This window comes from Ranitomeya imitator, chromosome 4, assembly GCF_032444005.1.
Source record: "Ranitomeya imitator isolate aRanImi1 chromosome 4, aRanImi1.pri, whole genome shotgun sequence".
Lineage (NCBI taxonomy): Eukaryota > Metazoa > Chordata > Amphibia > Anura > Dendrobatidae > Ranitomeya > Ranitomeya imitator.
The window spans coordinates 628,530,057-628,643,971 of NC_091285.1; the positions used below are offsets into that span (position 1 = coordinate 628,530,057).

General features: G+C 45.2%; 1 protein-coding gene and 1 long non-coding RNA gene across 2 annotated transcripts; both read left to right on the plus strand.

The window, feature by feature from the left end:
- The first annotated feature begins 20,442 nt into the window (after window positions 1-20,442).
- Window positions 20,443-37,908, plus strand: UBE2D4 (ubiquitin conjugating enzyme E2 D4). Its single transcript, XM_069766686.1, has 7 exons — window positions 20,443-20,546; window positions 26,270-26,333; window positions 28,251-28,282; window positions 29,167-29,244; window positions 29,387-29,492; window positions 30,716-30,809; window positions 35,439-37,908. Exons 1-7 carry the CDS (start codon window positions 20,523-20,525, stop codon window positions 35,482-35,484), a joined length of 444 nt encoding a protein of 147 aa, XP_069622787.1. The 5' UTR covers window positions 20,443-20,522; the 3' UTR covers window positions 35,485-37,908.
- An 11,879-nt stretch (window positions 37,909-49,787) lies between these two features.
- On the plus strand, window positions 49,788-82,781 carry LOC138674306 (uncharacterized). The gene is made up of 3 exons (XR_011320590.1): window positions 49,788-49,847; window positions 56,256-56,336; window positions 82,666-82,781. It is a non-coding gene; the product is annotated as an uncharacterized lncRNA (long non-coding RNA).
- The last annotated feature ends 31,134 nt before the right edge of the window (window positions 82,782-113,915 follow it).

Genomic DNA, 113,915 nt, shown 5'->3' on the forward strand with positions numbered 1-113,915 from the left:
TCTATATACTACACCACACAGGAGAGCTGACAGATCCTCTATATACTACACCACACGGGAGAGCTGACAGATCCTCTATATACTACACCACACAGGAGAGCTGACAGATCCTCTACATACTACACCACACAGGAGAGCTGACAGATCCTCTATATATTGCACCACACAGGAGAGCTGACAGATCCTCTATATACTACACCACACAGGAGAGCTGACAGATCCTCTATATACTACACCACACAGGAAAGCTGACAGATCCTCTATATACTACACCACACAGGAGAGCTGACAGATCCTCTATATACTACACCACACGGGAGAGCTGACAGATCCTCTATATACTACACCACACAGGAGAGCTGACAGATCCTCTACATACTACACCACACAGGAGAGCTGACAGATCCTCTATATATTGCACCACACAGGAGAGCTGACAGATCCTCTATATACTACACCACACAGGAGAGCTGACAGATCCTCTATATACTACACCACACAGGAGAGCTGACAGATCCTCTATATACTACACCACACGGGAGAGCTGACAGATCCTCTATATACTACACCACACAGGAGAGCTGACAGATCCTCTATATACTACACCACACAGGAGAGCTGACAGATCCTCTATATACAACATCACACGGGAGAGCTGACAGATCCTCTATATACTACACCACACAGGAGAGCTGACCGATCCTCTATATACTACACCACACAGGAGAGCTGACAGATCCTCTATATACTACACCACACAGGAGAGGGGACAGATCCTCTATATACAACACCACACGGGAGAGCTGTCAGATCCTCTATATACTACACCACACAGGAGAGGGGACAGATCCTCTATATACTACACCACACAGGAGAGCTGACAGATCCTCTACATACTACACCACACAGGAGAGCTGACAGATCCTCTATATATTACACCACACAGGAGAGCTGACAGATCCTCTATATACTACACCACACGGGAGAGCCGACAGATCCTCTATATATACTACACCACACAGGAGAGGGGACAGATCATCTATATACTACACCACACAGGAGAGGGGACAGATCATCTATATACTACACCACACAGGAGAGCTGACAGATCCTCTATATATACTACACCACACAGGAGAGGGGACAGATCCTCTATATACTACACCACACAGGAGAGCTGACAGATCCTCTATATTGGTGCCAATATTCAAAAAGGGCTCTAAAAGTGAACCTGGAAATTATAGGCCAGTAAGTCTAACCTCTATTGTTGGTAAAATATTTGAAGGGTTTCTGAAGGATGTTATTCTGGATTATCTCAATGAGAATAACTGTTTAACTCCATATCAGCATGGGTTTATGAGAAATCGCTCCTGTCAAACCAATCTAATCAGTTTTTATGAAGAGGTAAGCTATGGGCTGGACAACGGTGAGTCATTGGACGTGGTATATCTCGATTTTTCCAAAGCGTTTGATACCGTGCCGCACAAGAGGTTGGTACACAAAATGAGAATGCTTGGTCTGGGGGAAAATGTGTGTAAATGGGTTAGTAACTGGCTTAGTGATAGAAAGCAGAGGGTGGTTATAAATGGTATAGTCTCTAACTGGGTCGCTGTGACCAGTGGGGTACCGCAGGGGTCAGTATTGGGACCTGTTCTCAGGAGAGCTGACAGATCCTCTATATACTACACCACACAGGAAAGCTGACAGATCCTCTATATACTACACCACACAGGAGAGCTGACAGATCCTCTATATACTACACCACACAGGAAAGCTGACAGATCCTCTATATACTACACCACACAGGAGAGCTGACAGATCCTCTATATACTACACCACATGGGAGAGCTGACAGATCCTCTATATACTACACCACACAGGAAAGCTGACAGATCCTCTATATACTACACCACACAGGAGAGCTGACAGATCCTCTATATACTACACCACACAGGAGAGCTGACAGATCCACTATATACTACACCACACAGGAGAGCTGACAGATCCTCTATATACTACACCACACAGGAAAGCTGACAGATCCTCTATATACTACACCACACAGGAGAGCTGACAGATCCTCTATATACTACACCACACAGGAAAGCTGACAGATCCTCTATATACTACACCACACGGGAGAGCTGACAGATCCTCTATATACTACACCACACAGGAGAGCTGACAGATCCTCTATATACTACACCACACAGGAGAGCTGACAGATCCTCTATATACTACACCACACAGGAGAGCTGACAGATCCTCTATATACTACACCACACAGGAAAGCTGACAGATCCTCTATATACTACACCACACAGGAGAGCTGACAGATCCTCTATATACTACACCACACAGGAGAGCTGACAGATCCTCTATATACTACACCACACAGGAAAGCTGACAGATCCTCTATATACTACACCACACAGGAGAGCTGACAGATCCTCTATATACTACACCACACAGGAGAGCTGACAGATCCTCTATATACTACACCACACAGGAGAGCTGACAGATCCTCTATATACTACACCACACAGGAGAGCTGACAGATCCTCTATATACTACACCACACAGGAAAGCTGACAGATCCTCTATATACTACACCACACAGGAGAGCTGACAGATCCTCTATATACTACACCACATGGGAGAGCTGACAGATCCTCTATATACTACACCACACAGGAAAGCTGACAGATCCTCTATATACTACACCACACAGGAGAGCTGACAGATCCTCTATATACTACACCACACAGGAGAGCTGACAGATCCACTATATACTACACCACACAGGAGAGCTGACAGATCCTCTATATACTACACCACACAGGAAAGCTGACAGATCCTCTATATACTACACCACACAGGAGAGCTGACAGATCCTCTATATACTACACCACACAGGAAAGCTGACAGATCCTCTATATACTACACCACACGGGAGAGCTGACAGATCCTCTATATACTACACCACACGGGATAGCTGACAGATCCTCTATATACTACACCACACGGGAGAGCTGACAAATTATCCATATACTACACCACACAGGAGAACTGACAGATCCTCTATATACCACACCACACACGAGAGCTGTCAGATCCTCTATATACTACACCACACAGGAGAGCTGACAGATCCTCTATATACTACACCACACAAGAGAGCTGAGAGATCCTCTATATACTACACCACACGGGAGAGCTGACAGATCCTCTATATACTATACCACACAGGAGAGCTGACAGATCCTCTATATACTACACCACACAGGAGAGGGGACAGATCCTCTATATACAACACCACACGGGAGAGCTGACAGATCCTCTACATACTACACCACACAGGAGAGCTGACAGATCCTCTATATATTGCACCACACAGGAGAGCTGACAGATCCTCTATATACTACACCACACAGGAGAGCTGACAGATCCTCTATATACTACACCACACAGGAAAGCTGACAGATCCTCTATATACTACACCACACAGGAGAGCTGACAGATCCTCTATATACTACACCACACGGGAGAGCTGACAGATCCTCTATATACTACAACACACAGGAGAGCTGACAGATCCTCTACATACTACACCACACAGGAGAGCTGACAGATCCTCTATATATTGCACCACACAGGAGAGCTGACAGATCCTCTATATACTACACCACACAGGAGAGCTGACAGATCCTCTATATACTACACCACACAGGAAAGCTGACAGATCCTCTATATACTACACCACACAGGAGAGCTGACAGATCCTCTATATACTACACCACACGGGAGAGCTGACAGATCCTCTATATACTACACCACACAGGAGAGCTGACAGATCCTCTATATACTACACCACACAGGAGAGCTGACAGATCCTCTATATACAACATCACACGGGAGAGCTGACAGATCCTCTATATACTACACCACACAGGAGAGCTGACCGATCCTTTATATACTACACCACACAGGAGAGCTGACAGATCCTCTATATACTACACCACACAGGAGAGGGGACAGATCCTCTATATACAACACCACACGGGAGAGCTGTCAGATCCTCTATATACTACACCACACAGGAGAGGGGACAGATCCTCTATATACTACACCACACAGGAGAGCTGACAGATCCTCTACATACTACACCACACAGGAGAGCTGACAGATCCTCTATATATTACACCACACAGGAGAGCTGAGAGATCCTCTATATACTACACCACACGGGAGAGCCGACAGATCCTCTATATATACTACACCACACAGGAGAGGGGACAGATCATCTATATACTACACCACACAGGAGAGGGGACAGAACATCTATATACTACACCACACAGGAGAGCTGACAGATCCTCTATATATACTACACCACACAGGAGAGGGGACAGATCCTCTATATACTACACCACACAGGAGAGCTGACAGATCCTCTATATTGGTGCCAATATTCAAAAAGGGCTCTAAAAGTGAACCTGGAAATTATAGGCCAGTAAGTCTAACCTCTATTGTTGGTAAAATATTTGAAGGGTTTCTGAAGGATGTTATTCTGGATTATCTCTTTCTTTCAACATTCTTTTTATTATGAAAAGGGTAACAAGAACAGTGAAAATACAGTAATCTCAATCATTGCAACTTAGGACTACAACTTTTGATGCATAGAATGGCATGAAGAGAGAGAAAAGAAAAGAACTAGAGTCTTCTTTAAGGAGCCATAACAACAATTACAAGTCCAGGAGTTTAGAGAATCAGTAGTATTCGAAGAATTGATTAGTTTTCCTGAAATAACCAGCTGGATTAACGATGATATAGGTGAATCAATCAAGGTCCTCAAAGAGGAGGACAGCCGAAAGAGACAAACAAGAAAAAGGGGGGGGGGGATGATGGGGAGGGAGGGGGGGGAAATGGGGGGGGGGGAATGGTGGCGGCCTGGCGAAGCAGAAATAAAAACAAAGGGTAAGATAGGTAATTTTAATTATCTGAGCAGTCTTCTGAAATTTCTAGTATAAACTTAGGGTTGGATCTAAATTGAATCCAGGGTTCCCATGTCTTGCGAAAGGAGAGTAATGATTCTTGCGTGCTGGCTACCAACTCGGCTGTGTGGAACAATAGATCAGTTTTTTCTAGAACTTGTTTTTTGGAAGGGGTTTGGGTTGACTTCCAACAAGTAGGAATTAAGTATCTGCCGGCGGCTATAATGTTGTTAGCCAATTTGGAGGCAGGGGGATTCTCTGGCCATAAGGGTAGGTTAAGAAGAGCAGATTGGGGTTTCATCTGGGGGGGTCGATTAAGGACCTCCTCAATTATGCTACCAACCATTTGCCAGAAAGTCGTGATCACTGGGCAGGTCCACCATGTGTGAAAATATGTGCCTAAGTCTGCATTGCATCTCCAGCATTCGTTTGAGGCGGAAGGATGCCATTGGTGCAATTGAGTTGGTGTTCGATACCACCGAGTTACGATTTTATAAGAATTTTCTTGGATTTTCACACATTGGGAGGGGCCATGGGACCGCTTATATATAGAGGCAATTTGATCTGGTGTAAAATGAACATTCAAGTCCTTTTCCCAGAGTCCAATATAAGCTCTCCTAATGTCATCTTTTCCCATGACTAGAGAATTATATAATTTGGATAAGACTTTTTGTGGCTGTTTGCGTTGGGCACAAAGTTGTTCGAAGTGAGAGGTCGGACGAGGTAAGGCAAGCTGTACCTTATATTTAAGACAATAATCTCTGATCCTATTAATATGAAGAAAGGAGAAGTTGAGATGGGGTTTAAAAGCTTGGAGTTCCGAGAGAGTCATCAAAGAACCACCTGAAAACACTTGATCTATCGATATTGGAAAGTCCACCGAGTCCAGCGGAGCAGCGTCGGGGACTTTAGGCAGTCTAAGGGGAATGTGGCCAGTTATATCTTGTAATGTTAGTATTGGGGAAAGAGGGGGGGTGGCCTTGGGGAATTCTGTCCTCCATAGTTTGAGTGTTGCCAGGGTGATTTCATTCATGACTAGGTAGGGTAACTTAATGTAATCATGTAGAAGAGCCATAGATCTCAGGGGGGCGGGCGCCAAGTGATCCTCTATAGATAGCCAAAGTTTACTGGGTGGGTTTCTGATCCAGTCCACTATCCTAGACATCATTGCAGCTCTATAATATTTAAAGATGTCTGGAACCCCCATCCCACCCTGAGATCTGGGGAGAGTGAGTGTTCTGGTGTTAATTCGAGGGCGTTTGTTGTTCCATATGTAGTTAATAAAGAAAGAGTTAATTTTTGATAGATAGTGGTTAGGGACATGAATGGGAAGCATCTGGAAGAGATATAGAAATTTGGGGAGTATTATGCTTTTTAATAGTTTTTTCCTACCCATCCAAGATAAGAAAGGAGCTTTCCAAGAACGGACAATTGAGATAACTTTATTTAGCATAGGTGTAATGTTGAGGTCAAGTAGTTCGCCTGCGGATCTTCCAATTTTAATACCCAAATTTGTTATAAATTTAGAAGGCCAATTAAATGGGTAAAGTAGCTTCAGATTATTTACTGTGAGCTGAGATATATTTAGGCTAATCGCCTCGGATTTAGACGGATTCACTTTAAAGTTGGAAACCTTTCCATAGGCGTCTAATAGGCGGATAAAGGCAGGGATCCCTCTTTGAGGTTCCGATAGAAATACCAGAAGGTCATCAGCAAAAGCTGCGGATTTGTGATGGGAGCCACCTATTTGGATTCCCTTAATTTCTGCGTCTTGTTGGATACTTTGAATCAAAGGCTCCATAGCAAGCACGTATAGGAGGGGGGACAGAGGGCATCCCTGCCTCGTGCCGTTTTGTATCTGGAAAGGTTCCGATAGCATATTGTTAATTTTTAGGCGGGCCGAGGGACAGGTGTACATTTGAAAGATGGCACCAGCCAATTGCTCAGGTATTCCAAATCTAATAAGTGTTTCATATAAATATATCCAGTCCACCCTGTCAAAGGCCTTCTCTGCGTCCGTTCCTATCAGAACCAGTGGTGTTTTATTAATTTTTGCATATTGGATCAGTTGTAAGATTCTACTTGTGTTGTCCTTCCCCTCCCTCCCAACCACAAAACCTGTCTGGTTGTAGGAAATAAGGTCTGGCAGTATCTCACCCATCCTCCTAGCTACAAGACCTGCGTAAATTTTCAGGTCCACATTTAGCAGAGAGATTGGTCTATAGCTCCCACAACATTCCGGGTCCTTCCCCTCTTTGTGAATAAGAGAAATGTGAGCTTCTAAAGACTGTGGGGGGAATGGCTTCCCTTTCAAGACCGCATTGCACATGTTTAATAAATGTGGACCTAGCTCATTTGCAAAAGCTTTGTAATATGACTTCGTGAACCCGTCGGGCCCGGGGGACTTCCCTTTGGAACATTTCGACAGGATGGACTGGAGTTCTGGTAAGCTGAAAGGTTTAAGTAGGTTCTCCTGTTGAAGACTTGATAGCTTGTGGAGGTGTAAGGAGGCAAGGAAGGCTTTAGAAGCAAGTCTCTGTTGGATGTTCTCCTCGGCTGAGTCATTTTGGCGTAATTGATAAAGGTTTGTGTAGAAGGATAAGAAAGTATCTATAATCTGATTATATTGTTGGGTAACTAGACCAGATTTAGTTTTAATTTGGTGGATAAAGGTACGGGCTTGGCGTTTTTTAATCAGGGAGATCATAAGCTTAGAGGCCTTGTCGCCATGGGCAAAGATTCTGTTTTTCCAGGAAATATATTGTCTGGAAGATTGCTTATTTAGTAAATCTTTAAGAGATTGTCTTTTTTCTGTAAGTAGGGTGAGTGTTTCTTGTGTTAGTTCTTTTTTGTGAAGAGCATCTAGGGCGACTATGTCACTATAAAGGGATTCTATTACCTGCTTCCTTTGCTTATTTAAAAAGGAGGCTATTGATATGAATACACCTCTTATTGTGGCCTTGTGTGCTTCCCACAAAATTGTGGAGCTTATATCTGGGTCAGAGTTTGTGGTAAAATATTCTTGGAGCGAATCCCGTATACGAGCTTTGATGTTTTCTTGTTGTAGTAGTGATTCGTTGAGCCGCCAAGTTCTAAAGTAGGAGTAAGGCTTATGAAATTCGAGATTTAGTAGCACTATAGAGTGGTCAGAATGAAGTGACGGGATTATATCAGATTTAAGGGTATTGGGCAAGACCGATCTAGACGCTAGTATGTAGTCCAAGCGGTGATAGGACTTGTGTGGGTGGGAATAGAAGGTGAAGTCCGTGTCTGAGGGGTGGTGGTATCTCCATACATCAATTAGTTCCAGAGAATGCAAGAGAGACTTTAGCCTGGCCAGGTCTATTAAAGATATGGAGCTCTTTTTTGTTGATGTGTCCAGGAGGGGGTCCAGTGCTATATTTAGGTCCCCCCCCCCAGGACAACTACACCCTCTTGGAAAGAGCGGAGTTTGAACAAAGTCTTGCGCAGCCACGTGAAGTGATGTCTGTTTGGAGCATAAAGGCTACAAAGGGTCACCATGTTTCCCGCTATCAGGCCTTTGACAAATACATAACGACCATCAGGGTCGTATTCTGGATTATCTCAATGAGAATAACTGTTTAACTCCATATCAGCATGGGTTTATGAGAAATCGCTCCTGTCAAACCAATCTAATCAGTTTTTATGAAGAGGTAAGCTATAGACTGGACCACGGTGAGTCATTGGACGTGGTATATCTCGATTTTTCCAAAGCGTTTGATACCGTGCCGCACAAGAGGTTGGTACACAAAATGAGAATGCTTGGTCTGGGGAAAAATGTGTGTAAATGGGTTAGTAACTGGCTTAGTGATAGAAAGCAGAGGGTGGTTATAAATGGTATAGTCTCTAACTGGGTCGCTGTGACCAGTGGGGTACCGCAGGGGTCAGTATTGGGACCTGTTCTCAGGAGAGCTGACAGATCCTCTATATACTACACCACACAGGAAAGCTGACAGATCTTCTATATACTACACCACACAGGAGAGCTGACAGATCCTCTATATACTACACCACACAGGAAAGCTGACAGATCCTCTATATACTACACCACACAGGAGAGCTGACAGATCCTCTATATACTACACCACACAGGAGAGCTGACAGATCCTCTATATACTACACCACACAGGAGAGCTGACGGATCCTCTATATACTACACCACACAGGAGAGCTGACAGATCCTCTATATACTACACCACACAGGAGAGCTGACAGATCCTCTATATACTACACCATACAGGAGCTGACAGATCCTCTATATACTACACCACACAGGAGAGCTGACAGATCCTCTATATATTACATCACACAAGAGAGCTGACAGATCCTCTATATACTACACCACACACGAGAGCTGACAGATCCTCTATATACTACACCACACAGGAGAGCTGAGAGATCCTCTATATACTACACCACACGGGAGAGCTGACAGATCCTCTATATACTACACCACACAGGAGAGGGGACAGATCCTCTATATACTACACCACACAGGAGAGCTGACAGATCCTCTATATACTACACCATACAGGAGCTGACAGATCCTCTATATACTACACCACACAGGAGAGCTGACAGATCCTCTATATATTACATCACACAGGAGAGCTGACAGATCCTCTATATACTACACCACACAGGAGAGCTGAGAGATCCTCTATATACTACACCACACGGGAGAGCTGACAGATCCTCTATATACTACACCACACAGGAGAGGGGACAGATCCTCTATATACTACACCACACAGGAGAGCTGACAGATCCTCTATATACTACACCATACAGGAGCTGACAGATCCTCTATATACTACACCACACAGGAGAGCTGACAGATCCTCTATATATTACATCACACAGGAGAGCTGACAGATCCTCTATATACTACACCACACACGAGAGCTGACAGATCCTCTATATACTACACCACACAGGAGAGCTGAGAGATCCTCTATATACTACACCACACGGGAGAGCTGACAGATCCTCTATATACTACACCACACAGGAGAGGGGACAGATCCTCTATATACTACACCACACAGGAGAGCTGACAGATCCTCTATATACTACACCATACAGGAGCTGACAGATCCTCTATATACTACACCACACAAGAGAGCTGACAGATCCTCTATATATTACATCACACGGGAGAGCTGACAGATCCTCTATATACTACACCACACTGGAGAGGGGACAGATCCTCTATATACTACACCACACAGGAGAGCTGACAGATCCTCTATATACTACACCACACAGGAGAGCTGATAGATCCTCTATATACTACACCACACGGGAGAGCTGACAGATCCTCTATATACTACACCACACGGGAGAGCTGACAGATCCTCTATATATACACCATACAGGAGAGCTGACAGATCCTCTATATACTACACCATACAGGAGCTGACAGATCCTCTATATACTACACCATACAGGAGAGCTGACAGATCCTCTATATACTACACCACACGGGAGAGCTGACAGATCCTCTATATACCACACCACACAGGAGAGCTGACAGATCCTCTATATACTACACCATACAGGAGCTGACAGATCCTCTATATACTACACCATACAGGAGAGCTGACAGATCCTCTATATATTACATCACCCAGGAGAGCTGACAGATCCTCTATATACTACACCACACGGGAGAGCTGACAGATAGACTATATACTACACCACACAGGAGAGCTGACAGATCCTCTATATACTACACCACACAGGAGAGCTGACAGATCCTATATATACATATATATATATATATATATATATATCGCAATCTAGAACGAAACCGCCGCACAGCTGTTCCTTACACATGGGCGATATCAGCGGTGCATGTATCACTTATCTTGGATCCAACCGCCAGGTAGAGGTGCACGCAGGAGACAAGTCAAACCACTGGTACTGTGTAGAAAGAAGCGGCAACACTCACCGGTCCTGTGTGGTCTGAGTCTTTATTAAGAAGATTACAACCATCGTATCTTCATGGCGTCGGGATACAAACGAAGGGGGAGGTGAGCAGGATGTGACGACGGGACCCGTGGAAGCGCTATCTTAATAAAGACTCAGACCACACAGGACCGGTGAGTGTTGCCGCTTCTTTCTACACAGTACCATATATATATATATATACATACATCTCTATATACTACAGCACACAGGAGAGCAGTAATGTAGGTCCAGTGTGTGTAGTAAAATACTTACCCGTGGCCATATTCCACTGCAATGAAGACACAAGCAACGACACAGCGGCAGAAGACGGCGACTGCTGCGTATTTTATTACACACAGGGAAGCTTTCTGTTGGGGGCGAGACATTGTTTTTATTAGTATGATTTTGGGATAGATGTAAGGTTTTCATCATCTGTTATAGCTTTTTTTGTGGAATTGTGGCGAACAGAAAAAAGGACATTTGGCATTTGTTTCTTTTTACGGTGTTTTCTGATCAAGTTAATTGTTTTTATAGTTTGATCGATTGGACTTTTCTGAACCCAGCAATACCAAATATTTGTTGCTTTTTATTTTTAAAATATATTTATTTTCAATGGGATAAAAAGGGTGATTTGAACTTTTAGGAATTTTTTTATTTTCTTTTTACCTTTCACTGGTACAGTTAGCCGCCTTAGGCCGGGATCACACATGCGAGAAACACGTCCGTGTCTCGCATGTGAAATCCAAGCTCTGGCGCGGCACTTGGGAGCGGAGCGTGTGGCTCCATGTGTTGCTGTGCGGCTGCACGCTCCGCTCCACCAGAACTTGGATTTCACATGCGAGACACGGACGTGTTTCTCGCATGTGTGACTCCGGCCTTAGACTATGTGCACACGTTGCGGATTCTCTGCGGATCCGCAGCGTTTTTTGCAGTGCATAAACGCTGCAGATCTGCAATTGATTTACAGTACAGTGTAAATAAATGAGAAAAAAAAATGCTGTGCACACTTTGCGGAAAATCCGATGCGGAAATGCTGCGGTTTAAAAGAAGTAGCATGTCACTTCTTTTTTGTGAATCTGCAGCGTTTTTGTACCCATTCCATTATAGAAAACCGCAGGGGTAAAAAACGCAGCAAATTCGCAAGAAAACCGCAGCAAAAACACACAAAAAACGCTGCGGAACAGCACAAAAAAACCCCCAACAAATCCGCAGGTGTGTTTTCTGCCAGGAGAGGCAGAATCCGCACCAGAAATTCCTAAGCCTAATCCGTAACGTGTGCACATAGCCTTAGAGGACATGAAGATGCGATCATCCAATCACATGTGCCATTATATACAGTGCTGCCACAGCATCACTGCATATAGAAGAAATTATGGTCTCTTTTAAAGCTCGGCTACAGGAAGAAGACCACTGGCTGTCATTAAAACCCATCGGCGACCCACGATCACCTCATGGGCACCAATAGGTGAGAGAATGATACGCACGCATGCTGGCATGTGTTATATGCTGCAGTCAGAGATTGACACTGGCATTTAACACGCGCCATACATGTAAGGCTGATGTCGTAAAGGTGTTAATCACCTGAGGACCCCCTTCACCACTGTGTCACCCAATATCCTATGGGCCCCCTCCCCCACTGTTTCACCTCTAATTTCCTATGGGCCTGCTCAGAGAGTGAAAGGGGAGTCACAGTAAGGCTATGTGCACACGATGTGATTTTGCTGCGGATCCGCAGCAGTTTCCCATGAGTTTACAGTACCATGTAAACCTATGGGAAACAAAAAACGCTGCACACATGCTGCGGAAAAAACTGCGAGAAACGCAGTGGTTTACATTCCGCAGCATGTCAATTCTTTCTGCGTTTTCCGCAGGAGTTTTACAACTGCCCTTATGGAAAACCGCAGTTGTAAAACCGCAGTGGAAAACGCAGAAAAACCGTGGTAAATCCGCAGCGGTTTTCCACTGCGGATTTATCAAATACGTGTGCACATACCCTAAAATAGAGGTGGTTGACACAATAGGGGAGGGGGCCCACAAGAAAATTTGAATATCACTGTGGGCCTCCACCCGTGTCACCTTTAGGATGCATGGGGCCCCCTCCCCTAACTGCCCCTGTGGCTGGAGATCTACTCAGGGTGCCGGCATCATAAGTATTTATGTATCCAAGAACAAAGAAAACTGCGGCACTCACCCCGTTGTTGCTGTGTGAACGTGTTCTTTATTGAAACATGGCTTTACAGAAGATCATACATCCAGCTAGGCAGCAGGTTTTACAGGAGGGTGCGGTGATGGCCTGGACCCGTTGAAGCACACTCAGTGCGAAACGGCTGTCGTCTACGCTCCATGACCGCACCCTCCTGTAAAACCTGCTGCCTAGCTGGATGTATGATCTTCCGTAAAGCCATGTTTCAATAAAGAACACGTTCACACAGCAACAACGGGGTGAGTGCCGCAGTTTTCTTTGTTCTTGGATATGTATTCAGCTTCAGGCTTTTACTGCCAGAGCACCTGATGCCCACAAGCTGTTTGTTACGATTGCATGCAGTGAGTTCTAGTCCAAAGGAGTACACACTGCTCTAGTGCCGTCCCGCTCTCACCTTTCTTTGCATTTATAACTATTTATGTACTTACAGTCACACTGACTGCAGCCATCCCACTGCTCCTCTGTGTACACTATATGGCCTTGCTATGTGCTGCTTGGGCAGGACAGCTGACCAATCACAGCACAGCTCCTTGCCTGACGGTCCTGTGCTGTAAGGTCACACAAAGAAAGCTAACACTGATTGGCTGAATTGCAGCCAATCAGCATTTACACTGCTGCCCAGGGCTTTGTGGAAGAGGAGCAGAGAGTCACAGTACAGGAAACAGGTGACTGAGGCCGGTCAGCTGCTGTGTGCTGTCTGCTCTCAGCCTCACAGTCAGCTGTTCCTCTGACTGTGCTGGCTGAAGTGAGGGTCGGCACACACACAGCTCTCCTGGCAGATAATGGCAGCGGCAGCAGGTGATGTGAAGGAGCTGCTCCTGCACTTCCCATCACCTGTGCAGTCTGCCAGCCGCTGCGGTGCCGGCTATACAATAACGTGCGCACTGCTGGGTGCACGCTATGAGCATGATGCAGGGCAGGCACAAATGAGGGAGGCGGGGTTGGGGGCGGGGCCCATCGGAGGATTTTCCGGTGTCCCGGTGCCCCAGTCCGACCCTGGTCTCAGCTTATACTCGGGTCAGCTTATATTCGAGTATATACGGTATTTGAATGAAAAAAAAAATATAAACAATACAAGTACACATATTTGGTATTGCCACGTCCGTACTGACCCGGCCTATAAAACTATCCCACTAGCTAACTCCTTTAGTGAACACCATAAAAAAAACAAGGCAAAAAACAATGCTTTATCATCATACCGCCGAACAAAAGTAGAAAAACACATGATCAAAAAGACGGATATAAATAAACATGGTACTACTGAAAACTACATCTTGTCCCAAAAAAGCCCCCATACAGCTCCATCAGGGGAAAAAATAAAAAAGTGATAGCTCTCAGAATAAAGCGTTGCAAAAATAATTATTTTTTATATAAAACAGTTTTCATTGTATAAAAAAACATTAAAACAAAGATATAAATGAGGTATCGCTGCAATTGTACTGACCCGAAGAATAAAACTGCCTTATCAATTTTACCACATGTGGAACGGCAAAAAAATTCCTGTATTGCTGGTTTTTGTTCATTCTACCTGCCAAAAATCGGAATAGAAAGCAATCAAAAAACGTCATGTGCCCGAAGATGGTACCAATAAAAATGTCAAGTCATCCCGCAAAAAACAAGACCTCACATGACTCTGTGGGCCAACATGTAGTGATCCAAACTATTCATTGCTATAAAAAGCGTCTTTTACTGTGTGACAGCAGGCAAACAAAAAAACTTGCTATAAGGCCTCTTTCACATATCCTGATATTTCGGTACCAGAAAAAGCGGTACCGAAGATGTCAGGGTCCGTGTGTATAATACTTGCAGCACACGTATGACATCTGTGTGCCGCCCATGTGCCACAAGAGTACCACACGGACGGGCGCCAGGGAAGAAGCGTTACAGTAAGCGCTGTTCCCCTGCGCCGGGTGCTGAACACAGCTCTCATGCCATTCGTGCCATGGAATTCCTTTGCTTATGAGGCATTATTGTGGTAAAAATAATCTGTAACTGGCAGTTTCTAAATCCTCTCACATAGAGGTAATGTGACTGACATCAGCCTTTCCACCAACACACCCTGACATGCTATTACCTCACACAAGCTTTGTTATACTGAGAATGTCCTTTATTGCCTATATTAACCAATCAGAGCTCAGATTAAATAACTGTAGCAAAATAGAAGCTGAGCTGTGATTGGTTGCTATTGTCAGCCTGATAAATCCCCAGCCAACAGGAAGCCCTCCCCCTGGCAGTATATATTAGCTCACACATACACATAATAGACAGGTCATGTGACTGACAGCTGCCGTATTTTCTATATGGTACATTTGTTGCTCTTGTAGTTTGTCTGCTTATTAATCAGATTTTTATTTTTGAAGGATAATACCAGACTTGTGTGTTTTAAGGCGAGTTTCATGTGTCAAGTTGTGTGTGTTGAGTTGGTGTGGCGACATGCATGTAGCGACTTTTGTGAGATGAGTTTTGTGTGGCGACATGCGTATGGCAACTTTTTGTGTCGAGTTGCATGTGACAGGTTAGTGTAGCAAGTTGTGTGCAGCAAATTTTGCGCATGGCGAGTTTTGCATGTGGCGAGTTTTATGTGTAGTGCGTTTTGAGTATGTGCAAGTTTTGTGTGAGGCAACTGTTGCATGTGTTGCAAGTTTTGTGCATGTGGCAATTTTTCCGCGTGTGCAAGTTTTGCGTGTGGCGAGTTTTCCATGAGGTGAGGTTTGCACGTGTGGCTAGTTGACATCGCGGTCACATGACCGTGACATCACGAAGGTCCTTCTCGCATAGCATCTTTGGAACCGGACCGCCGCGTGCAGCCCCGAGGAGATCGGGACGTCAGAGGGTGAGTATAACCATTTTTTTAAATTATTTTTAACATAACTATTGATGCTGCATATGCAGCATCAATAGTAAAACAAGTGCAGGAGTAAAACCCGCAGCAGAAACCGCAAGACAAACCGTGATAAATCTGCAGGAATAAACGCAGCGGTTTTGCCCTGCAGATTTATCAAATCCACTGCGGGAGAACCCGCAGGGACCCTTCCTACGTGTGCACATAGCCTTACTGTGCACCTTGAAACAACCACGCCACTAGTTTTCAGAGAGTCCTGTATTTCAGCTGATGTTATTTGTGGGTCTTTCGTTGCATCCCAATTTTCCTGGCAGCTGTGGATGACAATTTTGTTGGTCTACCAGACCGTTATTTTATTTTTACAGAGCCCTTGATTTTCCATTTGTTAATCACAGGTTGAGTGCTGCTGACTGGCATTATCAATTCCTTGGATATCTTTTTGTATCCCTTTCCTGTTTTATACAGCTCAACTACCTTTTCCCATAGATCCGTTAACATTTCTTTTGCGTTCCCCATGACTCACAATCCAGAAACGTCAGTGGCTGGATGAAAGATGCAAGAGTCTGTCTGGAACCCAGAAACTCACTCAGCTTTTATGCACACACTGATTACAAGTAGTGATGAGCGAATATACTCGTTACTCGAGATTTCCCGAGCACGCTCTGGTGTCCTCCGAGTATTTTTTAGTGCTCGGAGATTTAGTTTTTATTGCCACAGCTGAATGTTTTACATCTGTTAGCCAGCATAAGTACATGTGGGTAGGTATTCCCTAGCACACAATGCAACCCTCACATGTACTTATGCTGGCTAACAGATGTAAAACATTCAGCTACGGCAATAAAAACTAAATCTCCGAGCACTAAAAAATACTAGGAGGACACCTGAGCGTGGGGGCTGTGGGGGATGCCGGAAAATAAGAATATCACAATTTTTTAAACATTATATCTTTTTACTATTGATGCTGCATAGGATCCCGACCCGTTGAAGCGCAGCCGCACGAAACGGCCGTTGTCCTCCTCAATCCACGTTCTCCCTAGTTGTTTTCCTGCATATGCCGCAATAAACCACTGTTCAAAAAGGACCGGTGAGTGCACCATCATTTTTTTTTCTTTTTTGTTTGGACTATTTGCATACTTATGAAGTGCACCCGTGGGTCTGCACAGGTGGTTTTGGCAGTGTGGCATAGCAGCAGCTCATAGTCGCGGGTACTTTGGATTATTGGGTGCAGCAGTGCCGTGTTATTTATGCTTTTCTCTTGTTTAAACTGATAGGACTTTATTTGGAAAGGAGCACACCTGTCTATATAAGTCCTCACAGCTCACAGTGCATGTCAGACCAAATGAGAATCATGAGGTCAAAGGAACTGGCCAAGGAGCTCAGAGACAGAATTGTGGCAAGGCACAGATCTGGCCAAGGTGACAAAAGAATTTCTGAAGTACGCAAAGTTCCTAAGTTCCATAATCCTTAAATGGAAGAAGTTTGGGACCACCAGAAGTCTTCCTAGACCTGGCCATCCAGCCTAACTGAGCAATCGTGGGAGAAGAGCCTTGGTTAGAGAGGTAAAGAAGAACCCCAAGATCACTGTGGCTGAGCTCTAGAGATGTAGTAGAGAGATGGGAGAAAGTTCCACAAAGTCAACTATCACTGCAGCCCTCCACCAGTCAGGCCTTTTTGGCAGAGTGACCAGACGGAAGCCTCTCCTCAGTGTAAGACCTATGAGAGCTGCAGTGAGTTTGCTAAAGAACACATGAACGACTCACAGACTATGAGAAATAAGATTCTCTGGTCTGATGAGACAAAGATAGACCTTTTTGGTGATAATGCTAAGAGGTATGTGTGGAGAAAACCAGGCACTGCTCATCACCTGCCCAATACCATCTCAATAGTGAAAAATAGTGGTGGCAGCATCATGCTATAGGTGTTAGAATCTGTTTTGTTTTAACCATCCGCCACCTTGCTGTGGTTTTCTGGCTCCTGGTCTTTTTCCCCTGGTGCTGGGTTGTCTAGGTCAGGTGACTGTATCACCCTTTATTACCCAGCACCTGCCTCCCATTCCTTGCTGGACAACAGTGTTAATCCGCTAGAGTTCTGGCTAGGTGCTTTGATAGCTTTCTGTGTTTGATATTGTGCAGTTCTGGGACCTCTGGTTCTGCTATCTTTAGTTTCTGTTTTCAGTTGGTTTCTGCAGCCTTCTCTGTGTTTCCTATTAGGAGGTGACCTGTTTTATACCCAGTCCTTAGATCTTTTAGGGACCTCCTTCCCCTTATCTATAGGTCTTTGCTGAGTTTAACCTAGGATCATCGGTGGGTCTATTCGCAAGGAATGGGTCGCCCACTCCATTGTAGGGTATCAGCCTTGTCTCAGTGCAGGGTCAGTTTTCCCCTTTCTATCCTAGTTCTGTGTTGCAGTTCCATAACAATGGGGGTGTCTTTCAGCTGCAGGGACAGGACGACTGGTTGTCATTGAAGGAAACATGAATGCGTCCAAGTACAGAGATTTCCTGGATAACAACCTCTTCCAGAGTGCTCTGGACCTCAGACTTGGCCGAAGGTTCACCTTCCAACAAGGCAATGACCCTAAGCACACAGCTAAAATAACAAAGGAGTGGCTTCAGATCAATTCTGTGACCATTCTTGACTGGCCCAGCCAGAGCCCTGACCTTCCCAATTGAACATCTCTGGAGAGACCTGAAAATGGCTGTCCACCAACGTTCACCATCCAACCTGACAGAACTGGAGAGGATCTGCAAGGAAGAATGGCAGAGGAACCCCAAATCCAGGTGTGAAAAACTTGTTGCGTCATTCCCAAGAAGACTCATGGCTGTACTAGCTTAAAAGGTGCTTCTACTCAATACTGAGACAGCAAAGGGTCTGAATACTTACAGTATGTCCATGTGATATTTCAACTTTTCTTTTTTAATAAATTTGCAAAAATTTCTACATTTCTGTTTTTTTCAGTCAAGATGGGGTGCAGAGTGTACATTAATGAGAAAAAAATTAACTTTTTTGAATTTACCAAATGGCTGCAATGAAACAAAGACTGAAAAACTTAAAGGGGTCTGAACACTCAGTATTCACTGTATATCTATTCTATTCTAAACTGTTAGTGTGATTTTACTATACATGCACATGAATTGCCAGCTTTTCTCCTATTTATCTAATATATATATATATATATATATATATATATATATATATATATATATATATTAGATAAATATATATTAGACAAATATATATTAGACATATATATGTGTGTGTGTGTTTTGACGAATATTTCCTGTGAAAACGATGTGTCAATGACAGAGAATTGCTGTATGTAAAAGCTCATGTTAAAATCGCATTACATTCGGATGTAAATCGGATACTAGGTGTGAAAAATCGGATTGTACTCTCATTACACTCCTACGACTCTCAGCAGGGAGACTCAGACTGATTTTTCATACGTTTAGTGTGACTCTGGCCTAAGTCTCGTCTCCAGGCGACTGAGCCCAATTTTTTTTCAACAGGAAGATTTCTCAGAAAACGCCAGTGTATTTTTTTCCCTGAAGCATCTTTTTTATAGTCTTTTTATGCAGTTTCCTGAGCACTTTTCCAACCTATTTTGGTGGTGTAAGCTCTGTTGGAGGATGTTTGTGAGGTTTTCAAACAAAAATTCTGGCAAAATGAGCAAAAAAACATCCGGGGGTCTTTTGACTTCTTCCCATTGCCATGTCTTGTAACATATGGAGCGTTTCCAGAGCGGAGGACGTCTGAAGTACGGTGAGGTCACTTCTTCTCGCTGCTTGGCGTCTTTGAATACCTGAAGCTGATAAAAGATACTGAAAAGACTGAACAAATGCCTCATTTTCCCATAGAAATGAACAGAACCATTATGCGGCGTTTTTCACGAGCCGGGCAGCTTAAAAATGCAAGAAAAAAGACCCAGTGTGAACTAAGCCTTAGGCTGACAACTCCACAGCCCTGCCGCCACAGCAGCCGCGTGCGACGAGACTCCACGCCTGTGTTTCCGCATGCAGATGTATGGAGGGCGGTGTTAGTACGGCTATATGTGGACAGGCACCGATAGTGCTGAGCTGCACATACAAATCTGCTGGTTGCTATTGTAAACAGCTTAGCTCCTACAGTACAGTGGGAGCCTAGGCTTCCAGACTTATAAAGCAGGCTAGTACATTGTTTTACTGATGTGACCTGGGTAAAGGTGACAAAACTACCAATTAAGAATGCAAGAAGCTGCCACTAAACTCGCAAAACAATTATTAACAGAGGCAACCAAATATTGCGCATGCGCATAATGCAATCGCTATAAAAAGAAAAACTACAACTCCCAGCTCGCTTCGCGCACCTGATTCGTACTGAGGCTGCGCAGTTCTTCGCTACAAAGAGACTACACTTCCCAGCACCACCCGGTATCACGTGCGCCTGCGCAGTGTGAAGTTTGGGCGGGGCTACGTGTCAGTGTCGGGCTCTTGCTGCCCCTGCACAGCGCGCTCCGCCGGTTCTGGGACAACATGGCGTTGAAAAGGATTCAGAAGGTGAGACGTACAGTCTATGAGGGAAGGAGGCCGTATCACAAGTGCGACAAACCGGGAAGGAGCTTCTTTATCCCTCCGCCGGGCAGGGTTGCTTCTATTAGGCAGAGGGTAACGTGGAGAGTTGCTTTCGCATGATGCCTGGAGGGAGGTGATGGGGGAGGCCGCCGCATAGAGGGGCTCGGCGGAGCCAAGGGCAGCGCGGAACCTTTGCCAAATAGTGATCCCGTGTTGGAGAGAGTGCGCATGCGGCAAGCCTGTCAACAGTCGCTCGTTCCTCGAGAACACTGAAGTCGCGCCTGCGCATTGGGGTATCTCGGCTCTTTCTTCCTTTATTGCGCATGCTCGTAGGAGGTGACTGAAGAGGGCTGTCAGTGCGCATGCTCCGAGAGTGACAGCTGCGCTTGGCCCTCCCCCTCTTTCTCTCTTGTATGCTTTGCCAAATAGTGATCCTTGGGCAGCTGCTGGGGACAGACCTTAAATGGGAAGAGGGGACAGCGAGGTGTTAAAAGAAAGGGTGGGAGAAGCGGGATGGCAGGTCTGAGGGGGCAGCCGCCTGCTCGTGTGGGAATAGAAGCTGACCTTATCCGCGGCTGATAGAGGGAAGGATGTGTCAGCAAGAAGCTCCAGTGCCTGGTGTGAACTAGAACCTGCTCCAGGCAGCATAAACCTCAAATCCCCCCCTACAGGCACCATGGTACGTCCTGGCGTGGTAATCACATGACCGCATCGTCCAATGGCCACTGGGGATCGGATACCGCCAAGCGCTAGTGGGACGGTTCCATGTTATATACGGGGGGTTCATTGTCACTTTCTACTGATCTCTGTGGAAGACCCCAATAAACTCCATAATGCAATGATGAGAAAAGGGGACAACAAATATTAATCAGGGCGGAGTTTATGGGAGTCAGTGGTGCCACAGACCTGTCAGGGCACAAGAAGGTGTGTGGGGTCGTGACACCATCAGCACCCATCACCTCTCACACGGGATGAGACCCCTATGTTTTAAGGTGACTGAGCTTTATAGTGGAAACCATGTTGGGAAATGCTCTACGTTTGTTTTTTTCAGTCAAGATTTCGAAAAACAACGGGAAAAAGACGCAGTGTGAACATCCCCTAATATGTTGTCTCAGAGAGATCTCTATTCTGTACACCCTATTAAGACCTTTGGCCGCCATCCTCCCTCTTTATAAGCCGCACTGTACAGACTGGTGGACTTGTGACATCTTTGTACGACATGGACGGCTGTATATCTGTTAGTCTGCTATCCACATCCAGCGCCATGAATGTGGTACTGAATGGCCGTCCATGTGGCGCAAGGATGTCTCAGGCACAGGAGCATGTAAATGCCTGGCGACCACCTGCCTTTCTTGGTAAGGTCAGGCATCTGCCAGGATTGCAACCATGGACCTCTGGAAAATCGGCTGATCGCCCTCACAGCTTTGATGAAATGACCCCGATAATGACTAGTAACAGCATTCCCCATGAATGTGATTCCTATCGGTCAGATACTATCGTTCTGCGTCCTCATTGGCGCGCCCAAATTCCCAGGTCACACGGTAGACCACTACTACTGAAGGTAGACACTCTCCTGCCCTCGGTTGGGTGAATAGAAGACTATTGATGCCTCTATGGATAAGATTCCGGCCATGCACAGGAAGACAGAAGCTAAGGGGTAAAAGGTCTGAAAACCACATTGGGCAATCTTCATTGCACCATTTTAGAAGCCGCACAACAGTTCCCTCATTTGTGAGGCTCGGCGTTACACAAGAAGAGGACTTCAGAAATGAGATCTGAGGTTCTGGCTGTGGGGGTCTCAGCCACCCCTGATGGCAAACCCCGGAGAAGAAGGGTCCAGCTCTCTGACTTTTGGTATCTGGCAGCAGCCATACGCATGCATGCACAGCAGAGTCGAGTGAGGGCGTGGACTGATCGCAAAGGGAATGTACACCCGATGGCACCGATTCCTCAACACCTTCACACCGGAATTGTCAAACAATTTAGGCAGAACTTGGAGCGACATTTGACTTTAGCTTATCCCAGTGCCAACAAAATGGAGATGGGGCGTGGTGACCGTCGCTCGTCAGATTCAGAGGTGCACGCCGCTTGTCCAACGCCCCTGATTCATGAAGTCGGTCTGGATTAAACTGGCCTATAATTTTTTGGAGTGGAAACTTTCCAAAGCCTCCTCGAACAGTCTGAAGACTTGGCAAAAAAGCTGAGTCCGAACATGCCCCCCAAGAGGTGTTCACACTTTTTTTTTTTTTTTTTTTTTTCCCCAGTGGAAAGCAATTCGGGAAACTTTTTTTTTTTTTTTTTTTTTTTTTAAACTTTTTTTTTTCTTAGTGTTTTGTAATTATGAGCAGGTTTTTTTCTTGCAATCTTTGGATGCACCTGCCACGCCTGTGCATTTATTTATTTTATTTTTTTTTGCCTTTCCCTTGACTTGTTTTGTATTGAACCTCTTCTCTTCTTAGGAAAGAAAAAACCATCTGTAGAGTGTTCACATTACTTCTCTTAAACTCTTGATGACAAATTCATCAAGACTGGCGTTCACGTTGGTCTTGATGAGGGGGAGCGTGCTGGAGAGCAGCACATCGCCACAGATCTTTCTCTAGTCAAGGGCTGGAGTAAGATCTGTGGCTTACGGAGCGTTGCTGCTGGTCCTGAAGCTGATGAGCGGAGGTTGCCGCTCTCCGTCCCATCTTGGATCACTTTGTCAAAGCTGAGTGAAAAACTGCGTAAAAACGGTAAAAGTCATAATATTTTTGCTTGTCTTTGCTTTGTGCAAAAAATGAACGTAAGAACAGAAAGTTGTTTTTCCCTAGAAATGAAAAGCTCCAATCCTCTGAGTAGTTTGCCTTTTCCAGGGTTTGTTTTTCCATGGAGAAAAAAATGCCCGGAAAAAGACAGTGTGAACATCAGCTAAGCGAAAGCTGTTTAGTTTTTCTTACATCTGAATAAAAACACACTTTTTCTAGTGGAAACTGTTTCAGGAAACACTTTGTTTTGTTTGTTTTTTTAGTAGATCTGAGTTTTTCATTCTCTGCAGTGGCTTTGACAAGTTTTTGGAGAGGGTTTTTTTTTTTTTCCATGAAGCATTTGCAGCCATATGACTTGCCAGTGCCTCGTTAGCAGTAGATTCTATCAGGAACCACTTGACAGAAGTGACATGCACTTTTTATTTTTCCACCAGACGTTTTGCAAAACCTGAAGCAGAGAATAATCTCGCCAAACTGAACACGTGACCAGAAAAGTGTGGTTTTACAATAGAAATGAGCAGGAAAAGTCTTTTTAGACTGTTTTACGAAGCTGACTCCAAAAAAACGCCATAAAAAGTGCGCATAACTCTAGGTTCGGTCCGATTTTGGGTTGTGCAAGTGGTCTGTACCTGAAAGCAAGGGCCAAAGTAGCACCAAGAGCGAGAGGCTGCATTGGCATTTGTTATGCTTACCATGTAGATGAGACGGGTGACGTCTGATCACTCGCTCAAGACGTTTGGTGATGAGCGAACGTGCTGGGGTAAGGTATTATCTCGGTATGCTCTGGTGCTAACAAAGTGTCTTTGACGTGCTTGGGAAATGATCAAGACCCCGCGGCTGCATGTCTCTCAGATGTTAGACTCCGCCAACTCCTGCTTGACTGACAGCCTCTGTGCTGTGTGACTTCAGGCAAAGGCGTAGACTGGGAGCAGAGCTGGAGTGACAGAGGTTTCGTATCTACCATAGTCCTTCACCTTTATAAATAGAGGTGTGAAATCCTACTTGCATCCAGGATATGTCAGTAAGGGTATGCTGCATACCCGCATCTTTTTTTTCTGTAGGAAGACGATTCATGAAAACTTTTTGGGCACATCTCATTATAATCCCTGCCCGGAGTAAGGTGACAGTCATTTTTCACCTTGTCACATTTTTTGACAAAGTATTTTTGACTTTGCTCCAAATTCATGAATCACGCGTGCTGTTTTGAAGAATTTAGCACAGAAAACGTCCGTGAATAACAAGACAAAAAACCCAGAAAAGTAAAGCGGTGACTATAAGAAATGATGCCAGTGATGACTGTGGTGCTGTGAGCGGTCATTGTCTGTATACAGGGCGGATGGTGGAGTCATGGGATTATATGACCGGAGAATAATTGGCCTTCGTGTCCACACAGTTATGGCTATTTTTCATCATTGCGTTCCAGGAGACATTGTCTATTTATTTTCATTGTCGTAGCTTTGATTTGTGGCTGCTTGTTTGTTTGTTGTTTTCCGGGATGAGTTGTATTTGTCAGCTGCATTTTGTTGTGCATACAATCTAATACCGAACCTTTTTATTATTTTTTATTTATTTTCCTCACTTATATATTGGCATTGACTCCACAAATATTGTCACTTCTAAACTTTTTATGTGAGGAAATGGTAAAAAAAATAAATAACTAATATAAATAGATACATTTATGCAGTTTTGCTTTATTTTGTATATAAAATGATCTTCGGAAATCCGTTGTTATATAAATTTTTTTTTTTTTGTAACATTTTTTGTCTTATCATAGGGGTCTCATACGCACAGTTCTTTGATTACGTGGATAATGCACTGTACTACTTTCGCAGTGCTGTATATTATTCAGTCTGTATAATAGAGGGGCTATGCCACGAGTTTGTCCGCAATACCGATCACTCCACCAATGTTCGCTCGGTGCCACCGTTTACATTGCAGCGCAATACAAGTGAATGGAGTCACCTTGGGGCCCCGAAAGTCCTGCGACAAGCAAGTTGCAAGAAGTCTAACCTTGTTTTAATTTTTGTAACTTGCTTGTTGCAGCACCCTCGAAGTACTAAGTCAACTTTGGTCGTGTGAAAGTTATTGCGGCCAAAGCCATTTTGTAGCCATAACCTTAAACTGACAGTATGCCTAATAAATTGTGCATCTTGCACACTTCTATTGGGTTTTAATGTGTGGTACTCTAGAGATCTTCGCTAGGCTTCCAGTTGCTGTATCAACTATCGGCTCTCTACAATTCGGCTGCGGGGAGCCCATGCGGTGACAGAGGTAGTTCTCTCCCTCTGTCAATCTCCTTATGTCCAGCCCATAGCAGGCAAGGAGATCATTGAAATCGCTGACCACACTCATTGCCCTCTGTTATATCTCAGTTGGTAGAGAGGAAAGCGTGATGCCGGACAGCAGGAGCCCTGGGATCACAATCTGAGTGAAGGTTTGCTGCCTCTACACATCCTAAGGCAGGGGTCCCCAACTCCAGTCCTCAAGGCCCACCAACATGTCATGTTTTCAGGATTTCCTTAGTCTTGCCCAGGTAATAATTGCATCACCTGTGCAATGCAAAGGAAATACTGAAAACATGACCTGTTGGTGGGCCTTGAGGACTGGAGTTGGGGACCCCTGTCCTAAGGGCACAGTCAGAGGACCGTATAACACGGATGACTATTACATCGCAATGCTCGGACTGGCCGGAGGCTCTTCTGACCGGAGCATGGCGGCCTGTATTTCTATGCACCTGTCACGCCCGGGTCAGGAGAGCCGCCACCGGCGAGTCCGAGCATTGCGATGTAATAGTCATCCATGTTGTATGACCGTCTGACTGCGCCCTAATGGAAACTTCCAAAGCCGGTGCTGTGACATTGTTATTGCTTAAATTAATGTTCATCTTCAGACAACTGGGACCAGGTCTGAATATGTATTGATACTATTCTGGAATATTTTTTATTTTGACATATCTTGTTGCAGGAACTGATGGACTTGCAGAGGGATCCTCCAGCTCAATGCTCTGCCGGTCCAGTTGGAGAAGATTGTACGTACTGCAGTGTGGTATAGTAGACATGTCTATCACTTAAGCTGATCATACAATATATACACTACCATATAGTGCACCTATCGTGCTTCATATCTCTCAGAATGCGCACATGCAATATGTATACTGTCATACTGTGCACCTATCATACCCATATCTCCCAGAGTACCCACAATATGTATACTTTCATATAGTGACCCATCAGAGCTCCTATCTCTCAGAATGCACACATACTATATGTATACTGCCATATAGTGACCATCATAGCTCATATCCACCAGAATGCGCACATACTGTATGTATACTGCCATATAGTGACCATCATTGCTCATATCCACCAGAATGCGCACATACTGTATGTATACTGCCATATAGTGACCATCATTGCTCATATCCACCAGAATGCGCACATACTGTATGTATACTGCCATATAGTGACCATCATTGCTCATATCCACCAGAATGCGCACATACTGTATGTATACTGCTATATAGTGACCATCATTGCTCATATCCACCAGAATGCGCACATACTGTATGTATACTGCCATATAGTGACCATCATAGCTCATATCCACCAGAATACGCACATACTGTATGTATACTGCCATATAGTGACCATCATAGCTCATATCCACCAGAATACGCACATACTGTATGTATACTGCCATATAGTGACCATCATAGCTCATATCCACCAGAATACGCACATACTGTATGTATACTGCCATATAGTGACCATCATTGCTCATATCCACCAGAATGCGCACATACTGTATGTATACTGCCATATAGTGACCATCATAGCTCATATCCACCAGAATACGCACATACTGTATGTATACTGCCATATAGTGACCATCATAGCTCATATCCACCAGAATGCGCACATACTATATGTATACTGCCATATAGTGACCATCATAGCTCATATCCACCAGAATGCGCACATACTGTATGTATACTGCCATATAGTGACCATCATTGCTCATATCCACCAGAATGCGCACATACTGTATGTATACTGCCATATAGTGACCATCATTGCTCATATCCACCAGAATGCGCACATACTGTATGTATACTGCCATATAGTGACCATCATTGCTCATATCCACCAGAATGCGCACATACTGTATGTATACTGCCATATAGTGACCATCATAGCTCATATCCACCAGAATACGCACATACTGTATGTATACTGCCATATAGTGACCATCATAGCTCATATCCACCAGAATACGCACATACTGTATGTATACTGCCATATAGTGACCATCATAGCTCATATCCACCAGAATACGCACATACTGTATGTATACTGCCATATAGTGACCATCATTGCTCATATCCACCAGAATGCGCACATACTGTATGTATACTGCCATATAGTGACCAGCATAGCTCATATCTGCCAGAATGTGCACATACTGTATGTATATTGCCATATAGTACACCTATCATACCCAATATATCCCAGAATGCCAACGCACAATATGTAAAGGGCCATTTAGTGAGCCATAATACCAAATATCTCCTGGAGTACACAAATATAATATATATACTACCCTGTAGTGCACTAATCATATCTGCCAAAATATACATACACTAGTATTTGATGTAGTGTGTGCTACTGCACAAATAGAAAAGATATTTCCAGCTCCTGGTAAAATTTCTTTAAACTTTATTCCATCATAGATTAAAAAAAATCGCTCTGATACGAAGCCAAAATGCAGAAAGCGACGCGTTTTGAACGCACAGTCTTACATGTCCGCTCCCGTTCTAGGGGATAGGATTTGTCAGCCATGCTCCACTGCATTACCCCTCATCAGTGCACCCCCTCATATACATCCGTCAGTAGTGTAGGAAATCTTTCATGAAATGTCCCCCAAGTTGTGTCTCTCTGTATTTCAGTGTTTCACTGGCAGGCGACTATCATGGGCCCTGTAAGTATCTCGTCCCACAATGTGTGCACCCTCCTCTGTCTGTATAAACTGATCTGTCACTGCAAACCGCAGGCCGTGACATTGGTGCGGATACTAGGGCTGCACAAGTGCACTTGTTTCCTGGCTGAGGCCTAATGATGCCGCATGTAGGCCCAGCCGTTCATCTTGTAGGGTGGGACGGCACCGTATGATGCAGCACATTGCTGTGGCTCTGTGCTACAGAGCGTTCACACTTCATTAAAAGTACTTTTATGTCCAGGGTTGTTTTATAAGATGACTCTGATACCGGCCTGCGGACAAGAAGTTGGAGACATATGCTGAGACGGACGGCGTGGCTTCATTGGCGCACTGCAAAGACACAACTATGCCCGCTCCACTACCCAAGAGATCTCCCCAGCACGTGCGCGGGAGTTCACAAAGGCTTAGCATGACGTCACCTGACTTTGGTGGACGTCCGTTATGCCAGATTGGACAGAATTAAGGCACTGCCAGCTTGACTTGCCAACACGTCTCCTCCTCTGACTGCAGACCAGTATCTTGCACACGGTGTGAACCTTCTTTAATCTGCTTTACTTTGAATTTTGGCCACAGCCACACGGGCTCATAACCAATGCTATGGAAAGTACTAGGGCAGAACTGGTTTATATGGCAAAATTACTCAGTGGGTTTTCTTTACTGCTGAGCAGAAGTTCATCCGACGCCATGAAGATTGACCAACATCCAAAGTTTGACATTGAACCTTTTTACTATTAATTTTATGTTGATGTATTATTCTGGGTCAGTATTCATAAAGCTGTGAATCTTCGCTGCGGTCTAATTTAGGAAATGATTATCCTCTTCTTTTGCTGTTCGTTCTCCCATTGACCCACTTGTTACTTTTTCAGAATGACAGCCCTTTCCAAGGTGGCGTTTTCTTCCTCACCATTCACTTTCCTACAGATTATCCCTTCAAGCCCCCAAAGGTAAGAGGCGCACGGCCAGACCTCCTAGCATGTGAGGAGGGCACCGCCATGGGCACGGCTGCACATCAAATGAGCAAAGGCTAAATATTGGTTGGACTGATACTCCCACGTAGGTCATTAATGCTCTTCTTTCTTTAAACAGGTGGCATTCACAACCAAAATCTATCACCCCAACATTAACAGTAATGGCAGCATTTGCTTGGACATCCTGAGGAGCCAGTGGTCACCAGCTCTGACTGTATCCAAGGGTCAGTTGGCTTGTGGACATACACTGTGTATATATGAGTGGTGCATACCTGACACAGGCTGTGGCTGCACTGAGACGACAATTGTCAGACATGTCACGCCAGCAAAAACATTTGTACAGTTGTCTGCATCTTCATGTAACGTAAACAATGTAGAGCTGAACTGGAGACTAGTTGCAATTTACATTAAAGTCTATGGCAAGTGCAACTGAAAATCCTACACATTTGGAAACATTAGGTCGCAATGTGACACCATAGGAAATCATTAGATGCAATGGCTCACTATTTCAATGTCACGCTACACTTGTCACTCTTCTCCAGTCTGATTAGGGTCATACTTTACCAAAATACAGAGTACCCCAACGTAATGCAAGTTGGAGGCACCAACAATCCATGAAATGTCCTTCATTCCTCCCTTATGTATGAGCATCCATGTACCACCGGTGAGACCAGGTCTTGTAGGCTGAATATAGGCTTCATTCAGACGTCCGATTTTTCTGTACATATTCCATCTGTGTTTAATATGACACTTACCATTATGGTCTATGGGGCTGTTCACATGTTGTTTTTTTTTATTATTGTGGATCGCAAAAAAGAATCAGACATATTATATTAGTTTTTTTTGACCCGCATTAGGGATCAAAATCGCATACATCAATTGTCACTTATCTATGGGTCTGTGAAAATCAAGGACCTCACGCTGATGCCACCCATGTGCAATTCATGTGCTGTCTGTTTCTTAACAATGTAATTGGTAGGGGCTTTGAATTTTTGTTTTCCTTTTTTTGCGCACAAAAAAAAAATCACTGATGGTATAAGCTGACCAAACACTGATGAAACTCAGTCCGTTTTTTTCACTTATTCCCAAACATCGGATTGCAGGAGCAGATCAGAACGTAGAAAAGAAGCTCTGTGAGTAGCGGTATGACCGCCCTGGTGACAGGCGCTGACATCTGTATGAAACACTATTTCTTTTCTAAAACTGGACCCGAATGTCTGTTTGGAGCCGTTAGGACATCAGATTTCTCTCTGGTTTTTGCTGAGATGAGTGACACCGCAGCAGATGTAAATGTTTGAGGTGCCTAAATCAGGCACGTAAACTAGAAGTGTCAGCAGTGTAGATCCAGTTTCTGTTTTACATTCAGGAATGTGTGTGTATAATAAATATATATTATAATGTCATGAAACTTTTTTTTTTTTTTGTTTTTTTTTTTCTACTGTTCCAGTTCTGCTGTCCATCTGCTCACTCCTGTGTGACCCCAACCCAGATGACCCTCTGGTGCCAGAGATTGCTCACACGTACAAAGCAGACCGGGAGAAGTACGTATGACTTGTCGTTACTTTGAATAGTCATTTAGGTACTGTAAGATCTTTGCCCATTATTATCCAGTTTATCAAAACCTAATATACGGCCTCCCCTAAACCTCAAATTACCAGCTGTTGTCTTGATGTACGAATCCTGGCAGCGTAGTACACTGTGAACAAAGCAAGGAAAAAATATGCCATCAGCTCACCCTGTCCGGGTATCATTCAATCTAATAAGGGCGCGGTGCACAGACAGACACCACGGGCCGGCTCCTATGTAATAAGGGTGCGGTGCACGGCTGACTCTGCGGGCCGGCTTCTATCTAATAAGAGTGCGGTGGTCGGACAGACACTGCTGGCCGGCTCCTTTGTAATGAGGGTGCAGTGCACGGACAGACACTGCGGGCCGGCTCCTTTGTAATGAGGGTGCAGTGCACGGACAGACACTGCGGGCCGGCTCCTTTGTAATGAGGGTGCAGTGCACGGACAGACACTGCGGGCCGGCTCCTTTGTAATGAGGGTGCAGTGCACGGACAGACACTGCGGGCCGGCTCCTTTGTAATGAGGGTGCAGTGCACGGACAGACACGGTGGGCCGGCTCCTTTGTAATGAGGGTGCAGTGCACGGACAGACACTGCGGGCCGGCTCCTTTGTAATGAGGGTGCAGTGCACGGACAGACACGGTGGGCCGGCTCCTTTGTAATGAGGGTGCAGTGCACGGACAGACACGGTGGGCCGGCTCCTTTGTAATGAGGGTGCAGTGCACGGACAGACACTGCGGGCCGGCTCCTTTGTAATGAGGGTGCAGTGCACGGACAGACACGGCGGGCTGGCTCCTATCTAATAAGGGGTGCGGTGGTCGGACAGACACCGTGGGCCGGCTCCTATGTAATAAGGGTGCAGTGCACGGACAGCCTCCGCGGGCCGGCTTCTATCTAATAAGGGTGCGGTGTACGGCCAGATTCTGCGGGCCGGCTCCTATGTAATGAGGGTGCAGTGCACGGTGGGCCGGCTCCTATCTAATAAGGGTGCGGTGCGCTGACAGACACTGCAGCCCGGCTCCTATCTGATAAGGGTGCGGTGCACGGACACTCTGCGGGCCGGCTCCTATGTAATGAGGGTGTGGTTCACGGACAGACACGGCGGGCCGGCTCCTATGTAATGAGGGTGCGGTGCAGACAGACTCCACGGGATGGCTCCTATCTAAGGCTGGGTTCACACAACGTCTGTGGCGTCCGTTAGACGGACTACGTTTTAACGCGGTGTAACGCAGTTAACGCCGCCATTATGTCCTATGTCGGGCGCATCGCTAGCGCACGCCCACAATGGGCGTGCACTAGCAATGTGCCGTCATTGAATGACGGACCCTGATACGCAGGCTGCAGCGTTTCCGGGTCCGTCACCGCTAGCGCAGATAGAGCATCTGCTAGCTCTATCTGATCTAGCGTGATGACACATCGGCACTTGCGTTAACAGCAGCCCGTTAACTTATGTACTGAACGGGCTGCTGTTAACGCAATGTGAACCCAGCCTAAGGGTGCGGTGGTCGGACAGACTCCACGGGCCGGCTTCTATCTAATAAGGGTGCGGTACACGGACAGACACAGCGTGCCGGCTCCTATGTAATAAGGGTGCGGTGGTCGGACAGACTCTGCGTGCCGGCTCCTATCTAATAAGGGGGCGGTGGTCGGACAGACACTGCATGCCACCTCCTAATATGGATGGGCAGACACTGCGGGCCGGCTCCTATGTAATAAGCGTGCGGTGGTCGGACAGACACTGCGGGCCGGCTCCTATGTAATAAGGGTGCGGTGGTAGGACAGACACTGCGGGCCGGCTCCTATGTAATAAGGGTGCGGTGGTCGGACAGACACTGCGGGCCGGCTCCTATGTAATACGGGTGCGGTGCACGGCCAGACTCTGGGCCGGCTCCTATCTAATAAGGGTGTGGTGGTCGGACAGACACTGCATGCCACCTCCTAATATGGATGGGCAGACACTGCGGGCTGGCTCCTATGTAATAAGGGTGCGGTGGTCGGACAGACACTGCGGGCCGGCTCCTATGTAATAAGGGTGCGGTGGTCGGACAGACACTGCGGGCCGGCTCCTATGTAATAAGGGTGCGGTGGTCGGACAGACACTGCGGGCCGGCTCCTATGTAATAAGGGTGCGGTGGTCGGACAGACACTGCGGGCCGGCTCCTATGTAATACGGGTGCGGTGCACGGCCAGACTCTGGGCCGGCTCCTATCTAATAAGGGTGTGGTGGTCGGACAGACACTGCATGCCACCTCCTAATATGGATGGGCAGACACTGCGGGCCGGCTCCTATGTAATAAGCGTGCGGTGGTCGGACAGACACTGCGGGCCGGCTCCTATGTAATAAGGGTGCGGTGGTCGGACAGACACTGCGGGCCGGCTCCTATGTAATAAGCGTGCGGTGGTCGGACAGACACTGCGGGCCGGCTCCTATGTAATAAGCGTGCGGTGGTCGGACAGACACTGCGGGCCGGCTCCTATGTAATAAGGGTGCGGTGGTGGGACAGACACTGCGGGCCGCCTCCTATGTAATAAGCGTGCGGTGGTCGGACAGACACTGCGGGCCGGCTCCTATGTAATAAGCGTGCGGTGGTCGGACAGACACTGCGGGCCGGCTCCTATGTAATAAGCGTGCGGTGGTCGGACAGACACTGCGGGCCGGCTCCTATGTAATAAGGGTGCGGTGGTGGGACAGACACTGCGGGCCGCCTCCTATGTAATAAGCGTGCGGTGGTCGGACAGACACTGCGGGCCGGCTCCTATGTAATAAGGGTGCGGTGGTCGGACAGACACTGCGGGCCGGCTCCTATGTAATAAGGGTGCGGTGGTCGGACAGACACTGCGGGCCGGCTCCTATGTAATAAGGGTGCGGTGGTCGGACAGACACTGCGGGCCGGCTCCTATGTAATAAGGGTGCGGTGGTCGGACAGACACTGCGGGCCGGCTCCTATGTAATAAGGGTGCGGTGGTCGGACAGACACTGCGGGCCGGCTCCTATGTAATAAGGGTGCGGTGGTCGGACAGACACTGCGGGCCGGCTCCTATGTAATAAGGGTGCGGTGGTCGGACAGACACTGCGGGCCGGCTCCTATGTAATAAGGGTGCGGTGGTCGGACAGACTCTGCGTGCCACCTCCTAATATGGAATATGGATGGGAAGACACCGCGAGCCGGCTCCTGGGTGAAAGTTATTGAAGGGAATATAAAAACATTATTTATTAGACACTATTAAAATATCAAAAGGGTAAAAATGAAACACCTAAGGGCTATGCATTTCAAGTACTTAATTAAGAACTGGAAATGCTCAGGCCTAGTGTGTATAATCATTTCTGAAATGCCTAACAGCAGAAAAAGGTGGAGGCGTTTGTTGGGATACTAAAAAACTGGTGACAGGTTCCCTTTAAAGGGAACCTGTCACCAGAAATAGCCTGCAGATTAACAGTGCTAACAGCATTATGCTGCCAGGCACCTGCACACAGCCGAATGCAGCGGGGAGAACATGCCCATTATTCACCTCGCCAGCATTAGGTATTCAGTCACGGGAGTGGGGGCTGCGCCATTTCTATCACCGCTCTGAGTACACCGAGCGGCTGCTGTAACCCCACCCCGGCAATAGCTTTCATGACCCAGTGTCTGGCTGGGAAATGTGGCTGCAATACCTTCCCGTATTGTGTACAAACCGGAAGATCTTAGTTCCTCTGTATATCTATTTTATTCTATCCAGTTCCTGTTTCCCCTCTTAAAAGCAACAATAAGTTCCATGTTTTTTTTTTGTTTTTTTTTGTTTGTTTGTAACTTGAAAGATCCATTATAGTCCAGAAAGTCTGCACCACTGGTCCCTATATGTGCAAATGATGTTTGCAAAATATAGAACAGATTTTTAAAATCTCATTAAATGGGTTGTCTGGTCTTAGGCTACAAGTCTGCAGTTGCTGTGCCTGCAGACCTGTGAATGCTCACATTGAACACGCTGTCAGGATTCTCTGGGAGCAGAGGCTCATGTGGTCGCAAGTATGTGAAATGCATTCTCCCGGCGACATTCCAACTAGACAGTGTCCGGGCTCGTTCAGTGCAAGTGTATTGAGCGAAGCACAAGTCTAGTCGGTATGTGGCCTGGAGTATGCAAATTGCTTACTTGTGGCCTCTTGAGTACTCGCTCCTGGTACTGGAGAATCCTCACAGCTTGCAGTGTGCGCGATATAAGCATTCACTAGTCGGCAGTCAAACAGATTGACCTCAGTCTTGTAAGAACAGACAGCGCCTTTTGATATGTGATCAGTTGGAGTATGACACTGGACACCTCTTCTGATCACACACTCCCAGTGCTCGCAGCTGCTGGAAGTGCGGAGTTGTTGATCTGCGTAATGGCTGCTCATTCTTCCCCTATAGTTCTCTGTAGAGGACAGTACCCGGCCGCGGACACTGTACCGATGGCAGAGCTCCGCATCAGAAACAGATAGTCAGGGGTGCTGGGCTTCACATCCCGAGGAGCTTTTCTGTTTGGTTGGACATGGAGGGTCATGGCGGTGTAACTATAGCCGCTGAGGGTGTAAGCGGAGCTTTGTTTTTCGTGTACAGTGACAGTGCTTTCTCTTCTCCGTCCGCAGGTATAACAGACTAGCACGAGAATGGACAAGTAAATATGCAATGTAACACACTCGAAATAGCACAGCCAGACTGACAGACTGGAGAGGGTAGAGGCCCTCCCAATTCTCTTGTTTATCTTCTTGTGCCAACATGCCCGCAATGTTTTTATAGAACACCGACCAACCAAAAATAGAGCAACTCCAAGGACGCTCCCGCCCTTTACATTCAGCTCTCTGCAGCCTGGCTGAGGAATAGTCGCCCATTCTCCCATCTGCTGCTGTTATAATCTTCTCCTCCTCCTCCTCATTCTACGCCTGAACCCTATGGGCTGAGAACCTTCCCTCTGTGCACTGAATCCCCCTCCCCGCTTTCCAGATGCTCATATCACCTTACTCCCTTCTTTAAATAACTCAGGACATAGCGGTTTGTTTGGGAAGGGTCCCGTGATCCTCCTCGCCCCCTCCTCCGCCCCTTGTGTAGCCCTCCCTTTCCCCAGTCCGGAGTAGCATGGCTGGCAGCTGCTGTTGCTGGAGCAAGAGAAGAACTTTGTGGAAATTTGGAGGAAGATCAAGTGTTGTCCGAGTCTCCAGGCCTTCTATTCACCGTGAAGTCATTCTCGTCCCTTTACCTGTTGTCTTTTATCTGCATGGATCCGAAATGTGTATGGAACGGTGTGCAACATGACTCGCACGCGATCGGTACTGCTAGCAGGGCTGCACTCCACATACGGTCCCCCCTAAAGAACCATGCTCGTTACAATGTACGGTCCGACGGGAGGGATTGTGTCTACATAACGGTGGTACTTTGTATCTTCCTGGCATCTCTTAGAAGTGGATAAACCCGCTGTGTGTACTCGTTCCAGATTGTGTAGCAGTCCCCTTTTCTCATCATATCATTTTGTGCTTTAGTAGTAGAACTTTTCGGTGTATTTTTCTTTCGTAGGGCCCCGTTACTGTGTACGTCTGGCTAAATGGTGCATATGTAATGATGGCGCCTTGGGTTCCGTCTTAATGAGAGGTTGTCCGGGATTATTTAACCCCAAAACGAAGAAAGGAACCCTGTAGTGTTTTTTTTTTTTTTTTGTTTGTTTTTCTACTTAAATGGGCCTGAGCTGTAATACCGGGCACAGCTTGTTGTCAAGAGTGGCACTGTCTTTTTTTTTTTTTTTTTTTTTTTCACTTTTTTTTTTCTAATCCTGGACAGCAATCTTTAAAATGTGTTCCTCTAGGTAAAAATGTAGGTTTTTTTTTGTATACAAACACATGTCCGTTTCGTACCAGTCTGTGGACAAGGTATTAGTTGGTGCAGATCAATTCACAGGATCCAGGTGAGTAATCTGTGGCTGTCAGATTGGTGCCCTGAAAAACGCCTCTTACCTCCCGGCATCTACACCTCTTATTATAAGTCGGCCTAGGACAACGTCATTGTCGCACCACGCCAGCTAATCGAAAGAAAAGCCGCACATGCCGGGTAGTAGGGGACTGTTGTAAGGGCCAACGGCCACGGATTACTGTCCTGTCTGCTTGATTGGGGTCTTGCAAATCAGTCATTTTGTTTCTGGCTTCCATATAAATATCCGTGGTCCCCACGGGGGCCGGTGTGTTCTGTAGACACCACGCAGCCATGATGGACATGTGAATGTGAACAAAAGTATCATCTGTAGCCGATGTGTGAAGCACTGAGTTTTGTAAGATGGCGATACACGTCAGACTGACATCCGTTAGATGGGGAACGAGGATTGAGCATGTTGGATTTCAATATGGCCAATCCTTCGCTAGAGATAAGCATATCCCCATTGTGAGCGTGCATGTCTGACATGTATGGCCACCTTTACTTTAGCCATGATTAAGTGAATTATAACCCCCCACCCCTTTAACTTAATTCTAATCGAACTCCAAAATGGAGTTCCCTAAACGGACAGGTCTTTTACCATCAACTCTTTGTTGGAGGGATGGCCAGCAAGCGGTACACGCATGGAAGCAGCCATATACCCTGCATTAACCCAACAGATTGTCTTTACTATATATTAACCCCGTCCCTCCATGAACATAGGCTGCCTCCTGCAGCATCGGTTTAGCTCCCAATATGGCTGCCCCCATCGCGTTTCAAGCAAGCGGCGACCTCCAAACGTACGAGTGCAACGTGTGACAGGCAGGAGAATGTCTTTCAGCACTGTGAATTTAGCTTGTCCCAGCCTACCTCACTTTCTGAACTCTGGGACAAGACGATCCCTCCCTCGGTGGGGCGGCTGTGCAAAAAAAAAAAAAAAAATCGTTTGCGTCCGAGAGCAGAATGCTGTACAGCGGCCATTACTTACAGCTTCTAACGACGATGATGCACTGTACGACTGCGGAGGATCTCTAGTACTAATCTTACATTGTATTCTGTTGCTGAGTATCTACTAAATCTTGCACTGTGTAATGATGCCGAGTATCTGTATACCATGTTTATGAATGTGCTGCACTGAATTACATTACTGAGAATTGGTAACCGTGTTCATAAATTCCAGGTCTGATTCCTACAATATTATTAGTACGGTTAAATCAGTGGGGGTCTCCGTCCTGAAAACCCCCATCAATTGCTCAGACCATGAGGAAGAAGAGCTCAGCAGAGACTTTCTATCTGTGCTCTGATCCTGGCCCAGAATAAGCTTTTGTTCCTTGTTTCAGTGTTCCTTATTCCTTGTCTCAGTGGTCGGAAGTGGACAGGACCCCCAGGAATCCACACTACTCAACGGGGGGCTCTAACCTATAAAAGTCTAGTTGCCTATTAATTATCATGCTAGACGCAGTGGTGAGTAACTTTCCAAACAATTTGCTTTTGACGACCATATTTTGCTGTCCGTATTCAGACCGCAATGTTCCCAACTAATGGTGGGCCTCCCGGTCTGAAGGTGCAACTTCATATATGCCTATGAGGCTGTAACGCGGACAGTCCAGGCATTGCAGTCTGTATACGGACCGTGAAATACGCCAGTCTAAAACCAGCACGTACTTTTGGGTTTTCTGTGTACTTGGCTCTTGTTGACCTTGAACCTCCTGCTGATTCAGTGTCTGAATGACCGGACGCACCGTACGGGAATAGCGTTTGCACCAGTCGTTCTGATACAGCAAACAATGCGTATTCCTGAGCAGGTCGTGCGTTATAGGATCCAAGCTATGGGGTTAGGGACGTGTCCGTCAGCACGGCGCTGATGGATGAAAAGCCGCAGTACGGCCAGGAACGAGACTACGAGCTATGATGAAACTGAAGTAAGGGACACAGCATTATCGGCCTTATCTCTAGGATGAGCAGAAATGGCGCTTCCTTCTCGATCCACAACTACTCCGGGAGCAGTAGATGCATCGGCGTGTACGGACGCTAACCTCACACACGTCCGGGGGGCAAATATTGGCAACTATTAATGTAAGGATCACTTCCCATAACTTATTTATTCTTCTGTTATATTTATACACAGTTTCTGTTTTCCATAGACCGGTATCTGTATTAAATGCTTCTCTTTCTCCCTCAATTGTCTCCCTAGACTGTTCCTCCACAATGTCCTCCTTTACTGTGCACCAAGTATTAATTCCTACTACATATCTGCTCTGCATGGCGAGGTCAGGCCGCCTTCTGCCAAGCATATTGCAGGGGGTCCGGATTACAAGGACCGCCTGCAGTGCCATCCCAGATTGTGGCCTATTGCTAGCAACCGCTGTCTTTCTTTTGCACGTGCTGGAAGGTAAAGCCGAATGGTCAGCAGACCTCTTTCCCCTTTTATCCTTGTATTACGTAGAAACTGAGTGAGGTGATTCTAATGAGCCCCCCTTTTCCAGGAGCATTTATTTCTGACATTAAGTGTACCTTTTTATTTGGCGATTTTCAGACATGAGTGACCCCTGGTGTGCTTGGGTACACGAGCTGCCTGTGGTATGCACTATTTCAGTCTGGAAAATGGACCGGACTAGTAAATGCTGCAATTTTCATGCGGAGCGTTGCGTGTCTGTACTTGCAGATTAAAGGGGTTGTCTGGACTTAGTGACTGCAGACTTGTGACTCCTCACATCGCGCTCGCCGCGAGGATTCTCCGGTGCCGGGAGCGTTACCGCAAGTATGTGCTTTGCATACATGTGGTCACCTGCCTACTAGACGTGCGTGGCAAGTGAATTGAGAGAGGTCGGGCATGTCTAGTCGGAATGTGGCTAGAATTGTCGAGTGCTCCATGCACCTGACAATCCTCACTGCGAGCAGTGCACGCAATGTGAGGAGTTACAAGTCTGCAGTCATAGTGACTGTGAACTTGTACTTTAAGGCCAGACAACCTCTTTAAAAGGAACCTGACAGCAGATTTATGCTGCTCGAACCACCGACAGCAGGAATCTGACAGTGGTTGCCTTATTTACTGTGAAACCACAGTGTTTCACAGAAAACATACTTAGAAAAGTCAGAGTATGTTTTTTTTTTTCTGAAATACTACAGCTTTTCAGATTAGAGCTTATTCAGCTGCAATAATGGCGCCAGTCTGATTCATGCTCCTCATAGTTCAAGCAGTATGAATCAGATGACGGGTTCCCCTTAACAAGAGGCACCATGACCGAACATTGTGTGAACAAAGCCTTGGACAAGTGATGGGATGAGTGCCTGCACTTGGTGCTACATGATCGATGCCCATTAATTTGCACAAAACTGCGAAAGGACATGATTGGCAATGGGTGTATGGTGCCAGTGGCTGCAAGGACAACCGCACACTGCGCCAGTGTACGCCTCGCTTGAAGCATTACATTCGTTTAGATTTTGTTGTTTTTTTTAAACCCTACACAAAAAAAGAATAAAACTTCTCCGGAAGAGATCTTTAGAGTCTCAAGGGATCGTGATCAGATTGCCATAACTGTATTGGATGAGGTTCACGCCAGCCACCATAATCTAGGAAACTGTTTCAATTGTGCAGTACAAAATCAGGTTTCACCCACAGTTTTTGTCACTATTTTTTGATATTTTTGCCAACATCAGGATTTGATTTTAGAATATTTTCTTGTGCTTCAGATTTTCTTCTCCTGTCTTTGGCTTTAACTCCTTCAACCCCCGGGCGATTTATCACTTTCGTTTTTTCCTCCCCTCCTTCCAAGAGCCATAACTTAAAAAATAAAATTTCCAGCCATATAGCCCTATGAGGGTTTTTTTTTTTGTGGGACGAGTTGTACTTTTCAGTGACACCATTCATTCTGTCACATGGGACAAAAAATCCATGTGTGGTTAGGATTGCAAAACAAGTGCAATTCCACAGTGTTTTGGGTTGTTTTTTTTTGAGGGGGTGGGTTTATTTACCATGGTCGTAGTGACCTGGCAATATGATTCCCCAGGTCAGTATGAGTATGCAGACACCAAACATGTTTCGTATTTTGTTTTTAAGTGGTGAAAAAAATTCAGAAATTAGTTGTTGTTTTTTGGGGGGGGTTTTTAGCCTTTTTCCAAGACCTGTAACTTTTTTCATTTTTTGGGGTTGGGTGAGGGCTTATTATTTTGCTCCCTGAGGTAAATGGTTTTTACTGATACCATTTTGCATAGCTCCCAACTGTCTCGGATTCTAGCAGGACTCTCCCACTTTTTGGTCTCAGTCCTGTCACATATTTTTTTTTTTTACTCTGTCGCCTCATTGGGGGACACAGGACCATAGGTGTTATGCTGCTGTCCACTAGGAGGCGACACTATGCATAATCTGAAAAAGATTAACCGTGGCTCCTCCTCTGCAGTATACACCCCTGGACGGCGTCAGCCTTCTCCAGTTTTTGCTTAGTGTCGCATAGAAGGCACACCTAAGATTTTTTTTTTTTTACTCCGTTTTTTTCCGACGGATTACAGATGAAGAAAAGTGGGTCTCCTGTGAGACTCCCGGCATGGCTCCTTCCTCGGCCCCCTATTACGGGGTGCCCGGTTGAAGTAGAGATGGCTATTCCCCATGTCGCTCCTTCCCCAGTCCCTCGGGTGCTGGTTCAAAGTCGAGACCCCCCCTCCTTCCCCAATTCCTTTTGGTTTATGGGTTGAGGTTGAGGCGAGGCTAAAGCCCCCTGAAGGTGACAACAGCACCCTCCCTATTCCCCCTCTGGGGCCATTAGGTTGAGACGCCTCAGGTAGGGCCTGTACAGGCAGCACTCTACAGCTCCCAGCAATGGGCCAGCACACTGCGCCTGCAACCAGGGACCTCAGCCCAGCTGCGGGATCCTGTCGGGGCCGGGGGAAGTGCAGGCAGGCAGGCATGGCACAATACACAGGACTCCCTGTGCCCCGTCTCTGCGGCAGCACCAGCTCTATACTGCATCTGGGGGACCCCTCACAGGCCCCCCTTTCCGCTTATAGCCCCACCGCTATCCTGCCTTTAAATCCCGGGGGGTCCGGTTCAGATCCGACCTTTCTCCCCCCCCCCCCCCCCCACTCTACAGTGTCATAGAGGGGGCGGATCGAGACAGAAAGGGCGCATTTTTACACAGCTTTGCCGCCTTTTTTTTCTGCTCTCCGCCCCTTCTCCCCCTGCCTCTTTTCCTCGGCTGCCATTTCTACTGCAGCAAGTATTAACCCTGCATCTCCCGGTCAGCAGGACCAGGCCAGCCAGTCTCCGGGGGGCACAGGACTGTGGATCTTCGGCGCTGGACCTAGGGGCAAACTGGTGGGGTAAGATCACAGCTGGCTTTACTCGGCTGTGAATCCATATTCCCTATAAGGCTCCCCTATATGGTCCTTTGCATAGCTTCCCCTGTAAGGTCCCCTGCAGCCAGCCCTCCTGCACTATGCCGGGCTCAAGGTCCAGGAGAACCAGGCAGGACTGCTATTATGCATTCTGTACAGCCTGCAGGACCGCTCTCCCCAGTGGCAGCACGTACTCACTGCCAGGACTGCATCCAGACTACTGCGTCAGAGCCCCAAGAAGCCCCTGCCAATGCCTTGGTGTCTAATGCCACGCCGGAATGGGTCATTCAGAGGTCGCAATCTATGACGCAGTCTATAGGTAACAAACCTCCACATTGCTTCAGGCTCTGCAGCGTCATGCCTCGGCTATGACCGTTACCAAGCAAAGGGAGAGTTTGACTCAGGAACAGAACGACCTGGCACATCCACGTCTAGGTCAGGACGCAAGCGGACCCATAGGTCAAGTCCATCTGCGTCATCCTATACCACGGTCATCCCCTTCTAGGCACCGTACGGGGAGACACCGTAGTTCCAGGTCATCTAGACCGTCCCCTTACAGGGGCAGGCAATGCAGATCTTCGCAATCCCCGATCAGTGAGGCTTCCTCCCCAGCTCACCCAGCAGGGGACGCCTCAGTGATACACAGGATTCGGAAGGCATCTGTGACTCCGACTCAGACAGGGAAACGGAGGGGTCTCTGATCCCAATCCCTCCTAGCAATACAGCGCTAGTCGAGGACATAATCTCTTCCATCCATCGGGTGCTGGACATTTCTAATCTGCCACCAGAGGCCCCAAGATCTCCTTTGAAGGACCTCTGAAGCCGCCTAAGGTTTTCTCTAACCACCCAGAGTTTAAAGCGATCCTTAAAGGGAACCTGTCACCCCGTTTTTTCAGATTGAGATATAAATACTGTTAAATAGGGCCTGCGCTGTGCGTTACTATAGTGTATGTAGTGTACCCTGATTCCCCACCTATGCTGAGAAATACATTACCAAAGTCGCTGTTTTCGCCTGTCAATCAGGCTGGTCTGGTTAGGTGGGCGTGGTGACATCGCTCTTTTCTTCCCCAGCTTTCCGTTGGTGGCGAAGTGGTGTGCGCATGTCCAAGTTCCGAATTCCCTGCGCGCACGTGAAGAAACAGCGCGCGATCTGCGCTGTTATCCCTTTCATCGGTGGGGGCGGCCATCTTCCTGGGGCCGCGCATGCGCAGATGGAGTGCTCTGCTGCACGGGGCTTCAGGAAAATGGCCGCGGGATGCCGCGCGTGCGCAGAAGAGATCGCGGCGGCCATTTTCCCAAAGCTGAGATGCAAACTCGGCTTTGGGAAAATGGCCGCCGCGATCTCTTCTGCGCACGCGCGGCATCCCGCGGCCATTTTCCTGAAGCCCCGTGGAGCAGAGCACTCCATCTGCGCACGCGCGGCCCCAGGAAGATGGCCGCCCCCACCGATGAAAGGGATAACAGCGCAGATCGCGCGCTGTTTCTTCACGTGCGCGCAGGGAATTCGGAACTTGGACATGCGCACACCACTACGCCACCAACAGAAAGCTGGGGAAGAAGAGAGCGATGTCACCACGCCCACCTGACCAGACCAGCCTGATTGACAGGCGAAAACGGCGACTTTGGTAATGTATTTCTCAGCATAGGTGGGGAATCGGGGTACACTACATACACTATAGTAACGCACAGCGCAGGCCCTATTTAACAGTATTTATATCTCAATCTGAAAAAACAGGTTCCCTTTAAAAAGCAGCCCTCACAGCCTGAGAAAAAATTTGCTAATCGCAAATATCTGGAGGCAAAGTACCTTTTCCCACACCAAGGAATGGACAGATCCACCTGAAGTGGACCCCCCAGTCTCTAGACTAGCAGCACATACCCTCTCTTCACTGCCAGATAGCTCAACCCTCAGGGACGCAGCAGACCAGCAGGTAGAATGCATGGCTCGTTCAATTTTTCGAGGTGGCAGGGGCCTCCCTGGCTCCCGCGTTCGCTTCAGTTTGGGCTGCCAAGGCCATCCTGGCTTGGGCCAAAAATTTACAAGCTGGCCTCCAAGCATCTGCTCCTGAGCTGTCGGACCAAGCGGTTCAAATAGCAGTTGTAGCAGATTACATGCTTCATGCAGCTCTGGATTCAGCAAGGGGCGTACCAGGGATACCATCAAACGCCATCATGACTCGGCGTATTCTCTGGCTATGGGAATGGAAAGCGGACGCAGCCTCAAAGAAGTCCCTCACGCACCTCCCGTATCTCAGTGGGTGACCTTTTTCGGTGAAAAGTTGGACACAATGATATCCAACGCCACCGGGGGTAAGAGTACTTCTCTCCCTCAACTGACTCCTATACGCACTTACAAGAAGTGTATCGGGGAACTAGTGTCTTCTGGATACAAGATAGAGTTCAACTTCCAACCCACGAACCGATTCTTCCTCTCGGCCCCCCAAAACTGTCAGCCAAGGCTCGTGCCTTCCACCAAGCGGTTTCCTCGCTTCTTCAAGCAGGAGTCATAGTACTGGTCCCCACGGCCGAGCGCTTCCGAGGGTTCTACTCCAATCTATTCATAGTCTCCAAGAAAGGAGGCAGTGTGCGGCCCATATTGGACCTAAAACAACTCTACAAATATGTACGGGTCCGTCACTTCCGCATGGAGTCTCTTCGGTCCATCATTGCGTCCATGGAGAAGGGAGAATATCTCGCCTCCATAGACATACAAGACGCATACCTGCATATACCGATTGCACCTGCCCATCAGAGGTTTCTCAGGGTCGCTATCGACCAGGACCACTACCAGTTCATGGCTCTCCCGTTCGGACTCGCCATGGCTCCCAGAGTGTTTATCAAGGTCATGGCAGCCACCATGGACGTCCTGCACTCCAGAGGCATAGTAGTCGTTCCATACCCGGAACGAAGGCTCCTACCTTCAATGACTGCGAGCTCAGCGTCTCAATCACAAACGACACTCTGAGTCGCATGGGCTGGTTAGTCAACCTACAAAGATCATCACCAACCCTGAGTCAGTCTCTGACCTTCCTGGGAATGCTAGACAACACCTCCAGGGGTCTAGTGCCCTTTCCCAGGGACAAGGCACTGGCTCTCCGCCTAGGAGTTCGCATCCTCCTCCGCAAACCCCTCCGATCTCCCCGGTTTTCCATGAAAGTCCTTGGCAGGATGGGGGCAGCAATAGAAGTGGTCCCATTTGGCCCAGTTTCACCTCAGGCCTCTCCAACTAGCCATTCTCAAGTCCTGGGACAGGAATCCTGTTTCCTCTCGACAGGGAATTCCAGCTAATGTCGTCAACCAGGAGGTCCCTGCACTGGTTGCTCAAGCCAACCTCTAGCAAAGGAGAAATCCTTTCTCACAGGTTCTCACCACCGATGCAAGCCTGACGGGTTGGGGTGCAGTGCACCTACAACACAGGCCACAGGGCAAGTGGTCCCCTGTGCAAGCGACCATGCCCATCAACATCCTGGAAATTCGTGCCTTCCTCCTGGCATTGAGGGCCTTCCATCACTTACTGGCAGCCTCTCACATCAGAATACAATCGGACAATGCCAGTGGCATATGTGAATCACCAAGGGGGGACCCGCAGTACCCAGGCGATGCGAGAAGTGTCGCACATCCTCCACTAGGTGGAGGACACAGGCTCGGTTCTCTCGGCGGTCCACATTCTGGATGTGGACAACTGGGAAGCAGTCTTCCTCAGACAACAAGGAATACATTCGGGACAGTAGTCTCTCCATCCCGAAACTTTTCGCCAGATCTGACATTGCTGGGGGACCCCAGATGCGGACCTAACGGCATCCCACTTCAATGCCAAGGTCTCCAACTTCATGGCTAGAACACACAATCCGCGGTCGCTCGGAGCAGACGCTCTGGTTCCGGACTGGACCCAGTTCCAGCTTCTGTACATTTTTCACCTCTCCCCCCGTTATCAGAGTGGTGAGGAAAATCAAGCAAGATGGAGTTCCAACCATCTTAATTGCACCGGTCTGGCCCAGACGTACATGGTACGCGGATGTCGTACAACTTTCAGCAGACGCACCCTGGCGCCTCTCTGACCGCCCGGATCTTCTATCACAAGGCCCGTTCTACCACCAGAACTCAGGGGCTCTCAATTTGAAGGCGTGGCCCTTGAAACCTGGGTTCTAACCCAGGCAGGGCTCTCGACGGACATCATTGGAACCATGATCAGGGCACGGAAGCCAACCTCTGCCAAGATCTATTACCGTACCTGGAAAGCTTTCTTTACCTGGTGCGAATCTCGTGGCCAGACTCCACTCCCTTATTCCTTACCCAAAGTACTTGGTTTTCTCCAATTGGGTCTGGAGGCCTGGCTGTCCCTGGGCTCGCTTAACCCCTTTACCCCCAAGGGTGGTTTGCACGTTAATGACCAGGCCAATTTTTACAATTCTGACCACTGTACCTTTATGAGGTTATAACTCTGGAACGCTTCAACGGATCCCAGTGGTTCTGACACTGTTTTCTCGTGACATATTGTACTTCATGATAGTGGTAAAATTTCTTTGATATTATCTGCGTTTATTTGTGAAAAAAAAAAATGGAAATTTGGCGAAAATTTTGCAATTTTCCAACTTTGAATTTTTATGCAATTAAATCACAGAGATATGTCACACAAAATACTTAATAAGTAACATTTCCAACATGTCTACTTTACATCAGCACAATTTTGGAACCAAATTTTTTTTTTGTTATGGAGTTATAAGGGTTAAAGTTTGACCAGCAATTTCTCATTTTTACAACACCATTTTTTTTTTATTAGGGACCACATCTCATTTGAAGTCATTTTGAGGGGTCTACATGATAGAAAATACCCAAGTGTGACACCATTCTAAAAACTGCACCCCTCAAGGTGCTCAAAACCACATTCAAGAAGTTTATTAACCCTTCAGGTGTTTCACAGGAATTTTTGGAATGTTTTAAATAGAAATGAACATTTTAACTTTTTTCTTTCACAAAAATTTTTTACTTGAGCTCCAATTTTTTATTTTACCAAGGGTAACAGGAGAAAATGGACCCCAAAAGTTGTGGTACACTTTGTCCTAAGTACGCGGATACCCCATATGTGGGGGTAAACCACTGTTTGGGCGCATGGGAGAGCTCGGAAGGGAGATGGGACGCCATGTTGCATTTGGAGAACCACTGATGTGCCTAAACATTGAAACCCCCCACAAGTGACACCATTTTGGAAAGTAGACCCCCTAAGGAACTTATCTGGATGTGTGGTGAGCACTTTGACCCACCAAGTGCTTCACAGAAGTTTATAATGCAGAGCCGTAAAAATAAAACAAAAATTTTTTCCCACAAAAATTATATTTTAGCCCCCAGTTTTGTATTTTCCCGAGGGTAACAGGAGAAATTCGACCCCAAAGGTTGTTGTCCAATGTGTCCTGAGTGCGCTGATACCCAATATGTTGGGGTAAACCCCTGTTTGGGCACACGGGAGAGCTCAGAAGGGAAGGAGCACTGTTTTACTTTTTCAACGCAAAATTGGCTGGCATTGAGATCGCACGCCATGTCGCGTTTGGAGAGCCCCTGATGTGCCTAAACAGTGGAAACCCCCCAATTATAACTGAAACCCTAATCCAAACACACCCCTAACCCTAATCCCAACCCTATTCCCAACCGTAAATGGAATCCTAACCCTAACTTTAGCCCCAACCGTAACTGTAGTCTTAACCCTAGACCTAACACTAATTGGAAAATGGAAATAAATACATTTTTTTAATTTTTCCCTAACTAAGGGGGTGATGAAGGGGGGTTTGATTTACTTTTAGGCCATGTTCACACCATCCTTTTTTTAATGCGGAATCGCCGCGATTTTCCCGCTGCGGGTCCGCAGCTGTTTTTCATGCAGGGTACATTACAATGTACCCTATGGAAAACAGGAACTGCTGTGCCCACATTGCGGAAAATCACGAAAAAAGCCGCGCTGAATAGCCGCGGTAAAAAAGAAGTACCATGTCACTTCTTTTTGCGGAACTGCAGCGGTTCTGCACCCATAGAACTCCATTGTGAGGTCAAACCCGCAGTAAAACACGCAGATGAAAAAAATATCTGCGGCTTTTCTGCAGTTTGTGGTGCAGAACCGCTGCAGTGTGGCTGCCCCCCCGTGCCCCAATCCCACCCCCCTGTGCTCCGATGCCACCCCCCCGTGCTCCGACGCCCCCCCCCCCCCCCGTGCCCTCATCTCCCCTCTTATACTTACCCGGCCTCCCGGTGTCCGTCCGGCCGTCTTCTCCCTGGGCGCCGCCATCTTGCAAAATGGTGGGCGCATGCGCAGTGCGCCCGCCGAATCTGCCGGCTGGCAGATTTGTTCCAAAGTGCATTTTGATCACTGAGATAGGTTATATCTCAGTGATCAAAATAAAAAAAATAGTAAATGACCCCCCCCCCCCCCTTTGTCACCCCCATAGGTAGGGACAATAAAAAAATTAAGAATTTTTTTTTTTTTTTTCCCACTAAGGTTAGAATAGGGGTAGGGTTAGGGTATTTTCAGCCATTTTAACCCTAAAAAACTTCCTAGAAAACACACAGACTCTGCATAGAAAACTGCATCAAAAAACGCACCAAAAAAAGGACCTGCGTTTTCTGCCAAGAGCTGCGGTTTTTAGTCCTGAAAAAAAAGGAGGGAAATCAGGAACGTGTGAACATAGCCTAATAGCGGGTTTTTTTAGCGGATTTTTATGATTGGCAGCCGTCACACACTGAAAGACGCTTTTTATTGCAAAAAATATTTTTTGCGTTACCACATTTTGAGAGCTATAATTTTTCCATATTTGAGTCCACAGAGTCATGTGAGGTCTTGTTTTTTGCGGGAGGAGTTGACGTTTTTATTTTAAACATTTTCGGGCACGTGACATTTTTTGATCGCTTTTTATTCTGATTTTTGTGAGGCAGAATGACCAAAAACCAGCTATTCATGAATTTCTTTTGGGGGAGGCGTTTATACCGTTCCGCGTTTGGTAAAATTGATAAAGCAGTTTTATTCTTCGGGTCAGTACGATTACAGCGACACCTAATTTAGATCATTTTTTTTATGTTTTGGCGCTTTTATACGATAAAATCTTATAGAAAAAATAATTATTTTTGCATCGCTTTATTCTGAGGACTATTACTTTTTTATTTTTTTGCTGATGATGCTGTATGGCGGCTCGTTTTTTTGCAGGACAAGATGACGTTTTTAGCGGTACCATGGTTATTTATATCTGTTTGATCTCGTGTTATTCCACTTTTTGTTCGGCGGTATGATAAAGCGTTCTTTTTTTGCCTTGGTTTTTTTCTTTCTTACGGTGTTTACTGAAGGGGTTAACTAGTGGGACAATATTATAGGATGGGTCGTTATGGACGCGGCGATACTAAATATGTGTACTTTTATTGTTTTTTTTTTTAAATTTTATTTAGATAAAGAAATGTATTTATGGGAATAATATTTTTTTTTCCTTTATTTAGGAATTATTTATTTTTTATTTTTTTTACACATGTGGACATTTTTTTTTTTTTTTAACATTTTTACTTTATCCTGTCCACGCCCCCAGCGGGTCAGCCAAAAGGACGCTTGCTTTCTCTTGCCGGCTGGCAGATTGCAGTGGTGTGGGGACAAGCAGAGTCTGCATCAGGCTCTTCACACCACCATATTCTCTGTGCTCTGCAGTCCTGCTGGCGCTCTGCTCACGGGGGGACACGGCTATATCCTGCGCTCTCTGCAGACAACTTCCACAGCTCTTTCTGCTGGTTGTCGCTGTCATGAGGTAGGCTCTGTTCTTTTTGTCTGCAGGATCCCCAAGGCTCAACTTATGTCCAACACTAGAAGCTTCTTCTTGCCCCTCTATGCCCACTGTAATTCACTTTGATCTTCAGGCTAGCCCTCCGCTTACTGCCTGTCCTACAACCCCTCCACCATGTCTGCCCCACAGGAGCACCCTAACGCCTGGGATGACCGCACTCCCCTCCCTCCAGAGTGGGATGTTGCCACGTCACAATCTATTTCAGATCTGACAAAAGTTTCACAGTTCCTGATCCAGGTCCTGGACGGACTTCCACAACTGCCACCAGTGCTCCGAACTCCTCTCATGGCGATTCGCACGCACCTGACCGTTACCTCCTCAGGGTCAAATCGGGTACAAAGCACAGGAAGCGGGCTCCTTCCAGTTCTTCCTCTAGTTCTCAAGGTCCCTCTGCATCCTTCCGGATGCATTCCTCACACCATACCCCCTCCTCGGACGCGGCTTTTGGGTCAGAGGTGGATTCCCAGTCTGAGTCTGATACGGACCAGAACTCAAAGATGCAAGACATGGTTAATAGCCTTATCTTGGCAATTACCCAGACTCTGAACCTAAAGGAGGATGAGGCACCTGCTCAGGAGCACTCCACTTCCTTCAAACGGGTAAACTGTCCTTCCCGGAATTTCCCTAATCACAGTGAATTTGAAACAATTATGTCTAAACACTGGGAACACCCTGAAAAGCGCTTCCCAGGAAGGAAGCAGCTACATATTCTCTATCCCTTTAGGCTAGACCTTGTTGGTAAATGAGATGAATCCCCTAACGTGGATCTGCCTGTTTCTCGCCTGTTTTCCAAAACATGCATCTTTTAAGGATTCTACAGATAGACAGATTGAATCCTTAGCTAAGTCGGCCTTTGAAGCAGCTGGTGTCTCTCTCTGTCCAATATTTGCCTCCACCTGGTTGGCAAAGTCCATGTTTGCCTTCAACAACATTGCTATACGCTGCATAATCTGGTTGAAAGCATGGAAGATTGATCCGCCGTCAAAAAAGTCCCTCACTGGTCTTGCCTTCTGAAGCTGTAGACTTTTTCGGTCCAAGCTGGATCAAATAATTTCGGATGCCACCTGCGGGAAAAGCACCTTGCTTCCCCGATCCAAGCTTAAACGTCCTTTTAATAGGAAAAGGTCGCTTCAATCTCGAGAGAGATAATGACTTCTGGCTACAAAATCAACTTTTTTTTTCCTCCCCCAGGAAGAAGTGTCTGTCTCACCGGCCAAGATATCCGTCGCAGGTCCCCGGGGGTTCTTCAGGCCGTCTCTTCCCTACCACACACGGGAGTATTCATACCTGTACCTCGGAATGAACGGTTTTCGGGGTTCTACTCTATTCTTTTCTTAGTCCCAAAGAAAGAAGGATCACTCCGTCCGATTTTGGACCTCAAGCGATTCAACTGTCACGTTCAGATCTGCCATTTCAGGATGGAGTCCCTATTCAGTTATCCTCTCCATGGAACCGGGAGAGTTTCTTCACGTTCCTGTTTGTTCAGCATCAGAGGTTCCTACGGTTTGCGATCCAGGAGGATCTTTATCAGTTTGCAGCCCTTCCTTTCGACCTGGCCTCTGTCCCCAGACTATTCACAAAGGTCATGGCAGCGGTCATGGATATCATTTGCTCCAAGTGTTTTCTCATAATTCCTTACTTGAACGATCTTCTGATCAAGGCGCTGTCCCTCTGAAACTGGGACCAGAGTGTAAACTGAAGACTGTGGTCGATCTCGACTGGTTTATCAACAGCGAGAAGTCCTCCCTGACCCCAGCTCAGCACCTGGTGTTTCTGGGTATAAGGCTCGACACGACCCAAGCCTGTGTCTTCCTTCCAAAGGAGACGTTTTCATCCCTCTGCTATGGGATCCCTACTCTACTCTAAAGCGACCAGCTTTCTCTCCCCCTACAGTCTTGCATGAGAGTTCTAGGGAAGAGGATTGCCGCCATGGAAGCAGGGCCGGACTGGCAATTTTGGCAAATGCCAGAAGGGCCTGTCTGGTCATGGGCTGCCTTGTCTGCTACATTGTTAGCAGAATTGGTGTACTCAAGACACCCATACTGTTAAGAGTTGTGACTGAGCACAAATTCGCTGACTCCATCCCTTACCCCAGCAGGCCACAGGTATCATTAGAAATATTGGTCTTGTAGTAAATCTTGCTTTCCTCCATCCAGAGTAATATTAGTAATATATCCACATTTGGTGCTTGTTGGGGTCTGCATGGGCCTGTTTGACTTCAAATGCCAGGACTGAATTTCAGCCCCAGACCGCACCTGCATGGAAGCAATTCCTGTTGCCCAGTTCCATAACTGTCCTCTTCAGCTGGCCCTCTGGTCAGCTTCGGACAAGAGGACAGTCTCCCTGGATGGGCCCATGCTACTACCCTCAAGGTGAGGCAGTCCCTCACCTTGTGATGCTATCGGCATCAGTCCTATGCGGGAAATCCTTCCTTTCTCTCCGGTGGCAGGTCATCACCACCAACGCCAGTCTTCTCAGTTGGGGAGCGTTTATTTCTTTGTCTCACAGTGCAGAGCCGCTTGAACGCCCACGTGGCCGCTCTCCCAATTAATCTCCTGGATATCAGGGCAATTTTCTTTGCATACAGTTGGACAACGCCACGGCCATGGCTTACATAAACTGTAAAGGCGGAACTCGCGGCAAACAGGTTATGATAGAGGTAACAAGGATTCTGTGATGGGCGGAACGTCACGTTCCTGTCATATCAGCTGTGCACATTATGGCAGTAGAAAATCGCACAGCCGATTTTCCATGCTGTCAGGGTCTTGTTTCGGGCGAGGGGTCGCTCAGCCCCACCGTCTTCATCCATATATGCCAGAAATGGGGCACCCTGGACGTCGACCTGATGGCGTCTCGGATGAACCACAAGGTTTCTCCGTTCGTAGCCAGATCCTGGGATCCGTTAGCCATCAGTTTTGATGCTCTAATAATCCCGTGGTCTCAATTCCAACTGTCTTCTCTTTTTCCGCATCTCCCCTTGATCCGAGTGTCTTGAAAAAGATAATGGCAGAAGGGATCCCCATAATCCTGATGGCTCCGGACTGGCCAAGAAGGGCCTGGTTAGCGAGCTGGTTAACATGCTCATTGACACCCACTGGAGGCTTCCAGACCGTCCAGATCTTCTCTCTCAAGGCCCCCTCTTCCACCAGAGTTCAGTCTCTGAGTTTAACAGTATGGCCGTTGAGGCCACAGTCCTGGTGGTTTTTCCCCATCAGGTCATAAAGACCATGATTAGGGCCAGTAAACTGGCATCCTTGCATATGTACTACAGATACTGAAAGGCCTTGTTCTGGTGGAGTGAGGACAATGGTTTGGTCCCTATGTCCTTTTCCTTCCATTCTTGGATTTCTACAAGTGGGTCTTGACTCGGGTCTAACGCTCTGTCAATTCTTTTCCAACGAAATCTGACTTCTCGTTCCCAGGTAAAGTTTTCTTCAAAGATAGATCCATGGGATTTTAACCTTGTCTTTGGCGCGCTCCAGCGTGCTCATGTTGAGCCCATTCAAGACATCACATTTTCTCTCCTGTCATGGAGTTGTCGTCTTAGTTGCATTATGTCCATCAGGAGAGTTTCCGAGTTTACAGCATTGTCCTGCCATTCCCTGTTCCTACATCGGGACAAGGTAGTTCTCTGCCCTGTTCCTTCCTTCCTTCCTAAGGTGGTCTCTTCATTTCACATTAATGAAAACCTTGGTCTTCCTTCTCTATGTCCCTCTCTGGTCCATCCCCTGGAGAAGTCCCTCTACAAGCTTGATCCCGTCAGAGCTATCAAAGTCTACCTTTCAAGGACTGCTCCCTTTCGTCAAACTGATGCCCTGATTGTCATCTCTGAAGGTCGTCGTAATGGGCTCCCAGCTTCTAAGTTCACTATTGCCGTTGTATTATTTTGGCAATACTGGAGGCATACTGCGTTCAGGACATACTGCTTCCTCCGGGGGTGAAGGCTCACTCCGCTCGGCAGTGGGGACCTCCTGGGCTGTTTGTCACCAGGCCTCGGCTTTCCAGATCTGTAAAGTTGCGACCCGGTCGTCTTTGCACTCCTTTGCGAGGTTTTACAGGGTTCATACCCATGCTGCTTCTGATGCAGGCCTGGGAAAGAAGGTGCTACAGGCGGCGGTTACGCACCGGCTGACCTGAGTCCGTTTTTCCTTGCATCTTCTGTTTCCCACCCTAGGGACTGCCTTGGGACGTCCAATGGTTACCTCTGTCCCCCAATGAAGCGATAAAGAGCAATATTTGGTTTTCGACATATAATCTTTCTTGGAGCCTTCATTGGGGGACACAGCACCCTCCCCATTATTGGGCCTATATGCCTTTGTTGTTGGGTTGGTACATATGTTGAGCTTTTGGTTGCTTCTCCTACTGCTTTAAATAGATCCTTCCCTTGCGCTTTTAACTAAAAGACCCACCTTGTGCAGCACTAATGCTGCATTCTGTCAAGGTGGCTCTTTTAGGCCGGTTTCACATTAGCGTTTTGAGGAGCTGCGTAGGGCTGCAGACTTCCTCCGTGAAGCCCTGCCCTCGGCCGCACCTCTGCCGCTAGCTCCGCCTACTTCTGCATACGGCCTGCGTACCTATCTTTAACATTAAACAAAGAAAAAAAACCAACCAGCACTCCCAATGTGAACACCTGCAAGCTGTATCATATAGATATAAAGAAACACAGCAGCACATGTATATGAATCTAGGCCATGTGAAAACACAGACAAATATTCGATATGAATCATACTACTCAAAAATATTTTTTCATAAAAAAAATTTTCAAAAAATTTTTTTTTCATAAAACTTAGTTATAGATAAAATGAAGATTCTTAGCGCATAAATTGGCCAATTCATGTGTGCCCATCAACCGCGGCAAGGTGATCTCCCTCTGATGGGTCCTACTCTACTGTACATGCCACTCTTGGGCTTGCAGCCTGCATGTGTTCACATTGGGAGTGCTGGTTGGTTTTTTTTCTTTGTTTAGTGTATGGATGTGGCTGCATCCATCCTGATCTTGCACTCCTCCCATTGACCTTGCAGGTGGCGGTAATCATCTCTACTTGCCCATAAATTGTAGGTTTAGCCCAGAGTGACAAGTTTGTCCTAAGTTGTAGGCTGGTGGCCCAACATACATGTGCTGCTGTGTTTCTTTATATCTTTAACATTAGGTACGCAGGTCGTGCCGCTGTATGCGGTTACTTCCGCATGCGTCATTTTGACGATGCGGCGACCCGCGTAGGACGCAGCTGGTAGCAATTTCTTTTTTTCTCCGCATCGTCAAAACGACGCAGGTCGCATGTAGGCCGCGTGCAGAAATAGACGGAGCTAGCGGCGGAGGTGCGGCCGAGGGCGGGGCTTCACGGAGGAAGTCCGCAGCTCCTCAAAACGCTAGTGTGAAACTAGCCTTATTTGGGGTCACTTCCAACGCTGCAATATTTTATTTATTTTAATTTGCCCACCATACCTGTAGTCTGTCCAGGGGGCATATATTTCCCCCCCCCGGACACAAACGCCACCCAGCCATCACTCGGCCCCTCCGGGCGCCGCCTCCTCTGCCTTCATTAACGTCCCCGGTGCCTGCGCTGTAAGTTCCTTTTTCGGGCATGCGCAGTTTGCGCTGCCCTTCGACTCACATCACATGATGGGAACTTACAGCGCAGGCGTTGGGGACGTTAATGAAGGCACAGCAGGCGGCGCATGGAGGGGCCGAGTGATGGCTGGGAGGCCTTTGTGTCCGGGGGAAAAGACATGCCCCCCGGACAGACTACAGGTATGAGGGGCAAATTAAAAAAAACAATATTGCAGCATTGGAAGGGACCCCAAATAAAAGAGCCACCTTGACAGAATGCAGCATTAATGCTGCACAAGGTGGCTCTTTTAGATAAAAACGCCAGGGGGGGTGACAGGTTCCCTTTTAGGGTATGTGCCCACGCTGCGGATTTTCCTGCGGATTTTTCCGCAGCGGATTTGGAAAATCCGCAGTGCAAAACCACTGCGGTTTTCACTGCGGATTTTCTTGCGGTTTGTTCTGCGGATTCTTCTGCGGGTTTTCACCAGCACTTTCCTATTGGTGCTAGTTGAAACCCGCTGCGGAATCCGCACAAACAATTGACATGCTGCGGAAAATAATCCGCAGCGTTTCCGCGCGTTTTTTTCCGCAGCATGTGCACAGCGTTTTGTTTTTTTTCCCATAGGTTTACATTGTACTGTAAACTTTGGGAAAACTGCTGCGGATCCGCAGCGGCCAAATACGCTGCGGATCCGCAGCAAAATCCGCAGCGTGAGCACACAGCCTAACACTATCTGAGGTACTTTGTGCCTGTTGGTGGTTGTATACTGCGGTGGAGGAGCTATTTTCCTTTTTTTTTTCTTTTTTTTTTTTTTGCATAGTGTCCGCCTCCTAGCGACAGCAGCATATACACCCATGGTCTCCTGTGCCCCCAATGAAGGCTCCAAGAAAGAGATTTTACAGTGAGTACCAAAAATCCCTCTTTTCATCCTATAAAATTACTAAAAAAAAATACTGAAAAACTTAATAATGAAAAATTGTAATTCTTAATTCCTTATTTATTTATTTTTATTTTTTTAATATACACCACAAACCAGCAAATCGCACAGATATCTTTGGTGTTCCTGTAATCGTAACGATTCTCAGAACATGAACATAGCCATTAGATTATTTACGGGAATCGGTAAATGACTAAAAGAAATGGTGTGTTTTTTTTTTTTTTTTTTGTATATTAAACCCATAAAAAAGTAATAACTGTAATGCTGAAGCTGTGTTCACATGTAGCGTAAATGCTGCCTTCTTTCTGCTGCTTTTTTCTTCAGATTTTCCCAACACACAGTGCAATAACAATCTTAATCTTAATAGTAATCTTCTCTGATTACATGTTTGCCGTGTTTCTTTTGTGTTTTCCTCCTTATTTGAAGGGCTTTTGGGGCAGATATGAAGCAGCGGTTTTAATTTTTTTTTATAGTACAGAAAAGCTTTGATTCTGCACTTAAAAGTGCAAATATTTATTTTTCAGAAGAAGCCTATAGATGAAAAAATGCACCAAAGCTGCAGAGTTCAGCAGCATCTTCAGACGACAGAGAGCAGAGATTTCATGGAATCACGTCCATTTTGCTTGGAAATTTAGACATTTTCACATGTAGCATAAATGATGCGTATGTTCTGTGCCTTTTTTTGCTTAGAAATTCTGCTGTTTAACCCCTTTCTGACATCGGACGTACTATCCCATCGATGTGGGGTGGGCCCGTATGGCCACCGACGGGATAGTACGTCATCACCGATCGGGGCCGGGTGTCAGCTGACTATCACAGCTGACATCTGGCACTATGTGCCAGGAGCAGTCACGGACCGCTCCTGGCACATTAACCCCCGACACACTGCGATCAAACATGATCGCAGCGTTACGGCGGCATAGGGATGTATCACGCAGGGAGGGGGCTCCCTGTCTGCTTCCCTGAGACCCTCAGAGCAACACTATGTGATCGCGTTGCCCCGAGGGTCTCTTACCTCCTCCTCCCTGCAGGCCCGGATCCAAACTGGCTGCGGGGGGCCTTCCGGGTCCTGCAGGGAGGTGGCTTCCAAGCGCCTGCTCAGAAGTCAGCGATCTGACCCTATATAGTCATGTTCCCCCCTGGGACAAAGTAAAGTGTAAAAAAAAAATTACATGTGTAAAAAAATAAATAAAATTAAGAAAAAAAAATTCCTAAATAAAGGAAAAATAAAATTATATATATATATATATATATATATATATATATATATATATATATATATATATATATATAATTAGTGTATGTATGTATGTATGTGTATATGTGTATATGTATGTATGTATGTATGTATGTGTGTGTATATATATATATATATATATATATATATATATATATATATATATATATAATATGTATATATTCCAATAAATACATTTCTTTATCTTAATTAAAAAAAACAAAAAAAAACAACAAACAATAACCGTACACATATTTTAGTATCGCTGCGGTTAGGGTTGGGGCTAAAGTTAGGGTTTGGATTACATTTACGGTTAGGGTTATTGTTGGGATTAGGGTTAGGGGTGTGTTTGGATTAGGGTTTCAGTTATAATTGGGGGGTTTCCACTGTTTAGGCACATCAGGAGCTCTCCAAACGTGACATGGCGTCCGATCTCAATTCCAGCCAACTCTGCGTTGAAAAAGTAAAACAGTGCTTCTTCCCTTCCGAGCTCTCCCGTGCTCGGACAACAACTTTTGGGGTCCTATTTCTCCTGTTACCCTTGGGAAAATACAAAACCGGGGGCTAAAAAATAATTTTTGTGGAAAAAAAAATAAAATTTTTTTTTTTATTTTCACAGCTGTGTTATAAACTGTAGCGAAACACTTGGGGGTTCAAAGTTCTCACAACACATCTAGAGAAGTTCCTTGGGGGTCTAGTATCCAATATGGGGTCACTTGTGGGGGGGTTCTACTGTTTAGGTACATCAGGGGCTTTGCAAACGCAATGTGACGCCTGCAGACCATTCCATCTAAGTCTGCATTCCAAACAGCGCGCTCTGCCATGCGCCCAAACAGTGGTTCCCCCCACATATTGGGGTATCAGCATACTCGGGAAAAATTGGGCAACAACTTTTGGGGTCCAATTTCGCCTGTTACCCTTGGGAAAATACAAAACTGGGGGCAAAAATCATTTTTGTGAAAAAATGATTTTTTTTTTTTACTGCTCTACATTATAAAGTTTTGTGAAGCACTTGGTGGGTCAAAGTGCTCCCCACACATCTAGATAAGTTCCTTAGGGGGTTTTCTTTACAAAATGGTGCCACTTGTGGGGGTTTCAATGTTTAGGTCCATCAGGGGCTCTCTAAACGCGACATGGCGTCCCATCTCAATTCCTGTCAATTTTGCGTTGAAAAGTCAAATGGCGCTCCTTCGCTTCCGAGCTCTCCCATGCGCCCAAACAGTGGTTTACCCCCACACACGGGGTATCGGCGTACTCAGGACAAATTGTACGACTTTTGGGGTCTAGTTTCTCCTGTTACAGTTGGTAAAATAAAACAAATTGGAGCTGAAGTCAATTTTTTGTGGGAAAAAAAAGTGAAATGTTCATTTTTTTTTTTTTTTAAACATTTCAAAAATTTCTGTGAAACAGCTGAAGGATTAATAAACTTCTTGAATGTGGATTTGAGCACCTTGAGGGGTGCAGTTTTTAGAATGGTGTCACACTTGGGTATTTTCTATCATTATAGACCCCTCAAAGTGACTTCAAATGAGATGTGGTCCCTAAAAAAAAATGGTGTTGTAAAAATGAGAAATTGCTGGTCAACTTTTAACCCTTATAACTCCCTAACAAAAAAAAATTTGGTTCCAAAATTGTGCTGATGTAAAGTAGACATGTGGGAAATGTTACTTAAGTATCTTGTGTGACAAATCTTTGTGATTTAAGGGCATAAAAATTCAAAGTTGGAAAATTGCAAAATTTTTGCCAAATTTCTGGATTTTTTTTCACAAATATACGCAGGTAATATCAAAGAAATGTTACCACTACCATGAAGTACAATATGTCACGAGAAAACAGTGTCAGAATCATCAGGATCCGTTGAAGCGTTCCAGAGTTATAACCTCATAAAGGGACAGTGGTCAGAATTGTAAAAATTGGCCCGATCATTAACGTGCAAACCACCCTTGGGGGTAAAGGGGTTAACTGCCTTGGCAAAGTGGATGTGATTTTCATGAGAACTGCGCCCGCTGTGGTTTTAAGACACTGCTGATCTGTGTGGTTTTGGGTTTTTTTCTCGTCTTCTATGTGGAACCTAAAAAATTATAAAATAACTGCAGATTACTGTAGAATCAAAGCTTTTTTTGTGCTTTAAAAAAAACAGTAAAACCGCTGCTTTACATCTGCACCAAAAACGCATCAAATAAAAGGGAAAAGATTGTAAGTGTAGTTTGGTGCGGATCCTGCAGAAAATAAAAAAAACGCAATGTGCAAACACAGCCTTACAGGCACTAGATATCATATAGTGATGCTACATAAAGATGAGAAATTTCTGGCGAATGACTGTGAATGAGGGCCGGACTGGGACTAAAATTCAGCCCTGGCATTTGAAGTTTCACAGGCCCACTTGTCACATGGTGACTGTATAATATCTTTGTACACTTGTAGGTTACAAGAAGTGAGGGGAGTGTAACACGACTATATAACATATAATTACAGCTGTATCCAGCATTACAGCTCGGTCCTATTTATTGCTTTTAGTTGCATTACCAAGAAAAGCTGTTACTTTACCTACATAACTGGATCTCCTAGATAATGAAGGGATTGTGGAACCTCATTCTGATGCTCCATACACTTTGCCTACAGCCACTTTTGGTTCCGCTGCGCAGCACGAGACCCGGTGACTCTGAAGAGCGGTGACATCAGTAACGTCACCGCTCTTCAGATATTCCGGGTCTTGCGCTGAGCTCGGCGACTGTGAAGAGCGGTATTGTTACTACCGTCACCGCTCTTCAGAGTCGCTGGGTCTCGACAGGTCTGGGCTAGTAGTGGGGGTGTCTGATAGACACCTCTCCATTACTTACACCAGGGATTGATAGCAGCTGACATTACGCAGCTGACATCAACCCTAAAAATCATTACACATACCAGAATTAAATGCTCTGGCGGCTGGGAAAAGCAGTAGTTAGCGCTATTCCCAGGCGTTGGGTGCTAACTACAACTGTCCTCATCCTTGCCTCATCTCCCTGTGAAGCGTTTCTGCTGTATTTACATGCGCTGATCTCAGGCCGCTAAACGAGTGTGATGGACAATATTGAAGTCGTTCGCTTGTTTCCCGGCCTCTTTACACCAACTGAGAAAGCATGAAGGGAACAGAACAATCACAATTAGATCAATCTGTCCCCATACAGTATCATGTTATTAGCAGCACATCTACAGTTTACACCGGCGATGTGCTGCTAAGAACAAGTATTTCTGTTCCCACATAAACAATCCTATCACTCGATGAATAGGCAGCATTTTGCTTGTTTAGTATAATACACCCCATAGTCCTCCGTATATTATAATGTGCACCTCAGTCCTCCATATAGTATAATGCACACCTCCGTCCTCCATATAGTATAATATACTCCTCTGTCCTCCATATAGTAAAATACACTCCTCATAGTCCTCCATATATTAAAATACACTGCAATTCCTCCATATAGTATAGTGTACTGCCACAGTCCTCCATATATTATAATACACTCCTTAGTCCTCCAAATAGTATAATACATTCCTCATAGTGCTCCATATAGTATAATGCCCCGCCATTGTAATCCATGTAGTACAATTTACTTTCCATAGTATAATGCACCCCATAGTTCTTCATATAGTATAATGTATTGCCCATAGTACTCGATACAGTATAATGCAGCCCACCTATATTATAATAATGCCACCCCAGAATATAATGCAGCCACCCAACAATATATTGTAGCCGCATGAGTATAATGTAACTCCCCCAGAGAATATAATGCAGCCCCTGCATATATAATGTATGATAGCCCCCTCATAGAGCATAATGCAGACCCCCATAGAATATAATGCAGCCCTCATATAGTATAATGCAGCTCCCCATAGAATATAATGTAGCCCCCTCATAGAGTATGATGCAATCACCCCTCATAGAATATAATACAGCACCCTATGGAATGTAATATAGCCCACCTCCCCATAGAATATAATGTAGCCCCCCAGAGAATGTTATACAGCCCGCCCCAATAGAATGTAATGCAGCCAGCCCCCCCATAGAATGTAATGCAGCCAGCCCCCCCTATAGAATGTAATACAGCCCCCCCAATAGCCCCACAATCCAGTTATCACTCATTGATATGTTTAAAAAAAAAAAAAACACTCCTCACCTCTCCTCGTGCCCGCGCTGCTCCCGGCTCCGGTCTCAGCAGCTTCAGTCTGCCTGCCCGACACACAGCAGGTACGTGATAATATGACATCATCGCGCACCCACAGTGTCAGAGGCAGAGCGGGAATGATGGGAGAGGGAGCGACAGCAGACTCTCTCCTCCATCATTTCATTCAACTGTACCCGCATCATAGACGCCGGTATAGTTGAATGCGCTGGCGGGGGGGTGAGTTGGTGCTGGCGAGCGGCCCACTACTGCCACCGGCCCTTCTGGCATTTGCCAGAAGTGCCCGATAGCCATTCCGGCCCTGCTGTGAATGAAGGCACAAAAAATAATCTCCAGGTCCCAACTAGAGATGAGCAGGATGCACAGATGACATCCCGACAGCTCGGGGTGATCAAAGGCTGCACAGGGGATGCCAAAAGGCTAGAGATTCGCAGCCACCAGGTAGTACTGACCTGCACACTAGACTGGAGACCCGTGAATCCATACGCTCATCTCTAATCCCAACTGTCCCAGATACAGCGGACAGTCGCGGATTTGGGTCTACACCCTGCAGTCTCGGGCATCTGCTGAATTTCCCTTAGGCTATGTGCACACGTATTCTGGTCCACTCTGGATTTTTCTGCAGCGAATTTGATAAATCTGCAGGGGGGAACCCTACTCGCCACCGCACGGGGGCAAGTGGTAAGAGAGAGGCTAAGTGCCAGAATTGCAGCATCTCATGGATGTGCCATTTCTCTAGGGCGGCTGAGAGCTGATGGTTTTTAGTCTGGGACGGGGCCAATATCCATGGCCCCTTCCTAGGCTATTAATATCAGCCCGCAGCTGTCTGCCTAGACTTCTAACGCATCGGGTATTCTAGAATATGCATGTCCACGTAGTATATGGACAATGATGATTCCAGAATTCGCGGCAGACTGTGCCCGTCGCTGATTGGTCGAGGCAACCTTTATGACATCATCGTCGCCATGGCAACCATTATGACATCTACGTCGATACTGTGCCCGTCGCTGATTGGTCGAGGCCTGGCAGCCTCGACCAATCAGACGCGGGATGTCTACGTCCTTTATGACATCATCGTCGCTGTGCCCGTCGCTGATTGGTCGAGGCCTGGTGATCTCGACCAATCAGACGCGGGATTTCTACGTCGATACTGTGCCCGACGCGGGATTTCCAGGACAGACAGACAGACGGAAAAACCCTTAGGCAATTATATATATAGATAGGGAGACCCTATGTCATTTTTGGGGGTCCCCATTTTAATAACCAGTAAAGGCGAAGTATACAGCTGTGAGCTGATATTAATAGCCTTGGAAGCTCCATAGGTATTTCTCCCTTCCCAGGCTGTAAACATCTGCTCCCAGCTGTCTGCTTTCACTCTGCTGGTTAATAAAATGTCAGGGGATCCCACATCATTATTTATTTATTTATTTTATTTATTTTTTTCAGAAAATAATTCAGTATGTAAAAAAAAATACACATATTTAGCACAGTGCTTGTGTCGCTTACTGTATATGTCACTGACCTCTTTATAGCTATCTACAGTTATATGAAAAAGTTTGGGCACCCCTATTAATCTTAAGCTTAATGTTTTATAAAAATTGTTTTTTTTGCAACAGCTATTTCAGTTTCATATATCTAATAACTGTTGGACACAGTAATGTTTCTGCCTTGAAATGAGGTTTATTGTACTAACAGAAAATGTGCAATCTGCATTCAAACAAAATTTGACAGGTGTATAAGTATGGGCACCCCACCAGAAAAGTGACATTAACATTTAGTAGTTCCTCCTTTTGCAAAAATAACAGCCTCTAGTCGCTTCCTGTAGCTTTTAATGAGTTCCTGGATCCTGAATGAAGGTATTTTTGATCATTCCTCTTTACAAAACAATTCCAGTTCAGTTAAGTTTGATGGTCGCCGAGCATGGACAGCCCTCTTCAAATGATCCCACAGATGTTCAATGATATTTAGGTCTGGGGACTGGGATGGCCATTCCAGAACAGTGTAATTGTTCCTCTGCATGAATGCCTGAGTAGATTTGGAGCGGTGTTTCGGATCATTGTTTTGCTGAAAGATCCATCCCCTGCGTAGCTTCAACTTTGTCACAGATTCATGAACATTATTGTCAAGAATCTGCTGATACTGAGAGGAATCCATGCGTCCCTCAACTTTAACAAGATTCCTGGTACCGGCATTGGCCACACAGCCCCAAAGCATGATGGAACCTCCACCAAATTTTACTGTGGGTAGCAAGTGTTTTTCTTGGAATGCTGTGTTTTTTGGCTGCCATGCATAACGCCTTTTTGTATGACCAAACAACTCAATCTTGGTTTCATCAGTCCACAGGACCTTTTTCCAAAAAGAAATTGGCTTCTCCAAATGTGCTTTTGCATACCTCAGCCGACTCTGTGGCGTGCTTGCAGAAATGGCTTCTTTCGCATCACTCTCACATACAGCTTCTCCTTGTGCAAAGTGCGTTGTATAGTTGACCGATGCACAGTGACACCATCTGCAGCAAGTTGATGCTGCAGCTCTCTGGAGGTGGTCTGAGGATTGTCCTTGACTGATCTCACCATTCTTCTTCTCTGCCTTTCTGATGTTTTTCTTGGCCTGCCACTTCTGGCCTTAACAAGAACTGCACCTGTGTTCTTCCATTTCCTTACTATGTTCCTCACAGTGGAAATTGACAGGTTAAATCTCTGAGACAGCTTTTTGTATCCTTCCCCTGAACAACTATGTTGAATAATCTATGTTTTCAGATCATTAGACAGTTGTTTTGAGGAGCCCATGATGCCACTCTTCAGAGGAGATTCAAACAGGAGAACAACTTGCAAGTGGCCACTTTTAGTAGCTTTTCTCATGATTGCATACACCTGGCTATGAAGTTCAAAGCTCAATGAGGTTAGAAAACCAAAAAAAGTGCTTTAGTAAGTCAGTAAAAAGTAGGTAGGAGTATTTAAAACAAGAAAATGATAAGGGTGCCCATACTTATGCCCCTGTAAAATTTTGTTTGAATGCAAATTGCACATTTTCTGTTAGTACAATAAACCTCATTTCAAGGTAGAAACATTACTGTGTCCAACAGTTGTTAGATATATGAAACTGAAATAGCTGTTGCAAAAAAACAACAATTTTTATAAAACATTAAGATTAATAGGGGTGCCCAAACTTTTTCATATAACTGTATTTGAGGTATATATCTATTCTGTTGGGTCACACTGATTTTTACTGTACACGGCAGATGAATTGACAGCTTTTCAAAGGACATGGGTGTGTAAAAATTGGACGGAACTCGCATGGTCCGAGTGCCATGCAATATCCTCCCGCCCCTCCTCGTTCTGAGCTGAGAAAAAAAACTCACAGATGAGCAGAGACTCAGATTAACATTGGTCAGAGTACAATCTGATTTTTTTTTTTTTTTTTTTTTATCGAATTGCACTCGTCCGTTTTCCTGACAGATGACTATGATCCCTTAAAGGGAATCTTTCACCAGGTTTTTGCTATCTCAAGCGTAGCCTGATGTAGGTACGGAGACTCTGATTGTGGTGTTGTCTCACTTAGTAAGCCACTTGCTGCAGTTTTGATTAACCCCTTTACCCTCAAGGGTGGTTTGCACGTTAACCCCTTTCTGACATATGACGTACTATCCCATCAAGGTGGGGTGGGCCCGTATGACCACCGACAAGATAGTACGTCATATGCGATCAGCCGCGCTCATGGGGGGAGCGCGGCTGATCGTGTCTGGGTGTCAGCTGACTATCGCAGCTGACATCCGGCACTGTGTGTCACGGACTGCTCCTGGCACATTAACCCTCGGAACACTGTGATCAAACATGATCGCAGTGGCCGGCGGTATAGGGAAGCATCGCACAGGGAGGGGGCTCCCTGCGTGCTTCCCTGAGACCCTCGGAGCAACGCGATGTGCTCGCGTTGCTCCGAGGGTCTCCTCCCTGCAGGCCCCGGATCCAAAATGGCTGCGGGGCTGCTTCCGAGTCCTGCAGGGAGGTGGCTTACCAGCACCTGCTCAGAGAAGGCGCTGGTAAGCCTGCAGCCCTGACTGTCAGATCGCTAATCTGACACAGTGCACTGCAAGGTGTCAGATCAGCGATCTTACCCTATAACATGATGAACCCCCCTGGGGCAATGTTATAGTGTAAAAAAAAAAAAAAAAAAAAATCCTAAATAAAGAAAAAAATATTGTTCCCATAAATGCATTTCTTTATCTAAATAAAATAAAAACCGTAAAAGTACGCATATTTAGTATCTCCACGTCCATAACGACCCGACCTATAAAACTGTCCCTCTAGTTAACCCCTTCAGTGAACACCATAAAAAAAAAGAGGCAAAAAACAACGCTTTATTATCATACCACCAAACAAAAAGTGGAATAACACACAATGAAAAATACAGATATAAATAACCATGGTACTGCGGAGAAAACATCATCTTGTCCCGCAAAAAATTAGCTGCCATACAGCATCATCAGCGCAAAAATAAAAAAGTTATAGTCCTCAGAATAAAGCGATGCAAAAATTATTTTTTATATAAAAGTTTTTATCGTATAAAAGCGCCAAAACATAAAAAAATTATATAAATGAGGTATCGCTGTAATCGTACTGACCCAAAGAATAAAACTGCTGTATCCATTTTACCAAACGCGGAAGGTATAAACTTCCCCTCCCTCCTCCCCCCCTCCCAAAAGAAATTCTTGAATAGCTGGTTTTTGGTCATTCTGCCTCACAAATCGGAATAAAAAGCGATCAAAAAATGTCACGTGCCAAAAAATGGTACCAATAAAAACGTTAACTCGTCCTGCAAAAAAGAAGACCTCACATGACTCTGTGGACCAAAGTGTGGAAAAATTATAGCTCTCAAAATGTGGTAACGCAAAAACTAATTTTTGTAATTAAAAAGCGTCTTTCAGTGTGTGACAGCTGCCAATCATAAAAATCCGCTAAAAAACCCGCTATAAAAGTAAATCAAACCCCACTTCATCACCCCCTTAGTGAAAAATAATAACATTTAAAAAATGTATATATTTCCATTTTCCCATTAGGGTTAGGGCTAGGGTTGGTACTAGGGTTAGGTTGGGGCTAGGGTTAGGACTAGGGTTGGGGTTAGAGCTACAGTTAGGTTGGGGTTAGGGTTGGGTCTAAATTTAGGGTTAGGGATGGGGCTAAAGTTAGGGTTTGGATTACATTTATGGTTGTGCGCCCAAACAGTGGTTTACCCCACATATGGGGTATCTGGGTACTCAGGACAAATTGTACAGCAACTTTTGGGGTCCATTTTCTCCTGTTACCCTTGGTAGAATAAAACAAATTGGAGCTGAAGTAAATTTTTTGTGAAAAAAAGTTATTTTTTTTTTTTTAAACCTTCCAAAAATTCCTGTGAAGCACCTGAAGGGTTAATAAACCTCTTGAATGTGGGTTTGAGCACCTTGAGGGGTGCAGTTTTTAGAATGGTGTCACACTTGGTTATTTTCTATGATATAGACCCCTCAAAATGACTTCAAATGTGATGTGGTCCCTAAAAAAAAATGTAAAAAACAAGAAATTGCTGGTCAACCTTTAACCATTATAACTCCCTAACAAAAATTTTGGTTCCAAAATTGTGCTGATGTAAAGTAGACATGTGGGAAATGTTACTTATTAAGTATTTTGTGTGACATATCTCTGTGATTTAAGGGCATAAAAATTCAAAGTTGGAAAATTGCAAAATTTTTGCCAAATTTGTTTTTTTTTTTCACAAATAAACGCAGGTAATATAATTTTTTTTTTACCATGATCATGAAGTACGCTATGTCACGAGAAAACAATGTCAGAATCATCAGGATCCGTTGAAGCGTTCCAGAGTTATAACCTCATAAAGGGACAGTGGTCAGAATTGTAAAAATTGGCCCGGTCATTAACCCCTTCCCGACCTGTGACACAGCGTATGCGTCATGAAAGTCGGTGCCAATCCGACCTGTGACGCATATGCTGTGTCATAGAAAGATCGCGTCCCTGCAGATCGGGTGAAAGGGTTAACTCACATTTCACCCGATCTGCAGGGACAGGGGGAGTGGTAGTTTAGCCCAGGGGGGGTGGCTTCACCCCCCCATGGCTACGATCGCTCTGATTGGCTGTTGAAAGTGAAACTGCCAATCAGAGCGATTTGTAATATTTCACCTAAAAAACTGGTGAAATATTACAATCCAGCCATGGCCGATGCTGCAATATCATCGGCCATGGCTGGAAACACTGATGTGCCCCCACCCCACCCCACCGATCGCCCCCCCAGCCCCCCGATCTGTGCAGCGCTCCCCTCCGTCCTGTGCTCCGCTCCCCCGTCCTCCTGTCTGCTCCCCCCGTGCTCCAGTCAACCCCCCCGCACTCCGATCACCCCCCCGCACAGCGATCCCCCCGTGCTCCGATCACCCCCCCTTGCACAGCGATCCCCCACCCCGTGCTCCAATCCACCCGCACGCACACCGATCCTCATCCGTGCTCCGACGCCCCCCACCCCGTGCTCCGACGCCTCCCCCCCGTGCTCCGACGCCCCCCCGTGCTCCGACGCCCCCCCGTGCCCTGATCTCCCACCCACTTATACTTACCGAGCCTGCCGGTGTCCGTCTTCTTTCCTGGGCGCCGCCATCTTCCAAAATGGCGGGCGCATGTGCAGTGCGCCCGCCGAATCTGCCGGCCGGCAGATTCGTTCCAGAGTGAATTTTGATCACTGAGATATAACCTATCTCAGTGATCAAAATAAAAAAATAGTAAATGACCCCCCCCCCCTTTGTCACCCATAGGTAGGGACAATAAAAAAAATAAAGAATTTTTTTTTTTCACTAAGGTTGGAGTTAGAACTAGGGGTAGGGTTAGGGGTAGGGTTAGGGGTAGGGGTAGGGTTAGGGGTAGGGTTAGGGTTAGGGCTAGGGTTAGGGGTATGGTTAGGGTTCGGGATGTGCACACGTATTCTGGTCCTCTGCGGATTTTTCCGCAGAGGATTTGATAAATCCGCAGTGCTAAACCGCTGTGGATTTACCGCGGTTTTTCTGCGCATTTCACTGCAGTTTTACAACTGCGAATTTCTATTGGAGCAGTTGTAAAACCGCTGCGGAATCCGCAGAAAGAAGAGACATGCTGCAGAATGTAAACCGCTGCGTTTCCGTGCTGTTTTTCTGCAGCATGTGTACAGCGATTTTTGTTTCCCATAGGTTTACATTGAATTGTAAACTCATGGGAAACTGCTGCGGATCCGCAGCGTTTTCCGCAGCGTTTTCCGCAGCGTGTGCACATACCTTTAGAATTAGACTATGTGCACACGGTGCGGATTTGGCTGAGGATTCACAGCGGATTGGCCGCTGCGGATCCGCAGCAGTGTTCCATCAGGTTTACAGTACCATGTAAACATATGGAAAACCAAATCCGCTGTGCCCATGGTGCGGAAAATACCGCGCGGAAACGCTGTGTTGTATTTTCCGCAGCATGTCAATTCTTTGTGCGGATTCCGCAGCGTTTTACACCTGTTCCTCAATAGGAATCCACAGGTGAAATCCGCACAAAAACACTGGCAATCCGCGGCAAATCCGCAGGTAAAACGCAGTGCCTTTTACCCGCGCATTTTTCAAAAATGGTGCTGAAAAATCTCATACGAATCCGCAACGTTGGCACATAGCCTTAGGGTTAGGGTTGGGTTGGAATTAGGGTTGTGGTTAGGGGTGTGTTGGGGTTAGGGTTGTGATTAGGGTTACGGCTACAGTTGGGATAAGGTTTAGGGGTGTGTTGGAGTTAGAATTGAGGGGTTTCCACTGTTTAGGCACATCAGGGGGTCTCCAAACGCAACATGGCGCCACCATTGATTCCAGCCAATCTTGTATTCAAAAAGTCAAATGGTGCTCCCTCACTTCCGAGCCCCGACGTGTGCCCAAACAGTGGTTTACCCCCACATATGGGGTACCAGCATACTCAGGACAAACTGCGCAACAATTACTGGGGTCCAATTTCTCCTGTTACCCTTGAGAAAATAAAAAATTGCTTGCTAAAACATAATTTTTGAGGAAAGAAAAATGATTTTTTATTTTCACGGCTCTGCGTTGTAAACGTCTGTGAAGCACTTGGGGGTTCAAAGTGCTCAGCACATATCTAGATAAGTTCCTTGGGGGGTCTAGTTTCCAAAATGGGGTCACTTGTGGGGGGTTTCTACTGTTTAGGCACACCAGGGGCTCTGCAAACGCAACGTGACGTCCGCAGACAATTCCATCAAAGTCTGCATTTCAAAAGTCACTACTTCCCTTCTGAGCCCCGACGTGCGCCCAAACAGTGGTTTACCCCCACACATGGGGTATCGGCGTACTCAGGAGAAACTGGACAATAACTTTTGGGGTCCAATTTCTCCTGTAACCCTTGGGAAAATAAAAAATTCTGGGCTAAAAAATTATTTTTGAGGAAAGAAAACGTATTTATTATTTTCACGGCTCTGCGTTATAAGCTTCTGTAAAGCACTTGGGGGTTGAAAGTGCTCACCACATATCCAGATAAGTTCCTTTGGGGGTCTAGTTTCCAAAATGGGGTCACTTGTGGGGGGTTTCTACTGTTTAGGCACACCAGGGGCTCTGCAAACGCAACGTGACGCCCGCAGACCATTCCATGAAAATCTGTATTTCAAAACGTCACTACTTCACTTCCGAGCCCCGGCAAGTGCCCAAACAGTAGTTTACCCCCACATGTGGGGTATCACCGTACTCAGGAGAAACTGGACAACAAATATTGGGGTCAAATTTCTCCTGTTACCCTTGGGAAAATTAAAAAATTCTGGGCTAAAAAATTATTTTTGAGGAAATAAAACGTATTTATTATTTTCACTGCTCTGTGTTATGAACTTCTGTGAAGCACTTGGGGGTTCAAAGTGCTCACCTCACATCTAGATAAGTTCCTTTCGGGGTCTAGTTTCCAAAATGGGGTCACTTGTGGGGGGTTTCTACTGTTTAGCCACATCAGGGGCTCTGCAAACGCAAAGTGACGCCCGCAGAGCATTCCATCAAAGTCTGCATTTCAAAACGTCATTACTTCACTTCCGAGCCCCAGCATGTGCCTAAACAGTGGTTTACCCCCACATATGGGGTATCAGCGTACTCAGGAGAAACTGGACAACAACTTTTGGGGTCAAATTTCTCCTGTTACCCTTGGGAAAATAAAAAATTGCGGGCTAAAAAATCATTTTTGAGAAAAGAAATTTTTTATTTTATTTTCATGGCTCTGCGTTATAAACTTCTGTGAAGCACTTGAGGGTTCAAAGTGCTCACCACACATCTAGATTAGTTCCTTTGGGGGTCTAGTATCCAAAATGGGGTCATTTGTGGGGGATCTCCAATGTTTAGGCACATAGGGGCTCTCCAAACGCGACATGGTGTCCGCTAATGATTGGAGCTAATTTTCCATTTAAAAAGCCAAATGGCATGCCTTCCCTTCTGAGCCCTGCCGTGCGCCCAAACAGTGGTTTACCCCCACATATGGGGTATCTGCGTACTCAGGACAAACTGGACAACAACATTTGTGGTCCAATTTCTCCTATTACCATTGGCAAAATAGGAAATTCCAGGCTAAAAAATCATTTTTGAGAAAAGAAAAATTATTTTTTATTTTCATGGCTCTGCATTATAAACTTCTGTGAAGCACCTGGGGGTTTAAAGTACTCAGTATGCATCTAGATAAGTTCCTTGGGGGGTCTAGTTTCCAAAATGGTGTCACTTGTGGGGGAGCTTCAATGCATAGGCACACAGGGGCTCTCCAAATGCGACATGGTGTCCGCTAACAATTGGAGCTAATTTTCCATTCAAAAAGTCAAAAGGCGCGCCTTCCCTTCCGAGCCCTGCCGTGTGCCCAAACAGTGGTTTACCCCCACATATGAGGTATCGGCGTACTCGGGAGAAATTGCTCAACAAATTTTAGGATCCATTTTATCCTATTGCCCATGTGAAAATAAAAAAATTGAGGCGAAAAGAAATTTTTTGTGAAAAAAAAGTACTTTTTCATTTTTACAGATCAATTTGTGAAGCAGCTGGGGGTTTAAAGGGCTCACTATGCATCTAGATAAGTTCCTTGGGGCGTCTAGTTTCCAAAATGGGGTCACTTGTGGGGGAGCTCCAATTTTTAGGCACACGGGGGCTCTCCAAACGTGACATGGTGTCCGCTAACGATGGAGATAATTTTTCATTCAAAAAGTCAAATGGCACTCCTTCCCTTCCGAGCCTTACCATGTGCCCAAACAGTGGCTTACCCCCACATGTGAGGTATAGGTGCACTCAGGAGAAATTGCCCAACAAATTTTAGGATCCATTTTATCCTGTTGTCCATCTGAAAATGAAAAAATTGAGGCGAAAATAATTTTTTTGTGAAAAAAAGTACTTTTTCATTTTTACAGATCAATTTGTGAAGCAACTGGGGGTTTAAAGGGCTCACTATGCATCTAGATAAGTTCCTTGGGGCGTCTAGTTTCCAAAATGGGGTCACTTGTGGGGGAGCTCCAATTTTTAGGCACACGGGGGCTCTCCAAACGTGACATGGTGTCCGCTAAAGAGTGCAGCCAATTTTTCATTCAAAAAGTCAAATGGCGCTCCTTCCCTTCCAAGCCCTGCCGTGCGCCCAAACAGTGGTTTACCCCCACATATGAGGTATCAGCGTACTCAGGACAAATTGGACAACAATTTCTCAGTTTCTCCTTTTACCATTGGGAAAATAAAAAAATTGTTGCTGAAAAATCATTTTTGTGACTAAAAAGTTAAATGTTAATTTTTTCCTTCCATGTTGCTTCTGCTGCTGTGAAGCACCTGAAGGGTTAATAAACTTCTTGAATGTGGTTTTGTGCACCTTGAGGGGTGCAGTTTTTAGAATGGTGTCACTTTTGGGTATTTTCAGCCATATAGACCCCTCAAACTGACTTCAAATGTGAGGTGGTCCCTAAAAAAAATGGTTTTGTAAATTTCGTTGTAAAAATGAGAAATCGCTGGTCAAATTTTAACCCTTATAACTTCCTAGCAAAAAAAAATTTTGTTTCCAAAATTGTGCTGATGTAAAGTAGACGTGTGGGAAATGTTATTTATTAACTATTTTGTGTCACATAACTCTCTGGTTTAACAGAATAAAATTTCAAAATGTGAAAATTGCGAAATTTTCAAAATTTTCGCCAAATTTCCGTTTTTATCACAATTAAACACAGAATTTATTGACCTAAATTTACCACTAACATGAAGCCTAATATGTCACGAAAAAACAATCTCAGAACCGCTAGGATCCATTGAAGCGTTCCTGAGTTATTACCTCATAAAGGGACACTGGTCAGAATTGCAAAAAACGGCAAGGTCTTTAAGGTCAAAATAGGCTGGGTCATGAAGGGGTTAACGTGCAAACCACCCTTGGGGTAAAGGGGTTAATGACCGGGCCAATTTTTACAATTCTGACCACTGTCCCTTTATGAGGTTATAACTCTGGAACGCTTCAACGGATCCTGATGATTCTGACACTGTTTTCTCGTGACATATTGTACTTCGTGATAGTGGTAAAATTTCTGTGATATTACCTGCGTTTATTTGTGAAAAAAACGTAAATTTGGCGAAAATTTAACAATTTTCCAACTTTGACTTTTTATACCCTAAAATCAGAGAGTTATATCGCACAAAATGGTTAATAAATAACATTTTCCACATGTCTACTTTACATCAGCAGAATTTTGGAACAAATTTTTTTTTTTGTTAGGGAGTTATAAGGGTTAACACTAGGACTACTGGACTCGTGACCCCGCCTAGAACTACTGAAAGGAGTCATTTTGACTCCTTGCTTGTTTTCGTTTATTTTTAGAGTTTCATTTGTGGTTATTTATTAATAATTATATTTTTTGTAATGTATTATTATTGTGAGATCCAACAGTAATGCTTTTGATTGTTTTTTTTTCTGCTTTTCTTATTTTTCTACAGAAAATAGCAATAATTATAATAGATGTTTTTCAAACATTTTTTTTTTATTCAAGTGCACACATATAAACAACAACTGAAGAACAAAAAGCAGAGAAAATGTAGGTGGAGGAGCATAAAAATGAAAATATGGCGCAGAATTCACCTTCTAAACATTTGGTGTTTCGCATTTTAGGCATTGCCTTTGATTTATGGCAGTACATTGCCCACACAAAGACTTACCACAAGTCTTACAATTGCCGACAGATCTATTTTTCTTGCACTTTTCTTTGATCTGGCAAAATTTTGTTTGAACCATCACTTCTGAACATGTAGAAACTTGGAACGTGGAACCCTTTTCCCTATCTGTGACATAAGGACCACTCAACTCTCTCACAAGCATTTGCAAAAATGCCTTGCGTGACATTTTTTGGTGGGTAATCTCCTTGAATATTATACATGCATTTATACCCAGGAACACATGGGCTACCCGCACAGTGAACAAGTCTGTATGACCATGCTCACACACCACCAAGAAACCTGAAGACACAAAAGAGAATAGTAAAACCAAAAACACTCAGTTTGAAAAAATGTTGCAGTAATCCGCAAGTGCTAGTAAAAGATGTAAAAAACAGGGTATTTGGTTGATACGTTTTTTGCAAAAAATGTATACTAAGCTGCTCTACCAATCTTCACGGTATACCCTTATCAGAGCAGTCCTAACTAATGTATGCAATCCCTATCTGATGTATTTAAAAACCTGATCATCTGTATATAACCTGTGTGAACAGGGTTCAGAGAGGAAAAATCCATGCGTGCATACAGGGTAGAACAGCTATTGTGCAGATAGCCCAAGAGGAGTGGTGGAACTCCCCAGTCTTGTAGACACAAGAGAACAATTATGGAAACAGGAACACATGGGCTACCCGCACAGTGAACAAGTCTGTATGACCATGCTCACACACCACCAAGAAACCTGAAGACACAAAAGAGAATAGTAAAACCAAAAACACTCAGTTTGAAAAAATGTTGCAGTAATCCGCAAGTGCTAGTAAAAGATGTAAAAAACAGGGTATTTGGTTGATACGTTTTTTGCAAAAAATGTATACTAAGCTGCTCTACCAATCTTCACGGTATACCCTTATCAGAGCAGTCCTAACTAATGTATGCAATCCCTATCTGATGTATTTAAAAACCTGATCATCTGTATATAACCTGTGTGAACAGGGTTCAGAGAGGAAAAATCCATGCGTGCATACAGGGTAGAACAGCTATTGTGCAGATAGCCCAAGAGGAGTGGTGGAACTCCCCAGTCTTGTAGACACAAGAGAACAATTATGGAAACAGGAACACATGGGCTACCCGCACAGTGAACAAGTCTGTATGACCATGCTCACACACCACCAAGAAACCTGAAGACACAAAAGAGAATAGTAAAACCAAAAACACTCAGTTTGAAAAAATGTTGCAGTAATCCGCAAGTGCTAGTAAAAGATGTAAAAAACAGGGTATTTGGTTGATACGTTTTTTGCAAAAAATGTATACTAAGCTGCTCTACCAATCTTCACGGTATACCCTTATCAGAGCAGTCCTAACTAATGTATGCAATCCCTATCTGATGTATTTAAAAACCTGATCATCTGTATATAACCTGTGTGAACAGGGTTCAGAGAGGAAAAATCCATGCGTGCATACAGGGTAGAACAGCTATTGTGCAGATAGCCCAAGAGGAGTGGTGGAACTCCCCAGTCTTGATAAGGGTGTACCGTGAAGATTGGTAGAGCAGCTTAGTATACATTTTTTGCAAAAAACGTATCAACCAAATACCCTGTTTTTTACATCTTTTACTAGCACTTGCGGATTACTGCAACATTTTTTCAAACTGAGTGTTTTTGGTTTTACTATTCTCTTTTGTGTCTTCATGCATTTATACCCGCAAAGTCTAAGGCATTTTCAAATGCATGAACAGGCCATCTCCTTGTGGATGTTCGTGTGGTATATTTTCGTGCCATCTGATCCACTACATCTACTCCATATTTTGTTTCATTGTAAAACTTTACAGTTTCTGGAGTTTTTTTAGCGGAATCAGACGCAACAACAACATCTGGATGGACGGAACTCAAAATGACAACATTTTTGTTGGGCTTTCCTTGATATACTGTAAGTGTAAAATTGTCTTCATTTCTAAACACTTTAGTGTTGTACAATTCCTCTTTCATGGATTTTATTTCTTTAGGCACTTCTCGCCTTATCTTATTCAGTGTTCCCACGATGGTTGTTCCTTTGCTTTTTAGCTGTTTAGCTAATTTTAATGAAGTAAAATAATTATCGGTTGTAACATTGCGACCTTTTTTCAAAAACGGGTCCAATAACTTCATTACCACATGGTCAGCTAAACGGTCCTCAGCACGGCGTGTGTCATCTTTGCCTAGATAAGGGAAGCCATTTGCCAGATATTTGCTCTCCTTATCAACAGCTAGCCAATATTTGTGGCCATATTTATCTGGTTTGGAAGGCATGTACTGCGTGAATGGACACCTAGTTTTGCTTGGGAAAAGTTGCTCATCCACCGTTATGTATGGGCCAGGTTTGTAACACGCAATACAATTTTCAATAAACCTGTCCCACACAGTAGAAAATAGAGCAAACTTGTCCGTTTGCAGTCTCTCTGATCGAGTAGATTTCTCATCAAATCTGAGAAACCTCATAATTTCAACAAAGCGGTCCCTAGACATTGTCGCTTTGCAAAACGGTATTCCCCAGTCATTACACCAAATACTGCTAATCGAGTGACGGTTCGTGCCAGATATTCCACGAGCATAGAATATCGCAATGAATGCATCTAGCTCCTCATCAGATAGAGTAAACTGTAATTTATTGTTCCTGCATGCTTCTGCAAGCGTACAGTTCTTTATATGTGTCAATATATATGAATCAAAAAATAAACGCCATGCGCTCAAAGGACTATCGATAATGATATTTCTTCTGGCGTATCCTGTAGGGCCAGGTGCTTCTCGAAGAATATTTTGGCTGTCACGCCTACCAGGCAAGTGTTGTCCAATTTCAACAGGTTTCCATTGAATACCCTCCGCTGAAACTAGTATTCCTTCAGATTCGCCTTCTCTGGTGTTTGTTGTTGCATTACCTTCGCCGCCATCGTTATCTGTTGTTCTTTCATTTCTGGGACGTTTTGCTGATTTTTTCTATCCACGACCAGGAGGATGGTCACGAGGCAACATAACTGCATGAGCCCGATCCCCAGTTGATGTGCTTGGAATATCTCGAAAAAAGTTGATGAATATTTAGAATTTTTGTTTTGTAAGGGTCCGTGCACACTGGCTGGATTAGCGGCGGAATATCCGGCCCGTACCTGCCCGCTCAGGTACAGAGCGGAGTTTCATACCTGAAGCTCCGCTCCGAACCCCGGGCTGGAGCCGCTGTCTGGGACGGAGCCGTGCTCACGCGTAAGCAAGAGCTGCTCTGTCCCTGACAGCGGCTCCAGCCCGGGGTTCGGAGCGGAGCTTCAGGCATGAGCGGGCAGGTACGGCCTGTATTGCGGCAAGAATATCCAGATGGCTATTCAGCCAGAATTCTGCTAGTGTGCACAGGCCCTAACTCAGTGTGTGGAAGAACAAATAAATACACATTACTACTTACCTTCTGGATTTGTTCCTTCTGAGTCTTCAGATTCACTTGATATGTTCTGAGGAATGAAATCTTCATCACTGTCAGAATCAAATACATGTTCCTGCAATTCGGATTCCGATTCATCCTCCGGTATGGATTGCAAAGTAGCCAGAATATCCTGAGGCTTTATCAAACGTCTTCTCTCCATATTCCTCACAAATTCCATAATTCTATATAGTTCCCTGCTGAAAAATAGAAATGAAAACTAAAAGAAATAATAACTGTTCTGCCACCTTCAAAAGTAGGTGGGCTGAATCAGTTGACAGACAGCTAAACTATTTCATAACAATTCATACCTGTATGAGTCTTCAGAGCTCGTATGTCTGCGTCTGTTCTCTTTGTCTCTTCAGCTGAACTGAAAGTAAAGTTACTATCCAGAATACTGTCTCCTGCTAGGACCTTAGAAAAACACCACCCTTCATTAGCATAAGATAAGAGCCTAGAGTAAACAAGCTATTTTGTTCAGCATTACACAGTAATACAAGCAGGTAAAACACAAGGAAAATGTGAAAAGTTGTAAATTGAACTACATCTATATGAACATCAGGGTAAATAAGACAGAGTGAAAAAATTATGCACAAAACTTTATAGCAACATTTAGTGACAAAAGGACCTCAAATTATAGTAGGGAGTCAAAATGACTCCCTTCAGTAGTCCTTGGTAAATTTTGAAAAAAACGCGCAAATTTTTTACCAAAATTATTTATTCTCACAAAATCTTTTTTCACATCATATTTGAGGAAAAGTCACCGAGTTTCAAGCCGGAATTCTGAAAAATGTAGTCACAGAAGAGAAATAAAAAACGAAAGGAGTCAAAATGACTCCATCAGTAGTTCTAGTGTTAAAAGTTGACCAGCAATTTCTCGTTTTTACAACACCATTTTTTTTTTTTTTTTTTAGGGACCACATCTCATTTGAAGTCGCTTTGAGGGGTCTATATGATAGAAAATACCCAAGTGTGACACCATTCTAAAAACTGCACCCCTCAAGGTGCTCAAAACCACATTCAAGAAGTTTATTAACCCTTAAGGTGTTTCACAGGAATTTTTGGAATGTTTAACAAAAAATGAACATATAACTTTTCTTCACAAAAAATTTAATTCGGCTCCAATTTGTTTTATTTTACCAAGGGTAACAGGAGAAAATGGACTCCAAAAGTTGTGCAATTAGTCCTGAGTACGCTGATACCCCATACGTGGGGGTACACCACTGTTTGGGCGCATGGCAGAGCTCGGAAGGGAAGGAGTGCCATTTGACTTTTCAATACAAAATTGACTGGTATTGAGATCGGACGCCATGTCGCGTTTGCAGAGCCCCTGATGTGCCTAAACATTAAAACCCCCCACAAGTGACACCATTTTGGAAAGCAGACTCCCTAAGGAACTTATCTAGAGGTGTGGTGAGCACTTTGACCAACCAAGTGCTTCACAGAAGTTTATAATGCTGAGCCGTAAAACAAAAAAATCATATTTTTTCACAAAAATGATATTTTCCCCCCAATTTTTTATTTTCCCAAGGGTAACAGAAGAAATTGGACCCCAAAAGTTGTTGTACAATTTGTCCTGAGTACGCTGACACCCCATATGTGGGGGTAAACCACTGTTTGGGCGCATGGCAGAGCTCGGAAGGGAAAGAGCGCCGTTTGACTTTTCAATGCAAAATTGGCTGGAATTGAGATCTGATGTCATGTCGCATTTGGGTTAGGGTTTCAGTTAGAATTGGGGGTTTGCAATGTTTAGGCACATCAGGGGCTCTCCAAACACACCCCTAACCCTAATCCCAACCATAAATGTAATCCAAACCCTAACTTTAGCCCCATCCTTAACTTTAGCCTCAACCCTAACAGGAAAATGTAAATAAATTTTTTATTTTATTATTTTTCCCTAACTAATGGGGTGATGAAGGGGGGTTTGATTTACTTTTATAGCGGGTTTTTAGCGGATTTTTATGATTGGCAGCTGTCACACTAAAAGACGCTTTTTATTGCAAAAAATCGTTTTTGCGTCTCCACATTTTGAGAGCTATAATTTTTCCATATTTCGATCCAGAGAGTCATGTGAGGTCTTGTTTTTTGCAGGACTGGTTGACGTATTTATTTGTACCATTTTCGGGCATGTGACATTTTTTTGATCGCTTTTTATTCTGATTTTTGTGAGGCAGAATGACCAAAAACAAGCAATTCCTGAATTTCTTTTTTGGGTGGGGGCGCTTATACCGTTCCACTTTTGGTAAAATTGATAAAGCAGTTTTATTCTTCAGGTAATTACGATTACAGCGATACCTCATTTATATTTTTTTTACGTTTTGGTGCTTTTATACGATAAAAACTATTTTATATAAAAAATAATAATTTTTGCATCGCTTTATTCTGAGGACAAATAACTTTATTTTTTCACTGATGATGCTGTTTGGCAGCTCGTTTTTTGCGGGACAAGATGACGTTTTCAGTGGTACCATGTTTTTTTATATCCCTCTTTTTGATCGTGTGTTAGTCCACATTTTGTTCGGCGGTGTAACATAGTAACATAGTAACATAGTTAGTAAGGCCGAAAAAAGACATTTGTCCATCCAGTTCAGCCTATATTCCATCATAATAAATCCCCAGATCTACGTCCTTCTACAGAACCTAATAATTGTATGATACAATATTGTTCTGCTCCAGGAAGACATCCAGGCCTCTCTTGAACCCCTCGACTGAGTTCGCCATCACCACCTCCTCAGGCAAGCAATTCCAGATTCTCACTGCCCTAACAGTAAAGAATCCTCTTCTATGTTGGTGGAAAAACCTTCTCTCCTCCAGACGCAAAGAATGCCCCCTTGTGCCCGTCACCTTCCTTGGTATAAACAGATCCTCAGCGAGATATTTGTATTGTCCCCTTATATACTTATACATGGTTATTAGATCGCCCCTCAGTCGTCTTTTTTCTAGACTAAATAATCCTAATTTCGCTAATCTATCTGGGTATTGTAGTTCTCCCATCCCCTTTATTAATTTTGTTGCCCTCCTTTGTACTCTCTCTAGTTCCATTATATCCTTCCTGAGCACCGGTGCCCTGAGCACCGGTGTGATAATAAAGCTTTTTTTTTTTTTTTACTGTGTTCACTGAAGGGGTTAACTAGTGGGACAGTTATAAGTCGGGTCGTTACGGACGCGTCAATACTAAATATGTGTACTTTTATTGTTTTTTTATTATTAGATAAAGAAATGTATTTATTGGAACAATTTTTTTTTTTAAATTTATTCAGGATTATTTATTTATTTTTTTACACATGTAAATATTTTTTTATTTTTTTTTTTACTTTGTCCCAGTGTGGGACATCATGTTATAGTGTCAGATCGCTGATCTGACACTTTGCAGCGATCACATCGCGTTGCTCCGAGGGTCTCAGGGAAGCACGCAGGGAGCCCCCTCCCTACGCGATGCTTCCCTATGTCGCCGGAACGCTGAGATCATGTTTGATTGCAGTGTTCCAGGGGTTAATGTGCCAGGAGCGGTCCGTGACCACTCCTGGCACATAGTGCCGGATGTCAGCTGTAATAGCTGACACCCGGCCACGCTCCCCCCCCCCCCCCGTGAGCGCGGCTGATCGGTGATGACGTACTATCCCGTCGGTGGTCATACGGGCCCATTCCACCTTGACGGGATAGTAAGTCCGATGTCAGAAAGGGGTTAAAATCTTTTCCCTGCTGCAGATTTCAGATTTAGCAGTTCTCTCAATTCTGAGTTCTGTGTAAACCCCACCCACACAACTGATCTGTGTATAGGCAGAAATCTGCCAATCATTGGTGGCAGTATGGTTGGACTACATAGCAACAGGTTTACTAGTCCTCTAGTAATAATCTGATAAACTGTTTTTATAAAAACTACAGTAAGCAGCATCTCTGAAATCAGGGTCTCTGTCCCTACATTATGCTGTTCTCTGATTAAGTAGCAAAAAACTGTTGATAGGCTCCTTTTTAAATGGGTTCTCTGCATCTTTAGTATTGGAGTTAGTCACAACTTACCACTGCATACTGTCAACTAGGGTTGAGCGAAACGGATCGTTCATTTTCAAAAGTCGCCGACTTTTGGCAAAGTCGGGTTTCATGAAACCCGACCCGATCCCTGTGTGGGGTCGGCCATGCGGTACGCGACTTTCGCGCCAAAGTCGCGTTTCGTATGACGCGCTTGGCGCCATTTTTTCAGCCAATGAAGGGGCGTGGGCAGAGTGATGACATAGGTCTTAGGGGCGTGGACGCCTATTGCCATGTTGTCGCTTGTGCGCTGTAGCGATTTGCACTGTGTAACGAGAGAGAGAGAGAGAGAGAGAAGAAAAAAAATCCCTTTGCATTGGGTTTCGTGTTTCGGTCGATCCTCGACTTTTCGCCATAATCGGCCGATTTCACTCGACTTTTGAGATAGTCGGGTTTCGCGAAACCCGGCTCGACCCTAAAAAAGTCAAGGTCGCTCAACCCTACTGTCAACACTTGGTCTGCGCGCTTACTCTCTCGGCAGGAAAGTTCATATTAGGCTACTTTCACACTAGCGTTTTTAGCAATCCGTCGCAATCCGTCGTTTAGGGCAAAAAACGGATCCTGCAAATGTGCCCTCAGGATGCGTTTTTTGCCCATAAACTTGTATTAGCGACGGATGGCCACACGTTGCGTCCGTCGTGTTTTGGCAGACCGTCACAAAAAACGTTCAATGTAACGTTTTTTTGTCCGTCGCGTCCATTTTTGACCGCACATGCGCGGCCGAAACTCCGCCCCCTTCTCACCGGACTGCAGAATGGGCAGCGGATGCGTCGAAAAACTGCATCCACTGCCCATGTCGTGCAAAAAATTCACAACGTCCGTCGGTACGTCGGCCCGACTCATTGCAACGGACCTGTACCAACGGAGGTGTGAAAGAGCCTGATTACATGTGGGGATTCCTTAGCAACCAGGCAACCCCCACATGTGCTTAGCCTGGCTAGTAGCTGTAAATCGAGTACATGTGGGGGTGGCCTGGTTACTATAGAACCTCCACATGTAATCAGGCTGGCGAGTAGCTGTAAATCATTCAGCTGAGGCGATGAAAATTAAATCTCCGAGCAGTCATAAATATTCGGAGGACACCCAAGCGTGCTCTGGAAAACCCGAGCAACGAGTACATTCGCTCATCACTAGTTATTAAGATTCCTTCTTCATCCTCCTAGAAGAATTCAGCAGCTGTTTATCAGGCCCGGGCATGAATTGGAATGAGCAGTAATGTCCTGGAGTGGTTGTCCCTTTACCTCTCCTTACTCATCTTGGCAGGTTTCTGCACGGCGCAGTACAACGGGGCGATGCTTAGCCCAGGAGAAAGTCGTCTCTCCCGAAGGTGAAGAGGTCCGTATGCTCCATGATTGAACAGAACGGCAGTGGAATAAAAAGAAAACTGTACAACAAGCCTTTCTTAGTGTTTTTCTTCATATTGTTGACTATAACATTGTGAATCACTTGTCACTGGAATTGCCCTTTAATCGTTTGGGGTTTAACCCTGCAGAAAATAAGTGATCCAATAGCTATATGCTTAATAGTTTCTACAGACTTGGTGTCATACATTGCTGTATGTTTCCAGAGGAAAATCCACTCTTCCAGTATTTAGCATTGATCGTACAATTCAGATCTTGGAGTTTTTTTTTTATTACTTTGTCCTTTTGTAAGATCTGCATTCTCTCCAGACATCCTACAAGCCCTCTCTGCCTTCTCATTAGTTTTTATGGTGTGCAGTGTATGAGTATATCGATTATCTTCTGACCACTATCCTCTAATGCTCATTCAGATGTCTGATTTTCATGTATGAGTGCTGTTTGGGATTTTCACAGATGGCACTCGTACCTATGGGACTATTCACATGTCTGTGATTTTCACAGTTAGCACTCGTACCTGTGGGGCCATTCACATGTCTGTGGTTTTCGCGGAGACATGTCTGATTTTGATCCAAGGGTCGCCTCAAAATTGTCAATGCAAGTCTATGGACCAGGAAAAAAAATCAGACCGCACTCTGAAGACATCTAGAAGTTGGAGAAACATTCTTCTTTTTCTCCCCATACAATAATGGATGACACTTTGATCAAACACTCATCCAAATAATCCTTTTTTCCTCATGCGTGATAAAAAAAAATCCAACTTCTGAATGAATCCTAATTTGTAGGGGAATCAGATGTGAACAAGCAGATTGTGACTCTTAAGTCCTAATTTAGGCCGGGTTCACACTTGCGTGTGGCTGGTCTGCATATGGCTGCGTAGTTCCTCCCTTATGCTTCGTCTACGCTCCGCCTACTTCCGCATGCATCCTGCATGCCTATCTTTAACATTGGGTACGCAGGGAAATGCGTTGGATGCGGCGTTTTGACGTGCCCAACGACCGTATGGGAATGCAACTTTTTCCCGTCAAAACGCTGCATCCGCATACAACGCATGTCCCTGTGTACCCAATGTTAAAGATAGATACGCAGGATGCATGCGAAAGTAGGTGGAGCTTAAGGGAGGAACTACACAGACCAGCCACACGCAAGTGTGAACTTAGCCTTAGATGTCCGTTTTTCACATGCTAGTGCGATCAGTGTTTTTCACTGATGGTTCTTGTACCTAGTGTAGTCTATGGAGCTGTTCACATGTCCATGATTGTTTGTGGACTGAGTGGTCTGTGCAAAATTGCATAAACTAGTGATGAGCAAAAGTGCTCGGTGAAGGTGTTATCCAAATGGAGGGCCCCCAAGAGCCGTGGGGTACTCGGGCTGAGTCGGACAGTTCTTAAAGGTGAAATAAAGTTTATGGCAAAGTGAATTTGTTCGTGACGCCACCTGTGGTACTCGGCAATAAAGGAGTTAGCCAACGCTGCTTCAGAGTCCGCTGGAGCTGTTGGTGATGCAGCAGAGTTGGTACAGCTCTCCACAGGTAGATCTAAACCCCAGGGCAACTGTATGAATAAATTATGAGGTTATGGTGGTTGTGGTAGGCAAGGCAGGTGTTGTAGGAATAATGCAAGGACACAGTAAGGTTCAGTTTCCACTTTTACTCACAGTTCTACAGTCCACAAACACAAGCCTGATGCTGTGTTCTTCAGATTAGTGGTCCAGCAAACTCCCAGGTAGATTGGGATTCACCTTTCCAGGACTCCTTTCGTATGCCTTTCTCTGGTCGTCTCGCTACACTGGCTTTCCTCTACTCCTGCCCAGTGCCTTACCCACAGTGTCCCAAGCCAGCAGCCATGAACCTGGTCGGGTGACGTTTTCTGAGTCCCCTGGATTGTATATGGCTGCCTTTTTGGTGAAGTATGGGTGAATGTGGCTGTGCTTCTTGCAAAACCACAGCCTCCGGTTTCTTAGCTGAACTTGAACTATTCCACTAAGTTGGGTCTGGTCCCCTTGCCTGCGACCTGGTCCCTGCATGTCTGGATACGGGCCCCAAGGGTGGCTTCTGCACTACCCGTGCCCCTAGGACCCCTTCTGTCCTTCTGGAAGCTTCTTTCTGTCTTTCCCTCTCAATTCTCTGTTCTGTCTGTCAGGAGCTGCAGATCCGCATGTCTGCTCAGCTCCACTCCTCTCACAATCTTCCTAACTTTCCCTAGTAGTTAGCTCCTCCCCTACTCTACCTACCCCACCCACTCCCACCACCCTTTCGTGTCCAGCCTGGGATGAGGCCTTCCTCCCTAAGGGTGTGCCCAGATGCTCCGACTGAACTGGTGTGTGAGTGTTGGAGTCCTGGGTAGTGCTCCCTTCTTAACTGATAGTGGGATACCACACCTCTGGGTGGGGTGCAGTACCTATGCGGCAACTGAACCCCAAGGGCGCCACACAAGCATATGTGCTAACTAAGTGACTTCAGTGTGCTCAAATGATATGTTCGAGTCGCGACGGCTGCATGGCTCACAGCTGTTCAACAGACATGTAATAAGGGAGAACTCTGATGTCACCAGAGTGCACTCTGACTTTTACTGCCTGATAGAAGAAGGTGAAGGAACTTTTTTTTTTTAATTAGTTTTCAGAGAAAAACTGATAAACTTGGATCAGAAACACTGATGATTAGGGTTGAGCAACCTTTACTTTTATAGGATCAGGTCGGGTTTCACGAAACCCGACTTTCTCAAAAGTCGGGTCGAGTGAAATCGGCCGATCCTATAAAAAAGTCGGGGTCGGGGTCGGCCGAAACCCGAAACCCAATGCAGTGCATTGGGTTACTATGGTTCCCAGGGTCTGAAAGAGAGGAAACTCTCCTTCAGGCCCTGGGATCCATATTTAAGTGTAAAAGAAAGAATTAAAATAAAAAATATTGCTATACTCACCCTCTGACGCGCCCTGGTACTAACCGGCAGTCTTCCTTCCTTAGAATCAGCGCTTGAAAGACCTTCGGTGACGTCGCGGCTTGTGATTGGTCGCGCGACGGCCCATGTGACCGCTCACGCGACCAATCACAAGCCGCGATGTCACCGAAGGTCCTTCAAGCGCTGATTCTTAGGAAGGAAGGCTGCCGGAAAGAAGCAGGGTGCATCCGAGGGTGAGTATATACCTAATAAGAATATACTCACCCTCGGACGCGCCCTGCTTCTTTCCGGCAGCCTTCCTTCCTAAGAATCAGTGCTTGAAGGACCTTCGGTGACGTCGCGGCTTGTGATTGGTCGCGTGAGCGGTCACATGGGCCGTCGCGCGACCTATCACAAGCCGCAACGTCACCGAAGGTCTTTCAAGCGCTGATTCTAAGGAAGGAAAACTGCCGGTTAGTACCAGGGCGCGTCAGAGGGTGAGTATAGCAATATTTTTTATTTTAATTCTTTCTTTTACACTTAAATATGGATTCCGATACCGATTTCCGATATTGCAAACATATCGGAACTCGGTATCGGAATTCCGATACCAGATTCAGAAGATCGCCGAGCTCATGGCCGACCCCACACAGGGGTCGGGTCGGGTTTCATGAAACCCGACCTTGCCAAAAGTCGGCGACTTCTGAAAATTACCGACCCGTTTCTCTCAACCCTACTGATGATGTTTCTCATACTTGAAAACTGATCCCTGAAAAGAGGCCTAAGCTTGTACTGTTACACAAAACTAGAAAATAAACTCCCCTCTATGGTTGTGTGGTATTTTCATGAGGTCCTTTATCCCCTTTAAGGTCTCATTCAGACGCTTTGATTTCATGTACATGTTTTTCATGAATAGAAAATGTACTCATTCGCTTCACGACAGTTTTACCATTTTGCTGCAGTAAAGAAGAAATGTGGCCACATGTTTGCCTAAATCGGAATGACACAAACATGTTGTGACTTTTTGCCTTTTTTACGACCTTTTTACCTTTTTATTTATTTTTTTGCTAGACTGAGCATAGCTGAAAAATGTATCATAATTAGTGATGAGCGAGTGTACTCGTTGCTCAGGTTTTCCAGAGCACGTTCGGGTGACCTCCGAGTATTTATGACTGCTCGGAGATTTAGTTTCCATCGGGCCTCTGAATGATTTATGGCTACTAGCCAGCTTGAATACATGTGAGGATTCCAAGGCAACCAGGTAACCCCCACATGTACTCAGCCTGGCTAGGAGCTGCAAATCATTCAGCTGAGGTGATGAAAACTAAATCTCCGAGCAGTCATAAATACTCGGAGGTCACCCGAACGTGCTCTGGAAAACCCGAGCAACGAGTATACTCGCTCATCACTAATCATAATGTACGCCATAGAGATTAAGACTGACTTGTACTCCAGAACTTGTGCACATTTCTTGCGGTGGCAAAAATTAATTTGGTGCATCTTACCTCGATGCACTGTTCATCAAGACTAATGTGCCAGATACCAGTCTTGTTTTATCCGGCCCTGATTGTGCACAAAAGTAAAGTGGGCACAGAGCACAGTTTGAACTCACTCATTCAAGTTTAAAAAGGGTGCCTGCTGCGTGTCATCTGAGCGTTGTCCATTTGCTACTGTTTAAAGGGGTTATCTAGCCTTGCGGTACAAGTCTGCAGTTACTTTGTGATTACAGATTTGTGAATCCTCACATCACACACGCTTTAGCTGTGAGGCTTCTCCGACGGCAGGAGCGTGCAAATTTGCGATCTGCATACATGCGGCTACATGCAGACTAGACTTTGCTTAATGCAAGTGTATTGAGCGAGGCTGGACACGTCTAGTTGGAATGTGACCAGAAGTATGGAAATTACATGCTTGCGCTTACACATGATTGCAGGCACAGCATAATCCTGACAGCGTAAACATAGATTGACTGCAGACTTGTACCCCAAGGCAGGACAGCCCTTTTAATGAATAGGAGAAGCCTGGAACCTTTTTTTCATACTAGAAAAATTGATGCTGCACTGCTGGGTAAAAATGGATTGAAAATTGTATCCAGATGACTGATGTGAAATATTCAGTGATTCCGTGTTTACTCACAGGAAAAAAAAAATCAGAATTAAACTTTAGGTTACATTTAGGTAAGCACTGTTTTGTTTTTTTATTTTATTTTTTTTTTTTCAGTCCGTCGGTAAATTTGCTTGTCAACCTTGATCATCAACCTTTTTTTTTTTTCTTCATACTAGCTGATGGACCATGTGGAAAAAAAAATCCCACCATACACTAGAGCCATCTATTTCTCAGATGATGCTTGCTCATTGATCTCAGCAGGCACATTCCATAATGGATCCGTGGCAAAAATTATATAGCAAAATTAATTAGCCTTTGTTTTGTGGGTGTAAAAAATGGATGTCAAAAACAAGCACACAGCATATTGATGAACGAATTGTGGGCGTAAAATAAATGTTACAGACGATTATAGAAACTAGTCTTTGAAGAAATGATGGTGACCGAACTCCTGCTGTGTTGTCTCTGATCGCTTCGAGGTTAATAAATTGTGAACTCACAGGCACTAAACTGCATAAGGTCGAATTCAGACGCCATGGTCGGAGCACGGACTGGCCACGGGGCTCTCGGTGTGAACTTGACAGTCCCATAGGCCTATAGTTACTACTTGTTGGAGGGGCTTTAACTGGATTTCTCAGTTATCCCCAAACCTCACACATGGATTTATTTGCTATCACAAAGTCTTGGGTGCATCTACATATTCTACGTTGCAATCAATGCATGTGCAGGGATCGCTCACACTACAGTATAGACCCTCGGCTCTCCCCTTTCCATTTTCCTGCCTTTAGCTGCATTGATACTAGATTTTTGCTTATCTGGAGTACAGATGATGGCAGTGAAAAGTCTGCTCAGCTCCTGTGTCACTATGGCCACATTCACACAGCAGTACTTTTTCTATGATTTTTCCTCCTTTGGTTTTGGTTACAAATATGGAGGTAAAATACTACCGTGCCAATATGGTTGATCTCTGAGGATAAGGTACTGCTGGAGATTGTCCTGATAATTCGGAGGAGGCGTGGGCCGACCCATCACTGCCATCATCTGTACTCCAGATAACTAAAATCTAATATCAGTGCAGCTAAAGGCAGGAAAATAGGGGGAAAGCAGGGTTCTGTAAGCCATTTACATGCATTGTTATTTTATAAGGAATGAAGACAAATCGCCTATTAAAGTGTTTGAATAACGTTCCATGTTGGACAAAATTATATAAAAAAAAGTACAGTTTAGTTACAGTCTTCTGTATATTTACCGTATATGCTGTGGATCCCCAGTTTTATACAGCATGCAGTGCTTGGCCAGAGTGATCTTATACTAACCTGTAAAGTATATAGATTTGTATGGACCCTGTCTTCAGAAGGCGACTGCACAAATCCAACACGGTCCCATGAATGAGGCCTATAGTCCATAAGACCATAATGTGAATAGGTGGCAGGGAAGGAGAACAAGGACTCCATACATAAGAGCTTGTGTGTGAGACCACATGACTGCACTTGTAACACATAAGGGTCATACATGGGTGGTCTGCGGTGATACTGGTGCTTCTGTGTGATACCTAATGTTAGTAGATGTCGTTTAGTTGCTGCAACATAAATATAAAATCCAACAGAAGTCACTACGGGGTGTGACGCCGGCCGCACTTCTGTCTTTCTGATGTCCTCTTACATATTTCTCTACATTCACTGCATATGGCGAATGTAATCCTATCAAGCTTATTACTGTAGAGTTTCCCTTCTGCTCTGACAATAGTGAACACTGCAGCCAATCAGTGGCTGCCGATTGGCTGCAGCGGTCACATGATATTATGTCAGGTAACCAGCAGGGGTTACCGCTATGAAATTTAGAGGTATGGCATCTGTATGGGGTGTAAGCATATGGTTTTTTATAATTCTATGCTGCACCCTGGGACTATTAATAAAGGGGTATATATATATATATATATATATATATATATATATATATATATAATTTTTATTTTTTTTTTTACTTTCCAGGTGATCAAAACGGATACTGCTGAAAATAAAAAAATATACCTATGTTAAAAAGACCCCAATAAGGATAATGTTCATTTTTTATGAACAGCAATGTGTCTCTCTTTTGTCTGCTTGCTACAATTTTGATAATGTCACAGTTTTTTTTTTCTGCTGCAGATCTACCAATCTATGGAAGCTGAGCCCTCCTCTAAAACCCCACCCACACCACTGATTGGCAGCTTTCTGTGTACACTCTGCATAGGCAGAAAGGTGCCAATCGGTGGTGAGAGTGGGGTTGGACTACTCGGCAGCAGGTTTACTAGTCCTCTAGTGATAATCTCCTGCTGATGATTTTTAGAGCACAGTCAAACGGCCGTATAACAGGAGAATCCTCCGGTGGGCCACCATATGGGCCACCATATGAGCAGTACTTTGCACTATATACTTGAATCACTATGTACAAAGGCAGCAATTGGGCCCTTGGCTCCCCAGTCCGACACTGCACTGGCGTCACTGGAATGGTGAGAGAAGTGAGTACTGAGGCAGGGACTGCAAATCTTTTTGCTCAACTCTATTGCTGATCATCCATATACAATTAGGTGCTATTTACTGTCCTGTTCACATGGATGGACAGATTGCTAATATGATCATTGACTCCCCATTCAGCTTAATGTTGTCAGCAGCAGAACACTCTAAAATTATCCGAATATCCGACAAAAAAAGCACTTTTGTAATTTTCTAGGTGATTGGAGGCAAATTTACACCGGCTGAACATTTCTAAAATTCGACATTCACCAATTATTGTCTAGTCTAAATGGGTGTTTGGCCTTCCCCCCCAAATTGTGCAGAGGGTCTCATTGGTGAAGCAACCCCCATTTGTAAGCGAGGGGCAGCTGATATGATGCAAAGCCCTTCCTAAGGTTGCGCTAATCTCTGGTTTAGCAACATAACTGAAGTTGTGGTTATTTATTTTGGTGTTCTACAATGGAATTAGAAAAAAGAAGCAGGAAGAAGAAGCATGTGCACATGCAATATAGGCAGAAGAAAATAAATCTTATTTTATTGACTAAGGTACACATCAAAAACAACATAGACAGGGAAAAATGATTAAAAACATTGTAAATGCAAATCAAAAGGAGGCTTGGATGCAAAAATCCAAAATAAAGCCTCTTCCACAGGCAAGAACTACCAAAGGATTGATAAAGAGATCCCTGATACAATAGTGTGTATATAGCACAATATATCAAAGTGAATAAGTGAAGCAGGAAATACATAGCACAGTGTATATATATATATATAGGCCAATATGATGGTATATAAACAGTATAATAAGCAACAAGCATATAAAAAGCCTTCAACCTTTAGATAAACATTTATCAGGGAAGGTAGTAGGTGCCTGTGCTAGCTGGACTCAGTGCGCGTCGCTGCTTGTGGCAGCTTCGTCAGAGTTAACCTGTCTTGGTTGCATACCTGCTATTTATGAAAGCAATGGCTCTCTGGAGAGGGGATTAGCAGCGGCATGGGATCACTGTTAATTCCTAATTAGCGCGTTTCGTTGCGCATTTGTGCGGCAGAGGAAATGACGTATGCGTTCGACCAGAAGATACTGGTGGAGCGCAAAAATGGACGTGATGTCTATGCTTCACCGGCCGAGACCAGTGGAGCGCACAAGGGATATGTCATGAGTTAATTCATAAGGTCAGGTCAGGCCAACACACAATACATAAAACATATAGACAACACAAAAGCCAGGGGAACAGAAACATAATTATTCCCAGTCGCTGGGACTCATCCCTTGAAGACCGGGGTCATAAGGTTTAAATAGTCTGCAGCTCTCCCTGAATACCCTAAACTGATCCTTCTCCTCCGAAAATTTGTCCTGAAGTACTACTAATGGTTTGGGGAAAACCAACTGCACACCAGAAGGTACAGGGGTCATTGTTACAGTCGATAGTGGAGAGCTTCAGGAAGCATCCATAGTACTAGAAAACTGACCCTGCTGCTGAGACTGTGAAGATTTTAGTCTTTGGTGTTCCCTGGCCAGATCCTGAACCATGTGGGTCAGATTCATCACCTGATCACAACTGGATCCATTGGTGAGGATAAAAAAAGGATGTGGCCAGTCAAATTTGACGCTAGTCACTACTCCTGGACAGGCCATGAGGCAGAGATATCAGATGTATCAGAGTCAATACCAGGAGAGCACGTAGTAAACTAAGGGAAAAGATGAAGTAGTAAGTAAGGTCACAGTCTGGGGCCAGGAAACCAGAGAAATAGCGGATCTAAGCAAAGGGACAAAAATAAATGTATAGTCAGATCTCAGTCCAAAGGTCAGGCAGCAATAGATCAGAACTCACTGCACAGGAATCAGACAAACACACAACAGAGAGAAGAAGCTTTGACTGGCAGTGATCTGAGCCAGACAGCTCACCTATATAGCAGGGCAATTACTAAGAACAGGGAGCACCTGACGAAATCTCTGCACCTCCCAGTCTCACATAGGTCAACTGAGTGGTCATTCAAAGCACCGACAGCTCAGCATGCCCCAGAACAGGATAGGATAGCAAATCTGTCCATCACTGAGTCCCAGACACACTGAGCGGTAATCCTGAGCCATCACTGTCTGCAAAAATACAATTCCCACTAAGCAGATGGTGCTCGCTCCCCTCTCCCGTTATCTATGTACAGATATTATTTTATGCTCCAATAATGTGCGCAACTAAAGTTACAACTATTGGAAATAACCTAGAAATATTTCTGGATGTAATACCATTGTTGGGTTTTTCCATTCATAAATGTCCAGGGCAATGATCACAGACATCGGCATGTGATGATGACACAGTATAAACTGGGATCCTGCAAATGGACACGGAGAACAAAGAATATAATCTCTGTGTGCAGACTGACAACTCTCATTATCTCATCCGCTCCAGTCAGGCCACACCATGACATTCTTAATGGGAATGTCCACCTTCCAGTCACCATCGTTCTATACACTTCGGCATACCTTCTGATTTCAAGTGGAGTTTTTTTCTGATAGGTTTTGGCTCTATGTCGTTCCTACAGTAAGGTCAACTCACAAATTAATATTCCAAAGAGGAATATTTAGACATGAGAGTCCTCAGTGGTTGATACCTTTTAATGGCTAACTGAAAAGATGGTAACAAATTGCAAGCTTTCGAGACTACTCAGGCCTCTTCATCAGGCACAGACTAAAGCAAAATCTGAAGAATCACATATTTATGCACAACACAGCACAGAGAGAAAGAAGGCAATAGATAAGACAAGTGATGTGAAGCAGAATTATCATGTGACAGGGATAGACATAGATATTGGAATAGTTCATAGATTAGGAAGTCTTAATGTTTTATGGTTCTCTGAATGGGTCTGGCTCTGTGTTGTGATGACCCCAGAAGGTCTGAAGAGCAAATTCCTTAAATGATGTAAAAAGACCTAAATCCATGCGACACATTCATTCCTGCACTGAGTGTGTCAAAGGTCGTCATGAGTTTATACTCACAGACTCTTCTGTCTCTCTGAGATTTGAAATTACCTTTTAAAACAAGTAATTTCATGTCCTTGATGCTATGACCGGGGATACAAAAATGTTTTGCTACCGGTAGGTCCATTCTTTTTTCTCTTATTGTGTGGCGATGATAGTTCATCCTTGTTCTAAGCTTTTGCCCTGTCTCGCCTACATACAGACCCCCAGTTGGACATTTAGTACAAATAATTAGGTACACCACATTAGATGTGATGCAGTCCTGATGTGAGTTGGGGATCTTTATCTTGTCCGTGGTCATTATAAATGGACAGGTTTCACATTTTTTCTGGTTGCAAGGAAAGGTACCTACAGCTGTTGGAGAGGATAGGGAGCTTCTGACAATGATGCTTCTTAGATTTGGGGGCTGCCTAAAACACAGTAGTGGGGGTCTAGAAAAATGGATTGTAGTCGGGCATATTTTTGTAGTAAAGATTCTACTTTCCATGCAGCTCCCCTTAGCACCTCCAGATTTGGATTGTAGGTGACTACTAGAGGTACCCAGTTATTTTCTTCTTTAGCTTTGTAATGTAGCAGGTGATTCCTTGATATTCTGGTGGCTCTTGTAATCTGGTTTTCAATTGTTCTTGGATGATAGCCCTGATTCAAAAAAGTATTTTTGAGGCGACTAAGGTGTTTATCCCTATCCATTGGGTTGGAACATATACGATTGTATCTGATGGCTTGGCTGTAGACAATAGAGTTTTTTATGTTTGTTGGATGGAAACTGTCCCATTTAAGGTATGTTGGACGGTCGATTGGCTTTTGATACAGGGATGTCTCTATTTCATTGTTCTACAGCTTAATGATGGTGTCCAAAAAGTTAATATCAGTGCAGGAGTGTTAAATTGAAGGTAGGATGAAATTGATTAAACTGTTCATGGAACGTCTTTAGTTGTGGCTCAGACTCCGTCCAGATGATTAAAATGTCATCAATATAGCGGTAGTAGGCCAGAGGCCTGATGGGACATGAGGACAAAAAGTCGCTTTCAAGCTTGGCTATGAAAACATTTGCATACTGTGGGGCCATTTTACTTCCCATTGCTGTACCGGTCTCCTGTAGATAGATCTTCTCGTCAAATTCGAAGTAATTGTGGGTAAGGATGAATTTTGTGAGTTTCACCATAGAATCATTATCAGTCCCTGTGTATCCAGGAAGAATTTGCAGGCATTTAATCCATCCTGGTGTGGGATATTGGAGTACAGAGATTCCACATCCATGGTGGCCAGGATGGTTCCTTCTGGTAGAGGACCTATTGCTGATAGTTTATTCAATAGTTCAGTTGTGTCCTGAATGAAGCTGGGTGTATCCTTTACCAGGGGTTTAAGAATACCCTCTACCCATCCAGATACCTGCTCAGTAAGGGTGCCCACACATGAGATAATTGGTCTTCCTGGATTTCAAGATTTGTGGATTTTGGGAAGCATGTAGAATGTCCCTGTTCTTGGACTTTCTGGTATCAGGTCATCGGCTCTTATGGATTCATCATGCAGACAAGATTCCAACTTGTTTAGTTCCTTGTAATAGTCCTGTGTAGGGTCCGACTCCAATTTTTTGTAGTAGCGTGTGTACATAAGTTGTCTGTTTGCTTCCCTCATATAGTCTGATGTGTTCATCTGTTGTGAATTCTGTGGCTGAATTCACTTCTGTGGTCACAAGTGGTATTGCAGTCTCTGGGCTTCCTCCCTCAGGTGTTTTGGTGAGCTCGTTGGCTGCCTTGCTATTTAGCTCCACCTGAGTCTGTCTTCCTTGCTCCTTGTCAATGTTCCAGTGTTGGATCTGAGCTACTGCATCTTTCCTTGGGCCTGCTGCTCTGCTAGATAAGTGCTTCTAGTTTGTTTTCTGTTTTTTCTGTCCAGCTTGCTATTAACTTTTGCTGGAAGCTCTGAGAAGCAAGGGGTGCACCGCCGTGCTGTTAGTTCGGCACGGTGGGTCTTTTTGCCCCTTTGCGTGGTTTTCGTTTTAGGCTTTTTGGTAGACTGCATAGTTCTCTTTGCTATCCTCGCTCTGTCTAGAATATCGGGCCTCACTTTGCTGAATCTATTTCATTCCTACGTTTGTCTTTTCATCTTGCTAACAGTCATTATATGTGGGGGGCTGCCTATTCCTTTGGGGTATTTCTCTGAGGTAAGTCAGGCTTGTATTTCTATCTTCAGGCTAGTCAGCTCCTCAGGCAGTGCCGAGTTGCATAGGTAGTGATAGGCGCAATCCACTGCTGCTTATAGTTGTGTGAGGATAGATCAGGTACTGCAGTCTACAGAGATTCCACGTCTCAGAGCTCGTCCTATTGTTTTTGGTTATTGCCAGATCTCTATATGTGCGCTGATTACTGCACGCTGTGTTGCCTGATTGCCAGCCATAACAGTACAAGGAGCCACACCAATGATTCCCAATAGAGGGAAAAAAGAAATCCTGACATCATTTTTTTTTCTTAGCTCTGTCTTCAGTCTTTTTTTTCCCCTAGACATTAGAGTGCTTCAGGACACAGCTGTGGACATGGATATTCAGGCTCTGTGCTCCTCAATGGATAATCTCGTTGTAAATGTACAAAAGATTCAAGATACTATTGATCAGAAATCGATGCTAGAACCAAGAATTCCGATTCCTGATTTGTTTTTTGGTGACAGAACTAAATTCCTGAGCTTCAGAAATAATTGTAAGCTATTTTTGGCCTTGAAACCTCATTCTTCTGGTAATCCTATTCAACAGGTTTTGATTATTATTTCTTTTTTGCGCGGCGACCCACAGGACTGGGCGTTTTCTCTTGCACCAGGAGATTCTGCATTGAGTAATATTGATGCTACACCTTTGGCCAAGAATAAGCCTCAGTACTGGGCCCAGCTGACCATGTGCATTGCTCCTGCACATCAGGAAGTTATTCGCTTTCTGGTACTGCATAATTTGCATGATGTGGTCGTGTTGGGGTTGCCATGGCTACAAACCCATAATCCAGTATTGGATTGGAACTCTATGTCGGTAACCAGCTGGGGTTGTCAGGGAGTACATGGTGATGTTCCATTTTTGTCTATTTCGTCATCCATTCCTTCTGACATCCCAGAGTTCTTGTCGGACTTTCAGGATGTATTTGAAGAGTCCAAGTCTGATGCCCTACCTCCGCATAGGAATTGTGATTGTGCTATCGATTTGATTCCTGGTAGTAAATTCCCTAAGGGTCGTTTATTTAATTTGTCCGTACCTGAACACACCGCTATGCGCAGTTATGTGAAGGAGTCCCTGGAGAAGGGACATATTCGCCCATCGTCGTCACCATTGGGAGCAGGGTTCTTTTTTGTAGCCAAGAAGGATGGTTCGCTAAGACCGTGTATTGATTACCGCCTTCTTAATAAGATCACTGTTAAGTTTCAGTATCCCTTGCCATTGATTTCTGACTTGTTTGCTCGGATTAAGGGGGCTAGTTGGTTTACTAAGATTGATCTTCGTGGTGCGTATAATCTGGTGAGAATCAGGCAGGGAGATGAATGGAAAACGGCATTTAATACGCCCGAGGGTCATTTTGAGTATCTGGTGATGCCGTTCGGACTTGCCAATGCTCCATCTGTTTTTCAGTCTTTTGTGCATGACATTTTCCGTGAGTATCTGGATAAATTCTTGATTGTTTACTTGGATGACATTTTGATCTTCTCAGATGATTGGGAGTCTCATGTGAAGCAAGTCAGAATGGTTTTCCAGGTACTGCGTGCTAATTCCTTGTTCGTGAAGGGATCAAAGTGTCTCTTCGGTGTGCAGAAGGTTTCATTTTTGGGGTTCATCTTTTCCCCTTCTACTATCGAGATGGATCCGGTTAAGGTTCAGGCCATCCAGGATTGGACTCAGCCGACATCTCTAAAAAGTCTGCAGAAATTCCTGGGCTTTGCTAATTTTTATCGTCGCTTCATCTGTAATTTTTCTAGCATTGCCAGACCATTGACCGATTTGACCAAGAAGGGTGCTGATTTGGTTAATTGGTCTTCTGCTGCCGTGGAAGCTTTTCAGGAGTTGAAGCGTCGTTTTTGCTGTGCCCCTGTGTTGTGTCAACCTGATGTTTCTCTTCCGTTCCAGGTCGAGGTTGATGCTTCTGAGATTGGTGCAGGGGCGGTTTTGTCACAGAGAGGTTCTGGTTGCTCAGTGTTCAAACCATGTGCTTTCTTTTCCAGGAAATTTTCTGCTGCTGAGCGTAATTATGATGTGGGCAACCGAGAGTTGCTGGCCATGAAGTGGGCATTCGAGGAGTGGCGTCATTGGCTTGAGGGTGCTAAGCATCGCGTGGTGGTTTTGACTGATCATAAGAACCTTACTTATCTTGAGTCTGCCAAGCGCTTGAATCCTAGACAGGCCCGTTGGTCGTTATTTTTTGCTCGTTTTGATTTTGTGATTTCATACCTTCCGGGCTCTAAAAATGTGAAGGCGGATGCTCTGTCTAGGAGTTTTGTGCCCGACTCTCCGGGGTTATCTGAGCCGGCGAGTATCCTCAAGGAAGGAGTCATTGTGTCTGCCATCTCCCCTGATTTGCGGAGAGTGTTGCAGAAATTTCAGGCTAATAAACCTGATCGTTGTCCGGCCGAGAAACTGTTCGTCCCTGATAGGTGGACTAGTAAAGTTATCTCTGAACTTCATTGTCCGGTGCTGGCTGGTCATCCAGGAATCTTTGGTACCAGGGAGTTGGTTGCTAGATCCTTCTGGTGGCCATCTCTGTCGCGGGATGTGCGTGCTTTTGTGCAGTCCTGTGGAATTTGTGCTAGGGCTAAGCCCTGCTGTTCACGTGCCAGTGGGTTGCTTTTGCCCTTGCCGGTCCCGAAGAGGCCTTGGACACATATTTCGATGGATTTCATTTCTGACCTTCCCGTTTCTCAAAAAATGTCGGTCATTTGGGTGGTCTGTGATCGCTTTTCTAAAATGGTCCATCTGGTGCCTTTGGTTAAATTGCCTTCCTCCTCTGATTTGGTGCCTTTGTTCTTCCAGCATGTGGTTCGTTTACATGGCATTCCTGAGAATATTGTTTCTGACAGAGGTTCCCAGTTTGTCTCGAGGTTCTGGCGAGCCTTTTGTGGTAGGATGGGCATTGACCTATCTTTCTCCTCGGCCTTCCATCCTCAGACTAATGGCCAGACCGAACGAACCAATCAGACCTTGGAAACATATCTGAGATGTTTTGTTTCCGCTGACCAGGATGATTGGGTGTCATTTTTGCCGTTGGCTGAGTTCGCCCTTAATAATCGGGCCAGCTCGGCTACCTTGGTCTCTCCATTTTTCTGCAATTCTGGGTTCCATCCTCGTTTCTCTTCAGGACAGGTTGAGTCTTCGGACTGTCCTGGTGTGGATTCTGTGGTGGACAGGTTGCAGCAGATCTGGACTCAGGTAGTGGACAATTTGACCTTGTCCCAGGAGAAGGCTCAGCTTTTCGCTAATCGCAGACGCCGTGTGGGACCCCGACTTCGTGTTGGGGATCTGGTTTGGTTATCTTCTCGTCATATTCCTATGAAGGTTTCCTCTCCTAAATTTAAACCTCGTTTTATTGGTCCGTATAGGATTTCTGAGATTCTCAATCCGGTGTCTTTTCGTCTGATCCTCCCAGACTCCTTTTCCATACATAATGTATTCCATAGGTCGTTGTTGAGGAGATACGTGGCACCTATGGTTCCATCTGTGGAGCCTCCTGCCCCTGTTTTGGTGGAGGGGGAATTGGAGTATATTGTGGAGAAGATTTTGGATTCTCGTGTCTCTAGACGGAAACTCCAGTATCTGGTCAAATGGAAGGGTTATGCTCAGGAAGATAATTCCTGGGTTTTTGCCTCTGATGTCCATGCCCCAGATCTTGTTCGTGCCTTTCATGTGGCTCATCCTGGTCGGCCTGGGGGTTCTGGTGAGGGTTCGGTGACCCCTCCTCAAGGGGGGGGTACTGTTGTGAATTCTGTGGCTGAATTCACTTCTGTGGTCACAAGTGGTATTGCAGTCTCTGGGCTTCCTCCCTCAGGTGTTTTGGTGAGCTCGTTGGCTGCCTTGCTATTTAGCTCCACCTGAGTCTGTCTTCCTTGCTCCTTGTCAATGTTCCAGTGTTGGATCTGAGCTACTGCATCTTTCCTTGGGCCTGCTGCTCTGCTAGATAAGTGCTTCTAGTTTGTTTTCTGTTTTTTCTGTCCAGCTTGCTATTAACTTTTGCTGGAAGCTCTGAGAAGCAAAGGGGTGCACCGCCGTGCTGTTAGTTCGGCACGGTGGGTCTTTTTGCCCCTTTGCGTGGTTTTCGTTTTAGGGTTTTTGGTAGACTGCATAGTTCTCTTTGCTATCCTCGCTCTGTCTAGAATATCGGGCCTCACTTTGCTGAATCTATTTAATTCCTACGTTTGTCTTTTCATCCTGCTAACAGTCATTATATGTGGGGGGCTGCCTATTCCTTTGGGGTATTTCTCTGAGGTAAGTCAGGCTTGTATTTCTATCTTCAGGCTAGTCAGCTCCTCAGGCAGTGCCGAGTTGCATAGGTAGTGATAGGCGCAATCCACTGCTGCTTATAGTTGTGTGAGGATAGATCAGGTACTGCAGTCTACAGAGATTCCACGTCTCAGAGCTCGTCCTATTGTTTTTGGTTATTGCCAGATCTCTATATGTGCGCTGATTACTGCACGCTGTGTTGCCTGATTGCCAGCCATAACATTCATCATGAAATTGCACCTCCCTTGTCAGCAGGTTTAATGATGATTTCTTTGTTGGTTTTCAGAGACTGTTTGGCCTTTCTCTCCTGGGCACTGATGTTGGATGCTTGTCTCCTGTTAGTATCTATGATGTTGGATTTTATCAAATGTCTGAAGGAGTCTATATAGTTATCTAAATGAGGGTTGCGTCCAGGTGGAGGTGTCCAGTCTGACCTCTTCTTTGTTGTTAGGATCCCTTTTACTTCAGTCCAGGTGGGTTATGAATCTTCTGTATCATTGAAATATTCCCTCAGGCGCAGTCTCCTGAACAAATGTTCCATATCACTGCAGAGTTCAGTTTTATCCAGGGCCTTAATAGGACAAAATGAGAGTCCTCTAGAAAGCACGGCCAGTTCCACTTTGTTGGGTTTATAATCTGAGAGATTAATGACACAGTTAGATGCTTTTGTGTCTGGAATTGGGTGTCCAAGTTGTCAGGTTTTTGCTTTATTTTGTATCTGTTTGTATAGAGTCCTGAATTGAGGCGCAATCTGTGCAGTTTCCTTTCCTTGTTATGAATCAGATAGGTCGGTAGTTTGTTGTAGTATTGTTGTAATTTTTGCTCTGTGCTTTCTGGAAGAGGGGCAATAAAAGGGTTTTCATGGGGGTAAATTATACACAAAACCTTAAACAGGATCTTTCACCAAATTTTTCATCGTGAAATGGACACATGATGTAATTGTGTCGGCAGGGCGGAATAAAAAGTTTATTTAGTTTTTCATTGTACCTCTTGCTGAAGATAAGGGGATATTAGCAATCAAAGTATTTGCTACCTAATGAGTTAATTTTCTGTTAAACAGAACCTGTAATAAACTTTACCCCACCCCACCAACCCTTTAAAATCATTTATGTGAGTCTCATCATCTTGCACCAATGTACAGTACAGACCAAAAGTTTGGACACATCTCATTTAAATATTTTTCTGTATTTTCATGACTATGAAAATTGTACATTCACACTGAAGGCATCAAAACTATGAATTAACACATGTGGAATTATATACTTAACAAAAAAGTGTGAAACAACTGAAAATATGTCTTGTATTCTAGGTTCTTCAAAGTAGCCACCTTTTGCTTTGATGACTGCTTTGCACACCCTTGACATTCTCTTGATGAGCTTCAAGAGGTAGTCACCGGGAATGGTTTTCACTTCACAGGTGTGCCCTGTCAGGTTTAATAAGTGGGATTTCCCATCAGTTGTGTTGTGCAGGAGTCTGGTGGATACACAGCTGATAGTCCTACTGAATAGACTGTTAGAATTTGTATTATGGCAAGAAAAAAGCAGCTAAGTAAAGCTTTAAGAAATGAAGGTCAGTCAGTCCAAAAAATTGGGAAAACTTTGAAAGTGTCGCCAAGTACAGTGGCAAAAAACATCAAGCGCTACAAAGAAACTGGCTCACATGAGTACCGCCCCAGGAAAGGAAGACCAAGAGTCACCTCTGCTTCTGAGGATAAGTTTATCCGAGTCACCAGCCTCAGAAATCGCAGGTTAACAGCAGCTCAGATTAGAGACCAGGTCAATGCCACACAGAGTTTTAGCAGCAGACACATCTCTACAACAACTGTTAGGAGGAGACTTTGTGCAGCAGGCCTTCATGGTAAAATAGTTGCTAGGAAACCACTGCTAAGGGCAGGCAACAAGCAGACGAGACTTGTTTGGGCTAAAGAACACAAGGAATGGACATTAGACCAGTGGAAATCTGTGCTTTGGTCTGATGAGTGCAAATTTGAGATCTTTGGTTTCAACCACCGTGTCTTTGTGAGATGCAGAAAAGGTGAACGGATGGACTCTACATGCCTGGTTCCCACCGTGAAGCATGGAGGAGGAGGTGTGATGGTGTGGGGGTGCTTTGATGGTGACACTGTTGGGGATTTATTCAAAATAGAAGGCGTACTGAACCAGCATGGCTACCACAGCATCTTGCAGCGGCATGCTGTTCCATCCGGTTTGCGTTTAGTTGGACCATCATTTATTTTTCAAAAGGACAATGACCCCAAACACACCTCCAGGCTTTGTAAGGGCTATTTGACCAAGAAGGAGAGTGATGGGGTGCTACACCAGATGACCTGGCCTCCACAGTCACCAGACCTGAACCCAATTGAGATGGTTTGGGGTGATGTTATGTAGGCAATCCAGTGACAGTGTGCCAGCAATCAGAGCACATACAGTGATCTGATAATAATCCAAAAACAATAGAACGAGCTCTGAGACGTGGAATCTCTGTAGACCGCAATACCTGAACCTATCCTAAACACAACTAAAGGCAGCTGTGGATTGCGCCTGACACTACCTATGCAACTCGGCACAGCCTGAGGAGCTGACTAGCCTGAAGATAGAAAAACAAGCCTGACTTGCCTCAGAGAAATACCCCAAAGGAAAAGGCAGCCCCCCACATATAATGACTGTTAGCAAGATGAAAAGACAAACGTAGGCATGAAATAGATTCAGCAAAGTGAGGCCCGATATTCTAGATAGAGCGAGGATAGCAAAGAGAACTTTGCAGTCTACAAAAAACCCTAAAGCAAAAAACCACGCAAAGGGGGCAAAAAGACCCACCGTGCCGAACTAACGGCACGGCGGTACACCCTTTGCGTCTCAGAGCTTCCAGCAAAAACGAATAGACAAGCTGGACAGAAAAAGTAGCAACAAAAGCAAAGAAGCACTTATCTAAGCAGAGCAGCAGGCCACAGGAAAGATCCAGAAGCTCAGATCCAACACTGGAACATTGACAAGGAGCAAGGAAGACAGAATCAGGTGGAGTTAAATAACAAAGCAGCCAACGAGCTCACCAGAACACCTGAGGGAGGAAGCTCAGAAGCTGCAGTACCACTTGTGACCACAGGAGTGAATTCAGCCACAGAATTCACAACAGTACCCCCCCCTTGAGGAGGGGTCACCGAACCCTCACCAGAGCCCCCAGGCCGACCAGGATGAGCCACATGAAAGGCACGAACAAGATCTGGAGCATGGACATCAGAGGCAAAAACCCAGGAATTATCTTCCTGAGCATAACCCTTCCATTTAACCAGATACTGGAGTTTCCGTCTAGAAACACGAGAATCCAAAATTTTCTCCACAATATACTCCAATTCTCCCTCCACCAAAACCGGGGCAGGAGGCTCAACAGATGGAACCATAGGTGCCACGTATCTCCGCAACAACGACCTATGGAATACATTATGTATGGAAAAGGAGTCTGGGAGGGTCAGACGAAAAGACACAGGATTGAGAATCTCAGAAATCCTATACGGACCAATAAAATGAGGTTTAAATTTAGGAGAGGAAACCTTTATAGGAATATGACGAGAAGATAACCAAACCAGATCCCCAACACGAAGTCGGGGACCCACACGGCGTCTGCGATTAGCGAAAAGTTGAGCCTTCTCCTGGGACAAGGTCAAATTGTCCACTACCTGAGTCCAGATCTGCTGCAACCTGTCCACCACAGAATCCACACCAGGACAGTCCGAAGACTCAACCTGTCCTGAAGAGAAACGAGGATGGAACCCAGAGTTGCAGAAAAATGGAGAGACCAAGGTAGCCGAGCTGGCCCGATTATTAAGGGCGAACTCAGCCAACGGCAAAAAGGACACCCAATCATCCTGGTCTGCAGAAACAAAACATCTCAGATATGTTTCCAAGGTCTGATTGGTTCGTTCGGTCTGGCCATTAGTCTGAGGATGGAAAGCCAAGGAAAAAGATAGGTCAATGCCCATCCTACCACAAAAGGCTCGCCAAAATCTTGAAACAAACTGGGAACCTCTGTCAGAAACAATATTCTCAGGAATGCCATGCAAACGAACCACATGCTGGAAGAACAAAGGCACCAAATCAGAGGAGGAAGGCAATTTAACCAAGGGCACCAGATGGACCATTTTAGAAAAGCGATCACAGACCACCCAAATGACTGACATCTTTTGAGAAACGGGAAGGTCAGAAATGAAATCCATCGAAATATGTGTCCAAGGCCTCTTTGGGACCGGCAAGGGCAAAAGCAACCCACTGGCACGTGAACAGCAGGGCTTAGCCCTAGCACAAATCCCACAGGACTGCACAAAAGTACGTACATCCCGTGACAGAGATGGCCACCAGAAGGATCTAGCCACTAACTCTCTGGTACCAAAGATTCCAGGATGACCAGCCAACACCGAACAATGAAGTTCAGAGATAACTTTACTAGTCCACCTATCAGGGACGAACAGTTTCTCCGCCGGACAACGATCAGGTTTATTCGCCTGAAATTTTTGCAGCACTCGCCGCAAATCAGGGGAGATGGCAGACACAATGACTCCTTCCTTGAGGATACTCGCCGGTTCAGATGAACCCGGAGAGTCGGGCACAAAACTCCTAGACAGAGCATCCGCCTTCACATTTTTAGAGCCCGGAAGGTACGAAATCACAAAGTCAAAACGGGCAAAAAACAACGACCAACGAGCCTGTCTAGGATTCAAGCGCTTGGCAGACTCGAGATAAGTAAGGTTCTTATGATCAGTCAATACCACCACGCGATGCTTAGCTCCTTCAAGCCAATGACGCCATTCCTCGAATGCCCACTTCATGGCCAGCAACTCTCGGTTGCCCACATCATAATTACGCTCAGCAGCCGAAAACTTCCTGGAAAAGAAAGCACATGGTTTCAACACTGAGCAACCAGAACCTCTCTGTGACAAAACCGCCCCTGCTCCAATCTCAGAAGCATCAACCTCGACCTGGAACGGAAGAGAAACATCAGGTTGACACAACACAGGGGCAGAACAAAAACGATGCTTCAACTCCTGAAAAGCTTCCACAGCAGCAGAAGACCAATTAACCAAATCAGCACCTTTCTTGGTCAAATCGGTCAATGGTTTGGCAATGCTAGAAAAAATTACAGATGAAGCGACGATAAAAATTAGCAAAGCCCAGGAATTTTTGCAGACTTTTCAGAGATGTCGGCTGAGTCCAATCCTGGATGGCTTGGACCTTAACCGGATCCATCTCGATAGTAGAAGGGGAAAAGATGAACCCCAAAAATGAAACCTTCTGCACACCGAAGAGACACTTTGATCCCTTCACAAACAAAGAATTAGCACGCAGGACCTGGAAAACCATTCTGACCTGCTTCACATGAGACTCCCAGTCATCCGAGAAGATCAAAATGTCATCCAAGTAAACAATCAGGAATTTATCCAGGTACTCTCGGAAGATGTCATGCATAAAGGACTGAAACACAGATGGAGCATTGGCAAGTCCGGACGGCATCACTAGATACTCAAAATGACCCTCGGGCGTATTAAATGCAGTTTTCCATTCATCTCCTTGCCTGATTCTCACCAGATTATACGCACCACGAAGATCTATCTTAGTGAACCAACTAGCCCCCTTAATCCGAGCAAACAAGTCAGATAACAATGGCAAGGGATACTGAAATTTAACAGTGATCTTATTAAGAAGGCGGTAATCTATACAAGGTCTCAGCGAACCATCCTTCTTGGCTACAAAAAAGAACCCTGCTCCCAGTGGTAATGACGATGGGCGAATATGTCCCTTCTCCAGGGATTCCTTCACATAACTGCGCATAGCGGCGTGTTCAGGCACGGATAAATTAAATAATCGACCTTTAGGGAATTTACTACCAGGAATCAAATTGATAGCACAATCACAATCCCTATGCGGAGGTAGGGCATCGGACTTGGGCTCTTCAAATACATCCTGATAATCAGACAAGAACTCTGGGACCTCAGAAGGAGTGGATGACGAAATAGACAAAAATGGAACATCACCATGTACCCTCTGACAACCCCAGCTGGATACCGACATAGAGTTCCAATCCAATACTGGATTATGGGTTTGCAGCCATGGCAACCCCAACACGACCACATCATGCAGATTAGGTAGCACCAGAAAGCGAATAACTTCCTGATGTGCAGGAGCCATGCACATGGTCAGCTGGGTCCAGTACTGAGGTTTATTCTTGGCCAAAGGTGTAGCATCAATTCCTCTCAACGGAATAGGACACCGCAAAGGCTCCAAGAAAAACCCACAACGTTTAGCATAATCCAAATCCATCAGATTTAGGGCAGCGCCTGAATCCACAAACGCCATGACAGAATACGATGACAAAGAGCATATCAAGGTAATGGACAGAAGGAATTTGGATTGTACAGTACCAATGACGGCAGACCTATCGAACCGCTTAGTGCGCTTAGGACAATCAGAAATAGCATGAGTGGAATCACCACAGTAGAAACACAGACCATTCAGACGTCTGTGTTCTTGCCGTTCAACTCTGGTCATAGTCCTATCGCACTGCATAGGCTCAGGTTTAATCTTAGACAATACCGCCAAATGGTGCACAGATTTACGCTCGCGCAAGCGTCGACCGATCTGAATGGCCAAAGACATAGACTCATTCAAACCAGCAGTCATAGGAAAACCCACCATGACATCCTTAAGAGCCTCAGAGAGACCCTTTCTGAACAAAGCTGCCAGCGCAGATTCATTCCACAGAGTGAGTACTGACCACTTCCTAAATTTCTGACAATATACTTCTATATCATCCTGACCCTGGCACAAAGCCAGCAAATTTTTCTCAGCCTGATCCACTGAATTAGGCTCATCGTAAAGCAATCCGAGCGCCAGGAAAAACGCATTGACATTACTCAATGCAGGGTCTCCTGGCGCAAGAGAAAATGCCCAGTCCTGAGGGTCGCCACGCAAAAAAGAAATAATAATCAAAACCTGTTGAATAGGATTACCAGAAGAATGAGGTTTCAAGGCCAGAAATAGCTTACAATTATTTTTGAAATTAAGAAACTTAGTTCTATCACCAAAAAACAAATCAGGAAGAGGAATTCTTGGTTCTAACATAGATTTCTGATCAATAGTATCTTGAATCTTTTGTACATTTGTAACGAGATTATCCATTGAAGAGCACAGACCCTGAATATCCATGTCCACACCTGTGTCCTGAAACACCCAAATGTCTAGGGGAAAAAAAAGACTGAACACAGAGCTGAGAAAAAAAAATGATGTCAGAACTTTTTTTTTCCCTCTATTGAGAATCATTAGGTAGGCTCCTTGTACTGTTATGTAGGCAATCCAGTGACACAGTGTGCCAGCAATCAGAGCACATACAGTGATCTGATAATAATCCAAAAACAATAGAACGAGCTCTGAGACGTGGAATCTCTGTAGACCGCAATACCTGAACCTATCCTAAACACAACTAAAGGCAGCTGTGGATTGCGCCTGACACTACCTATGCAACTCGGCACAGCCTGAGGAGCTGACTAGCCTGAAGATAGAAAAACAAGCCTGACTTGCCTCAGAGAAATACCCCAAAGGAAAAGGCAGCCCCCCACATATGACTGTTAGCAAGATGAAAAGACAAACGTAGGCATGAAATAGATTCAGCAAAGTGAGGCCCGATATTCTAGATAGAGCGAGGATAGCAAAGAGAACTTTGCAGTCTACAAAAAACCCTAAAGCAAAAAACCACGCAAAGGGGGCAAAAAGACCCACCGTGCCGAACTAACGGCACGGCGGTACACCCTTTGCGTCTCAGAGCTTCCAGCAAAAACGAATAGACAAGCTGGACAGAAAAAGTAGCAACAAAAGCAAAGAAGCACTTATCTAAGCAGAGCAGCAGGCCACAGGAAAGATCCAGAAGCTCAGATCCAACACTGGAACATTGACAAGGAGCAAGGAAGACAGAATCAGGTGGAGTTAAATAACAAAGCAGCCAACGAGCTCACCAGAACACCTGAGGGAGGAAGCTCAGAAGCTGCAGTACCACTTGTGACCACAGGAGTGAATTCAGCCACAGAATTCACAACAGGGTGAGCTGGACCACAGAGTGAAGGCAAAAGGGCCAACAAGTGCTAAGCATCTCTGGGAACTCCTTCAAGATTGTTGGAAGACCATTTCCAGTGACTACCTCTTGAAGCTCATCAATAGAATGCCAAGAGTGTGCAAAGCAGTCATCAAAGCAAAAGGTGGCTACTTTGAAGAACCTAGAATATAAGACATAATTTCAGTTGTTTCACACTTTTTGTTAAAGGGACACTGTCACCTGAATTTGGAGGGAACAATCTTCAGCCATGGAGGCGGGGTTTTTGGGTTTTTGATTCACCCTTTCCTTACCCGCTGGCTGCAATATTGAATTGAAATTCATTCTCTGTCCTCCATAGTACACGCCTGCGCAAGGCAAGATTGCCTTGTGCAGGCATGTACTACGGAGGACAGAGAATGAACTTCAATCCAATATTGCAGCCAGCATGCAGCCAGCGGGTAAGGAAAGGGTGAATCAAAAAGCCCCCCTCCATGGCTGAAGATTGTTCCCTCCAAATTCAGGTGACAGTGTCCCTTTAAGTATATAATTCCACATGTGTTAATTCATAGTTTTGATGCCTTCAGTGTGAATTTACAATTTTCGTAGTCATTAAAATACAGAAAAATCTTTAAATGAGAAGATGTGTCCAAACTTTTGGTCTGTACTGTACTTCTAAACACAACTTCAAAAGGCGATTTCTGGCTGCTGGAGCAGCACTTTGGGGTCATAGAGGGATCAACTAGATTATCTTTTAAAGGGCTACATAATCTTTTTTTTTTTTGAGGGGTGGTGAGGTGAGTAGTTATAAGTTTCTGATAGATTCCCTTTAAGTGTTTTAATGCCACTGACTTGGCCACTAATATACAGTCATGGCCAAAATTTTTGAGAATAACAGCAAAATTATATTTTCACATGATCTGCTGCCCTCTGGTTTTTATTAGTGTTTGTCTGATGTTTCTATCACATACAGAAATATAATTGCAATCATATTATGAGTACCAATAGGTTATATTGACAGTTAGAATGAGTTAATGCAGCAGGTCAATATTTGCAGTGTTGACCCTTCTTTTTCAAGACCTCTGCAATTCTCCCTGGCATGCTCTCAATCAACTTCTGGACCAAATCCTGACTGATTGCAGTCCATGCTTGCATAATCAATGCTTGCATTTTGCCAGAATTTGTTGGTTTTTGTTTGTCCACCCATCTCTTGATGATTGACCACAAGTTCTCAATGGGATTAAGATCTGGGGAGTTTCCAGGCCATAGACCCAAAATCTCTATGTTTTGTTCCATGAGCCATTTAGTTATCACCTTTGCTTTATGGCAAGGTGCTCCATCATGCTGGAAAAGGCATTGTTGGGCGCCAAACTGCTCTTGGACGGTTGGGAGAAGTTGCTCTTGGAGGACATTCTGGTACCATTCTTTATTCATGGCTGTGTTTTTAGGCAAGACTGTGAGTGAGCCGATTCCCTTGGCTGAGAAGCAACCCCACACATGAATGGTTTCAGGATGCTTTACAGTTGGCATGAGACAAGACTGGTGGTAGCGCTCACCTCTTCTTCTCCGAATAAGCTGTTTTCCAGATGTCCCAAACAATCGAAAAGGGGATTCATCAGAGAAAATGACTTTGCCCCAGTCCTCAGCAGTCCACTCCCTGAACCTTTTGCAGAATATCAGTCGGTCCCTGATGTTTTTTTCTGGAGAGAAGTGGCTTCTTTGCTGCCCTCCTTGAAACCAGGCCTTGCTCAAAGAGTCTCTGCCTCACAGTGCGTGCAGAAGCACTCACACCAGCCTGCTGCCATTCCTGAGCAAGCTCGGCACTGCTGGTAGTCCGATCCCGCAGCTGAAACAGTTTTAAGATACGGTCCTGGCGCCTGCTGGTCTTTCTTGGGCGCCCTGGAGCCTTTTTGACAACAATGGAAGCTCTCTCCTTGAAGTTCTTGATGATGCGATAGATTGTTGACTGAGGTGCAATCTTTGTAGCTGTGATACTCTTCCCTGTTAGGCCATTTTTGTGCAGTGCAATGATGGCTGCACGTGTTTCTTTAGAGATAACCATGGTTAACTGAAGAGAAACAATGATACCAAGCACCAGCCTCCTTTTAAAGTGTCCAGTGATGTCATTCTTACTTAATCATGACTGATTGATCGCCAGCCCTGTCCTCATCAACACCCACACCTGTATTAATGGATCAAGCACTAAAACGATGTTAGCTGCTCCTTTTAAGGCAGGACTGCAATGATGTTGAAATGTGTTTTGGGGGTTAAAGTTCATTTTCTGGGCAAATATTGACTTTGCAAGTACAGTAATTGCTGTTAAGCTGATCACTCTGACATTCAGGATTATATGCAAATTGCCATTAGAAAAAATGAAGCAGTAGACTTTGGAAAAATTAATATTTGTCTCATTCTCAAAATTTTGTCCATGACTGTACTCACAAAACTGCCCCCATTATGTTTCACTGGAATACATCCATTCCCTGGATGAGGCCGGGCAGGGATGGACCGGGAGTAAAATTCAGCTCTGCTATTGGAAAGCACACATGCCCATGTCGCCTCTCTTCCTTCCCCAGATTGGGGTCTATATAACTAATATTACCCTGCCTACAGTAAATGAAGATTTACTACAAGACCTACTATAGATTTCTAATAATATCGCCATATAAGATTTAATTATAATACTGAAGTAATATTGCAGTATAACAAATACCGTACCACATATCCAAATATCACCTGCAGACCATATAGAGTATGTATGTACAGTGTCGGACTGGGGTGCCAAGGGCCCACCAGTAATATTGACTTTGGGGGCCCACTTTTCACCTGCATACAAATATTACACAAACCTGGGTCACAAATGTACCTACTGTATATCTCTATATAGTTTGGTTAATGAATGATGAGATGCTGCTTTTTTCTGTACAGAGTGATTCAAGTGAATTATAACAAATACTGCCCATATAATAAAGCTGGAGGCCCAGATCTGCACATGGGCCCACCGGGAGATTCCCCTATGGGCCAGTCTGACCCTGTGTGTGTACTGTACAGATCCTCACCAGTGCCGTTATTCATTTTCTCTGTTCTTTTCTATTTGGCCCAGACTACCATGACCATTTCTTCCATCAAAAACCTTTCCCAGAGACCACTTTGGCTTACTGCTTTTCCAGGACATTCCTCACTTCTATACAAACCATATAGTGCTATAACCAGTGGTCATTCTGTTCCCTATATACTAATGTAACAAGGGTGACGGGGTGGGGGCTAGTTGTGGCGAGTTGTTTGAAGGCACAGTACATAGACAGAGTCCACTGAGCACGCTGTCAGTGAGCACCCCCGGTCCCTTGCACATAGATAGATGGGGCCAACACAGCTTTTCCCCGCAGGTTACCTTCTCTTCCTCTAGTCACAGCAGTCCAGGCAAATAAAGGTCCGGAAGGCAGCTGTACTCCAACGAGGAAAAATAACTTTTATTGAACAAACGATGAAGGATGAACAAAAAGACAATTTCAACACTGGCTTCCTGCTCTTTCCCTGACACGTGCTGCGGCCCTACACACAACGTCTGCAGTGGCCGAGATTCCCAGTCATCCAATCTCTGGCATCTGGGCGTCTGAGACCCCTTCAGCGAAGGCCCTTCCCAGGTTCTGGGGACCTATGATGTAAGCCTTCAGTCCATATAACTCCTTGGTCTGGAGCAGCAAATCTCTCCTATCTGGGAGTGTGGCAATGCCCCTTCTGAAGCACACATCTGCCCTGGACCCTGTCTGCTCTGGAGGCTGCTGACCCAGCCCCCTAAGTTACTTAACTCTTTCCCTACTTCTAACACACAGTTACATACATTAAATAGTAAACATTAGGACCAGACAAACACAGCACAATACATTAAGAATACATAACATATTTATACTGTATACAGTTCACGGGGGGCCACACGGAAGGAGAGGAGGGCGCAACTGAGGGGACCTGCCACCCCCTTACACTAGTACACTCCTATTGTATCCCACACAATAACAGTGCCCCTACACAGTAATAATGTTCTCTCTGTATTTCCTCATAATAATAATGCTCCCTTGTGACTCCTTGCAGTTATATAGCACCATATAGAAATAATGCCCTCTTTTTCCTCCTTATAATAATAATTGCCTTTGACCCTGTAATACAATAATTACCCTGTACCTCCTTATGATGATCAAGCATCCATTTCTGCTTTTTTGTAATGATAATACTCATGTGCTTCCCTATATGATTCCCCTTGGTGGCTCCTTATAATAATGACCCCAGTGCGTTTTTCTTGTAATAATGCCTCCGAGAATGGGTGTCCATAGAAATCACAGGACCTCATAGCCAAAGTCCTAAAATGGCACATAGATAGGTGCAGTGACAGAGGGACAGACTTCCCAAATTTTTAAGACATATTTATTGCGGCACTTACAGTATAATGGTCACCCGCACAGTATGGTGGTCCTCCTCAGGCCCCATATAGTATTATGTTCCCTCACTGCTGCCATCTATAATATAACGCTGGGAGCGTCACTCTGTCCGAAGCCTTTATAGACTGCGCAGGCGCGACGCTCCTAGCGTTACATTATAGTGTCAGGAAAAAAAAATTGCGCCGGAAGGCGCGGACTGCCGGGAGCAGGGGGTCGGGAGCAGGGGGACACCGTGCACATATTTGCTTATGCTGTGGCACTTCATGCCACAGCAATTTGTTAATTACGCCATTTTCTTGAAGACACACTGCAGTGTGTCTTCAAGAAAATGGTGCCGGAAAGCGCGGACTGCGCAGGTGCCGATTCCGGCAGCAGGAGGATGAAGAAAATGGCGGCAGAAAGGAATCAGGTGGCGTAAGTAACAAATTGCTGTGGCATCCCGCACAGGATCCCGCCCTCATTACGCTGTGGCACTTCATGCCACAGCGACTTCTTAATTTTAGGCCCCCTGACTCCGGGCCATGAATTTCTCCCTGCTCCCGCAATTGGCGCATGCGCAGTCCGCGCTTTCCGGCGTCATTTTGTTGGAAACCTCAGTGTGTCTTCAAGAAAATGGCGTCGAAAAGTGCAGACTGCGCAGGCGCCGATTTCTGAAGCAGCAGTAGTGTACGGGGCATATAATATGGAGCATCTTATGGGGGCCATAAACCTTTATGGAGCAGTGTACGGGGCATATACTATGGAGCATCTTATGGGGGCCATAAACCTTTATGGAGCAGTGTACGGGGCATATACTATGGAGCATCTTATGGGGGCCATCAACCTTTATCGAGCAGTGTACGGGGCATATACTATGGAGCATCTTATGGGGGCCATAAACCTTTATGGAGCAGCGTATGGGGCATATGGATGGGAGCAGCAAATTAAAGAACGGTGGCACAGGATGGGAGCAGCACATGACAGAACGGGGGCGCAGGATGGGAGCAGCACATGACAGCATAGGGCAGCACATGACAGAACGGGGGTGCAGGATGGCAGCAGCACATGACAGGATGGGGGCACAGGATGGGAGCAGCAAATGACAGAATGGAGGCGCAGGATGGGTGCAGCACATGTCAGAATGGAGGCGCAGGATGGGTTCAGCACATGTCAGAATGGGGGCGCAGGATGGGAGCAGCACATGTCAGAATGGGGGCGCAGGATGGGAGCAGCACATGACAGAATGGGGGCGCAGGATGGAGCAGCACATGGCAGGATGGGCACGCAGGATGGAGCAGCACATACCAGGATGGAGACCATATACCAATATAAATGCTTGCCACCCGGGCGTAGAACGGGTTCAATAGCTAGTATAGTATGATGTTGCTAGACAGCCACCATATATGATGATGTTTCCCTCACAGTCCCCATACAGTATGATGATCACCCCACACAGTATGATGGTCCACCACAGCCCCCATATTATATGATGTTACCCCTCAGGCCCCATATAGTATTCTTTTCCCTCACTACCGCCATATAGTATGATGTTGCTAGACAGCTCTCATCTATTATGGTGTTTCCTCACAGGCCCATATAGTATGATGGTCCTCCACAGCCCCCAGTTAGTATGATGGTCCCCTCACATAGTATGATGCTCGCTCGAAGGCACCATATTATGATGTTCCCTCACAGGTCCCATATACAGTCACGGCTGAAAGTGTTGGCACCATTCAAATTGTTCCAGAAAATGAAGTAT

What these genes read in the sequence shown, in the direction of transcription:
- UBE2D4 (XM_069766686.1), top strand. Translation starts at nt 20,523, where the DNA reads ATGGCGTTGAAAAGGATTCAGAAG. An exon ending in CGGTCCAGTTGGAGAAGATT is followed by an intron (nt 26,334 to 28,250) that starts GTACGTACTGCA and finishes TCTGTATTTCAG; the next exon opens with TGTTTCACTGGCAGGCGACT. An exon ending in AGCTCTGACTGTATCCAAGG is followed by an intron (nt 29,493 to 30,715) that starts GTCAGTTGGCTT and finishes CTACTGTTCCAG; the next exon opens with TTCTGCTGTCCATCTGCTCA.